At 37.3% G+C, this 144,179-nt stretch overlaps 6 protein-coding genes across 16 annotated transcripts; 4 read left to right on the plus strand and 2 right to left on the minus strand.

Annotated features, from left to right (window-relative positions):
• The first annotated feature begins 1,778 nt into the window (after positions 1 to 1,778).
• Positions 1,779 to 3,816, plus strand: LOC105225201 (GPI transamidase component PIG-T). Its single transcript, XM_011203561.4, has 2 exons — positions 1,779 to 2,063; positions 2,125 to 3,816. Exons 1-2 carry the CDS (start codon positions 1,889 to 1,891, stop codon positions 3,741 to 3,743), a joined length of 1,794 nt encoding a protein of 597 aa, XP_011201863.1. The 5' UTR covers positions 1,779 to 1,888; the 3' UTR covers positions 3,744 to 3,816.
• Positions 3,817 to 3,915: 99 nt separating this feature from the next.
• On the minus strand, positions 3,916 to 7,838 carry LOC105225202 (basic salivary proline-rich protein 2). 2 transcript variants are annotated; one of them, XM_019989870.3, is made up of 3 exons: positions 6,810 to 7,838; positions 6,340 to 6,694; positions 3,916 to 6,273 (listed from the first exon to the last, which is right to left on the minus strand). In XM_019989870.3, the coding sequence occupies exons 1-3, from the start codon at positions 7,317 to 7,319 to the stop codon at positions 4,859 to 4,861; spliced, it is 2,280 nt and encodes a 759-aa protein (XP_019845429.2). In that variant the 5' UTR covers positions 7,320 to 7,838; the 3' UTR covers positions 3,916 to 4,858. The 2 variants fall into 2 exon arrangements, with proteins under 2 accessions (XP_019845429.2, XP_011201864.2); XM_011203562.4 differs by having other exon boundaries at positions 6,340 to 6,718.
• Positions 7,839 to 7,988: 150 nt separating this feature from the next.
• On the plus strand, positions 7,989 to 11,912 carry LOC105225203 (CTD nuclear envelope phosphatase 1 homolog). 6 transcript variants are annotated; one of them, XM_011203566.4, is made up of 6 exons: positions 7,989 to 8,130; positions 9,375 to 9,535; positions 9,691 to 9,948; positions 10,014 to 10,196; positions 10,266 to 10,460; positions 10,569 to 11,912. In XM_011203566.4, the coding sequence occupies exons 2-5, from the start codon at positions 9,437 to 9,439 to the stop codon at positions 10,455 to 10,457; spliced, it is 732 nt and encodes a 243-aa protein (XP_011201868.1). In that variant the 5' UTR covers positions 7,989 to 8,130; positions 9,375 to 9,436; the 3' UTR covers positions 10,458 to 10,460; positions 10,569 to 11,912. The 6 variants fall into 6 exon arrangements, with proteins under 6 accessions (XP_011201868.1, XP_011201866.1, XP_011201865.1 ...); XM_011203564.4 differs by lacking the exon at positions 7,989 to 8,130 and adding an exon at positions 8,189 to 8,463; XM_011203563.4 differs by lacking the exon at positions 7,989 to 8,130 and adding an exon at positions 8,189 to 8,363.
• Positions 11,913 to 12,523: 611 nt separating this feature from the next.
• On the plus strand, positions 12,524 to 23,998 carry LOC105225205 (probable histone-lysine N-methyltransferase CG1716). 3 transcript variants are annotated; one of them, XM_011203570.4, is made up of 9 exons: positions 12,524 to 12,670; positions 12,739 to 12,949; positions 13,083 to 13,967; positions 14,583 to 21,715; positions 21,783 to 22,242; positions 22,306 to 22,403; positions 22,468 to 22,976; positions 23,047 to 23,209; positions 23,273 to 23,998. In XM_011203570.4, exons 3-9 carry the CDS (start codon positions 13,109 to 13,111, stop codon positions 23,456 to 23,458), a joined length of 9,408 nt encoding a protein of 3,135 aa, XP_011201872.2. In that variant the 5' UTR covers positions 12,524 to 12,670; positions 12,739 to 12,949; positions 13,083 to 13,108; the 3' UTR covers positions 23,459 to 23,998. The 3 variants fall into 3 exon arrangements, with proteins under 3 accessions (XP_011201872.2, XP_011201871.2, XP_011201873.2); XM_011203569.4 differs by having other exon boundaries at positions 13,088 to 13,967; XM_011203571.4 differs by having other exon boundaries at positions 13,099 to 13,967.
• Positions 23,999 to 24,244: 246 nt separating this feature from the next.
• Positions 24,245 to 27,144, minus strand: LOC105225206 (lysine--tRNA ligase). 2 transcript variants are annotated; one of them, XM_011203574.4, is made up of 6 exons: positions 26,991 to 27,144; positions 26,030 to 26,341; positions 25,739 to 25,964; positions 25,534 to 25,674; positions 24,528 to 25,475; positions 24,245 to 24,464 (listed from the first exon to the last, which is right to left on the minus strand). In XM_011203574.4, the coding sequence occupies exons 1-6, from the start codon at positions 27,020 to 27,022 to the stop codon at positions 24,369 to 24,371; spliced, it is 1,755 nt and encodes a 584-aa protein (XP_011201876.2). In that variant the 5' UTR covers positions 27,023 to 27,144; the 3' UTR covers positions 24,245 to 24,368. The 2 variants fall into 2 exon arrangements, with proteins under 2 accessions (XP_011201876.2, XP_029405633.2); XM_029549773.2 differs by lacking the exon at positions 26,991 to 27,144 and adding an exon at positions 26,575 to 26,903.
• Positions 27,145 to 27,417: 273 nt separating this feature from the next.
• On the plus strand, positions 27,418 to 66,781 carry LOC105225207 (E3 ubiquitin-protein ligase HECW2). Of its 2 annotated transcripts, XM_011203575.4 has the most exons (8): positions 27,418 to 28,493; positions 28,558 to 29,814; positions 29,886 to 30,371; positions 30,438 to 31,258; positions 31,341 to 31,507; positions 64,776 to 64,964; positions 65,030 to 65,167; positions 65,241 to 66,781. In XM_011203575.4, exons 1-8 carry the CDS (start codon positions 28,046 to 28,048, stop codon positions 66,175 to 66,177), a joined length of 4,443 nt encoding a protein of 1,480 aa, XP_011201877.2. In that variant the 5' UTR covers positions 27,418 to 28,045; the 3' UTR covers positions 66,178 to 66,781. The 2 variants fall into 2 exon arrangements, with proteins under 2 accessions (XP_011201877.2, XP_019845436.1); XM_019989877.3 differs by lacking the exons at positions 27,418 to 28,493; positions 28,558 to 29,814; positions 29,886 to 30,371; positions 30,438 to 31,258; positions 31,341 to 31,507 and adding exons at positions 47,684 to 48,120; positions 53,564 to 54,118.
• The last annotated feature ends 77,398 nt before the right edge of the window (positions 66,782 to 144,179 follow it).

Below are 144,179 nucleotides of genomic sequence, written 5' to 3' on the forward strand. Positions count from 1 at the left end.
GTCGCTGTTTACTATCTAACTTCTGCTTGACATCGTTCACAGAGAATCTTCCTGATCTCTTTTCCTTTGATTGAGAAGCTCAAAAAATTGTCTTTTGAATATATGTATCAACAATTCAGCACTTTTTGATTCTCCGCTTCTGCTACTGCCCTTAATCCTCGTCACTTGGACGCAATTATATACTGTCAATTTAAAAAAAGCCCTTGCCTTATTTGTGACTTCATAATCTGATATACATACATACATGTGTATTCGAGATGAAAATGTGATCTTTATATCCAATGTTTTTATAACATTCATCGCTATTCGTCGTATCAGATTTGTGAATAAAGGTCTCGGGTGCATTGATTCCGTAATGCAAAAGTTTGCAACTGACAGCTGTGTTGAATGTGTGTTCATTTATATGGAGAGCGATAATGCGTACCGGAGAAGTATCCGGTAGACCAACACTCAACTTTTTGGATACCCTAAAAAATGGATTATATGTATGTATGTATGTACATATGTATGTTAATCGTGACATTCCAAAAGCGTTTTTGTCTGTATGACAAAATTTATTGGAATACCAAAACCACTTGGACAAGGAAACATTTTGTAGTTACATATGTATGTGGCGAAATCTTTGGCGGTAATAAAAGCAGCTGGTTTAAATATGTTTGCATGAATGTTGCACGGATTCGTTGTGGCATACCTCTACGATACATAAGCCACTTCAGTCGTCATTGACGCGCAAGTACTCATTCTGACGCCGCCTTTAAAGTCAAAAAGGAAACGATACATATGCATTCTTGGTCCCATGGCATAAATATTCTTATGTATGAAAAAATTATGTACAATTAATAAATAAAAATTAAGGAAAAAATAAAAATTAAAAAAAAAATTCGTTGGAAAAAAATTAATACAGTATAAGTAAAAATTAATAAAAAAAAAAAATAAAATTTGTAAACAAAAGAATTAAAAAAAATTTAATAAAAAAATAAGTTTCAATTAAAAAAAATTAAAGTTTACAAAACAAAGTAAACATTTATTTATTATTATTAAAAAAATAAAAATTATTTAAAATAAACGAAAAAAATTTGTTTAAAACAAAAAAAAGATTATTAAAATAAAAAATTATTAAAATTAAAAATATTTAAAATAAAACACAAAAATTTATTAAAAAATGAAATTTGTTTCTGTTTTTAAGCTAAATTTCTAAGGATACTTTGCACTCTAAGTAAAAGGGAAGTTCCGCATTTTCGTTCGTAGAATCTTAATTAAGTCAAATAGAGTTGCCCGCTGTAAATTAAGCGGATATGTATTGTGACACATACGCTATTTATAAACATTTATTTGAATCGCCTTAATGACAAATACATCTATGAAAGACATGCATTCGCCTCTCATCGAAGAAGAAGAGCATATTTTTTGCTACATTTTTAATTGTTTCCAATACCACCATTTGCACATACAGGGTTGCATTTAATTTCATACACAACAACAGGTTTGACAAAATTATGTTAAAAAATAAACTGATTGGTATTAGCATGCATTTGTTTAGATATCAAATAATTACCAAATTTTTTTAAACAATGATTTTGTATTTTAATTCATAAAATTACATTTTAAACCGTCTACTATCTTCAAAATAAACTTTATAGAACTCTACAAACTTTATTTTACCATTGTATATACTTTTGCTATTTACTTTTCTTTTTTAAGTAAATAAATTATTTTGCAAAATTTTTATATATACTTTATTTTTAAAGAACTAGTAAACTCTGTTAGCAAATGCTCGAACCTTGATTTGACTTGAGCTTATTGATCAGCCGGTAGCAGTATTGTTATAAATTGTCGAAATTTGTGCAATGTTTATTGTTGTGAATTGATAAATTAACAATTTTTTAAGATGGAGTTCGGAATCAGTATTATATTCCTTATTTTATTATATGCATCACCTATCGCAGCGGTAAAAGAATCCAGTGAATTTAATGAGGAGCTATATGTACGCCCTATGGCAAATGGGCTAGTCAATACATTTTTTCAGTTTACCACCCGTTGGCATTATGGCGATAGAGAGAATTGTACGAATAAATACATTTTATTAAGTGCATAAAATGTGTATTATATTTTCAATATTTTCAGTACACAACACACAGCTTATACCTCGTCCCATTGCCGAAACATTACTACTGTACGATGTTAAGGAATTACATATCGGATTAACTCAGGGACTTTGGCGATATGAAACTTACGGCTATCCAGTAATGGACAATGCGCCAGGCGCAGAAGTAAGGGCATGGTTTGCAGGAGAAAATTTAACTTCGACTGATGTTGATGATCAGTGGGTAAAGCTAGCTAGTACATTCTCCGGAATTCTGTGTGCCTCCTTGAATTTCATTGACAAAACAAATAGTGTTGAACCGAAATATAGTTTTCGGCCACAGTTTGTCACTGGTAGCAAGGCGAATATTCCACAATTTGTGCGGTATGCAAGTTTGCCACGGGAAATCGTTTGCACAGAGAATTTAACACCGTGGAAAAAGTTGTTGCCCTGTAATAGTAAACAAGGATTCGCTTCCTTACTCAACTCCGGCCACGTACATAATACTAATTATCACTCTTTAGGCATGAAAATGCGTACAATATGTGAATCTTACAACAAAAATTGCATTTTGGAATTCACCGAAACAGCAAATATGGTATATGACCCTAAGTTGTTGGGTACAAATGGAGATTTTTCGCTCCGTCGTCTCTTTGGTCAGGGACTAAACGGTCATTGTGCATTGGCGAAAAGTAGTAAAATTTACGTTAATTTGGATGATCAACCATATGATTTAACGCCAACACCCATGTATAATGTTACATCAAGGCGCGGTGGCAGCACAACCACGTTAGGTGTATATGACATTCAACGATTAGATGAAGACAAATTCTTCAATATCGCTTGGATAAATAAGAAAACGAAAGCAAATGTACAAATTACACCAACACCACCTTTATATGCGCACCGTTACATATTGGGACATGGTCAGGAAAGAGGTCAAATTCTCACACAAATCACAAATAAACATTATGCTGCTTTACCAATTGTGTTACAAGAAAATATACCATGGTTTGTGCCATCCTATATGCATACACTGAAGTTAATTGTACAACCGGAGAACGGTGCAGAATACACTATAAAACCACGAGTCATGCACTACATACCAGGCGTACAAAGATTACGTCCCTATCATTTAGAATTACTCTTCGAAATACCCGCTTTGAGTACAGTACAAATTTCATTCGATTTTGATTATATTTTCTTGAAATGGCTCGAATACCCACCCGATGCAAATCATGGTCATTACTTGGGATCTGCTATAATCACAACACAGTTACCAATGGGACGCAATTACACGGCGATACCAGTTGATAAACACCTCTTCGCTGATTCATTCAATGCGTCACGCTCATCATATTTCCTAGAAATCCGTACAGAATCGCTTATATTATCGTTGCCAACTCCTGACTTTAGCATGCCGTACAATGTCATTTGTCTCGCTTGTACAGTCGTAGCTTTGGCCTTTGGACCCATACACAGCGTAGCTACCAAACGGATAGTTGTGGAACAAAAAGACGCGCAACCGCAATCACTAAAAGGTAAAGTGATGCAGAAATTGTTTCGCCGGAAACAAAACAAAACCGATACCAACACTAATAAAGCAGAAGCTCACGCTGAGACGGTATTTGGACATTCCATTGCTGACGTCAAACAATAAGAACTTTAGCAAATTAAAAAAACACTGATTTATAATTTTTTTTAGTAATAAAAAGATAATTTATACAAATTAACGCTGTTACCTGTTTGACTTTTTGTTAATTCAGCAAATTTTTCATAATCCATTTCAATATTTACCTTCACTCGCCATCAACAAATGAAATTACTCTCGGTATTCTATTTTGTATAAATGTGACGAATACACATAGACATATTTATTAGGATAGTAGCGATATCATATGTGAATAAAAAATTATTTCGCCTGACGGCTTCTCAATCAAACGTAAACTACTGTATTATATTATTGATTAAGTCTAAAGTTACATATTTGAATTCGTCGCAATAATTTTATGTTGCAATTTGCATTCCGTTCAATATATTTTCCGTAATCAATATTATTTAAAAGGGGAATGCGTACATTGTATTGTTTAGGATAACATAGTATTAAATATTACATATGTATATTGTTTATTTTGACCTACGTTTTTTGTAACATCTTTATACTTATTTTTTATTTTAACAATTTTAAGTAAATTTTGTATAGTTTCCGTAAACTTTTTTCAGTAACGAAATTAAAGAAAAACTAGCGGATCTTTAATTTTCTTTTAAATCATACAAATCAATTACATCTCCGTCGGCTTACGCAGTAATGAAGTTCGATAATTTTTACAGTCGTCCACTAACTGAATGTATGGTATACTGTTATGCAAATGTTATGAATTAACATCTCAGAAGTATGTAGCGTCATTGTCATTTGAATTTTCCCGCATTTTAATAAATATATGAAAACTTTTAGTCCAGACGTAGAAGATCCTGGAGTTTAGTGTGTTGGAAATAATTTTACCGCGTTTAATGTTTGTTCACCAGAGCCAATTTAACTATTAAAAAATTTTTTAGACTTCTAAGATTCCGTTAAGTTTAGCCGATTGTTTTTTTTTTTCTCCCCTTTATTACGGAGCGGAATTAATACCAATATTTTGTCTTATTTATCTAGGGATATACATACATATGATATATATAACACATGTATATATATAATATATATATCAATTTTTAAGAAAGTATTAACCAGTTGCCACGCGCGTTGCTGGCTCAACCTTTTTGTGGTGCAAACACTTATTGTGGAGGTTGATTACTGTAGTATGAATATGCATTTGTTGGCGGTCCTTGAGGGGCGCCTGGTGGCGGCATTTGACCACCAGTGGGTCTATAACCTTGATATCCTTGTGAAGGTGGATATTGTCCTTGTGGCATGCCACCGTAGCCGCCCTGCGGTTGATGGTAGCCATGTCCTGGATAGCCACCACTGGGTGGTGGCGGACCGTAGGCCTGTGGTGGTGGCGCACCGTACGGTTGACCTGCTGGTGGCGGTTGGTACTGCTGATTAGGCATTTGGGGCGTACCATTTGGTGGTGCCGTTGTGTTTGGTGGCACCTGAGGCGGTCCATTCGGTCCCGGCGGCTGTTGTGGCTGCTGCTGTTGTGATGGCGCACCGTAAGGTGATGGACCACCAGCGGGCGCCCCTGCTGACGAATATACAGGCTGTTGTTGTGGAGTAGATCCATGTGGCTGTGGTGGTCCACTGGAAACTGGCGGCTGTTGGTTTCCATATTGCTGTTGTTGTTGCTGCTGCTGTTGTTGCTGCTGAGGTGATTGTGTCTGCTGGTTCGGTGGACCGCTATTGACACCAATATTGCCAGAAGAAGTAGAGGGTGAAGTGGATTGCACACTTGCTGGTGGAGCATTTGGTCCATTTGGGTTAGCCGAGTTTGGTGTTTGTTGATTTGATGGTGGTGGCGGTGTTTGGCCTGGACTGGGCGAGGAACTATAGCCACCGCTAGTACCCTGTGATGTTTGTTGCTGTTGCGGTGACTGACCCGGATAGCCACCAGGCGCTCCACCTTGCTGGTATGGTGATTGTGGAGGGTAGGGCGATTGTGTTGGATTTTGAGGAGGTGGACCATAACCGGTGGGCAATGCATTCGACGCTTGACCATAACCACTTGGTGGTGGACCACCGTAACCACCGTAAGCCATTGGTGGAGGGGCGTTGTTGCCACCTTGCGGTGGTCCATATTGATTTGGCGGTGGTGGTGGTCCTTGTCCAGTTGTAGGCGGACCATACATTTGTGAAGGAGGCGGTTGCTGGCCCGGTGCAACTTGCTGATTCGGCGGAGGTGGAGCATAAGCACCCGGAGGCCCTTGCTGACCACTGGCATTAGCATACCCATGCTGACCTGGTGGGCCGCCACCAGCTGATGATGTCGGTGGCATACCTGCATGGTGATAGCCTCCCTGTGAATTTGGAGGAGGTGGTCCGTACCCTTGAGTGGGCGGACCATATGGATAACCGGTTTGAGGTTGGTACGATGGTTGGCTTTGTGGTGGATAGCCAGGGTAATGACTGTGTTGTTGTTGATAATTGCCACGATATTGGGGTTGAGGAGGTGGACCTTGTTGGGAATTGGGGGCTTGTTGTTGTGGCCCTTGACCCGGCTGCTGTCCTGACTGAACACTTGGGCGCTGTTGATCTAATCAGATAAATGAATTAATAGTTTTAAAAGAATGTTTGCATTTATCAGAGACTTTACACTTACTGGACCCTGCATTTGACACAGTTGGTGGTTGTTGATTGGCTGATTGAGGTGTAGTACCAACACGATAAGCACCGCCTTGTTGTTGGGGTTGTTGTTGGCCAGCTTGTTGAGAATGAATAGCTTGCTGGGGAGGACCTTGTTGAGATTGAGAGTTTGGCGTCATTCCTGGATGCGACTGTGGAGGTTGACCTCCATACGACATTTGAGCCCCCGATGGAGGTTGCACATTTCCATCCGAATGTGACATTGGTGGCATACCGGCAATTTGTGGTTGGTTTGCTCCAGTCGGTGGTCCACCTTGTTGTGGAGGCTGTGGAGCCCCCATCATACCATGTGGACCTTGTTGTTGGGCTGCCTGTTGTTGAAGAACATGTGGATGCTAAACAAATTGATAAGCACGGAAATGCATATACGTAGATATTTAAAAAGCTGAACACAACCCTTATTGCTTATTGACTATTACGACTCACCGGCAATATCTGAGCAATGTTCATTGTTGGATCAGCTAGTTGTGCTAAATAAACGAGATTTCTGTGTAGTGCCATATGATATGTCATGCACTCCTGGGCTTTGCCCATCGTTTGAAAGTCTTGAATTGTTTGAATAAGACCACAATTATCGTCAAGTATTTTTTGTATTTGAGCTGGACTGGGTGATGGTGGCATACCACCGCGTTGGGATGATGGCGGAGGAGCAACACCGCCCATCATAGCACCACTTCCAACTGAAGATGGAGGACCGACGGGTCCGCCACCACTGCCAACCATGGAAGGACCTCGTTGGATTGGACCGCCGGAGCCCATTGGCACTCCTGTTGGACCGCCCATCCCCACTCCGCCCACGCCGGCGCCAACACCCGGTGGTTGCTGCTGCTGTTGTTGTTGCTGCATCGACGTCGGCGTTGGTGGCTGAGGCGGTTGCAGTACAGCACCTGGGGGCGCAGACTGCTGCGGTTGTTGCGGCGAATAAACTGCAGACATTTTACTGGCTGCAGCCTTCTTCTTCCGCTTTGGAGTTTTCTCCTGTTTTTCCACAATTTTAGCGGTTATTATTTAACGGGGGAAGAAAAAATAAATGGGTTGCCTTTCTAAGTGGCCTTAAAACTTATCCAATTTTTTCACTCTCTAAATGTCGGAGTTTATATTTTATCACTTAACACTCTTTATATTAGTTCATATATGTCTAAGGATAAATATATTATGTAGCGGGCAAAATATAAAAAAAAATTTACATAACTTTGGCAAAACTTAATTTACAATTAAAAAACTAAATTCCACATTTTTCGCGAACAAATGACGCTAGGGATAACTACAAATTCGGTTGATGTTGACTGCGCTGTTAATTCGCCGACATGCCTAGAGATGCATTTTATTGCCTATTTATGAAACCTTGGCCACTTAACTTTTTATGAGAAAATATAATATTTCGGCTTTAAATAAATAATATATTTGTGTTGTACTTTATAGTTTGCGTGTGATTATTTTTGATATGTTAATTAAACAATCGAAATAATACAAATGGAAATCTTATTAAAAAATTTTTATATCTTCCAAAGATACGCGAATAAGCAACAATTCAAGAAGCGAGGCCAACTTCACAATTTTGCTATTTTCGCCGGAAAAATTTTGCAAATGATAGTTGCTAGACGTAAATTATTGTAAATTATTTTTACTGCTTTTACTTATGATATGCTGCTTAATTTAAAGCCGATTTCTTAATTTCTTTCAAGTTTTTTATTTTATAAAAAGATGTTCAGAGGAATGACACTATCGTCCCATGTCAGTTCGTAATGTAAGGAAAAGTAATTTACATATAATTGATATGGCAACAATTGCGGATGAAAAATTCGCAGATATTTATTCAACAGTGTTTGTGAAGATAGTCGGAGTTGAAGCGGTAGATGAGAAATTCAATCGGGTTTGATTAAAATTTATGTGCAAAGGACTAATATTTCTAAATGATAGCAAACACTTAACAAATCTAAGTAAATAGGCGGAAAGTTGGTGTTATAATTGGATATATAGGTAAAAACACTGCGATAAAATCGAAAAAAAAACGGAGTGGATAACAAAGTATAATAGAAAAATAGAAACTACCACAAGACGGAGAGAAAATAGATAATATGTAAGAGCGAAAATATGAACCGAATTGTTGTTAATTGTGAGCAAATAGACGGAAAATGTGCGAATAACTTAGAGTTGCCAAATATGTAACGACCTTTAAGAACTTAAGTTTACTAGAAAATGTATAAAACAAACTGTTTCGAAACCTTTTTAGAAATTCTGATTAGGTAAATTGTTTTGGGGTTCGTAATAGTCCAATAGGATAAACATACATCAAACGAAGACCAACCATAAATATGGCTGGTATTCTTCCGTTGTAGATGAACAGTAATTTTTTTGGCCAAAGGCCAAGGGCGCATTTTCTTTCAATACTTTTTTCTTTTACTGTCATTTATATAATTATGACGTTCGTTAAAGATACCGAGAATTAGCCAAATTTATTTACTTCTTTCCGATACACAACATAATAGCAGTTTTAATAATCATATATTTTTAAAAGTAATTTTTTTATTTCAACACTGGGTTTAAAAATTAATCTGTGTTTGTACCATAGTAGTTGGTTGTTCATGGTTCGGAACTATTTCGCGTTTATATACCTACATTTATGGAAATGTGCAAAAGAGAATTGGAAAAAACAAAGCGAAAATTTGTTCAAATCATACAAACATCGCTAATGTGTAAATAAAATTATATTTTGTGATTTATTTTGAAGCATTAAGCTACTTATTTCACCGATCGAAGATGGAAATTGTTTTATTTTCACAAAACCTAAACTACTGGATGATAATATAATTACTATCTGTGTATTCGTTTATTGATTTTGTTGTTGCCTGTCTCGTTGGATCGTTGCCGCGCTTTTCTCCAATCTTATATTGGAAATACCAGCTCTTAAATTTTTCATAAAAGCAATAATTTCAAATTAGTTTAATAAAAATAATGTTGAATACTTAACTTCTGTTCTGACCTTTGCAGCTGCTTCTTAACTTCCTGAGATTGTATAAAAATTGGTAAGACGCTATCGACGTCGCTTACCAATGTTTTCTTTCGTACAAATGAACTTCAGCGCTTTATCAGTACTACTGTCAAGAGTGTGGACATGCATCTGTTTTATGTTCAACAGACAAGTTCGCTCGGTAAGTGCTAAGAACCTTCGTATTTATAGGCGAATAAAATTGTTTTTTATCCATAGTGTAACTATGTTAATTATATTACAATTGTTAAATTTCCTTTATAGTTAAAGTAATATTTCTTTACTCAAATTCACTTTATCATTTTTTAATTATTTCAGATTGTTCAATATCAACCAGTTAAATATGAACTCTTCCCATTATCACCGGTGTCCAGACATCGCCTTAGTATAGTGCAACGGAAAACACTTGTGTTAGATCTGGATGAAACGCTTATACATTCACACCACAGTGCGATGTCACGAAATACCGTGAAGCCTGGTACACCTCATGACTTCACGGTAAAAGTAATTATTGACCATCATCCAGTTCGCTTTTTCGTTCATAAACGGCCTCATGTAGACTATTTTTTGGATGTGGTAAGAAGGAATATAACTAAAAATTGCACATTGCTTACATTTGATAAATATGATTACGCTTTTAGGTTTCACAATGGTATGACCTAGTTATATTTACAGCCAGTATGGAGATTTATGGCGCTGCAGTTGCTGATAAACTGGACAACGGACGTAATATTTTGCGTCGGCGTTATTATCGTCAGCATTGCACACCTGATTTCAGCTCTTACACCAAAGATTTATCTGCTATCTGCAGTGATTTGAATAGAGTAATTGAACAAAATTTATTATGATGTGCCGTAAATGTATTAATTAAATCTCAAATATACCCAAAATAGATATTTATAATTGACAATTCACCTGGCGCATATCGTTGCTTTCCTAATAACGCGATACCTATAAGGAGTTGGTTCTCCGATCCAATGGATGTTGCGCTGCTATCACTTCTTCCAATGCTGGACGCTTTGCGGTTTACAAAAGACGTGCGTTCAGTTTTGTCAAGAAATTTACATTTGCATCGTTTATGGTAGCAGGTGTGTGCATAACATAAATTTTATTTCGCAATTTGACAATTATAAGAATAAACCTATAGCATTCATTTAAGTATAAAATATAATAATAATTATTGTGTTTATTTTCAGTTTTACAGATTAAAAATTTGGTGCTGTGACGCTTAAACGAGTTTTTAGTTTGTTTTATATATTAAGCATTATTAATGAAAAGAATCCAATTCAATACACCAACACTAGTTTTGACACACATACATAAACAACATACATAAAGACCTAAAACATATTCTCAATCTTTTTCTCTCCTTGATATCTTCCACCCCAGCCTGACTTTCTATATTCGCATTTTAAGCGAAATTAGGAAAACTGTTTACCATTTGATAAATTCGCTGGATATATATTTAATAAATAAAATACATATATAATTTGCTAGAGGATTATTTAATTTTATGTGTATTGTAATAAATATGTGTTTTGACTAAAAAAAAAAATTATTTATTGGAAACAAAAACATAAATGAAATAGTTTAAGTACTAACCAAGTGTTATTTCATAAATGATATATGGAAAACTTATTGAAATGAATTGTTTGCTTTGTGTATTATAGATGAGCATTGAAAATTATAATGTATAATTTGTAGCATTTAAAGACAGCGCAACCGAACCTATTTTAATTACTGAATATGTTATTCAATTAAGAAAAATTAAATATCAAAAGGATGTAACAACAACAACAACGGCCATGTACAAGTACAATAAGTGCTTACTTATGTATAACACACACATTCAGACACACTTAAGCATGAGAAAAGGTTTGAAATTTGTTTCTTCCTCTTGATATTATGTTTTCATTTAACAAAATAAAATTAACATCAACAATGTCTGACAATTAAAAAAAAATCTATTAATAAGAACAAACTGACTCAGTTATCATTTAGAATTAACTCTGTGTCCACAAAAAAGTAAAGAGTAGCTTGTAAGTTTGTAGTAAGTTTGAAGTATATATAGAACAGAATATTGAAGCGATCATCTATCAAGGATAGTCTACCAGCTATGGAATGTTATATTTATTTAAGCAAAAGCGTATTTGTTTATATTTTGAATTGTATGTAAATTAAAAGTATTTTTACCATTTTTTCTTTTGTGAAATGGCGAAAATCTGGATATTGTTGATTAATAATTGCTGCTCACCTTTTGTGCGAAAAAGTTAACTTGCCACGGTAAAAAATACATAAATTTATGCCAATAAAATTTCGGCTCCTTGTTCGATTTTTCATATTTATATTAATTTAAACCTTTTAAACATAGGTTGAGGCTAATACATATGAATGTATATGATTATATGTAGTTGTAGTTATTCAACCATAAAACCTATGTATTTTTAGAAAAGTATAATTTTGTATTATTATTTTTTTTATAATCTGCTTAAATTTATAATAAATGATTGGAGTGAGGATGTGCTAACTCGTAAAAGGCATTGGTTATATTTTTTCAATTGCTTGAAAATCAATTGTCTCCACGTAGACAGTTTACCGATTGTATCATGCTCAAATCTTAATATTGGTTTATTAGAGTCACTCAAATAAATAAAAATAAAATGAAATTTTCACAAAATTTAAAATAAAATGAAAATAAACGAATTGCTTGTGTTTTTTTACTTTCAAAGGAAAATAAAAATTGTTTTTATTAAATAAAACGTCATTAATATCTCTGCCTTAAATAAAAGAAAGAAACGTTAACTTCGACAAATACAAAATATTCCATACAAGGTTTGGATTTTGATCGGTTACTTTGTGTGACAGCTATATGCTATAGTAATCAGCTACGAACGAAGATTGTACCGTTTGCTTTGGAATATAATAAAATATTTGATCGTTCGATATCGGAGTTCCTTTGGGAAAAAGCATGTACATATGCAATATTTCAGGTCTATATATAAAAAACTGAGGAATAAATGTGATAGTTTTCTCAAAATAAATAGTTACTTTTAATAATTGGCCTATGTATTCGTTAACCGGTTGAGTTAATATTCCCAAAAATACAAACATAGCGTTTCATTTCTGTTTTGTCACTTTATTCGTAACTAGAAAAGGAAATTGAAAATATGGCAACTACGCTAGAATTTGTTTTTTCCATTTCTTAACAAATTCAGACGATTTTTGCTGCGGCCGCATGTATATTTATTATAGCTCAGCATTTGCATGTTTTAAATAATATATTTAACGGGAAGGAGTGGTAATTATTGAATTTATATGGACGTGACTTTTATTTTACTACAAATTCGTTATAAAATTCTTTGGCAGATCTTTGCAGTTGAATAGTGTTGGTGAACGGAGTATCAGTGGGAGGGTGGATTAGTGATTGTTTATATAAATCGTACATGGTTTTAATGAACAATTAAGGAACAGTTATTGGTGCGGTATGATGCATAAATTAAAAAGTCAAAACTACGGGGAGTAAGATTCTGAATATGTTTAATGGACATAGTTGAAAGGACCAAATTATTCCATTGCGGTAAGCACCTCATTATTTAGAACAACACAAAGCAAAGTCGAAACAAATTACGAATATAGTATTATACTTATATGTATGTATGTGAGCTGAAATCGCTACCTACGAAATTACTAAATATGTATCTTTTTAAAAGGTTAGTATTTATTTAGATAATTAAAAATGAATTCCGCGCCATCAACGTCAGATATGACGCCACAACGAAAGCGTGTTGGTAGGCCTCCTAAAGCAGCGCAGCTGAAGCAATCGGCTGACACTACGCCATCATCACAAGAAGAGAGTGCACAAACGTCTAACCAATTGAACGATAAAGAAAAGTTTACGAGTCGAAGTGAAAATGATAGTATTATGGAAATTGACGACGGTTTCGTGGCTATATCTCCACCGCCGCCCAATGTACTGTCAGATAAGGTTAATCCTCGTATGACTTCAACACCATCAAGTAGCAACGAATGTAGGCGAAGTTCACGTAAGAAGATCATAAAATTTGACGTAAGAGATTTATTAAACAAACATCGAAAGCCACATAAAATCCAAATAGAAGCTCGCATAGATTCAAACGCTCCACAAACACAAACAACTTCATCGTTACCCTCATTTAGCTCTGGTAGTAATACAAGCAGCTCAGTTCCAGCTTCAAGCTCTGATTTGAGTAGTAAACAGAAAGCATTTATGGAGAAATCCGCAATATTTCGTCGCATATCAATATCGGAACAACAGAATAAAATAAATGCGCCAATACTTCCACCACCCTTATCGTCCATACCTAAAATAGGTGTTTTAGGTAAAAACACAATCAATTTAAAAAGTAATGTGGATGCTATGACTACAATTGACCCAGCGAAAATAGCACAAGCAAGACGGTTAAGCCGTACCCAGGAAATATTTAATGCCAGCCTGATAAAATCAAAGCAGAATTCCAGCCTAATAATAGCGCAAATTGAAAGTAATACTTCTAGTTCCAGCAGTGGGTTCATGTCTCCAGCAGTTGTGACATTACAACAGCAGAAAAAGTCAACAAGTGAGTAAATACAAATAAACAATATTATAAAAATCGATAAATGTAAAAAATCAATATGCATCTTACATATATGTAAGGGGGTGCGCACATATGTGTGTTTATTTATATATGTACATATACATACATATAAATAGTATATGTATAAATACTCGATGTTTACATTATGGCACAAAATCCTCGAAAATATTCAGATTCAATCTTGAAGTTTATATATGCGCATAAAATACTGATAGTTACCGTTTTTACTTACATATAACTCTTCTATCCATTTGTTATGCAAATATATGCAAGGTTATATTCACACATGCATATATGTATGTATGTATATGTACTTATAATATAGATAAGTAAACTTTCGAAGTAAATGATGCTTATCAATTATAAATTCAGCTGATACTCAAAATTGGAGATATTTTTTCGTAACAGACTAAAAAAAATTTTAATGTTTTATCAGAGGATGAAAATTGCTCCAATAATTTGGTACACTTTTTCAAAGAAATGTTTTTAAATAAAAAAATATTATCAGATGTCTTAACATTTTCCCAAAATAAACTAAAGTCGACACCCCGTTAATTTGAACATATTTATTATAATAATAAATTTTCTATTCAACAGATGTATCCAACAAACGTAAAAATCTTTCAAATTCATTTATTTCACCAACTGCAGTAGTTGATCCAAAGCCTTCGCTAACAGAATCTGGCACACAAAAGCGCCGAGGTCGTCCGCCGAAAAATAAAAATCCTGTAGCTCAAAGCCCTTTACCAAAATCAAACCTAAAGACGGAGCTTCATATAACTCCCCAAGGTAAAAAAGCAGACGCGTATCAGCCATATTCATTCGAAAATAAAGAAAAGAAAGAAGTCGTCAGTAAAGAAGCTTCTCAAAGTGCACAAAATTGGACAGAGTACAAAGCAAATTTAAAATGTGCTGAAAGTGTTGAAACTCCTGTTGGGCAAAATGCTATATCAAACGAACGGACTTCTGTACAGCATGAAGATGTAATTTTAGAAATATCATCTACTTCTTCTATATCTGATCATGAATATCAGGCTAAAACAGTGCATCCTCCAACGGATGTACATGAGTCACAACAAAGAAACTTCGCCTCTGTATGCATTTGGCAAGATAGTCAAAGTATTTGTGAAACCACATCCGCACCAGAATTCATTGTGGCCGCTGTTGAAGAGATAACATCGGAAAGTTCACCAGTTGATAAATCTATTTCCTTGGGAGCTGAAAGTGAAACATGTACACAAAAAACGGTTGATACGTTAACGGAATGCGATCAAAATATTACAATTGATTTGGATTCGAATAAAGAAATCGAAGCGGAGTCAGATTCTCTCTCGGAAATGACATTTGGCATGTCCAGCACAAGTCGCAAATCGAGCGGTTCAGAATCAGAGGGCAGTTCAGATCGTAGTAATAAAAGCTATAAAAAGGGCGATAAGTTGCGTGTATCTTTGAAACGTTTAACGTTGCCACCGAGTACAATCACAACGACTATTTCGTTATCATCGGCATCTAGTAGCTGTAGTGACGTCATTGCTGGTAGCGACAACAGCAATACAAATAACAGCAGTCGCATAAGTAGCGGTACCGCTGACTCTACAGAATTAAGTACCGCAACAGCAAATAAAAACTTACCGACAAGACGATCTCATCGGTTCCCCAAAAAGAGTTGTGACAGCAAAGTTATAGTGGAAGAATCCAAAAGTAAAGCAGAAGTATCATTGAATGAGAATTTAGATACTGAAGATCTAAGGATGACAACAGGTGTAGAGGAGAAAACAGGTAAACTTCCAATAGAAAAAGTCACCTCAACTACCGTTAAAACGGATAAAGACTTCGAGCAATCAAATGAAAAAAGTAAAGATATTGCAGTTGCAACAATTGAAAACGTTAGTGCTGATTTGGTTACCGCACAGCAAGTTGAGGCACCACCCATTGCAATTGCTGTAGTGGAGCTCTCTTCGGAACAAATAACTGAGATACCCGAAAAGCCAAGCAACATTGCACTAGATGCTGTAGATAACAGAAATGAGAGTAGAGAGCATGATAGAAACGTTAGTGAAGAGTCGCCTTCTGTATCGTGCGAAACGAAAAAAGAACCCATCACTTTGCCACTTAAAAAACAGGTGAGCAAGTTTAAAATGTACGAAGCGGCGGTGCACAATGTGGTGGCAAATGTCGCGACTAGTACTTTGTTGGATATCTTAAATACCGTTAAGCAGAATGATTTAACAATGGGAACGAAGACATTCCAGCAATTGCCGTTAGCCGCAGTTAAAGATGACACATCCTCAGAGATTATAACGCCCACAGTAGGCGAAGAAACAATGCCAATTACGGCCGCCGACAAAAAACTTGAAGCTGGCACGTCAGATAACAGTGTTACGACGATTATTTTGGAAGAATCACAAGCAATCGATCAAGATAGTTCTATAGAGACTAACAAGCAGCCATCAAAATGTGTTCATATAGCTAAAAGTGGAGATGAAGTAGAATCTATAAATACGTTCACTTGGGGAAACAATGCCAACGATGAGTCCGACCAACGCGGGGACTTACCTGCTGAAAAATGTGAAATATCCGAAACAGTCACGGATTGCGACTTTACACCACTGCCAGAAGAAGAGGTCGTAATTCAAACTACTTTCGCTGAACAGTCTGTTGAAGCGCAGGAAACTTCCACTGATGAAGCTACTAGCTCTCCAAAGACGGTAGCAGAAGTAGGTAGAAATATTTTGAAAAAAGCGTCCCGAGAAATACCTGCCAATGTTGTTAATGAGAGCACAATGAACGTTTCCAATGTTCTGTATAAGTCAACGAAATCAGAGAAATGGGATATTACCACTAAACACACGGCAGATAATGTGTTGGATGAAAATAGTTCGGAGGACATAAATTCGACAACGGACTCACAATCTTCACGTGACGAAACGAATGGAAGCAGTGCCACAAAAACACCATCTCCAACCCTTTCGGAAAATTCCAATGAAAAGCCGTCAAAGAAACCAACACGCCGAAATGAGAGACGTTCAAAACGTGGAGATAAGTCTGACCATAAAACCTTAGAAGAGACATTCGCAGAAATAGCAGCCGCGAGTTCAAAGGCAGTTTTGAAGTTAAAGGCGCAGGAAGTTGACGCAGATACAGCAAATGTGTATAATGAAGAGGAGATTTCTAAATCTGTTGATGCAATGGAAAAGTCAGCTGATGCAAAGGAAGATTCTTCTGCGAGTGTTGAGCTAAGCCATACACCTATTAATTTAACTGAGCCTAAAAATCTAGACGAAGACGAAGTGCCGAATGTACAAAATACTATAGAAATTACGACCGAGGAAACAACAACAGATATATGTACGAAGGTTTGTTCCCAAGAGGATCGCGCCGTGTTAAAAGCAGTAATACTACCAGAAGATATTGATAGTAATTCAAATCACTCGTCGCCTTCACGACGCGGGCGAAAGGCGAGGAATAAAAAAGTAAATCATAAGCCATCTCCTAGCACTTCTCCTATTACTGCAGAGTCTTCTAGTGATAATACACAGAAAGTCTCCGAAATGAAACCGGTTGATGAGACTATTACTGCCAATACGAATACGACCGCCGATGGTAGCTTAGAAATATCACAACAAAATTTGCACACATCAACTATTGAACTGAACGTAAAAGATGCCAATAATGTTGATCAGATGATCACTGACACATTGGGGAAAGGGACGGCCAAAGAATCATGCCTTGAAAAAGTTTTGGAATCAGAAAAATGTGATTATCCAACTACAACGGCGGAACTTTCATCTGAGGTTGGCCAAGTCTTGAGTACTACAGGCGACGAAACGTCAAGTATATCCAATAATACAACACCTGATTTAAGTGGCCAAAATTTAGAAGAAAATAATGACAAAAATAAACCATTAACCTCAAAAACTCGAAAACATAAAAAAGCTTTGACTTCGGCTATTGAAAAAGTCGAGCGCGTTGATCCTGAAGTAGAGAGTGTTGAGACGCAAAGAGAGTGTGGTCAAATCGATATGATCAAACCCGAAGAGCGGCTTGAACAGCACGAAGAAAATATTATAAAACCACCCAAAGAGTTGCTACCAAATAAATTAGAAAAGTTGGATCAAAATAGAGCGCCACCATCGTTAAAAGAGAACTCAATCATTGACTCTAAAATAAATACGGTTACAAGTAGCAATTTAATAGCAGAGAATGTGGACTGTCAGCTCCCAGAACAGCGCGAACAGTCAGATACACCAGTCGATAAGCCTAAAAAAAATCGAAAACGAAGAAGTAATAAACAGTCCGATGAGAAATCTAACGAGTTGGAGACTAAAGGCCAAGGTAAGTCAGAAGATCAGGAAACTGTTGAAACTAAAGAAAAAAGTGGTGATACCGAAGATACCGATGGAAAAATACGAAAGTCCCGAAAGGGCAAGTCAGCAAACGATGCGACAAATGATCTGCAGATCGATACGCCGGTCACAGTTCGAAACGCAGCTGAATTAATGGAAAAAGAATTGGCCAAAGCGCCACCTAAGAAACGCCTGCTTAAAATGCAGATGGAATTGGAAGAGAAGAGTTGCGCCGCCCATTCAGAAATTTCAAGCACCAGCCAGACTAGCGCTGACCAAAAAATCTCTTCAGCGAAGAAGTCAGCAAGCAATTCCAGTAAAACCAAAGAATCTACTCAGAAAAAATCGAAGAAAGATGCGCAATCTTCTGATCAAATGAAAAAACGAGAAAGTCTCGAAAGTCAAGTCGAATCTTCGCTTGATGAGGAAAGCCGTTCAGCGACATCTACGCCAGTGTCTAAACGTTTCAAAAAGCAAACGGCTTCAGAAAAAACCCCAGAGGATAAAACAAGCGGTAAAAGGAAGTCTAAAATGGATCAAAATATTAGTAGCAGTGAGAAGAGTGAAGTTAAGGATAGGGAAAGGAAAGGATCTATATCAAAGAAATCGGAAAAGAAGCAATTTTTGGCCATCGAAGACACTGCTAGTAATGAGTTAGCTAAGAAAATGGAGGAAAGAAGTGCGAAGAAAAAAAGGCAGAAGAAATTGAAAGAGGATTTCGAAGCAGCACTAAAGGATGCGCTCACCAAAACAACAGTGCCAGCTGAACCTATTAAAGAAATTGCCAACCCTACCGAAAACATAGTTCCGTTGCTGGAAGAAAGTAAATTACAAGACAGTGTGGCCGCTGCAACAGTTTGTGCAACTGGTGTTGAAGACAAGAAGAGTGCTGTGGAGGAGGATCAAATCACCAAGGCTACTGAAGCTACGGTAAACAATGAGCTTGAGGAAGAACCAGATCCGTTGAAGGACATTGAGAAATTCATTGAAGATGGTGTCAACTTGCTCAAACGTGGCTATAAGATTGATGACGACAGTGTAGATGAAGTTATTTGTCCGAAAACACATCTCCAAAAAGAAGAATATAAATCGGATGTTACAGAAAATGAAGAAAAGTCTTCTACAACGATCCTGGAAGGCATGACGACGCCCAATGAAAGTATATCTGGCGATATAACGCCAGTTGATAAATCCTACGAAGAAGTTTCGAACACACTCCCTCAGAATATTTATTACGACACACCGGCTGATACACCAGTAGCAACGCCGACAACCACACCGCCACCAAAAAGTCCTATTCATGATCAAGCAATTGACGAAATAACTGGGGTTCGGCGTTCTCATCGCATCAAACAGATAACAAAGATGCCGAAGGCGCTTGTGGGTCGCGGGTTGGTGCGCGAAAAAGAGCGATTCTCAATTAAAGACGATGTTGAAATGAAAACTCACTATAGTTTGGATGATCATCTGACGGATTTGGCGCAAGTGGAGGCAAAGAATGCTAAGTTCCTAAAAGAAATGGAAGAACGTCTGAGTAACTTCCATGTCATTAAAGAGAATGAGTACAAATGTGAGCGTGTCGTGAGTAGAGAAGCACGCAAGATGTTGTGTGATTGTTTCTTGACAGCCGAAGAGGAAGAGCGTGGTGAGTTGGGCTGTGGTGAAGATTGCTTGAACCGTTTATTGATGATCGAATGTGGACCCGATTGTAATGTGAAAGTTCGCTGTACAAATAAACGTTTTCAGAAACTGCTCTGTTCACCATGTCGAGTCTTTCGTACGGAAAAGAAGGGCTTCGGCATAATGGCTGACATTGAGATATTACCTGGTGAATTCATTATGGAATACGTGGGTGAGGTAATCGATGGCGATGAGTTTGAGCAGCGGCGTACTGCATATTCGTTGGACAAAAACCGTCACTATTACTTTATGGCATTACGAAGCGATGCCATAATCGATGCCACAATTAAGGGTAACATTTCACGCTTCATTAATCATTCCTGCGATCCCAATGCTGAAACTCAGAAGTGGACCGTAAATGGTGAACTACGAATTGGGTTCTTCAGTCGTAAGTCCATTATGCCAGGTGAAGAAATTACGTTCGACTATCAGTATCAACGTTACGGCAGGGAGGCACAACGTTGTTATTGCGAGTCGGCTAACTGTCGTGGTTGGATAGGTGAAGAACCCAATTCGGATGAGGGTGAACAAATCGATGACGACAACGATGCGGATAATTCGGCAGATGGCAGCGATGATGAGGATAGTGATGATAGCACAGCTGATGGCGAAGATGCACATAAAAAACTAGATGCATCAAGTAAATCACTCATAAGTTCAGAGGATGGTAAAATAAAGTTGGATGAAAAATCGGATAGCGCGGGTAAGGACAAGAAGAAAAAAGTGGGTGAAGATGCAGAGGCTAAGCTGAAAAAGCACACGGGCAAATCTGCTGATAAAGCAGCGCGAAAAAAGAAACCCAGTAAAGAAAAGAAGGATAAGAGACTGCGTAAATCTGCTACTGGTGAGCAATCGAAAACTTCGCGTTATTTAGAAGATCCCGACATCGAAGACGAGGTTAAATTCCTTAGCCGTGGCGGGCTGAGAAACCAATCGGACACCTTGCGGTTTTCACGTTTGGTCGTACGCGCCAAATTGCCGCAGACACGTCTCAATCTACTGAAAATTCTCCGCAATGCCGATTTGCCATGTCGCCGACTGTTCTTGGACTATCATGGACTGCGTTTGTTGCATGGCTGGATGAGCGAAGACGGTGGTGATATGGCGATTCGCTTGTCACTCCTAGAGGCGCTGGAAAGTTTGCCAATAGCAAACAAGACTGTGCTCACTGACAGTAAAGTCTATCAGAGCGTACGAAATTGGTGTGGCAATGCCTTGTCCACCAGCAGTGTGCCGGCTGGCAATGCATCTTCTCCAAGTGATGAGTCGTCAAAGGAAAGCACAAGTAGTAATTCACATACGGAGTTAGCTAGTGGACAGGAGGTACCTTCGGAATTGCAGAAGTTAGCTGTGAAACTGACCACAGCATGGAATAGTTTGCCAGAAATTTTCCGCATACCGAAACGTGAGCGCATCGAACAAATGAAAGAGCACGAACGGGAGGCAGATCGACAGTTTGCCGAAGCTTCCGTCGACAGTAATCGTGCTGTTCTAAGTGATCGTTATCAGCGCGATCGTTTCGGACGCGGCCCAACCACTTCTCGTTTTTCCAAACCAAGTTGCAGTAAAGACAATCGCAACAATAATATAACCGTTGTAGGCTCAATGCCAGGCGGAGATCCACGTCGACGTTCGGCGCACGATCACCATGATGGTATAAAACATTTGTCAAAAGCGCAGAGAAGAGAGATGTTTGCTGCAAAGGTGAGAGAAGCACATAATATGTAAATAGATTTAATATATATATATTTTTTTTGTTTGAACTTTTTAGGTGGCACGCGACGAAGCCGAAAAGCGTTTGGCTGAAGAGCGTAGAGAATTCGAAACAAAATGTCGTTTCTTTGGTTTGGACCCCAAGAAAACACGCTCGCAGGATGTTCCTTTCTGCGTAGACCCTTCAACCGGTCAATGGTATTCTATTGCCCGCCAACCTATCCCCACTCCACCATGCTACGCACACGTGCAAGTGCAGCCAAAATCCAAATCTACCGATCCTGACGATTACAAGTTACCTGCAGTTGTTGCCACCCTGCCGCGTCAATGGAAATACGCCATTACAAACTTAGGCCAAATTTATTACTATCATACTAAGCAAAAAATATCGCAATGGCACCCGCCAACGCTTGAACAATTGCACGCTGCAGCCGAGGAAGACGACAGTTCGGACAGTGAGTCCTGTGAGGAAGCTAAACAGGCAAATGAGAGCAGCGAGGATGATGATGTACTCTTAGGTAGTAATCTAAATTTTTAACCCTAAAAATTTTACTTATTTTCTATATTCATTGATTTTTAAGGAATGGATGAGGCGCAACTCAAAGCTTTCATCGATAAGAAGGTAGAAAATCGTAGGCATAAGCGTTACGGTCGTTTGGTCGATGAGCGTCCGATTAGTGTAAGTACTTACGTGTATTTTTTTGCTAATGATTTGAAATTCATATTTATGTTTATACTTACAGCCCCGAAAGGAGGAAGATCGCATCTATAATCAAATAGAGATGCGCAAATACAAAGAGAATAAAGAAAAAATACGCAAACGTAAGGAAGAAATACGGCGCAAGCGCGCTGAAGCACTCAAAGCAGCAGCTATCGGTGGCGTAAATCCCAACATCATTGCAGACAGCTTAAATATCGACACTACGAAATCCAAAAATGGCGAAGACTCCGATGAACCGGATGGCGTAATACCCATACAAGATTATTTGCTCTCATCCGATGAGGAGGAGATTATGAAGGAGGAATGCAATAACAGCCCACTCTTGGACAAAATCGTGCAAGGCGATAAGATTGTCGACGAATTGGATGCGCTCACTACAAAGCGTGCGCTCAAGCGCACATTACCGCCACATCGGGATCCCAGCGCACAGGTAAACCAGAGCAATGTCAGTGTTAGTAGTGGTGGTAGTAGTGGCGGTAGCAGCGGTGGCAGTGAGCATAAGCGACGAAAATCGGATAAGAAAGATAAAAGGTGCGTTGTTTGTAGTTGAAATTATAACATAAATAATTAATTACATTTGTCTTTTTTTATTTTTCATTAGCAAAAAGAGCAAGGACTCGGATTCCAGGTATCGTCGCACTAAGGAAAAGTTCCGCTGTGAAATAGCCGGTATTATTGTGCAACACTTAAAGCCATATCGCAAGGAATCGTGCACGCTCGCTCGTATTCAGAGTGATGAAGATTTCAATCATCTCGCGCGAAAGGTTTGTTTGTGTTTTTATTTCAGAAAAATTATTTTTATTAACCGTCGTTCAATGCATTTGCAGCTCACACATTTTGTTATGGTTAAAGAGTTGAAGTACTGCGAGTCGGTTGGTCAGACTTTGGTCGTAACCGAATCTGTTAAGAATAAATCCCGCGAATTCATTAAAAAGTACATGGCGAAGTATGGCGGCATGTATGTGAAACCCGCCAATGATCCGGAATTTAAAGAGATTCCATTTACTATTTAAACCTATTTATAATTTTTCTTCTTGTAAGCTAATATTTGAATTCAACGAACAGCAATGGATTATCGCTGACTTCAGACTCCACATTTGTATTAAAAACCATTTGGCGACGTACATTCTTTTTTAACTTCATAATGTGGGCAATTGAGACGTTACCATTTTTTATATGCAATTTTGGTGTTTTGTCGAGTTTTGCATTGCTTAATTCTTATTTGTACATATGTTGTTGAAAATTGAACGGAACACGGCACGGTTAACCATATTTGCTGTTGCGATGGGAGACTTCGAAATATTTAAATAAATTTTTATTATTATTGTAATGCTTAGTAATTTTTTTAGTTTTAAACCAGTATGTACATGTATTCCCTTTTTACTACGTGCAAATTGTAGTGTATTTTTTAGAAAATACGAATGTATTATTTCTCCGCTGTAATTACATTTTATGAGCTAAACTAAACGCATATGCAATTATGTAAAAGTGGCTGCACAAATACGCGACTGCAACTGTAGATTCAATAAATAAAAGTGAAATGAACAAATCAAGCGCAGTTTTGTAATTCCATGGTATTTGTTTTTATGTCAAAAAAATCGGTGACCATCAGGGTTGCATTAAAAAATTAATGAATTAACATTGGAAAATATTTTTATATTTTTAATTTCAAATACGGTATTAAAAAAAACTGGATTAAGAATAAAAACAAAAAATAAAAACAAAAAAATAAATAAATTTTAATGCCAAGCAAATTTCTTACCAAATATGATAAACCGTATTCGCAAAATGACGAACAATTATAATAGCAAATAAATAATTTTATTATTATTTTTTTTTTGAGAATTATATTTGCGAATCCGTTATACACTTTATCAAACGATGTTTTCAAAAACTACTAAGATCTTCAATCTCCAAATCATGCTAATTACTCTTTTCCGCGATTTGATCGCCTTCACTGGCTGCTGGCTGTGTTCGATTAGCTTCCTCTGGTTTCATTGCGGGGAAGAAGAGCACCTCCTAAAAACACACAAATTATAAAAATTTTTAGATACTTTCAATAAAAATATTTCCAATGTTTACCTTAATGTTATTGGTGTCGGTGAGGAACATAGTTAGACGATCAATGCCCAGACCCCAGCCACCTGTTGGTGGTAAGCCATATTCTAATGCTGTACAGAAGTTCTCATCAATCAGTTGCGCCTCATCATCACCAGCCGCTTTATCGCTCGCCTGTTGGGCGAATCTTTCACGCTGCACCATCGGATCGTTCAACTCGGTGTAAGCATTACACACTTCCTTCTTCATGACGAACAGCTCGAAACGTTCCGTCAAACCAGGTTCGCTGCGGTGATATTTGGCCAGTGGTGACATTATTTGCGGATGCTCACAGATGAATGTTGGATTTATACAGGTTTCTTCAATAAAATCACCGACTAATTTATCCAGCAGACGTGCCGTTGTACGTGGTGGCGGACATTCGATCTGATGTTTGGCGCAAAGTTGTGAGAGGAATTCGGTTGTCTCTTTGCTATTAAACGTTGTTGCTGGTGGAAATTTAACGTTTAATTTTTCTTCTAGAGTTTTTATCATCGAAACCCTTCTAAATGGTGGCGTAAAATCAATTTCTTCCTCGGGACCCTCAGGTCCTTCGGGATGGTATTTAATTTTATAAGTACCATGAATGGCTTTCACCATACCTGAGATCATTTTCTCAGTTATTTCGATAAGATCATTAAAATCAGCATAAGCCATATAGAATTCGCAAGTGGTAAATTCTGGATTATGCGTTAAATCGATGCCTTCATTTCTGAATTGACGCCCAATTTCATACACTCGATCTAATCCACCAACAACGAGCATTTTATGGTACAATTCAGGTGCGACACGCATATACAAATCCATATTCAAGTCATTGTGATGTGTGATGAAGGGTTTGGCAGTTGCACCGCCAGCAATCATGTTCATCATGGGTGTTTCTACTTCCAAGAAACCCATGCGATCGAGGAATTGTCGCACAAATGAGACAATCTGACGAATAAAAAAATTATAATTCAAACGAATTATTTGCAATTCAAAATAAACTTACGTTTGCACGAATTTGGAAGGTTTCTCTCACTTTGGGATTCATGATCAAATCCAAATACCTTTGTCGGTAACGTGTCTCTTTATCCTTGAGACCGTAATGCAAATGAGGCAGCATATGCAAACATGGTGACAACAGTTTAATCTGTATTGGAAAAAATTAAAAACAGTTAGTAAAAAAGACGGAGTAAAATTATATAGATTTTTACCTCTTTTGGCACCACAGAGAGTTCACCCTTCTTGGTTTTACCGGGGTAACCGTTGATACCTATAATGTCACCACGTCGTATTTTTGCAGTATCAGGCTCAAAGGCACTTTCGTTATGGTATAACTTAGCATTGGCCATTACCTGCAATTTGACACCCTCACCGCGCAAATCGTAAAATATTAATTTTACACCAGATTCCCGTATTGCATGCACGCGACCAGCAACGCTGTGTAAAAAAAATAATTAATTATTTATCTTATCAAATATTATAATTATGAAAATATTACTCACCTCAGAGAGACGTCTTCAAGCATTTCACCCTCTTTAAGATTCTCATATTTTTTAATGAAATTTTCCAAAGAAATACTAACGTTGAATTTATGAGGATAGGGATGGGTTTCTGGTGATTTTTTTAAATCAACAACAGCAGCTGAACGCAGTTTAAAATATTCATTTGGTGAAATTTCCTCTTCTGACGCCGCCGCCGACTTCTTTTTTGGAGCATTGTTATCAGCATTAGCACTTGCTGCAGCCGCTTTTTGCGCCTCCTTCTCTGCCTTTTCCTTGGCTTTTTGCTCAGCTTTTAGACGCCTTTTTAGCTCACTAAAAACAATTTCATTGAATCGATTAAAATATGTCAACTTTCAATGATATCCCTGAGTACTAATTCGATAAGAAAATTATTACGAAAAATAATATTTTATCTCGAAAAATGTGTCCCTCACCAAATATGTTTCACGTTAATAAAAAATCGACGAGTTAAATAAAAAAAAAATACACACATACAAACATACGCATACAAATGAATTATAAAAACCAAGCACCTATTCGCTTACAGTTTTGTACGCTTGCTTGGTATTTCTAGGCATATTGTGGAATGAATATGTCGAGTGGCTACATTCTGGCACCAAAACTTTAATTCTTTCTGATGGCACTTCAAATCAACCTGTCGAAATGCAGCATGAAACTGACGCAATTTTAGAAAATTATTTGGTGTCGTGTACGGCCTTAGAAGTTTATACATATTCTTTTTTTTGATATCACTTTATTTTTCGATACACATCAAACTAGTTAAACATTTGTAATTATTTGAAAATATACACTTTGTATGATTTTTTAATATTCACACATGAAACTGCAACTGGAATTCTGCATGTGTTTCAACATAACCACACATTCGGTGATTCAATCTGATGACATGGAATCAGTGATTACATTAATCCTTTCAGCAATTATTTTCAGTTTCACTTACTTTTTTGAAAGCTCACCAGTTGCCTCAGACATTTTACCCAAAGTTTAGGATAAATTCGTTAGTAAAACCCGTACAAAAATAAGAAAACCTTTATTCGAATATACAAATCGGCGTGAGCCAACAAATGTCAAGAATCGTGGCGAAACAATGTTGTTTCTTTACTTAAACTTGACAATGGGAAAAAGCAGCCCAATTTGGTATTTTATTATTCAATTTCTTTTTTTTTCATTATGTTGGTAAGTTATTAGCCTAAAAATTTCCACAAAGAAGCGTAGCTTTCTTAAAATTAAATTAAATTAAAACTTAAGAGGTTTTTTAATTATGGTTTTGAAGTTAACAACATACTATTCAAAAGCCAATAATATGGTTCATGCTGTGTTTTAGTTTATGCTTAAATGATGTTGAGCAACAACCTTACTATTTTTATGTTATTAAAGAAAGTTTCGGCAATGCTTCTATGAAAAATCAAAAATATTACGTGAAAAAGTGTGATTTATTTAAAAACATATTATATAATTGTTAATAAACATTCCATGCAAGTGTTGAGTCATAATAATGTGTGAAATAATTGATTTATAAATAAGAAAATTAAGAAAATCTATTGCAAATGATTGAGAAAATTTTTATGCGGAAGTAGTTGTAGAAAGTGTGACAAAAAAAGTGAAAACTGCTGCACTGATTAAAGAAACATATGATTAGGACTCCCTATATAATCAATAACATATTGGAAGATAACAAATATGATTTTTATAATTAAGCATGGAAGTTTAATTAAATTAGTCCAACTAGAAAAATCTATAAATTTACATTCTGTCGTATGATCGTTGGAAACAAAGTAGTGAAGAGGATAGCGGGTGAATATGTGCGGAACAGAACGAGTTTGAAGAGAACAAATAAACTTGTGTGAGAATTGTGAGAAGAATAGCGCGAGCAAAACAAATGGCTAAAAAACGTGCATTTGCAGCGTGCGGAGCCGATATTCATGAGCTACATGGTTAAATGCAATACCGGCGTGACAGGCAAATAATAAAATAGCAACTATTGAAGAATTGTGCATGTTGGCTGCAGATATGGGTTACAAAGCGAACGGGGAGGGTGGTAATAGCGGTAAAGGTCGTACCAACGGTCGTGGAATGGGAGATGACGACGATGGGGGCGATGAAGAAGAGAGTAACACGTTTTATGAGGCAGTCAGTGAACCGGATCTTTGCTTAGACACTCTTAAAATAACGAATGACGTCACATCTGTAAACAAAACAATGCAAAGTTTTGAGGAGGATGCCGAAGAGATCGAGGGTGCACATTGTTTACCGCAGGCGACAGATGTTATTGACACTGAATCCGCTGCGCCGTCGGGAGCGCATACAACGAATGTGATTCACGATGATGTTCTCGTTGATACCGAGTGCAGTTTGCGTGGAGATCCGCAGAAGGAAAACATGAAAGACAAAGATAATATTTTTATTGATGAAAATACAGCAACACGTCCGAAAAGGACTAAAAGTAGGTTTCATTATATAATAAAAATAACAATTAAAATTTAATATACATCTTTATACGATTTCAGATCTGAAAGACTTTAACAAAATAAATCACACAATTATGCCTGATGATCAACAACAGAAACAACGTCAGCAGACTTTGCTCACAACCAAATCGTGTGAAACTCCAGCAACTGCTACGCTTTCGCCAACAAATTCACACAGCGATAGTGGTAGTGTTGGTGGTGGTGCCAGACGTAAATCCTGGACTCTTTCACCGCAAAGTAATGATTCTACACCACAAAGTGGTGCCAAGAAAAAAATAAAATCCCAAAGCCAAAAATCACCAACGGCACCGCTGTCATCAGGAGTAGCTGGTACAGAAAATCTCAATTTATGGGTTGCACGTGAATGTTATGAAACGGTACCGGCCGAGACGGTTTATGAAGTAGAAGATGACATCCTTGTAGTAGATGATGAAGAGGCAGCTGTCGAAAGTTTGCTTGGTGCTGCCGCTGCTTTTCAACCGAACTCCATTAATAAGTCAGTGCAACGCAGACAAAAGCATCTACGTCAGCCACAACACAGACCCTTGGAGCGTTCGTGGCCGCCCAAGGCACTGGGCAAAGACTTAAATATGCAAAGCGATGTTTTCAAGTTTGATATACTTGATATTGATGAGAAGATGGATAGCTTTGGTGCTATTGGGTGCAGCTCAGCTGAAGGCTTTAGTAGCGCTACAAGTAGTGCAAATAATTCTCCTTTACTACTCCTTAACAATGGCCCTCCTACATCCACCAGCCCGCAATATGATTTGCCCTCGGGCACAATCAATCAAACTCCCGTGAAATTTAAGCCCTTAATTAAGAAAAAGATTGGCCCAGATAGTTATATAAATACGATTACCACAAAGAAGGTGCCTGCTTCGGAAACTTATGAATTTCCAACATTTCCTGTTAAAGATAACTCAAGTTCGAACGTAACCAATGCAACGACTGCAAATCAATTTCCACACATACGCCAGCATCGACCACTAACACGCGTCATGTCGAATGGAAAGGGTCCTGTAGCTTGTAATGCGCTTAATTACGATGATTTAGCAGTTGGTGGCACACATTCGCCACGCCTTTTGCTCTCCCCAAAACGTCAACGCAGTCCACCTTCGGGATGTTCCTCACGGAGTGCCTCGCCATTGGACTTAAATTTAAGCCCTGAAACCAGTTCTCCACCAACTCCTCAGACTCAATTTAAATTCAGTTCCAATTTGGGAAGCGGACCATCATCGCCTGCTACTCATATACGCCCGCAACAAAGGTTATTAAAACGAGTTGGCGGTGGTGTCGGTAAGTTTCTTTGACTTTTAATTAAATTTCTAAGAGTGTGTTTAACTTGTGTGTCATTTGAAACAAAATAGGCGCAAATCTCGTATGTCCACCGACACCCACACACCATGCTCGTCGCCATCAACGACTACAATCCAACACCTCCGCATTGGCAGCATCAATGGACACTGCGTTAACCGGTACGACGTGCAATCAAATGGATTACAACTTGTCGGCAATGCCAAAGTCCCCACCGATTGCAATTGGTACGGGAATTGGTGGTGTCACAGAACACCACGCCATTGATGGTGGCTTAGTAGAAACTGCCGATACAAATGGTACAGCAAATGAAGCATGCAGCACACGTCTACCATCCATACCGGAACGTGGTGCTGCTGCCGGCTTTCTTCGTGGAAGTTCGGCTTTCGGTGAAGGTGAGTCGGCCACCGAACCATTACCGCCCGCTTGGGAAGCGCGTATGGATAGCCATGGACGTATTTTCTATATTGATCATACGACACGCACAACCTCGTGGCAGCGTCCTGGTACGAATGGCGGCGCAACTCTAAATGGCGCTGGTGAGTTTAACTTGTAGACACGTAGTTTGGATTTTAACATTCATTCCTTTCACATCTTCTTTACAGGACGTGAGCACCATCATCGCCAACAATTGGACAGACGCTATCAGTCCATTCGACGCACAATTACCAGTGATAATCGTCTCTCGAATGCCTCCGCTTACAGTGTGAGCGATAATGCCGCATGTAATAACACTGCCAATCAATACCCAAATTCCATGCACAGTAGTCCAAACGCGGGAAATAGTAATAATTTAGGTAATCTACAAAATCTCAGTCTTTCTGTGCATCCAGCTGTTGTGATGCTCTGTCGTCCCGACTTTTATTCCATGTTACACACAAATGAGGATGCATTATCGATATATAATCGCAATCCGGCACTAAAACACATGATTATACGTATACGCCGCGATCCCCAATGCTTTCAACGCTATCAATATAATAAAGATCTGGTGGCGCTGGTAAATACATTCGCACAGCTCAATCGAGACTTGCCCTCTTGCTGGGAGACTAAACTCGATCAGTCGGGTAAACAGTTTTTCATCGATCACAATAATCGTAAAACCTCGTTCATGGATCCACGTTTGCCCATTGAAAGCGCACGTGTCGTACGTCAAAGGCATCAGTTGCTTTCCCATCAATCGCCACAACTCTCAGCACATTTCCCGCACGCTCACCATCCACACCAGCAACCACAACATCATCATAATTTCCAATACGATGCGCTCGACGGCAATTGTATTTCGGCGTCGGGAGTACCGCCACTGCCACCGCCCAGGCCGCCAAGCACTGTACGCACCGGCCCGAATGGTGCCTTGCGTGGCGCCACTGGCGGCGCTAGCAGTTATGAGCAATACAACGAGGTGCCTGTAGCTTATAATGAAAAGGTAAGTTTCTAGAAAATAGCGTATACAAATTTATATTTTTTTTTGTACTTTTTATTTATTTTTTTTGAATTTTGTGTTTTAGGTTATCGCGTTTTTGCGTCAACCGAATATTTTGGAAATCTTACGTGAGCGACATGGTCAGAATACAGTTTCACGTTCCTTGCGTGAGAAAATTAATATTCTACGTGTAGAAGGTGTACCGGCGTTGGAGAGGTTAGCTCACGATTTGCAGCTGACTATTTTGTTAAGGTGAGTTATTTGTAATTGTTTCGTAATTGTAGGTTATGTCAGGCTATTCAACAACATTTTAATAATACCAAGCAAGAAATATAAACTGTGGTGTTACATTATTATCCATAGCGTTTGAAACACTCAGTTGCTGCTTGAGATCTACGCGGCTACATTCGTGTTCTTTTTCGAGGTTAAAGTCCAATCTATCCTCGCACATCTCCGTCATAATAAACCTATCTCAATATTTTTTATTATACTCCTATTCCTAAGCTTCTGCCATTTATCTAGGTTCCTTTTTTTCGATCGTTTAGGGTCACGAAGACTACAGCTACTTTTGGCGTATATATCGAGCTAATTTCACTCAAATCCGTTATGATTTCCCAAACTTTACTTCTGAGACAACAATTTAAGTCTCCACTAAAATACACATACGTCTATATACTTTTAAATATATAAATACGAGGGCTGCTATATACATATATTCTGGCCTGATAATGAAAATAGGCATATTTATCAACGAAAATGTTTTTTTTTTTTTTTTCTCGTTGGATTTGGCTCGTCTTGGAAGACCCACACGGTCGATTGCTGTTTTGTTTCGGGCTCATACGCATAGATCCATGATTCGTCACCTGTGACGATCTTATAAACGTCTTTTGAAGCACCGCGATCGTATTTTTTCAGCATTTCTTTACACCAATCCACACTATCTATCTGAAGGTATGTTACATGACGGTCTTGCATTATCAGTTCACGTACGGCATCGATGTTTTCTGGCACAACGGCTGTTTTTGGACGACCTTCACGGAATTCGTCTTTGAGCGAGCGTCGGCCACGTTTGAATTCGTTGTACCAGTTTTTCACAGTGCTATAGGATGGTGCTTCATAGCCATACAAAGATTTTAGTTCATCGATGCACTCTTGTCGTGATAATCCACGTCGAAAGTTGTGAAAAATGATCGCACGAAAATGTTCACGAGTTAATTCCATTTTTGGCCGAGATGAATTTTTTAATTCCCTGTAAATAAAACAATTCACGATTAAATGACAAAACGTTCTGAGTGATGTTATGCTAAAAAATGTCAAACTTTCCAATGGAAATGTCAGATTGCACCTGGCAACACTTAGTGTTGCCTACGTCAGAGATATATATATAGCAGCCTACGTACCTCTAGGCAATTTAATATCACTAAAGCGTCACCCTATATATACATAAGTCGTTGAATTTACTTCCATAACTTCGAATTAAATCGCTTTCCATCATTTCGATTATAAGAAGGTCGTTCGATGCCACTTCCCATTTGCATATCTAATGGAACTCACTTAATAACCAATCTAAATCTATTGTTTCCCACGCTTTTTATTTAAAATGTCACCGCAATAGTTTTTATCTAAATCAAAATCAATTACAAGATGCTGTCAGCTTCACTCGAATGGCCCCAAGTACAAGCATTTCATTTTTTCCGCTCAATTAATCTGTTTAACTGCCTTAATGGCACAACAAAATCTTACCACAAAACAAGGCTGTGAGCTTTAGCTGCATGAACTTCCTGTTCGCCGTAATTAACATAGCTTTCCGATTTTCGCAAACGTTCAAGATCAAAGCTCGCTTGCACGCTTGTTGGTGTACTCCTCTGCAGCGCAGCTTTGGCACGTCGTGGTCGTGCGCGCAGCTCAAAGAGCCGTCATTAATTAAGTGTTGGTCCTGCATGAATGATTTCGCTTTAAGTATGTTATGGCTAAACTTAAGTGGCAAGGTTGTCTATTCACCTAACAAGGTTGGGTAAAAACTTCCACTAAATGCCAAATATTATTAGTCATTGCGATTAATATTTACAATTGCGATACTTTCCATTATTATTGCAGTCATTAGCTAATTATCCATATGCATTTGTAGATATCTATGTATATATACATATATATATCTAGTAGCTGCAATATAAAGTGTTTTCAGTTAGGTCAATGCTCTTTCAGCAGTCAATGTATTTGAAGAAGGTGTGTACCTCTGTATTCAGTTTTTTATAGCAAATTTTATTGTTCAATTGGCTATGGCACAGCGTTAATGAAAACAGAAGCGCCAGTTAATTTCTAAGGCGATTAGGAAATTTTGCGAAAATCTTGAACTTTTGTTGTAGTGTCTGAAAATATTGCAACCTTTTCTTCTTTACTGGCGTAGGCACCACTTACGCGGTTATAACCGAGTTTACAACAGCGCGGCAATCGTTTCTTCTTTTCGTTGCTTGGCGGCAATTGGAGATTCCAAGTGTACCCAGGTCCTTCTCCTTCTGGTCTTTCCAACAGGGTGGATGTCTTCCTTTTTCTCTCCTCACGCTGTGGGTACTGCTTCCAATACTTTCAGAGCTGGAGTGTTTTTATCCAACCGGACGTCATGACCTAGCCAGCTTTGCTGCTTTTTCTTAGTTCGCTGAACTATGTCAATGTCCTCTTATATCTTGTACAGCTCATCGTTCTATCAATTGCGGTATGCGAGGTTGTTAATGCGTAAAGGATCCTAAATCTTCCGCAGAACCTTTCTCTCGAAAGCTCGTACGGTCGACTCATCATCAGATGTTGTTATCGTCCATGCATTTGCAGGACGGGGATTATGAGCTGCTTGGGTAATTTGGTCTTTGTTCGTCGAGAGAGTACTTTACCTCTCAATTGCCTACTCAGTCCAAAGTAGCACCTATTGGTAAGAGTTATTCTGCGTTGGATTTAGAGCCTCACATTATTGTTGGTGTTAATACTGGTTCCAAGATAGCCGAAGTTATCTACGACTGTCAACAGTGACGTAGTAGCCAAGTCGCGAGTGATAGATATTTCGTCTTGCCCTCCTTCATTACCAGACGCATTTGCTTCGCTTCCTTATCCAGTCTTGAGAAAGCAGATCTAATTGTCCCGTTTAGTATCGAACGGCTCGGAGAGGTCCTTCCCAATCCTGTTGGAATTCTTGGTATTGCTCAACATCAATTTACACATATTAGTTTTGCGGGGATACCAAATTCAGATATCGCGGCATAAAGGCAGCTCCTTTTCGTGCTGTCGAAAGCTGCTTTGAAATCGACGAAGAGATGCTGAGTGTCGATTCTCTTTTCACTGGTCTTTTCAAAGATTTGGCGCATAGTGAATATCTGAACAGTTGTTGGTTTTCCAGGCCTAAAGCCACACTGATATGGTTCAATCAGTTTGCTGACGGTTGGCTTTATTTTTTCACACAATATGCTCGATAAAACCTTATATGCGATGGTGAGGAGGTTTACCCCATGGTAGTTGGCGCAGATTGTGGGGTCTACCTTTGTATGGATTGAGCAGAGCACACTTAAATTCCAATCGTCGCGCATGATTTCGTCCGACCACATTGTACAAAGAAGCTGATACATGCTCCTTATCAGCTCTTCGCCGCCATATTTGAATAGCTCGGCCGGCAATCCATCTTACCCCACCGTTTTGTTGTTCTTCAGACGGTTAGTTGCTATTCGAACCTCACCATAGTAGGGCAGTGGCACATCTGTTTCATCGTCATCGATTGGGGACTCGGGTTCATTTCGTAGAATATTTCAGTATTATCGCTGTCGGCCAGCTTGTTATGCTCTTCATACTCACGAATTTCGGCCTCTTTCTTGTTTTTTTTTTTTTGCAAATGCGGCTCGCTTCCCTTTTCAACTCTCGGTATCTATCCCATCCCGCACGTGTTGTGGTCGATTGTAACGTTGTGAGGTAGGCAGCCTGTTTTCTCTCCGCTGCCACACGGCACTCCCTTTTCGGAATAGCAATGGTTTCGGTTGCCGCTGTACGTAAGGAGCTTGAAATTTTAATCACTAGCTTGTAAGTTAATTTCATCTGATCAATTCCCTTTAAAATGCAGTCGATCCCTTTGATAATTGGTCGGTACCTTAACGACTGCATTCCTTTCTTTTGAAATTATTATGCAAATTGCGATCTAGTTTAGGAAAAAGTGAATCAATTTGTATTAATTATTTATTCACCTGCATTTCGTAAATAGTTGTAAAAGGGCTCCGTAGTGTCGTTATAATTTATACACAAATCATTTGTTTATAATTTCGAAATTAATATATCAGGGGCGGTGGTTCTGGGTGGCTCTCGCCTATCAGTTGATTGCTTGACACTAATTAAGAGCACTGCATCATTTCACCTGCCATTAGAGCCAATATTCAGATGCTGTTATTTAACGGGAATATATATAATAATAGCTGTTTGATTGTGAAATCTTTTGACGGCTTCACATTAACTGATTGATTTCTTAGTATATGCTTTTAGCCGCTATAAAACAATTAGCATATCGGCATTAAAAATAGAAACACGTATATAAATAGACGTCATTTTATATCTTCGCAATACTATATGCATACATACATACATATGTGTAATATGTATGGTGTAAAAACAAAGTAAAATAATTTCCAAAATATTAAGTTGCAGCATTAGTAGGCACGTGAGACATATACATACGTCATTTGATATTGCGAAGATATGTAAATTGAATATCTTTGCAAAATAGGAAGAATGACGTCCATGTATCACATGCCTACTAATGCTGCAGCTTAATTTTTATGCCACGAAAAGGGGTTTATTAAGTTTGTAACATCGGTAGTAATATTTAGGGTTTGTCCGGAAAGTAATAGGACTGAGTCGATTTAAAAAAAAATTATTTGAATCAATCGTTACAATTCTTTAATAACTTTTAAAATAGGCTTCTTCTGCGTCGATGCAGTGCGATTTCCAAGCATTGAAGGCGTCCCGGAAGGCATTCTCCGGAATAGCCGTGAGAACCGAGGTGTATACTGCTTGGATCCTCTCTGTCGTCTCAAAACGCTTACCTTTCTATGACCTTTTCAGACAAGGAAACAAAAAAAATCCGGGGGTCACATCTGATCTGTAGGGCGGCTGCAAAAGCATTGGGTTGCCGGCCTTAGTTAGGTAGCTATTCACAAGAAAGATTGTGTGATGCGGTGCAACTTCCAATCGTTGTCATAGCCGATTGACCCTCCTTTTGAGTCTCTTGAGGACTTCCACGTAAAACTTGACGTTGACGGTTTGTCCAGGAGGAACAAATTCATGTTGGACGATGCCTTTGATGTCAAAAAAGACAACGAGCACTTTGTATTTGCTCATTCATCAGCGACCTCTTCCCGGCCCTCCAAAAAGACCTGTTGCCACCGAGACACACCACTTCTTGCTAAAGCAACATCTGCGTAAGCCTGCTTGATCATATCAAACGTCTCTGTCGCTGATTTATCGAGTTTCAAACAGAATTTAATCGCGTTCCTCTGCTCTAACGGAAGCTGCATTTTCGGATTGCACCAATCACAGAAACACGTCGCGCGAAAATGTTTGTCCTAACTCTCCAGGTGTTCGGAGACAATTGACGGGTCACCGTTCGTTAGCTTGGAACGCCCTCTACCGAATCCAGTCGGTGCGCTCACGCTCCGAAGTACAGCCGCGGCGGAAGAAAATCACTCCTATTACTTTCCGGACAAACCCTTTAAGCACGTCTCCCCAGATCTTAGCTCCGTATAATAGGACACTGATTGTCGTCGACATTAGGAGCTTTCTCTTTTCTCAGCCGGCCTCCAAAGTTGGCCATTAGCCTGTGCAGTTAGGAGGTGATCTTAGCTGTCTTTTCTTGCGGCGTGCTGGATTTGTACACAGAAGGTTAGTCTGAGGTCCAGTCTTACGCCTAGGTAGTTTACTGCTTTTTGTGTCCTAAGAATATCCGTAGTCGTTTGCATACTTATATCGAAGGGTATGTGCTTATTTGTTAGCAGTAGAAGCTTTGTTTTTTTGGAGTGAGTTCGAGGTTGTATGAGTCGAGCCATGCTTGCGTCCGTATCTTGGCCTGATTACGCTTTCCTCGCGCTTCTTCTGTGTCTCTTGCTGTAATTACTGTTGCAATGTCGTCCGCGTAACCCATTATATACGATTTGTCTGGCATTTCGAGTTTCTGTATAGCGTCATAACCGATGTTCCACAAGTCTGGGCTTAAAATAGACCCTTGTGCTGCTCCTGGCGTGATCCCTCTCTAGTTTGGTACAGCATTTTTCTGTTATTATAAAGGGTGATTTTTTAAGAGCTTGATAACTTTTTTTAAAAAAAAAACGCATAAAATTTGCAAAATCTCATCGGTTCTTTATTTGAAACGTTAGATTGGTTCATGACATTTACTTTTTGAAGATAATTTCATTTAAATGTTGACCGCGGCTGCGTCTTAGGTGGTCCATTCGGAAAGTCCAATTTTGGGCAACTTTTTCGAGCATTTCGGCCGGAATAGCCCGAATTTCTTCGGAAATGTTGTCTTCCAAAGCTGGAATAGTTGCTGGCTTATTTCTGTAGACTTTAGACTTGACGTAGCCCCACAAAAAATAGTCTAAAGGCGTTAAATCGCATGATCTTGGTGGCCAACTTACGGGTCCATTTCTTGAGATGAATTGTTGTCCGAAGTTTTCCCTCAAAATGGCCATAGAATCGCGAGCTGTGTGGCATGTAGCGCCATCTTGTTGAAACCACATGTCAACCAAGTTCAGTTCTTCCATTTTTGGCAACAAAAAGTTTGTTAGCATCGAACGATAGCGATCGCCATTCACCGTAACGTTGCGTCCAACAGCATCTTTGAAAAAATACGGTCCAATGATTCCACCAGCGTACAAACCACACCAAACAGTGCATTTTTCGGGATGCATGGGCAGTTCTTGAACGGCTTCTGGTTGCTCTTCACCCCAAATGCGGCAATTTTGCTTATTTACGTAGCCATTCAACCAGAAATGAGCCTCATCGCTGAACAAAATTTGTCGATAAAAAAGCGCGAAACACATTTCGAACCGAACACTGATTTTGGTAATAAAATTCAATGATTTGCAAGCGTTGCTCGTTAGTAAGTCTATTCATGATGAAATGTCAAAGCATACTGAGCATCTTTCTCTTTGACACCATGTCTGAAATCCCACGTGATCTGTCAAATACTAATGCATGAAAATCCTAACCTCAAAAAATTCACCCGTTACTAAGGTAGCTCCACACCACAGCTCGGAGGTAGTGGGGACTCTAAAGCTTTTTTCGAGAGCGTCTATCATTTCCACCCAACTAGCGCTGTTGAAGGCGTTTCGGACATCTAAAGTCGCCAGCAACACTATTATTTTATATTTATGTCGTCTACGCTGTACGTCTTCTACATATTCATTAACGCATTTTATAGCTCCTAGAGTTGATCTGCCGGCTCGAAAGCCATGTTGTCTAGGGGAAAATCCTCCAGCTTCGTTGATAGCTGCTTCGAGTCTGGGTTAAATAGCCTTTCATCGAGTTTTCCTGCTGTGTCAAGCGATTTTTTCAGGATTTCTGCAAGAATCCCGTCCGGGTCGGGTGATTCGTTGGCCTTGAGCTTGCCAGTGGCTAGTTGTATGTCTACCTATGAGGGGGCAACAAACAACATCATTGTTTCATGATTTGAGATTATTTTATGGTATTTTTACAATTTCACTAATACATTCTTAATTGTTGTAATTGCTTTCGGTTATTGAACTGCAACTGCAAAACGTATGTATGTATGTTTGTATTTATATATTTATATATGTATGTATAAAAATATAATTTGATTTAATTTGTTGATTTGCAGTTATAAACACACATACACAGCTGCACAGGCGTTTGGGGGCGTGTTAGCGGTTACTAGATAATTATTATTCATGAGTGCCGTTATAAAAATACCTATGTGTGTACATTTGTAATTAAAACAGCGCTTTATTTGAAATACCCATACTTACATATATAAATATGTAAATACGTGGTTAATTTCGCTTTAATTTCCACCCTCGGTGAGCTAATAAACAATTATCAGTCGTTGGCTCATTCGATATAAACTTGTTGCTGAAAATTATGAAATAATGAATGCATATTTCCGATTATTCATCTCTCAAATGATAACCACTAATTTGATTACCCACTTACTAAGCGTGTACAGGTGTATCTAGTGGTTGCAACCTGTAAGCATCTAAATTTATCGATGAAGTTGAAGTAATCAGTAGAGATTTCAAAAGAAATTTCCATGCCGCCAATAATTTTTTCATTTTATTAATCGTAACGGGTGATTTTTTTGAGGTTAGGATTTGAGTTTGACAGATCACGGATTTCAGACATGGTGTCAAAGAGAAAGATGCTCAGTATGCTTTGACATTTCATCATGAATAGACTTACTAACGAGCAACGCTTGCAAATCATTGAATTTTATTACCAAAATCAGTGTTCGGTTCGAAATGTGTTTCGCGCTTTACGTCCGATTTATGGTCTACATAATCGACCAAGTGAGCAAACAATTAATGCGATTGTGACCAAGTTTCGCACTCAGTTTACTTTATTGGACATTAAACCAACCACACGAATGCGTACAGTGCGTACAGAAGAGAATATTGCGTCTGTTTCTGAGAGTGTGGCTGAAGACCGTGAAATGTCGATTCGTCGCCGTTCGCAGCAATTGGGTTTGTGTTATTCGACCACATGGAAGATTTTACGCAAAGATCTTGGTGTAAAACCGTATAAAATACAGCTCGTGCAAGAACTGAAGCCGAACGATCTGCCACAACGTCGAATTTTCAGTGAATGGGCCCTAGAAAAGTTGGCAGAAAATCCGCTTTTTTATCGACAAATTTTGTTCAGCGATGAGGCTCATTTCTGGTTGAATGGCTACGTAAATAAGCAAAATTGCCGCATTTGGGGTGAAGAGCAACCAGAAGCCGTTCAAGAACTGCCCATGCATCCCGAAAAATGCACTGTTTGGTGTGGTTTGTACGCTGGTGGAATCATTGGACCGTATTTTTTCAAAGATGCTGTTGGACGCAACGTTACGGTGAATGGCGATCGCTATCGTTCGATGCTAACAAACTTTTTGTTGCCAAAAATGGAAGAACTGAACTTGGTTGACATGTGGTTTCAACAAGATGGCGCTACATGCCACACAGCTCGCGATTCTATGGCCATTTTGAGGGAAAACTTCGGACAACAATTCATCTCAAGAAATGGACCCGTAAGTTGGCCACCAAGATCATGCGATTTAACGCCTTTAGACTATTTTTTGTGGGGCTACGTCAAGTCTAAAGTCTACAGAAATAAGCCAGCAACTATTCCAGCTTTGGAAGACAACATTTCCGAAGAAATTCGGGCTATTCCGGCCGAAATGCTCGAAAAAGTTGCCCAAAATTGGACTTTCCGAATGGACATTTAAATGAAATTATCTTCAAAAAGTAAATGTCATGAACCAATCTAACGTTTCAAATAAAGAACCGATGAGATTTTGCAAATTTTATGCGTTTTTTTTTTAAAAAAAGTTATCAAGCTCTTAAAAAATCACCCTTTAGTACAGGTATACGACATATATTGGAGAATCAATTGTGGTTTAGTGTTTGAGGTCGACATATGTATGTATGTAACAAGCTGGTACAATAAGAGAGGGTTTTGTAGTTAAACATAGATTAAGTTAGGTTAGATCGTAGGGATGATTCAAATTTGCCGGATCTCACTTGGACCGATATTTGTTTTTTGTGTTAGCCAAAGACTTCTAAAAGTGGATCACCAGATTATACTAGATTGACGAAGCGTTAATATCAATCCCAGCCCCTTCGCTAAGTGCTTCAAAGGAGATATTTCAATCTGAAGAAGAAAGTGACAATATGATTCTATCTTGCCTTCCCCATAGAGTTTTGGCAAATACTGTTCTATAGTATATTTAGCTGCACCGCGTGTAAACATATTGAACAGCGTCCAGTTAGAACACCTATAACTGCGTAGAGGTTGGCTTTGCTAAGAGCTAGTAGTTCAGAGAGAGTAGTTGAGAGGACCGCACTCATAAAGGGAAAGTAACCTTAGGGATTTTGCAGCTTTCGGTAAAAAAACTAGCTTAGTTTTATTTGGATTTGTCCGACGCAAGTTGGCAAAGTGGCATGGAGGCCTTTTCGCTGTTTGGCGCCAATTAGAGATTTCAAGAGTAGCCAGGTCCTTCTCCATCTGGTCTTTCCAACAGAGTGGATGTCTTCATTTTTCTCTGCTTCCCCCGGCGGGTACTGCGTCGAAAACTTTCAGAGCTGAAATGCTTTCAAATACATACTTTAATTCGCTGAACTATGTGAATGTAGGCGTATATCTCGTACAGCTCATCGTTCCATTGACTGCGGCATTCGCCGTTGCCAATGCTTAAAGATTCATAAATCATCTGGAGAAGCTCTCTCTCGAAAACTCGAAAAGTCGACTCATCAGATGTTGTCATTGTCCATCCCTCTGCACCACACAGCAGGACGGGGATGTTGAGTGACTTTTAGAATTTGGTCTTTGTTCGTCAAGAGAGGGCTTTATTTCTGAATTGACCTGGAGAAAGCAGAACTAACGTCGCGGTTGTTGAGCTCAATGATATCAATATCATCAGCGTACGCCAGCAGCTGTACGCTCATATGGAAGACTGTATCTTCTCTATTGAGCTCTACAGCTCGAATTATTTTCTGCAATAGTACATTGAAGAAGTCACAAGATAGAGAGTCTCCTTGTCTTGCTTGGAATCGAACGGCTTGAAGAGGTCCTTCTCGATGCTGAGGGAGCTTTTGGTATTGTTCAACGTCAGTTTGCACAGCCTGTTAGCATCGACCAAACCTAAGCATCCTTATGTTACAGTTATGTTATCTAAGTAGGCACCTGCTTTTTAATCCATAAAAAATTTAAGCACAAGTGGAACTATATCTAAATATATGTACATATGTATTTACAAAAAAAAACTTGACTTTTTTGTCATAATTAACGGATAAATGAAATTTGCATATAAATATGAAAGATGTAGGAAATGTTTTGAATACTAAATTAATTGCCTGTCAACAGGTGTGAAGCAAATGCATCTGCTTTATCATTTTAATTTTTACGGATTATATTAAGTATGTATGTATGTATTACTTACGCATAGACACGTTCGTGCATTGTCTGGCATGACAAATTAATGCGATGCGCATATCACTTAGACGAAATTAAATTTTTGCAATTAAATCTTTATTATGCTCGACATAAGACGGCCTGCCTTATACTTGTATATATGTACTCCGTCTGCTGGAGAAAGAGGATGACTCACTACCAGCATTTTCTCATATAAAAACTTGTCACAGGTTGATACTAGAAAACTAACCAATTTTCTATTCAAATGTGTATATACCTAAAGATAATGAACAATTTGATAACTGTTTTACATCATCTCGATGTTTATACACCAAATATCCATCCCAAGCACCCATTTCTATTCGCTTACGCGTGTCTGTCCAAAAATATGTCACTAAATAAACTGCGGCAACTACATATGTATGTATGTATGTATATATAAGTACATAAGTAAATACTTTAATACTATTCACTGCAAATTATGGGTGGATCTACTGTTATGAATAGTTAATTGTTTTTTATTTGCCCACTTTAAATGCGTTTGCGTGTGTGGGATGAGAGATGCGGCTTGAGCAAATAATTGTTGTGTCAAATTTTTGTCGTCAAAAATCTATACAATTCTTCACTGTTTGTAGGTATATACTTAAAACATGTACAGTGTTGGGTATAAAAATGGATATAGTTCGGCTAATTATTTATGTTTTCAATTTAAAGATACATTTTTCCATATAATTGCGAACCAGGGCGATAAAGACATAGCGATCTCACAATTTTTCGACACCATTTTCCTTGTAAAAGACATATTGGCTTTCCCAAGACTCAGACCTTGGTGATGTTTTCCTTAGGACTGAGTACAGGAAGAAGTAACTTGGAGTCACATCATCGGAACAAAAAATACTTCAATACTATAACACTAGCAAAGCCATTTTTTGGTTTAATCAGCAGCAAAAAATTTTGTTTCATATTCCGAGAGCTGTATAATTTATACACATATCATGTTGTAGGTTAGGTCGAACTACAAAACGTCTGAATTCAATTCTAGTGACTACTTTTCAACTTGCATGTGTACGAATATCTTGTCACCTTTAGTGGTTAGTCTGAGATTAAATTTAGATTATTGGTATGGTGGCCAATAAAGGAAAAGAAATACGCGGCACGGCGTTTGGAAAGCATAGAAAGAGCAGCTAGTATATGCATCAGTGGAACTCTTAGAACAACCCGAAGCACCAAACGTTATTTTACACTTACTGCCAAAAAACTTGTTCTGTAGGCAATTGGCAGCGAAGACAGCTCTTAGACTGGGGGAATTCTCCCAATAGTCGCCTGTAATAAGGGGCATTCTACTTAGAAAGTTCCCGCTCCTATTCAATACCACTGAACTTAAATTCGGTCTCCAATAATGCCTTCCCTTCCAGAGAAGATTGGAAAAGGGGCGAGGTGGACAGGAATGCAGGGATAAGCATCTATTCGGATGGGTTCAAACTAAATAATCAATTGGTTGATGATGTCTTTTAAGTGAGTTAGATACCAAAATCGCTTTTATGGAGAGATCGCAGCATTGAATTTTTTGTTTTGACAATGAGCTTGGCTTGCAATGGGTTCCAGGACATAGTGTTATTCCTGGTAACTGTGAAGCAGATGAACTGTTCAGAACAGGCACCACCCTACAATTAGACTTTGGAAAAGAGGAAATTTATATGCCTCTAACTGCTTGTTGATATTTAAGCGACAAACATGTTATAAATATAGCGGAGTCTCGATGAAGGCAATCCCTTACTTGTTCAACAAGCAGGCAAGAATGGCAGGAATGGAATATAGATCGCATATACGGTCTATTATAATTCTAAAAGAATGACATAAGAACTCCAGCAGGAGTACTAACCGATCACTGTCTAATTAGCAGGCATGCTAGCAGACTACGGACGGGATATAATGACTATTCTAGAAGCTGACAATGTATAGAAGAAAATGATACCATAAAACATCTTGGGGAATGTAAAACTCTGTATACGAAAAGAATAGCAACTATCGTTCGAGGATTTCTTGACGATGTTTCGGAGGTTGTAGATAAAACTTTTTGTATCGATGAACTTCATCGGAAGCACGAGGTAGTTCAAACCGTAGACAATAGAGTGAGAGGATCTGATTCGCAGAGATTTCACAATGAGCCTCCTAAAGGCTAATGTGCGTCGTTGGACAACCACTCTTCCTGCCTAAGATTAAATTTCGAGTTTTTTTATTGTTTTAAAGAAGTTCATATTCAGAGTGAGATGGTGGGAGGCAGAGAGGCAATCAGAACCGTAGTACAGGTTGCCGATAAAAAAAATAGTTTTACTAACAAAAAAGTTTTGAAGACTTCAAAATTTTGCTAGATTTTCTAGTTCGAATATTGGGGGATTAACCTGAAATGCATAATATTTTATAATTAACTAATTATTTCGAAAAGTTAGTGTTACTTTATACACCTCGATTTCCATTCTTATTTTCATGTCCGTACCTGTATTTCGGCAAATAAATGTAGAGTTAGATATAATATGAGTAAATATTTAGATACGCATGTGTTTGTAGTAGGTCACTGTTTCTATGCTAAACTTTATTCATACAATATAATAATATTCATACATAAAATTTAAAAGTAAAGACAGATATATGTATGTATAGCTCCAGAAATATTTTACATTGGTGGGAAATATTTTATAAAAAATATGTATTATATCACTTGAAAATGACTTGAGAGTCCTATCACTAGAGAATGAGGCATATATATTTTCCATGTTCCAAAAGAAGTCGAGTTGGGATGTGATCTAAATAGAATATGTTTATTTCAACCTTTTCAGAGTATCAATAAAAACCTGTACCTTGGTACTTGTAGAATGGTGAATGGATTTCCGCATGGCTGACGGATGTCTAGATCGCCACGTTGACGGACAGATATTCGGAATTCAATTCGTCGCATAATTCACACTCATAACAATTTTGCAGACCCTATAACTATATACATATATAACAGGCCAATTGAAAAGTTCACGGCAGACCACAGTAAAACACTTTTTTCGGCAAAATTCGTTTTTTTTATTCAACATACCATAGCTCCATTCAAGGATGATGCAATGATTATAGCAACACTCAAACTTTTCGATACTATTTTTGTAGTACGATCTGTCTTTTGCTTCAAAGTAGCTCCTAGTTACGGCGATCACTTCTTCATTCGATGAAAATTTTTTCCCAGCCAGTTTTCTTTTGAGATCTAAGGGAAATAGTCGCTGGGGGCTTTATCTTTAGAATACCGTGGATGCGGAAGCAATTCGAAGCCCAATGCATGGATATTTTGCCAGCCGACTGTTGAGTATACCACACTTTGGAACGGGTTCATCATTTGCAGTCCACTCAGATGACTGTCAATTGGAGTTCGGAGTAAAATGTTGGAGCCATGTTTCATTCATTATCACATATCGACGCAAAAACTCGAGTTTATTTTGTTTGAATATCTCCAAACACTGCTACAAATTATCAACTTATTTTTGGACAAAAGTGAGCTCGCGCGGCACCCTCTTTGCCCTAATATACGTGAATGATTTGATTTACGTTCAGTTCATAACTTTTTAGTGCCTGATATCTGAAATAACTCACTTTACGATCATCAAAAATTCTTTCAAGGACTTTCGTGATGTTTTCCTCGGTAGCAACCTATTTCGGGCGTTCACTGTGTTCACCATCTTCGGTGCTCATTTCGACTGGTCTAAATTTAGCATATCAATCCTTGATGGTTGAATTTACTGAATTTGTTCACCTAACGCGAGATAGATATAGGGTGATTTATATATAGTGACGAGAAATATTTATCAGAGTGACGAGGAAAGTTGAAATTCGGTTGACTGTCTCTCTGTTTGTTCGTCCGTTTGTCCGTGCAAGCTGTAACTTGAGCAAAAATTGAGATATCTCGATGTAATTTTGTATGTAAGTTCCTTCGTAGATGGGCGTATTCGGGTCACTGCCACACCCACAAATCGCCATTAACCGAAAACACATAAGTGTTATAACTAAGCATTAAATTAAGATAGTCCTTTTCTTATAATGGTATGTCTGAAATGGGTTGAATCATATACTTAAAATAAAGATTTTCGAACATCCCGTTGACTTTACTCTATATGACTGGTTTTACCCCTTAAAGTATTTCCCTGCCTTTGATTTTTGCTAGTTGCAAGAGTATAAAATGTTCGGTTGCACCCAAACTTAACCCTTCCTTACTGGTTTTATCTTAGAATTGATATATCTGCATTGTTTTTAGCTTTCATAGAATACTGAAGCTATAAAGAAAGTATTCGCAAATCGGTGTAATCATATGCCAGTATATTCTCCTGTAATTACATATAGATTTATGTTTTTTATTTGTTTATTTATGTTTTTAATAAAACTAATTGCTGAATGATTATGACATTATACTTGTATGATTGCTTGCTGCCTCAATGACTGCTGCAAAAAACTCTAATCACAATTGATGCATGTACCATTATTTGTACAATACTTATAATTTACGAGCACACAAACATACATATGTACATTTAAGTAGATACACAATGTTTGGTATGCACATACATATGTGTGTATGTATAATACTTCCATATGGAAAACTAAGTGTTGAAGAAATGACTCAGAATTTTTGGTGTATCGAACGTTTTGAGAATTGCTCATACAATGCATATATGTATATACATACATACATACATATGTGTGGATGAATGTATGTATGTATGTCTGTTTGTTTGTATAGCCGTGAGTATGCATGCACTTGTGCCTTGAGCCTGAACACAAGCCGTGTATTGTTATTAATTTGCAGATTGACTGAGGAGCACTTTGAGCCAATCGAACGCCACACATTCACATACATACATACATATATATGTATGTACATATGTGTGAATGTGTGTGTGTGTCTTCAATATGACTATGACAAGTTGCAAAGCGTATGTTTTCGCTTGATTTTGTTTGGCTTATTAGCTCATTTCGGCTATGAAACAAGCTGTGACTACTTGCCGCACTAAAGCAATTAAATAATAAGCCTTTCTAACTGGCGTTTATCACCAGCGGCGCTCGTACAGTAGCACTCATTCACCAGCCTTATTTTTCCACATTTATTTATTTGCTTATTTACGAGCGTTATTTGTATAATAGCTTAGCGTTCGTGAAATAGACGTGCTTGTATGGGTGCTTTGGGGGGCGCGTACGCTTGCCGACAAGCGGCATGCTATAGTGGCTTGGGCTTGGGCATGGGCATGGGTATGGGCATGGGCGCTAGTGTGCAGCAGCGAATGCCACACGCCATAGCAGAGTGCAAGCGCACATACATACACACACACATACATGCATACACATTTACGAGCGCATGCTTGGCTTGGGTATCGATCGCCGGCTGAGTTCTACCGCCTGGTGATTTTAAATTCGAATTGGATTCGCGCGCGCACACTCCCAACTAACTGTTCGCCAGATAACGTTCGCTGCGCACTGTTCTAGTGCGTTTAGAATTCTTGAGACCTCGACGGCGTTAGGTTTTGTTTTGTTACTGTTGCGTCGCGTTGTGAAAATAGTGAAAATCATATGGTTAATTTTTGAACAGCAAAATTAAAAACAACAAAGAGTTTGGCGTAAATTTTTAAAAACAATAAATGAAACATTTTTAAGTGTGGTCGCGTTGTGTGTACAAGTGTTAACCTGTGTGAACAGTGCGTAATTGTTTTTTGTCAATAAGAACTAAAAATAAATTGGCAAATATTTTTTAAAGATTATGTGGCGAGTAATTATTTTTTTGAAGTAATTGAGGCGAGTTTTTGGTGCTACTTCTTGTGGTGAAAATTCGAAGTTTTTTTTATTAAAAAGTGTATTTTTTTAGAAGAGGCATTTTATATAATTTTTAAATAAGTAAGTGTGTAATTACAGGTTTTAATTTACTTTAAGGGGTTACATGGGTTTTCTCGGGCAAAAAACAAACTTTTTTAAAAAAATTTTTCTCATATAAAAAATGAAATATTTTATTCGAATTTTTTATTCTTACAAACATACACTATTAACACAAAAATTCTGAAATTTTTGGAAAAAAGTTGTGCCCGCGTTGGCAGGATAACTCTTTACAGGATCATCCAAAGTGAAAAAATACGTGTTTTAGTTAAAATTTTAACTTAGAACTTGGATAAACGAAAAATAAATTAAAATTAGATTTTTGGAAGAGATTTTTATAAAAAAATTAAAATTTCTCGACATTTTTTTCGAAAAGTTGTTATCGAAAACAAATCCTCGTCCGAGTCTTGAAGAATTGTATCTCAAAAACCGATTTAAAATTTCATAAAGATCGGTTGAGTAGTTCTCGAGAAATCTTGAGTTTCGAGAAAAACGCGTTTAAAGACGGCGCACTTAGCCTAGCTAGCGTTGAGGGCATAAGTTCTCACGAATGTATCTCCGGAACTTTTACTCGGATCAATTTAAAAATTTAAGACAATATTCTGGAGGTGTTGTAGAATTTAATAAAACAATTAAAAAAAAAATTTTTCTTGAAACCCGTACACCCATGTATCCCCTCAATGTCATCAAAGAATACCATCCAGTTTGAAGGGACAATTGAGCTCTTTTTCCGAAAAATGTCGTCAGAGGAGCCCCGAGAAAATATTCCAAAAGACCGATCTATCGAAATGTTTTCCTTTACCTTGACTTCATTCTTCTTAAAATTCAATACAACAAAATTTCCCGATTATTCCGTGTCTATATAAATCCATACATTGTCACAAAAAAATATCCGAAAATTGTAAATAAAACACATAATATTTAATTATTGATAAATTTTTATTTTGTCGCTTTCAAAGTAATCCTCTCCAGATGTAATACACTTATACCAATGATTTTTCCGGTCCTCGAAACACTTTTCAGCAGCACTCTTTGGGAGGACCTCCAGTTCCTTCAGCAAATTTTGTTTTTTCTCTTCGATCGACTGAAAACGGGTTCCACGGAGTGGCAATTTCAATTTGAGGAACAAGTAAAAATCAGACGGAGTTGGTGAATACGGACGTAGATCGATGGTGGTCATTGCGTTTTTGGCTTTTAATTCGGTCGCAGTCATGGCTCGATGCATGGTGCATTATCACCAAGCAAAATCCATGAATTTTTCTTCCACAATTCCGGCCGTTTTCGACGCATGTTCTCACGCGAACGCCTCAATACGGCCAAAAAGAACTCCTTATTGACCGTCTTGTTTCCGGAACAAATTCATGATGGACCAAATCACGAATATTGGAAAAACCAATGAACATCATCTTGATTTTTGAGCGGCTTTCGCGTAGTTTTTTTGGTTTCGGATGGTTTTTCCCCTGCATTCCGATGATAATTGACTGTTTGCATGTCAAACTCTTAAACCCATGTTTCATCGGTAGTTATAATGCTTTCCATGAATGTGGGATCGGATTTCGCACATTTAAGCATATCCAAAAAAACCTGTTCAACACTTGCCTGACGATTTTCAAGCCTAATATCCTTCTTTCGTTAGTTGAAGAGTTTGAGGGTCGTTCAGAACGAGGCATGTCGCCAACGATCTATCGACAGTTTTTGAAGGCTTTGTACTACTCGTAGACTTGTGCTTTTGATAAAACTGAATCACCGTAAGCCTTTTCCAACTTTCGCAATGATTCCGCTCACGAAATGCGATTATAAATACAAAATTTGAGACAAATTCTTTGTTCGACAGTTTTATCTATTGTTAAAATCGCAACGTACTACTGAGGTGTACCGTCCTAAGCAGCTGCTGCAAACAAACTGGCTGACAGATTTCGCTCATATTTGGCATAGTAAGTAAGGACAGTCCTACCAACTTAGAAAAATACATTTTATTTGAAATATCATGTCCCCGGGTAATTTAAATTTTAATTTCCGTGTACTCTTTGTCACAATGTATGCATTATTCATGCTTAGGAAAACGAAAGTAATTCCAAATCAAAAAATTAATTTGAAAGAATTCTAAATTATAGAGTTTGAAGTGTTTGCAATTAATTTTCAAAATTTACAAATAAATCTCCACCCTTTGGCAACTCCAATTCATTATAAACCACCTCTTCAAAAGATATCAAAGCATTACTAAATAAATAGTGTAAATTTATAAATATTTACTCCAAACAATGTTTAAGTGTTTCAATGTTGTGATCGCGCATAGCTCGCCTTTAATTGCATGGCTCAAGTGCTCCGTTTAATGTGTGACAAACAAGCGTAGAGTCTGTAAAGTCCATGTGTGTCAAATTACGACAATAAAAACGCAGTAATATGAGGTTCTAAATAATGATAATAGTTTTCAAATATTTTTAAAATTTTCAAATGTTATTATTTGTTTATTATTTTCTTTTTGTTATTGAAGAAAACATACTCAAGTATAAATTAGAGAATGAGTATAAATCATTAACCTCATTTAAAAAGGGAACACTTTACCGTGGTACTCGGTAAATTTGACATCTTAGTTTATAGTACTGAGCAGCCTTCTTTTTTATAAAAGTCCATGTTGGGTCTGTCAGTATAAAATTACTTTCCAATAAGTGTCAAAGGTCTGGCAAAGTATTCCAAAAATGCCAAGATCTTAAAAATCTTATTAGGTAGCAGACGATCAACTTGATTATCCTAGGAACTGAACAGCTTTTGTTCTCATTCAGGTCTAAGTTGAGTCTGTCGGTACCAGATTACTTTCCCATAAGTCTGGTTAAGTTTTCCAAGAATGTCTAGGTCATAAAACGGCATTAGGTAGAAGTCGATTAATAATCCATAGTTGAAAGCATTCATTCCCTAATGCTATTGTTTTGCTCAGGACTGCGTTATAATGAGCTCAGAAAATTATTTCTATATTTAATATTATTATTATTCAAAGGTGTTAAACAAACTGGTCACAGAGGAAATGGTCTAAGTTTTCCATAAACAAATGTTTTTTAATGGAAGAGGAAGCAGACAAAAAATAAAATCAAATAAAAAGTGAAAAACTATACCACTACTTACCTTTATGGATATAAAATAATAAATAAATAAGTCTATATACATATGTATATATAGTATATTTATATATATGCGAAAGTGCGTGCAAACGCATATCAGGTTCGTCGACAATTCAATTGTTTGAATAAATATTATTATTGATTGTTGGTTTTAAAATAGCAAATGCGATATCCACAGGAAGCAGTTTTTTGTTTTATAGAAAGCTTATCAGCTATTGCAAGATATGCATGTATACATACGTATACATATGTATGTGCAATAGATATTTATGTTTTTATTTTTTTTCTGATTGGCCATATGAGTGAGTTTTGTAAAGCTGAAGGCTGAAAAGTTAAATGAACTTGTGATAAGAGCAGACCAAAGCATGTAATAAGCCAGCAAGCGGCAATATATGTATGTATGTAGCTATAAGCAAGTAGGTGTACATATGTATGTTTTTGCGACCATGGTTGACATTTGTTTAGACTCTTATTGATATGTAAAATGCCAGTGACAAAGTGACGTGCGATTTAGCAAGTTCAGCAATACGCTTTGAGGGGTTTCAGCGAAATTGTGGGAAAAATTAATATTTAATTAATTAGAAATAATTCAAATAAAAATTAAATTAAATTAAACAAAATAAAATAAAATAAAATAAAATAAAATAAAATAAAATAAAATAAAATAAAATAAAATAAAATAAAATAAAATAAAATAAAATAAAATAAAATAAAATAAAATAAAATAAAATAATATAAAATAAAATAAAATAAAATAAAATAAAATTATTAATTAAAATATAAACTTTTTAAATGCATAAAAAAATTATAACTAAAGCAATTAACAAATAATGTTGACATTTACAAAAAAAAAAAATAATCAATAAACGTAAAAATTATAAATAAAATATAATAAGAGTGTTAATTAATTAAATGAACCTAAAAACTATAATTAATAAAATTGGTTTTTTATTTCCATATATGTATAAAACCATTAAAAATTTGTGTTGTAATTAAAAAAAAAATTCAAAAAAAAAAAATAAAAAAATAAACTAAAAAATAGAAGAAAACTAAATAGAAAAATAAGTATTAATAAAAAATAAAAATAAAGAAAAATAAAATACAATAAAAAATAATAAAATTATTTTTAAATGAAGTCAAAATTTATAATTAACAAAATTAGTTTGTAGTCATTTACAAAAAAAATTTTCAAATAAAAAAAATAAAATTCAATGAAATGAAAAATGAAACTAAAAAACAAATGTATTAAAATATAAAATTTTTTAAATGCAGTAAAAATTTATAATTAATAAAAATAATTTTATAAATATAAAAACTTATTAAAAAATTATCTTGGTATTTACAGTAAAAATAAAAAAAAATCATACATATAAAAAAATAATAAAATAAAAAAAAAGAAATAAACAAAAAATGCAATGAAAAATTGTAAATTAAAATTTTGAAATATTAAAAAATAATAAAACAAAAAAAGCAAATAAATAAAAAAAAACATAAATATTAATAAAAAATATAAATATAGTAGAAGAAAAATAAAATGCAATAAAAAATTATAAATTTAAATTTTAAAGTTTTTTTTTTAATGAAATAAAAATTTATAACTCATAAAAATAATTTAATATATACATATAAAGCTAAGAATTGTTATTTAAAAAAAAAAAATTAAAATAAAATATGATAAAATAAAAAAAACAGTTAATATATAAAATTCATCAAATTATAATTAATATAGGTAACTTATTTCATAAATATACGCTTAAAGTTAAAAAAAAAAAATTGTTTTGTAAAAAAATATATAAAAAATTGTGTTATAAAAAAATAAATACTTCCTTTTCCATAACCCAATTTTACAATTGAATATGTAACTAAGCAAATATTAAAAAAAATTGTCGCGTCTTTTCAAAACACACCTACCAACCTTTTTAAGTTGTAAAAATACTTGAAGGACACTGGCACTCACCTGAACTTCCCTATCTTAGCGTTTAGTCAAAAAAGCTGCTAATTAAAACTATTTTAATCTAAAAGTCGCCTGTGTAATTACTCGCCGCGTAATCTAAAATAAATATGGAAATAGTGCTATGAATATGTATTATCGTCGCCGCTTTTACTTATGCATAAACATATGTTTTTTCTCCGTTAATATTAATAACAATTACAGTTACGCACGATTTATTTATTAACGCGAGGAAACGAGTGTAAATTGAACAACTTATTTACATACATACACACTTTTTAGGTGGTGGTAAAGTGATAAAAACTAGTGGAGTGATAAAAAAAAGGGTACAAGTGCCAACATACAACAAAAAACAATAATAATAATAACAATAAAAATAAAATCAAACATTGCTTACATAAAATTAATAATATCTGCCGAAAAGCACCGCGCATTGTGATAACAGCAGTGAAGGCCGATAAACGCTTTTATTTCGTTGTTGTTGTGCTGTGATATTGCGCACAAGCCGCTGCCTGCCGCTATTAGCGTCCATCTAAGCTTGAGCTGCTTCGAGTGAAGCATTGCTGTTGCTTCTGCCTCGGATTCGAAAGCTGAAGCTGTGTCCGCAGTTTGATAGCTGTTATTTATTGTATGGTACTATATGTGAATAGCACCGAGAACTTCTGGTGTATCAAAATTTGTAGTACTTTCCCTACTAGCTTTGCATAAAGCATTGAAAATGGGATTCCTTTCGAAGGCGGCGTATATTGTGTGGGCTGTGTAAGTGTTCTTGAAAAAAATATATTTATTTGTTCATTAAAAAATAATTTAAATAAAAAGATTTCATATTTATTTTAAAATGTTTATTTATAAAAATAGTAGATTCAAACACTTAATATTTATAATAATTTTTCATATAATATTTTTACCTTAAAATTATTTCATTTTGAAAATCCCATATGCATTTTAATCTAAAACAAAATACGTTTAAATTTAAGACTTTCCACATATTTTTTTGATATTCTTGTGAGAATAATAACAACAGATTTATTACTTTACAAGTAAAACGTCTAGTATACTTCTTCTTCTTCAAGAGTAGCAAGATCCTTCTCCATCTGGTCTTTCCAACGGAGTGGCGGGTTTCCTCTTGCTCTGCTTCCCCCGGTGGTTGCTGCGTTGAATAATCTCAGAACCGGAGTGTTTTTATCCATTTGTAGGACATGACCTAGCCAGCGTAGCTCTTTGTCGAACTTTTTCTCTCGAAAACTCGTAAAGCCGATTCATCAGATGTTATCTTCCATGCCTCTGTACTCGTACCATATAACAGGACGGGGATGATGAGTGACTTGTGGACACGATTTCTTCGTATCGAAAAATCACACTAATTGTTAAGGATATTCCAATGGTTTTTTTAGTTAATGTGAATTACCATCGACACAATAAAGTTCTCCATATAGCTTCATTCAAATGGTCTCCACGACATCTTTTGCAGAAACGAATTCTATGAACCCAACTTTCGAGTACTATTTCCACTGAAAGAAGTCGCATATTATAATTAGCACGATAAATATTGGCTTTTAAAGCTTGAATAGAGTTTAGGTTGCTAAAGAAGTAGTCTAATGTAAAGTCTAGTAAGGGCGTCACCAGCTTCATTTCGAAAGGAGTACGGACCGATGTTTCCACCAGACCAAAAATCTTAAAAAAATCGTTATTGTCTCAGAGTTGTTCCAAGGCAAAATCAGCAAATTCACGACATTAAAGGTGGTTCAATGGCTTCACTTCTTGAGTTAGGCAGTCCCAATTCTTGGGAACGTTTTGGAATCGATAAATTGCGGCCTTCAACAACATTTGCCTGAACGACAGCAATATTTTCATTACTTCGTGCTGTTTTTTGTCTTATTGGCACTTGATATTATGTAAAGAAAATGTACCCTCGAAATTTTATAGTAAAAGTGGCCGAAACGGCACTTAGAAATCATTTAGAATTCTTCTGCTGTTCGTATGGACTTTGATCTCTGTATGTCAATTAGTGTGTGTTTGGCATCTTTTTGTTTACGATGGGAAAAGTTTGTCCGGTGATTTTTATACATTCGGTCAATAGAGGCATGGATCGTTACCTGAAGCTGGATTTTTAGATTCGAAAATAGCATAGAATATAATGGCTTAGTGATCACTTTCCTTTCTTGTTTGTCAAAAGAGTCAGTCACAATCATATTGGAATGAGATGGTTTAATCAGTTTTTTTGTACGATCTAATCTAACATTGATATACCCAAAACATTAAACAAAATGATCTCCTTAGGAGATGCTAAGATCCTCTACTATCTCTCTGACGCCAACATGATGATTTTGTAACATTGTTTAACGTTTTCGATGCTTTCGACATAAACATAGGAGGATCGCCGACTCTCAATAGGGAAGGAGATGATCTATTGGAGACGTTCAGATCTTCTACTATCTCCCTGATCTCGTCATTAACATAAGGGGATAATCTATAGAAGTTTTAGAGATCATCTCCTATCTCTCTGATGCCAACACGACGATTTTCTGGCATTGTTTCTCTAACTTTTGTAACGTTTTCGTCATTAACATAAGAGGATGGACGATTCATAAGAGGCAAATTTTCGATGAATACAGTTTAAATGGGCCAGTCGTTTACTCAATTTTGATCTTGAGGTCGAGTGAATTATAAGTGTTGTTATATTTATTTTATTATGCTGACTTGGTTTCTGGTCAAATATAAAGGGTGATTTTTTAAGAGCTTGATAACTTTTTTTCAAAAAAAAAACGCATAAAATTTGCAAAATCTCATCGGTTCTTTATTTGAAACATTAGATTGGTTCATGACATTTACTTTTTGAAGATAATTTCATTTAAATGTTGACCGCGGCTGCGTCTTAGGTGGTCCATTCGGAAAGTCCAATTTTGGGCAACTTTTTCGAGCATTTCGGCCGGAATAGCCCGAATTTCTTCGGAAATGTTGTCTTCCAAAGCTGGAATAGTTGCTGGCTTATTTCTGTAGACTTTAGACTTGACGTAGCCCCACAAAAAATAGTCTAAAGGCGTTAAATCGCATGATCTTGGTGGCCAACTTACGGGTCCATTTCTTGAGATGAATTGTTGTCCGAAGTTTTCCCTCAAAATGGCCATAGAATCGCGAGCTGTGTGGCATGTAGCGCCATCTTGTTGAAACCACATGTCAACCAAGTTCAGTTCTTCCATTTTTGGCAACAAAAAGTTTGTTAGCATCGAACGATAGCGATCGCCATTCACCGTAACGTTGCGTCCAACAGCATCTTTGAAAAAATACGGTCCAATGATTCCACCAGCGTACAAACCACACCAAACAGTGCATTTTTCGGGATGCATGGGCAGTTCTTGAACGGCTTCTGGTTGCTCTTCACCCCAAATGCGGCAATTTTGCTTATTTACGTAGCCATTCAACCAGAAATGAGCCTCATCGCTGAACAAAACACGCGCGCGAAACACATTTCGAACCGAACACTGATTTTGGTAATAAAATTCAATGATTTGCAAGCGTTGCTCGTTAGTAAGTCTATTCATGATGAAATGTCAAAGCATACTGAGCATCTTTCTCTTTGGCACCATGTCTGAAATCCCACGTGATCTGTCAAATACTAATGCATGAAAATCCTAACCTCAAAAAAATCACCCGTTATATAGGCTCAGTCCTCATTTTAGATTGTGTATGCCTTATTTTCCTTTCATTCACTTTATTGTATTTTTAGCTTGCGGCGGAGTATCGGTTTATCTATTCGACATCCTTTTTTTTTAATTTGGAAAATATTTTCATTGATTCTATAGCGTTACTTCTATAGAAACCAAAATATGTGTAAGAAATCTTAAACAATTACATGTGTTTATAATTATACATTAAAATATAACTTTGGCCCTCAAATTAAAATTAATTGCATTTTATTAAAATAAACGTAATAAATGACTTACCATATATACAAATATATATGTTTGCATATTCTCAAAGGTTCTAAAATCACCTGCGTTCAAAAAAAATCATAAATAAATTATATGAAATTATAAACGATCAAACTTTTACTTGACCTTCAGCTTCAGAACGCGCTGTTATAGAGTTAGAATTCTAAATTTTGTTGGATCTGATGCAATTCACGCCTTTTGCGATTAGCACAGCCATAAAAACACCATGGCAAACAAATATACATACAAACAAACAAACGAAAATATTAATATTATAGATTTGTAGTTAAAAAACGGAAATAATTATAATAAATACTTTCAATTCAAATCAAATTAGACACCAAAGGGGCGAAAAACTCAAAACGCGCTAATTTGTTATTGTTTTTGTGCTGGCCAAAAAATTTTCATACACCAATTAAGTGGGCTATAACTATAACTGGTCACTTAGTCAGCAGCGGCATCAGTTACACGCACACAAACATACACACAGACCTACGAATGCTCGTGCGGCTCGTGCTCACTGAAATTCCGCTACTGTTGCGGTTTCTATGTTTGTTGGTATGTTCGTTGGAATTGTTTATAACTCTACGTGATCTTGTTCAGGTCTTTAAATCTTAACTATGACTGTAGTAATACTAATTTAGTTAAAAAAGGTTGGAAAAATTTAGTCGTAATTTATTTATTTGTATAACCGTTGATGTTAAACAAATTTTCCGTATTATATTTTCTTTGAAAACAATAACGGTTTACTGGTTTAGAAGTTTTTTTTTTCTATAGCTTTAATTTCTTATGTTTTTTTTGTATTCTGACGCTAATATATAAGATAGATCTTTAAAACCATGGCTTACGGTGGTATCCAAGGCCTAAATTTTGATAACACAGTATTTTTATCATTCATACAAAAAATTATTACAGTATGATCTCGAAAAATGTGTGAAAATAATCATAAATTCAGGACCAATTCACTTTTGCACGATATGACCACCTTTTGCCTTAACTATGGCCTTGAGACGGTCAAAAAACGAATCGCAAGCTGCCCGAATGTGACTTGCCGGTATTTTGGCCCACTCACGGACAATGGCTTTCTTCAGCATCTCGAGACTGGTGTATTTTTTACTTCGGACCTTGCTCTCCAAAATGGCCCAGAGAGAATAATCCATTGGATTCGCATCTGGTGAATTCGAGAGCCATTGTGTGGTCGTAATGAAGTTCGGAACGTTGTTTTTCAGCCATTCTTGGTTCACTCGCGCTTTGTGAGACGGTGCTGAGTCTTGTTGAAACGTCCATGGTTTGCGACCGAAATGTTTGTTTGCCCACGGCTTCAAAGCAGCCTCCAGAACACTTTCCCGATAATATGTCGTATTTACTTTGACGCCAGGCTCGATGAAAACAATTGGAGAGCGCCCATCTGCGGTGACAGCGGCCCAAACCATTATTTGTGGCGGGTGCTGCCTCCTGGTGGCCAACCGATGACTTAGATTCTCGTATGAACGGTCGGTCAAGTAAACCCTATCGTTTTGAGAGTTTACGAATTGCTCAATTGGAAACATTTTTTCATCAGAAAACACAATGTTCGGAATTTGACCGTTTTCGGCCAAGCGACTGCTTTGCTCTCTCAAGTCTTACTTGCTGCTGCTTCGGTATGAGATCATGGGCCTTTTGGAACTTGTGAGGCTTGACCTTGAGCTCATTTTTCAATATGCGTCGGATGCTGCGGTAGGATATTTTCAGTTCTTTAGCCATTTGATTGGCACTTCGTCGTGGATTTCGCTCAAGTCGCTTCTTCACTTTCCGAACTATCTCACATGACGTTGTAGTCTTTTGATGATCACTTCCATGGCGTTTTGCGATGCTACCAGTATTACAAGATATCGCCTCGAAATACAGATTACTGTCCAATACTCTGAATACAGTCCAGATTGGGCATGGCAATCGGGTCTGGGGTTGAACCCGTAGAAAACGGATCTCCTTGTGATTATAAGAAAACATAAAATTCCTTTATGCGTGTTATGGAGGGTCTCTTCGATAAATGGTACACAACTCTCTCTCAAGGACCACACTAAGTACCTTGAGGTAGTCATGAACAGCAAACTGCTGTGTAAGCACAACGTGGAAAAAAGAGTGAGAAAAGCTAGCAATGCTCTATAGGCTCCTGGGGCTCTCTCCCTCTTCCACGCACTCTACGGTGCAGTATACGTAGTATGATGGACAGGCGTATGGAAATCCACTTACCGGAAATCCTGCATAACGGAAGCTTTAAGAACATCTCCAACGACGGCTCTTGAACTGGTGCTAAAGCTGCCACCTATAGAACTCTTCGTACAAAGGTATGGTAAAGAAAATTAAAACTCGATGAAACGAGCTACCTGAGTGAAAAACTGCAAAAGTCAATTGCAAAACGGTATAACGGAAGTACACAAAATTCCTATTGGTAGTCGATAGAAAAGACTGTAATAACATGATCGGAATACTAACTTGTAATTGTCTGGTGGCGATGCACGCCCGCAGAATGGGTTTGACGGATCGAAAAGACTGCAGGAAATGTCTAGAGTAAGGCACTAGGGAAACAATCTATCTCTTGTGCACTTATCCCGCATTGACAAGGCTACGCTGTAAGCATTTGCGGTCCGCATGGTATGAAAGACTTGAGAAGGTATCAATAATGAGAACAAATAGTCTGTTAAAATTCGCATCAGTCGCAGGCATCCTAAAGGATGACTACTCCTCCTGGACCTCGTAACGGAACTCCATTTGGTATCGCAAAACACCAAACTGGTCTATGCGTGGCTTAATGGCCTTCCAAATTAACCTAACCTACTACTATAAGTTCGGAACAAATTGTTCAGATCGGACTACACTAGCGTATAGCTGCCACGATAAAGATCTTTTTATACTTTACATTTCTGTGAAGGGTATTATAACCTCGGTACCGCCGAAGTTAACATTTTTTATTATTTTTATTTGGATCAGATCTTACGCCTTCCTTTCTTGCTACTATGCATATTTTACTATTTTTTCAACACTAATTTTGTACAACAAAAATGCGCATGCAAGCGTTTGTTGTATTTTGAAACCTATTGGATCATCGGATCATTTGATTGCCACTTATCGCCGGCAATTTATTAAGCAAGTATATTTCTGCGTTCAATTAAGTGACTCAAAACAAACGCGAAAATGACTCGTAGCATAGCAAAACAAAGCAGCAAATCGAAAACAAAACAAAAATATAAATAAATGAAAGTGAAAAAAGAAGAAAAATAGAAAAAACAGAAAACTGACTTCACACACACGCGCTCTTGAGACGCCAGCGACGCGGCGGCGGTGAGCTGAGTTTAAAATGCAATTATTTCATTAAGACTTATTTCGATCGCAATTAACTCGTTGGTGAATAGTCATGTGCATGACATTTTCAATACGAAACTTTTCCGAAACTTATTTTTTTTATATTTTTTTTTGTAAATATGTCAATACATATGTATAGTATGTATGTATATATGCATATGGTATGGTTGAATGGTTTAATAGAAGTTATTTCAGTTGGGCGCTGCGTGCGTGGATGAGTGTGCCGCCGGCGTTTGGGCCGGCGATGATGACATTTACACCACTCCTAACTCAAATGGCTTGTGGATATTTGTGTTTTTATGTATGTAAGTATGTACGCTTGCCATTTGATATGACTGCGCACCGATGGCTCATGCACAGTTGTGTCTGCTGGCTGAGCGTTTGCCGTGACCGCTGAGTGACGAACTGCCGGCAGTTGGTGTGCCTTTTTTCCAGCCTTACATGCGATGTTGTAATTCGAACGGTATATTTGTGCTCGCGTTAGAAATTTCAGTGTCTCATTTGTTTACCTTTTTCACCCGCACATGTTTGTACGTGTGTAATCACGCCCATATGTGTAATCTATATAATTTCGTGTAAATTTGAAGCTCGCATAAATTAATATTGCTTTTTATTTACTTTTGTTTTGGTTTTGTTGTTGTTCAAATGGTAGATTGTCGAATTTTGGCTATCCACTTGTTGCAATTATTGTAGTTCAAGGGCAATTAATGCAAATTAATTTTTTCGCCCACCTGCCATTATCGCCGTGCTAAATGAAAATAATGTTGGTGCTGAAATTTAATTATTATATAACACATACATACATATGTACATGCATAGCATTTAATTTGATTAACTGAAGCAAACAAGTTCGGTGTTTAGCAGGGATGTGTAATACATAAGTATGTATGTCTGTCCCACGAGCCAAAAATGGTAAGGGTAATCAACTAAAATATCTAACAGAATTATTGTGGTTGGAATTGTAGCTAACCGAATTTGCGAGAGTTTCAGAATAGTACTTGTATATGTCATTTTAATATGAAATGTGCGTTAAACTTGGAAGTTTAAAGGAATAAGTCCATCAGAAACTATTTTAGTCTATTTCTGGCCCATTTTGCCTTTGGATAGAATAATTGATGAACGGTGTGACGTATGCCCAGATTTCGAAAGAATTTTGGTCTGGTGCGAAATCGGTTTAAATAATTCGCAAAACTGTTTAATTACTACGGCTATACCATCTGATCAAATTTGACTCGGATTGACAAAAAAAACAGCAATAATGCGTTTCCTAAATGAAAGGTTTTCAGCATAATCATCTCTTTTGCAACCTCGTTTTTGCAAAAAACTTCAGGTATTTTCGTACGGGTTTAGCATTTACACGCTTCACACCCAAAACATCAACCGAATGTTTGAGGCGATCCAAAGGATCAAAAATCTTCGACAGAACCTTTCTCTCGAAAACTCATAATCGACTCATCAGATGTTCACTAACTTCCCCATTTGCTTCGCTTCCTTATCCAGTCTGGAGAAAGCAGAACTAAAGACGCGAATGTTGAGGCCAATGATGTCAGTATCATCGGCGTACGCTAGTAGCTGTACACTTATAAACAATATTGCCTTCTCGATTCATGTCTGTAGCTCGAATTATTTTCTTTACCAGTAGATTAGAGAAGTCGTACGTCTGGGAGTCGCCTTGTCTGTAACCTCGTTTGGTATCGAAAGGCTCGGAGAGGTCCTTTTCGAACCTGACGGATATTTTGGTATTACTCAACGTCAGTTTTCGCAGCCTTATTAGTTTTGTCGGGATACCAAATTAAGACATCGCGGCATAAATGCGTCTTTTGACGGGTCTTTTCTGTGTTTTGGCGCATGGCGAATATCTGGTCAGTTGTTGATTTTCCAGGTCTAAAGTCACACTGATAAAGTCCAATCTGTTTTTTGACGGTGGACTATTAGGCTCTGAGCGTATGCGCGTCTAAAACGCTGGAGACGTATCTTCCGCTGATCACAACATGGCCGATCTCTTTGGTGGCTTTTCGATCCGGAAACAGCCAGGTAGCTTCTGGAATTTTCCTATGCTGGATTCTAGTACTAGAGATAACCATATTTCGGGCCCTGGCGAAGTCGATCAGCATCAACACATGAAGATGCTTCATCATGGAGGCCGAATTTACAAACCGTTTTGCTAAAGATATCTGTTTTGCCCACCCTGGCGTTAAAGTTGCCAATTATGAGTTTGAAATCGTACGTAGAAAACTTTTTTGGTCACATCGTCTTCAAATCAGCGATATGTTAAAGAACTTCGCTTTGATGCGTATTGTGGCTAGATGTTCATCCACTGACATGAATACCAGGACTCGGCAACGGAGTCTCTCTCCCACTTTGAATCTCACTCCGAATTTGCGTTCCTTTATATGGTAGTAAATGCTGCAATGACCTATTCGTCCCAGTACTTGTCCCGTACATCGCACTTTTTGACGTTGGAGATGTCAGCCTTTACTTTTACGAGGTCATCAACCAGCTCGGCAGAGGCACTTTCCTAATTAAGGGAACGGACATGCCCTTGAATCGTAATCCTTAATGTGTTTGCCGTGGTCGTAGGGGTAGGGGTCTCTCATCCGAGGCTGTTGTTTCGATTTCATTCAGGGCGTTTTTTACGTGGCGGTTCCCAAACTCAGCACAACCCTGGGGAGGGATGGTTCGAGTTCTCTCTTAGCTCGCCTTTAAAAAAATGTCTTTTGGCTACCCAGAGATCCAGTGATAATTGGTCAAGACCGGAAATAAAAAGTAAAAGAATCGTTTCTGGCCACTCACAAGTGTATGGCGCACAGAGAACTTTTCTCCTTTGTGTGAACGTCTACACATGACTCCATCCTCTAACTCTACTTGGATCATCCGTTAAATATAAATATGGGGTTGAGTCGATTTACCTTTGACTGTTTGACCGTCTGACAGTCTGCATATATGCGAACTAGTCCTTTCGTTTTTGAGATATCGGTCTGAAATTTCATTCTCATTTGTGGAAACCGATATCGGACCACTATAGCCACTCGAACTGTCCGAGCAAAATCAAAATAAAGATCGGTTTATACCCTCTCATGTGCTAAAAAATACACATGTGTAGGGTATTTTAGCTTCGATATAGCCGAACTTGCTGTTTTTCCCTGTTATGTGATTATTAATCTATGTAATTGAGGTTATTATAAATAACGTTTGTTTTTAAGTTGCCTTGTATGGTAGCACCAAGCACCGAATCGCCATTAATTTCAATATGAAGCTTGCGACTAATTGTTATGCTGCCGACTTAAAATTTAATCTTATTAAATTACGCACGAGTTAATAATACAACAAATGACCGACTACCCGCTGGAGATTTATGAACTATGAACATTTACAATACAGCATAATTTGCAATTTTCAATAATTGAAGAACAGCGCTTTACTAATGACATGTGAATATTGCTTCATTAGCGCATCGCTGGTGTTAACGGAGCGCAAAATCATGTAGCGCTGACTTAATTCCCTCAGGGAAGTGTCAATGCGGTTCATCAACGAGAGTGAAATTCATACAAACTCAGGATGGTAGATGGTATTCTGGTCGGATTTTTAAAACGTGTTAGCTGAGTTTTATAGGTTAGGTTAGTCTGGTAGACCAATGAGCCACGCATATCCCAGTTTTGGTCCTTTGCGATACCAGATGTAGTTCAGTTACTAGGTCCATGAGGAATAGTCGTCCTTTAGGATGCCTGCACGTGACGCAAATTTCAACAGACTTTGTGGCCTCATTATCGATACCTCCTCCAGTGTATCATACCATGGGGACCCCAGATGTCTATAGCGTAGTCTTGCCATTGCAGGACGAGGGCACTAGAGATGCTCCATTGTTTTCCTGGTGCCTTGCTCTAGACATTTCCTTCTTCTCACTTACCTCATTTTCTGCTGCTGTCCGGTTTCCCAAGACCCTTCTGGTCGATATGCGATACGAGGGCCTTGATTGGCTGTCTACGTAGATATTAACTGTGGAATTGTCTGTAGAGGCCAACTTTGCCGCTATCGCAACAGCCAAAGCTCTATAAAATTGACAGTCAATACTTGTTCTCTAAAATTATTCTAATAAACCCTGATTCCAGTTTTTCAACACCTCTGTTTTGTTTTCTTTACAGCCTGTTCGAACAGGAGATTATGAGCTATGTTCCTATTGAAGAACGCAGTCCACAGGGTTCGCCAGTGCTCAACTCGCGCATGCCACAGCGCGCACCGCCACCATTCCGACGCGACTTTGAAGCGAAATTGCGTGGCTTCTACCGCAAATTAGAGTCGAAAGGCTACGGACAGGGTCCGCACAAACTAAAGTAAGTAAACCGTAATTAAAGACAATATTATTTTATTTTGAATATATTTCGTTTAACATTCGCAGATTACACATCCGACGCACACATCTGCTAGAGGATGCCTTCCGACGCATAATGTCGGCCAACAAGAAAGATTTGCAGCGCGGTCGTCTCGCTGTGCTCTGGGATACTGAAGAAGGCTTGGATTATGGCGGCCCATCAAGGTACACACACACAGCTGATTTTTATAAACATTTTAACTTATTTGAATTTTTACTTCCATTTCGTTTCTTGCAGAGAGTTCTTCTTTCTGCTCTCACGTGAGCTCTTCAACCCCTATTACGGCCTGTTTGAGTACTCAGCCAATGACACATACACCGTACAAGTCTCACCGCTGTCAGCATTTGTGGACAATTGTCACGATTGGTTCCGCTTCGGCGGTCGTGTGCTGGGCTTGGCACTCGTACATCAATACCTATTGGATGCCTTCTTTACACGCCCATTTTACAAGGCGTTGTTGCGTTTGCCCGTCGCGCTGAGCGATTTGGAATCGCTCGATAATGAGTTTCATCAGTCGCTGCAATGGATACGCGACAATGACATCGGCACCGGCATTGATCTGGGTCTAACATTTTGCGTTACCGAAGAGCTATTGGGACATGTGGTCGAGCGTGAACTGAAGCCGGGCGGTAAGAACATAATTGTAAATGAGAAAAACAAAAAAGAATATTTGGAACGCATGATTAAGTGGCGTTTGGAGCGTGGCGTACAAGAGCAGACGGAATCGTTGGTGCGTGGCTTTTATGAGGTGGTCGATGCACGTCTTGTTTCCGTATTCGATGCACGTGAATTGGAATTGGTTATTGCCGGTACGGCCGAGATTGATATTAACGATTGGCGTCTAAATACCGAATACCGTTCGGGTTATCATGACAACCATCAGGTGATCATTTGGTTTTGGCAAGTTATCGAGAAATTCACAAACGAACAACGTTTACGACTGCTACAATTTGTAACCGGCACCTCGAGCATACCCTACGAAGGCTTCTCAGCACTGCGCGGCTCTACGGGACCACGTCGATTTTGCATCGAAAAGTGGGGCAAACCGAATGCCTTGCCACGTGCGCACACCTGCTTCAATCGCTTAGATTTACCGCCTTATCCGACGCCCGAGTTGCTCTATGAGAAATTACTGTTAGCCGTAGAAGAAACGAATACATTCGGCATAGAGTAGGTATGCGTAGCGATTGCGCATGCGTTGTTGTTTGTGCCTAGCTTGGCGTTTAGTAGTTTAGAGTCAGTCGCAAGTTCAACTTAATGAATTAAGTTAATTTATTAAAAATCGTTAGTATAAACGAAAGAAAAGTGATATTTTATTAGGATTATTTATTTATTTCCGTATTTTCGCATTTACATATTTACACAAGTTATATTTGTAATATTTATTGTGAACGGGTTTGCTTTTTCTGTATGAACCACGGCATGCAAATTGCTTATTTGATTGCCAGTGTGTATGTGAGATATATATTTCAATGTGCAATCAAGTGTTCTAAGTGGCAATCATTTTAATATTTCATTTAAATTGTTGTGTGACTTTGAACACGTTTTTTTAACGCCAAAGTGGTGCGATTATTCAAAGTTTTTAATCACCCGGTGATATTAATATAAAAATCACGTGAAATCATAAATCGTGGTCAGTGAATTATGGAATTTAGTGTGGCATAGGCTATTCAGAAATATAACTAAATCACGGACTAGTTTCTTTGCCTTAGCTTTTTTGATGTTGCCTCCAGGTGCCAGATATGCTATATAGACATGAAATATGTTTTAGTTGTTGTTGTTGTTATTGCGGCAGAATTCTAGCGAATTGACAGTTCATGGCCGGATAAAAATCCGGATCCGTTTCGGTAACGTAAACCCGACTGTCGTTAGAACGGAAATATGTTTTCCTGTTAATATCGACCTCAAGCTAACCTAACCTAACTTAATCTTACCTAGTTTAGGACTATTTGGAGTAAGGCTCGCGTTTTTTTAACTCGAAAGGAAGGTATAAGTTTATAGTAATTTTAAAAACACGAGGCTTTTACACTTTGTTGCCACTTGCTTAAAAATTTTAATTCCATAAAATTGATAAAAAATACAATATTACTCTGTTGGTTCATAGTCTATCAAGCAAGGTATCATCGACAAGTTTTGCTGATTTCGCCTTTAACAAAAGATAAATTTAAGTCTTTGTATTACACCAAAGTAAACAGGACTTTAAAAAAACGGAACAAAAGGTTTTCTTCCGGCAAAATCAATTTATTTTATTCAAAATAGTCTCCTTTTGCTTCAATACAGCTTTTTACACGAACGAGTGTTTTAGCTCGTTGGCCTTAATGGCCACTAATATGCCGGTGCAAGCCTTTTGAATGGCCTCTACGTCTGCATAACGCTTTCCTTTCATGGGCAAATGCATATTTCCGAAAAGGAAGAAGACACACGGTGCCATATCAGTTGAATACAGGGAGTGGTTAAGGGTTAGGATGTCATTCTTGGTCTAATAATCGGTTAAAAGCGTCGATTGATGAGACGGCACATTATCGTGCAACAAACGCCAACTTTCATTTTCGCTATATTCGGGCCGAACACGTCGAATACGGCGCACCAAACGTTTCAAAACTTCAAGGTAGAATACCGAATTAACGTTTTGGCCGGGGGGAACAAATTCTTTGTGGACAATACCCTTGAAATCATAAAAACAAATCAGCATTATCTTCCTTTTTTGACTTCTCTATACGCGAATTTTTGGGTTTCGGCTCGTCCGGTACCTTCCACTCTGGCGTTTCGTTTCAGGATCATATTGGAAACACCATGTTTTGCCACCAGTCACAATATTGTAAAGGAAGTTTTTGTCCTTTTCGACTTCTTTGATGATGTCCTTCGAATGTTGAATTCTGAGCAATTTTTGGTCGTCAGTCAATTTGAGCGGTACAAATCGTGCTCACACTTTTCATAAGCCCAAATGTTTAGTCAAAATACGATAAATCGATGTTTTGCAGATATTCAATTGCATTTCCATGAATTTCAATGATGATTTCGGTTGATTTTTGATGAATTCACGCATAGTTTCGATGGAATTTGTTTGTTGATCGTCATTTATGTCCTCACGACCACTTTGAAAACATTGAAACCACTCGTGCACTCTGCCTCGGGATAGGCAATCATCCCCATAAACTTGTTTCGTCAATTAAAACGTTTCGGTAAAAGTTTTACCAATTTTAAATCAAAATTTAATGTTGGCTCTTTGTTCGAAGTTCGTTTTCGCACCGATAACACAAATATACTGAGACTTAAAACGCATTAACTTCACTTCCAATCAATAAAATATCATGAAATTCTCACTGGACAATCGATAAAGATAGCAGATTCTAACGCACCAGCCGACATATAGATGGCGCCACCAGGAGGCGCTAGATTCAAAAAGTCCTGTTTACTTTGGAACACACCTTGTATAATGAAAACGCCGTTGCATATTAAAAATTAACACAGGTACTTAATGTATTTATTACTTCACACCAAAATTTAATTGATTTGCTTGAAATGATTGCCAACATGCGTGCTTAATCCGCTTAAATGAGAAACTTATATCAACTAATTTTAACAATTATACTTAAATTTCCTTAAATTAATAGATTTCAGTGCATATAGGTTGCATATCTCATGTCAAACACTATAACTAACTAATGATGACAATTTTCTGTTCATAAAAAGAAAATTTGAAAATGCGTTGGTTTATTTTTCAGGGCCTTAGAAAGTTCAACGAATATGAGTAAAATAATAATTTATTATTTTGTATTATTACAACAAAAAATATTATGTACTTCATTTAATTTTAACACTTAGATATACATACATAACTATTTAATTTGAAAACTCTACCTCTTTTAACTATTAAAAAAAACAAGAACATTTGCTCTCTCACTGTGTGACATTAGTTTTAAGCCTAACGTAGAATGTAAATTATTAAAATTATTATTAATTATATGAAATTATAAATAAACCGTTAATGTAGCTATTCTAATATTATATGTATGTATGTATGTTAACCCGTCCATTTCTATATAAAGCTTTAGTCGATGCAAAGTCGAGTTATGACTTTATTAGAAATGCAACAACAACCAATCTAATATAAATAATAAATTGATTAATAAATACTAAATTATTAATATACATACTGTGCAACAGCTACGTTTATAGTAGCGCAATACGTAAAGACGTGGCAAAGTGAAGAAGCATTGTAGCTTGCTTTCGAAATGCATGTGGCGAAAAAGTTTAAGAGACACTGTATTTATTTTGAAGTGATAGTAAAACATAAAATAAAATAACGATTGCAAATCGTGCGTATAACTGTAATGGCAAAATCTGACTGAAATTATGCACCACAGACATGACGAGTATAAAAATATATAGTTATTCGAATATGCGAAACCTTTAATGCCGAAAATGCGCATGTTTTCGACAAACGTAGAATTGAGTTTTAAAAATGTTTAGCTAAATAACGTAGCGCTAGTTATTTGAAATAGTAGACGCTATGAAAATTTTGATAAAAAATTACCGAAAATGTATTTCAAATTTAAATTTATTGAAAAAAAAACCGTTATATGCGTAATAAATAGTATGCGTAGAACATAAATGCTTATAAGGGGGGTAAAAGAAATTATTTTGTGCGAGTTAAGTGTGTTCAAAATTAATTGCAGCGTTGTATTTGTATTTATTAAAGATTTTTGAACAAAACATAAGTTTAAAAATGAAAGAATATTAAAAAAAAAATATATTTATTATACAAATTTGAACAAACCACAAGTTTAAATTTGAAAAAAAGTTTAATTGAAAAAAATTATAATTTGAAAATATTTAAATTGAAAAAAGCAAAATTTTAAAATTTTTTATTTAAAGCACATATTTTTTTGGACATACATATGTATTTATAAAATTGAAAAAACAAAAATTATTTATTATATACATTTTAACAAAACATAAGTTTGAAATTGAAAAAATAAATTTTATTTAAAAAAAAAAATTTTAAATTGAAAAAAAATTTTATTTAAAAAAAATGTTGAATTGAAAAATCAAAATTTTATTTGAAAAAAATGTTGAATTAAAAAAAAAAAAATTATGTAAATTGAAAAAAAGTTTATTTTGAAAAAAAAATGTTTAATTGAAAATTCAAAATTTTATTTGAAAAAAAAAAAAAAATTTAATTAAAAAAATAAATTATGTAAATTAAAACAATTTTTTTTTTTGAAAAAAATCAAAATTTTTATTTAAAGCACATATTTTTTTGGATTTATTTAAAATAAATTCATTTATAAAACAAATATACAAAAGTATAAAACTTATGCGAAATGCAAGTCTTTATGACACCAGCTAAGCTAAAAAGCTAAAAATGCACTTAACAATTCCATGTTACCTGACAATGAAGATTCCTTTATACAAACCAGAGAAAAAAATCAGCAAAGCTTGTGTGGAATTGCACGCTGTAAACATATTTTCTAACAATATTTCCGAATACAACAATAAAGCTCGATTCTGAAATCAAAAAACTTCTACGGCACATCACAAAATATACACGCACTGCCCTTTGTTTGAATGTATGTAGCTAAATGGCAGCCGAACGACGGCGCAAAAGCACACCATACGAAGATATACGAGGACTATTTCAGTATATTTATATACATACTTAATGTGTAACTTAAAATGTTGTAGTACTTAGATATTTTTAAAGCTAAACAAATTAGCTATTAATTTAAAAAGGCGTTAAGTACAATTGTATCCATGCTACGCAATGTAAATTATTAAAAAATTTGTAAACAAATATTTACTTCCAACTCTTTGGCGGCCAAAATGTCTTTAGAATAAAAAAAAATGTTTTAGTTTTGGGTAAAGTATTGCCATTTGGAATTGCATTGAAAGCAATTTATGAAAATCAAAAACTGATTAGCAAAAGTTTGAAATATGTTTCAGTTATGAAGTCACTTTTTTCTAAGCGAGTGAGAAAAGAACACGCAAAAATAAGCGATTTTAAATGTAGCGTGTAATATGAAAATATTGCAAAATATAAATAAATATTACAAAATTTTGAAACAACATCCGAAAAAGTGGTCTCGAGACACACAAAAAAGAGGCGCCTTTGTGTGGCACTTGCTACCTAAAAATTGGCTTATTAACTGGCTTTTTTTCTATAGCATGTCGAAAAATAAAATTATATTGTATAAATATTTATTTCAGGCGAAAAAAATTGTTATTGGATTTTTTTTGCAAAATGAAAATTAATTTCATTTATATTGCTATGTAAGGCAGAATGTTAAACTTTTTTAAAAATAAAAAATTAAATATTAAAATTTTAATTTCTCTAAACTTAATTTATTTTTTATATTATTTATTTGTTGTTCTTTTTCATGAATTTTATGTTATTTATTAATTTTAATTTTAATTATTTTTTTGTTTTGATAACATATTTTTTTGTTTTCATTATTTTTCATATTTTTTAATAAAAAATTTTTATTTTTTTTTTTTTGAGTTTTAATAAACTATTATTTTTATTTTATTTATCGTCACGTTTTTTATATTTTTTTCATAAATATAACTTACATTTTATTTTGAATTCTTTTATTTACTTATTACTACATTTTTTTCTAATTTCTTGCTTGATTTATTACGAGTTTTTTTTTGTAAAAATTAGTGATTGTAATTTTTATTTTCGAATTTTAATTTTGGAATGGTAATAAAAAATATTTAAATTGTAATTTCTTTGTACTTTTTTATTTATAATATTTAATATTCATTGGATTTTTAATGTTATTTTAATTTTTTAATTTCATTGTATTTTTTTGTTAATATCAATTATTATTGTTTTTAATTTTCTTATATTTTTTATTTGATTTATCAGTATATTTTTTATAGTTAATATTTTGTTGAATGATTTTATTTTTATATAAATGTGTTTTTAATGTTTTATTCTATCTTTTATCATTTTATTTATTTTTTTTTTTGCTTTAATTAATTTAATTTTTAATTTATTTTTAATTCTTTTAATTATATATTATTATGGTTTTTATTTAAAAATTGAATTTAGTAAAGAGGCGTTCACATTTGTTTAACATTTATTAATAATTTCACTATAAAGTATACACATTAGGGTGGGTTAAAAGAATACGTTTATTTTTTTCGTTTGATACTTCGAAAAATAGGTCCTTAGTCACATCTAAGAAAGTCTGTCCCAGTATGAGCTCTTAATTGTAAGGCCATTCAAATCTCGCTTCCAATTAAAAGGGTTTTTCAAAACGATGCTACAAAAGAAGACCTATGGGACAGCACACGACACCATAGTTTTCATCGCTCTTTTGCCATTTCTCTTCAGTAATGTTTGTTATTTGATCATGAAAATATATACGATCCAACAACGAGTCAAATTATTAAAACATACTACCAAAATTCGGAGTCAGTAGCCTCAACTTTAAGAGCGCTAAGTCCAATTTATGGTCGTCATAATTGTCCTGTCCGATCAACAATTGAGCGTCTGGTGGAAAAAATTCACGGGCGCAGTATAAAATGTTCCTGAGAAAGTGAGACAAAGAAGTGCGCGCAGTGTCGAGAATATTGCTGCCGCTAGGGCATCAATTGAGGACCTAAATCAGTCTTTCTCAAGGTTTAGACATTTCTGTGACATCGTTGTGGCGAAGTTTGCAAAAAGATCTTGGCCTACATCTTTACAAGATTAAATTGACGCAAGAACTGAAGCCGCTTGACCACCCGAATCGTCGTATGATCGGGAATTTGGCTGAGCAATAACTTAAAATCCGGATTTTAATCGAAAAATCAACTTCAGCGATGAGGCTCATTTCTGGCTAAATGGCTTCATCAATAACCAAAATATACGTTATTGGTCAGACAGCAAGCCACACGTGTTTCATGAATCACCATTGCATGCCGAAAAAATTACGGTTTGGTGCGGTTTATGGGCCGGCAGCGCCACTGGGCCGTATTTCTTCCACGATGATCAGGACCGACACGTTACTATGAATGGGTATTGCTACCGCAAGAACTGAGAGAACTAAATATGGTTGGCCCGAATTGGATGATATGGACTTGGGCAATATGTGGCTCTAACAGAACGGCGCCATAAGCCACACAGCGAATGTCACAATCGTTTTATTGAAAATAAAGTTTGGTAAACGTGTTGTCTCACGAAATTGCCCAGTCAATTGGCCGCCTCGGTCGTGCGATTTGACACCCTTAGACCATTTCCTGTGTTGCTACGTGAAGTCTATGCTCAATGCCAACAAGCCAGCGATGCTTGATGAACTTATCGAACGAGAAATTGCATAGTATCGGCCAATTTAAGCTTAAAGACTGTCGAAAATTGCGTTCAGCGTCTGAACTTCTGCAAACGTGCCCGTGGTGCCCATGGAAAAGATATGGAGTTCCATACATAATGGCATTGAAGGCACTTCTACAGGAATAGAGAATTTTATTGATACCCCAAACCGTTTTTGTAGCCCTTTTATTGAAAAACACGTTATTGAAAACTTTCTCCTTTCATCCTTTCAAAGATTTTGTAGAAAATTGAATGCTCTAAAAAATGGTCTCTTACGATTTTTTTGTAATACTTGGATAGATTTTCTTAGAAGCGTTTAAAGACCTATATGTATTTCAGAGTATCTGGCAAAAAACAAAACTCGTTTTTGACCCACCCTAATACACATACATATATTTTGCGTTTAAATCTTTTTGCAACTACTTCTGCACCTTTGTAAGTGGTCATGGATACAATTAATAAAAAAATTCTATTTGGACCTATATTTTTATATATTATATAAGACGTACCAAAATGTGTGTTATTTATTTATTGAAAATATATATCTGTATGTATTTATTTATTTATTCAACGTTATGTCTTAATAATAATAAAAAGAAGTAAATATATATATTGAAACACGAAAAATGAAAGACAACCTCAAATACCAAGCTCTATATGTATTACAAATGTAGTTAAAATAAAAGTCAGCAATCTTTTGCTTTCCTAACTTTAAACGCATGCGTACGTTCTGAATAAAAATCAAATAATAAACTGAATAAAACGAAATCAAATGCTAAATTGGCAGTTTTATTTAATTAACAAACAAAAGTGGCTGAAATAAAATGCGTTCAATTGAAGTCATAGGTGCATATGAAACTTGTAATTACAACAACGTACATAAAACAACAATTTTACCTTAGTCTGCTAGTTAGTAAGCAGGTTGCTCGCTAGTAAAGTCATAGTTATTTATAGTTGCAAAGCCAACGGTGGTTGTTACAACCACAAAAAAAGGAAAATTGTATTTCATTTTCATATTTCGCCTTCTGCGAAAGGATTTGACCGCCGCATATAAAGTGTGGTTTGTGTGGGGGCGAAGATTTGTTCCGCAATTTGCATACGTGAGAGCAGCACATGTCTCCTCATAAATGTCGGTGTGGTTCCGCATAGCGAGCGCTTAATTGCTGCCTTTTGTTCTGCCGTGGCAACACCATCTGGTGTCTGCCCAGCGGACGGTTAAGAATAAAGTATGAAGTTGACATAAGCCACAATCCCATGGTTATATCTTTAAACACGATTGCAGAAGAGTACAGAAAACGGATAAACACCATGACAAATAGGGGACTTGTTTTATTAGTATTGCACAGTTTTGCCTTATCTAGGCACCATATATGTTATGTATTCAAGTCATTTGTATGTGGTGAGATGTTCCTCATAACCGTTAACTGTGTAAAAGGGGAGGTCATAGTTCGGGATATGGCCTTGAAATTTGTGACACCTAAAGGATAATGAAATATTGTCTATTTTGAAGTGAAAGAAGCTCACGAGTTTCAGCTGGTGTTCCGTGAAAAGTAGGTAAAGTTTCGTTTCGTTTTTGTCCTTTTTACACAATCTCACCTAAACAGATAAAGTCCGAATTTGGTTCAAACCAGTCCTGTAGTTATAACTAAAGTCATTTTGTACCCCTCCTTATTTTAGCGTAGTAAAATTTTGTATCTATTTTATATGGTCATCCATTTCGAGGTTTTCTACTTTTTCAACGAAAAGGAAAGGTATTTATTTTTTGAAGATTTTCTCGCTCAAATGTTGCCCGCGGCTGCCTCCCAGATGGTCCACCCGTTGAGGCCAATTTTCGATGACCCGTTTGAGCATTTCGACTCGTAACTGGCGAATGACACGCGAGATGTTTTGCTCCAAGGCCTGAATCGAAGTGGGATTGTCCTCAAAGACTTTCGACTTTACATATCCCCAAAGGAAAAAGTCTAAGGGTTTGATATCACACGACCGATCCTAAACGTGAACTTCTCTGCTAATCTAAGTCTTCTCTCAATAAATCCATTGACTTATGCGATGTGTGGGAAGTGGCGCCGTATTGTTGAAATCAAGTGTCGCTGAAATCACGACCTTCAATTTCAGGTATCAAATAGTCGGTTATCATGACGTGATAACAGTCGCCATTGACGATTACGTTCTCACCGTCATTATTTTCCATACATGGACCAATGATCTTCGTCCCAAATGGGGAAATTTTGCTTGTTTACATTCCCATTGAGCCAAAAATAAGTCTCATCGCTGAATAAAATTTGGCTCGAAAACATCGGATCTTCTTGCTTTTCAAGAGCCCATAGAAGGAAGCGATGTGGCTAGAGAAGGGCGAGCTGCATTTATAAGCTTTCAATTTAAGATCCCGAACTAAAATGCCCCAAGTCGTTCCATACATCAGTCTGAGTTGCTGGGCCGAATCGACTCTCCACGGTCTTCGTGTATACTCTTAGGTTCGGCTGCTGTATTTTATTTTTGGGTGATGGTGTTGCGAATAGTACGTTTAGTAGGCTGATTAGGTTGACCATAAAGGGTTTGTACGGAAAGTAATAGGACTGATTTAAAAAAATTTATTAAATCAATCGTTCCAATTCTTCAAAAACTTTAAAAATAGGCTCCTTCTGAAGGCGTCACCGAAGGCATTCTCCGGAATAGTCCTGAGAGCCGAGGTGCATGCTGTTTGGATTCCCTCTGTCGTCTCAAAATGCTCGGAAGACTGCCTCTTTGTCTCGACATCATACTCAATGATCCATGACCCGTCACCTATGATTACGTTATTCAAAAATTGGGGGTCACTTTCGCACATGTTCTAATTTTCGTGACACACATCCACTCGCCTCAATTTCTGGTCGTCACTGAGCACTTTTGGGACCATCCTTGCGCACACCTTGCGCATTTTCAAGTGCTCCGTCACAATGTCATGAACCACAGATTTTGATAAATTTAACACCTGGGCATTTAAACGAATACTTAGTCGACGGTCTGAGTTCAAAACTTTGGACACACGAGTTACATTGTCTGGTGTTTGTCGAAGTCGCAGGTCCTCCCAACACGGTCTTCATCACCGATCTTTTCCCGCCCCTCCAAAAAGGCCTGGTGCCATCGAAACACACCACTTTTTTCTAAAGCAATATCTGGGTAAGTCTGCTTGATCATATCAAACGTCTCTGTCGCAGATTTACCGAGTATAACACAGAATTTAATCGTGTACCTCTGCCCTAACGAAAGACAGGAACACGCCGCGCGAAAATGTTTGTCCTGGCTCTCCAGGTGCTCGGAGGCTGTCTCCACTCGTTCGTTATCTAGGAACGTCCTCTACCAAATGCAATCGGTGCGCGCACGTCTAAATTTTTTTCTAGGTTAGTATGACTGTCAGTGACATGCGTTCCAAAATAATTATTCGAAGAGGGCAGAGAACGCTTTGACGATGAACCAGATTAAGGACGGCCATCAACATCAACTGATGATCAACACGTCAATAAAATAAAGAAATAGGTGCTTATTCGTTATGAGTCAAAACCATTTTCAAAGATCATTTGGGCCTAAGAAAAGTGAAAGCACGATTGGTTCCAAAATCACTAATTTTTTTTGAAAAACAGCGTCGCGTTAACCTCTGTGAAACAATGCTACCCGACTACTAGGATGTCATGAAACATATTATTACCCTCGATAAGCCTTGGGACTATGCTTACGATACGGAAGCAGAGCCGAAGCCAAAAAAACCATGCCAAACAGGTCAAAAATCTAGAATATGTTGCCCGTATTCTTCGATTATCGAGTTGTGGTGCACTCCGAACTCCCTTCGACCGCCCAAACTGTCAACAAGGAATACTATTTGTTTCTTCGTTAGTTTTTTGCAAAATTTTCAACCAAACCGCAAACACCGTATTCGCCTGGCGAATCTGCAAGCTTCAACGACTGCTCCGTGGAAACCATTATAATTCAATAGAAACGTGAATCGCTACGCACATTGAAGGCTATTCCGGACGCCAAAAACTGTTTCGTAGATTGGAAAAATTGTATTGAGACCAAGGCGGATTACTTTAAAGGGGACGACATAGATTTTAAACAATAAATTAGGAATTTTAAAATTATGATCAAGGTCTTAATATTTTTTGCTCATTTGAGAATACTTCTCACAAAGTTATGTACTTGTTATATCCTACTCTGTGGTTTACTGTATTTGCAAGTGATTTAAGGCAAATAAAAGCGTGATGATCCGCACCATGCACCGCTAATAGGTGTATGAAGCAATAAGCCATTAGGGAAATGACATATAAAGTGTTTGAGCTGTTTGAAGATTAAAAGAGCTTAAACAAATATTTTATCTAAAAACTTCCGCATTCTATCATTAATGATAATTATCTTTACATTCGCATCCGGATAATGACATTTTCGTAGAATTCGCTGGAAGGTCAAATAACTGTTTAAATTTTTTTCTCTACTTTTTCGCGGCACGTGCATAAAGTTTCGCACACTTTATTGACCAAAGGCAAATATTTCGGGAAATTATGTTTAAATGTGTATCACCAAAGTATGTGCATATATTACAACAAAAATAAAACCATAGTGAAATACCCAGTAATAAGGTAATAGAAGAAAAACTTTTAAGCCAGTGACGAAGCCATTTCGCAGAAGAAAAGTAAGAAGAAACGTACGTATGGAGAAACAAACGCAAACGCAAAAAATAAAAATACAAATGCCATTAGAAAGGACACTTTCAATTATAAGGAATGCCAAAGATTTTGGCTAAAAGTTTGCTGCCAGCTTCCGCAAATGCAGCACCAATCAGCTGTCGCCCATTTTCGGTTGACCCAATATAGCTTTTATGAGGGTTCACAATTGCCAAATATTAAATTAGCACGCCATTTGCTTAAAGTGGAATACGAATCTAAAAATAAATGCTGGTAGTTTTTGCTCTTTTGCTCGATTGGCACTTTAAGTGTGCTCTTGACCGCGCTACACTGGCTTGCCAATCGTCTTCCAGTCGTTCCGACGCACTCCACGGCGCAAGAGTAAGTGTTTCTCTTTTCCTGGCGCTAGCAAGAGTTACCTTACGGAAAATTGGTTTTATTTTTGTTTTGTTGTATTTACGAATGCGATTTATTTCAAGAGTTCCGCATTGGCATTTCAATGTAATTGGTTTAAGTGCCAATATTTTTCAAGTTTAAGTGTTCTTTTCGCTGTTGTACACTATATTCATGAGATTGATCCGATGAGTACTTAATCTCACTTTTGTATAGTACATTCTCTTAGAGAGCTGCTGCAATTTCATCGGATTCCGACCCGTTGCTTTATTTCGACCGCCTGTAGGCGTCGAAGCGTGTTCGCAGTTTTTAGAAAAAATAGAAAAGAGCAATATTGGTCGGTAACTCGATTCTTATTTCTGGAATGCAAGTGGTTTCTCACTTCGCTTTTCGCTAAACCTGTCCCCAAAATTGCTACCATTGAGAATAAGTTCACAAAAGTCACGCTCTTGTGGATTACAGGCGAACGACCGCTTTTAGAAACAAACTTATTTACAGGCAGAAACTGGGACCGGAACGAGGTACTGAATTCGTCATAGCAGTAATTTTTTCTAAATTTTCGATCACCGAAAGACCCATGTGCCGTTTTATACCTAACGAAGTTCCAAGTAGAAGCAGTCTTTATAATGAAAATTTATTTTTTTAAATGTCATAATTTAGCTCGAGGATATTAGGTTCAAGGAGTTGCAAAATGCTCGACTTATTCCAATTTACAAGATCTGATGAAGAATCACGTCGGAGACATATACTGGGCCTTAACTCTTCTAGATCAGATGGAGAACTACATTGTAAGATATATACTAAGCTGGATCTTTCCCGTTATAACGGGGGGTTGAGATAGATTTCACTGTTATAATTTTGAAGTTCCGAAAATTTTCATCAACTTAAGTTTAGTAAAGTCAGTCCAAGTAAGTCTGTCTTCGCATATGGCAATAGTATACGAAATGTGCGTTCTTGACCAATTTCGAATCTCTCTTCAACAAGTAGAGTGCTTTCCCTTCCCTTTTGATCCCGTAACCCTATCTGTTGTATATGTAACCGAAGCGTCAAGGTGGTTGACTTTGGGAACACTAGGTAGATAGGCCTTTGCTTTGAACCCCAACCAATTGAAGAATCCAAGATTAGACAGGTCCTTCTCTACCTGGTCTTTTCAACGGAGTGGAGGTCTTCCTCTTTCTCCGGCGGGTACTGCCTCGAATACTCTTAGAGCTGGAGTGTTTTCATCCATTCGGACGTCATATATCTCCGTTCCATCGACATCGGTATTCGCCGTTGCTAATGCACAAAGGACCACAAATCTTCCGCATCAGAACCTTTCTTTCCAAAACTCGTAACGTCAAAGTCCGTCGACTCATCAGATTTTGTCATCCTCCATGCCTCTGCACCATCTAGCTGAACGAGGATGATGAGTGACTTGTAGAGTTAGGCCTTTGTTCGTCGAGAAAGGACTTTACATACTTCTCAATTGTCAACTCAGACCGAAGTAGCACCTGTTGGCAAGAGTTATTCTGCGTTGGATCTCGAGGCTGACGTTATTGTTGGGGATAATGCTGGTTCGAAGATAGACGAAATTATCTACTACTTCGAAGTAATGACTGTTAACAGTGACGTGGGAGCCTAGTCGCGAGTGCGACGACTGTTTGTTTGATGACAGGAGATACATATATCGTCTTGCCCTCGGTCATTACCGGCTCATATATTAGTTGGATAATAACAAAAACTTTGTAGGCTCCCGAAGTTCCGAACGGTAGTGTGGTTGGTGTTGTAGACCAAAAGTTTCTGCACTAATCCAATTAAAAAGTGCGGACATTGACTTTGTCACAAGTTTAAATTAGCTACAAAAGCTTAAAAAAGAAACGAAGAAAGCGTGTAGCAGTAAACACTGGGAGCAGATATGAGCAAATACAAGTAAATAAGTAATAAAAAGCGCATTTAAAATATCATTTGTTAATTTGTGCGCGAAATTGGCACGGGCTTTGCGTTGCCATTAGCAAAAGTTTATAAGCATTTATAAGCGCATAACTTCCATTGGCATTTACTTTGCCATAAAGTGATTACGAACTGTGTACTTAATGTGCTTCCAGGCGTTGGACATTCATTTTTGCCATTCTAATGGGATGCCCAGCTAAGCGGCGGAAGGAAATATGTATTTTGTATTACATAATTACTGTCATAAAAATTCCTAACGTTTACCACAATTATTCCAAGCTGGTGCGGAAGTGATGATGTAGATATAAATATGTACCATATGTTCGGGTATATATATTTATATATACAAGTATGTAATTAAGTAAGTACGGAGGTTGGCAAGTAGATTAAATTAAATTTGAAATGAATTACAACAATTAAAGTGAGTCAATTGGAATTAGAATTTTGTATTGTGGAAGTTCAAACTTGTTATGAATAATTTAAAATAAATGTATTTGAAGATTATTCAAGCATTACAGACTGAACTCAGTTAAAGTGATGTTCAGCATTGCAGTGAAGAACTCAACAAAATGTCATTAGGAAAAGTCTAATGTGTTATAAAGAGCACATATTGTTAAGAAACTCACTCTATCACTGGATGATTCGTTTCAAACGGTAAAGGAGTGTCTAATTGTTGCCTCTTTCGATGATCGTCTTTATGGGGCAGCTACATGGATATGAGCTTATGATATCCTGGTTGCGAGCTGACAGCCTGCTCACTCTCCCCCGTAACATTCGCGATTATTTGCACCTTCGGCCTGTGTTAAGAGCTCTGAAATACAGAAGATATCAATATTGTTGCTAACTACTATACAAGTTCAGGGTTTCACGCTAGAGAGATTCCAGATTACCTTATTCGAGTCCGTCTTGAGGTCCCGAACCTCTCCTTTTTTGATCTCAGGGGTCTTATATCAGCAGGATGCTTAGCTTATCCAATGTGAACCTGTTGACGACGACAGTGGATGCTGATGGTGCGTGATGCAGGTTCACCTGGGCAACTTATACATCGGCGACCACTTCCAAGAGCTCTTATGGGGAGAGTAGCACCCCCTTTTTACGCCTGGCTCCTCCATTGGGACTCTCTCCATATATGGCCTCAGCAGTGGCAGCCTGTTTGGTCGTACTGGCACCGGAATGGGTAGCTTCCTCGTTCATATGCATTTTCTCATCTTTTCCGCTCTCCTCAGAAGACTTGGGCCTGTAGGGTCTCATGACTACCGAGCTGAACCGGTAGTTTAGGCGAGAGGTCTCCTTCCGGATGAGTTTATAGGACTAATCGTCCATACAGAGATTCAGCCTCCATCCATAATCCTCAACTTTCCTATCTACCACTCGCCAAGCCGAGGTATTTATTCCCTAATTTTCGTTCCTGACAAACGGCTGGCCTACGCATCTGGGGAGGGACACCGTGATGCTGTGAATGGGGGAAATGTCTTCTCCCCTTTTTGCGCATAGGTCGGAACCCGTCCAGTCTACCAGCTAGGAACGATCTCCAATAGCCAGCTAGCATTCCTCTCGTCCTTACAATCCACCTGCAGCATACCGCACTTAGAGTACACCCATGGAAGTAAACTGGGTACCCACACCCATCTTCCAAGACTAGATCCTGCCGAGGATTGTTGACTTTCATTTTGTTCTTACGTCTCTGCACTCAACGCGCTGAGTGGTCGGTTCTACATTTACATATATAGAGGAACACAAAGATCCGCCGCGCCAGAGCCCATGACGCGGTAAGGCCACCTTTACCGCCACCGTTCGGTATTAGGAAGGGTCCGTTAGAATACAGCAGAATTGACCTCCTGGTTGCAAACTAACCAATGGGCACGGGAGTCGTATAGCACCATGGATTAGAAGGTGGTAACTCTTGGTTGCCGCACACATGTGGCATCTGATAACCAGCATAATCAGTGCAAAGCAGCACGATTCACGTCGGTTAGGAGGTACCGAGTATGCCTTGCGAGTTAAGCCTCTGCAACACGAAAATGCGCTGTCATTCTCCAATCTAAGTCTGCTGATTCGACTATTCTTTGAAATGTGCTAAGCATCCAATCATAAACCACCTCCGATTGCGTTGCATATCCGGCCAAAAGCTTTCCAATCTGTATGCAGTAGTTTTATGGGAGGCTTGAGATATACATAAATACCATTTTTCTAAAATTTTCGTTCTTCTTTTTTGGGCTAAGTAACTATTGGATCAAACTCGTATATTGCGATGAACGACTGACGTGGAGTGAATCATCATACTATATGAAAATATCTACAACAAAGATTTCTTTAACACATCATAAATATTATGTCAAAGAAATCCTTTCTTTTAATTTAAATAAGTCCGAAAAAGTTCCCTGATAAATGCTTACATTGTGTCCACTTCACAGGTATACATAAATAAAAATCTTGTTACCTTGATATGGTTTATGATGTCCATAAATATTTCGGACCATTGCAAGCATAACTTTTTTATTCCCGCAAACTTTTGAACATTTACCACTTATATATGTATATGTATGGTGTGCCAGTGGCGCGTCATTGGCACGTTCAAAAGAAAAATTGTTTATATCTCTGCTTTCGTTCTCTTTTCTTCTGTTTGTTGTATGAATCGCAAAAGTGAGGCGCTTACATATTTTTGTTTGCCCGCATTCGAGAACTGTTTGTGCGACGTGCTAATTGCCGCTCACTTAACGCAGAATAAACAAAGCTTGCCAAAAATAAATGGATTATATAAATGAAGAAGCAAGTAATTAAATTACTCTCCTTCGTATCCAGCCTCTTAACCCCCCTCGACATATTGCTTGCATACTCATACCCTTAACACTCATTAATACAGCAGCAGTTTTTGTACTGCTTCATGTAATTAAATATTTACACAACTCATTCCGTGCATCTCATTTGTGAGCACTCAGTATGCATGGACTTGCCCAGCAGAAAATTTAAATATCAAGTGATTGCGTCCTGATGGACCGTGATGGTCTTTCATGTGTATTCAGCATGATTCTCAACAGAGTAAGGAAATATTTTTAATACTTTGGGATGCCATCAGTACAGAGGACTAAAATCTCTATCGTATCCGAAAAAGAGTACGCAGATCTCGTCTACTCTGGTGGGAGTCGTCTACATATTTTTTGTCTACGGTTATAAAATGAGATTTAAAAGCCTCTTTGAAACCAAAAATTAATCCAGAATAAAGTCAGATCTTACATATGTATATAGTTGTAAGTACTAAAATGAGACAGAAAAAGGATTTAATCTAGTCGCTGTGAGCTCAAGAAGTGTCAGCAATATTCGAAATTGAAATTTTACAGCATTTTTCAAGAATAATGATTTCCATAAGAGCTGTATTTTGATTTACTTGTAAATTTCCTGCGATCATTCTTAGACCAAAAGGGGTTTTCGACAGCGCGTTTAATCCAACTCCCTCCAGTGCGGTGGATGTCTGAAGATTTCGCCAAGCGCAGCTATCTAGTGGTAGAAGACTAGAATGCGGGAAAGTCAAGAAGAAAGTGATGATTTGTTTTCACCTCATCTGTCTGGTAAGATTCCCAACCTTACAGCATGGTCGACAATAGGGCAATCTCTCGTTAAAAGAACCACAACTAGGTTCTACCTAGCTAGCACACTGAGGGTAAAGAGAACACTAGATCTCATGCGATCATTCTTAGACCAAAAGACTTTTGCGACAGCGCGTGTACCAACGGTGGCCCAGTTGGCCAAGCTTCCATGAAGCCCAGCTATCTAGTAGCAGAACACAAGAGAATACGGGATCACCGAACCGTTCCCAAAACATTCGATGCTATTGATAGCGCGGCTTTGAAACGCACTGTAAATGAGTTCAAGGCTTGTATCGCCGCTCTGCCATCTGAGTGTATGGTCACTTCTCTGAAGGAGGTTGCACTCCGGAGCAGCAGATCTATTGCTACCACAATGGCTGCATCCTCGGCTTGCAAGATATTGCACCAGTCAGTACGTCTGAAGCTGGAGTTGATTGAGAGGCCCTGACAGTAAATCACTCCACCAACTTTCCCTCCAAACTCCGAGTGTTAAGATTTGTGTAACTTTAAGAACCTAGATTCTCCGAGTGTCATTGGTCTGGTAGCCACTTTTCGAGCCAAACTCCTTCCGACGATGTCTATGGGGTCCATAACCAAGCTGGCGTTAAGTGCTCTTGTTGGAGTAGATCTCGGTACACTAAACATACAGATGAGCGCCGCCAGTTGAACGCTATCGAGTTTCTTTGCAAGTGTGGTCTTTTCTAAAGCCCTTCGATTGAAGAGACTGTAGGAACATGATCGGAATACTAAGTAGTCACTGTCTGGTAGTGAGACACTTCCGTAGATTGGGGCTGTCAGATCGAGAAGACTGTAGGAAATGTCTCTAGCAAGTCACTAGAGAAACAATGGAGCAAGACTACGCAGTAAGCATCTGGGTTCCCAACGGTGTGATACACTGGAGGAGGTATCGATAGTAAGGCCACCTAATTTGTTGAAATTCGTGTCAAGCGCAAACATCCTAAAGGATGACTACTCCTCATGGACCCAGTAAGTGAACTCCATATGGTATCGCAAGGACCAAAACTGATCAATGCGTGGCTCATTGGCCTACCACCCAACCTAACCTAACCTAAAATCTGATCTTCGAAATATTTGTTTGGCGCTTCTACAGATTTGGTCATAAATTAGTATTATCAGTGGTTCAGAGAAGATTCGAAAGCTCGTTCAATCCCTTTATCACATGATATTATTGTAGAAGAGTCATTTATTGAGGCGTCGTGCGTAATTTTATAGCTGGGTTTATATCACTCCCCGAATGCCAGTATAGTATGGCTTACATGAGGTTTCCTCAATATTTATGTCTGCATGCGTGTTTAAAAGTGAATTTATTAAAAAGGTCAGCATTTTATGGGGGAACAAACACAGTCATGGCAACATGCGTTAGTTTTGTGAGAAGCCAAACCGCTGAAGCATTGATTGATTTATGACGATTATGCTACGCAATTCATTTCGAGTTTAATTTCATTTGTTTTAATTTAAATCAATTAAAGATTCATTGATGGCATCTGGCTTTGGAGCTTTAAGGCTTTACAGGTCGAAAGGATAAAGTATTTGTATCAAATTTTATATAATTGTAAAGGAAGAAGAAATAATTCGAATGGTAGGAGTGTTTGTATCTGGCTTATGAGCTTTAAAGCTTTGCTGGTCGGAAGGCTAAAGTTATTATAATCAAAGTGTAGATAATTGTAATGAAAAAAAAAAAAAAAATCAAATCGAAAGATTGCAGTGTTTGGGTATCATTTGCATGGAAATTGTCGCTTTGAACTTTTGAGTGACTTGAGGAAGCTTTGTAGCTTTCACTTAATATCAGAAGCTTTCACTTAGTATCATAATCTGGTGCAGAAAGCTTTTGATAGTCATAGATTGGATTCAATTCAAAATTTGATCCAGGATACTAAGTATTCAAAACCATGCTGAGTCCAAAATGTTAGCACCAAGAGATTATGATCCAAATATAGAGGATTGTGTAATATTTATATGGTGATACCTTTAAACTGACTTTGGGGGGGATTATATAAATCGATTGGATCAGAAATTTCGAGTTTTCGCAACTTCATGCACATTTTTAATAAACTTTAACTCAACTTTGCTAAAAGTTTTGTAAGCGTGACCATTGTTTCACCCATAACGCTTTTACAACATGCTTCTGCTATGGTCAAATTTTGTATTTGTATTCAGAATTTACACAATTACGGTCACAACATTGTTCGCCGCTTGCTTTCGCCATTGTTCGCACATCTTTTCATTGGATCCACCGACCCTGTCGATGGAGGCGGATGTAAGGCGAGCATATTTTCTACACAATTTAACTCGGCAACGCACTTTGTATGCAAAAGGGAAGTGTATGCATTTAATTTTATGACGGCACAGACATCAAATAGACTGAGAGTCTAGCCTTTCATCGCAGCGGGAAAGTCGTCAAACGCGCAGAAAGTGAAGTAAACGATAATGGAACAAGTTAAGTGGAAGGTGAAAGTTTGTACTCACTACAGATGCGTTGCTATTCTGCGAACGATATTAAACTTGGACGTGTAGTCTGTGTGTATTAAGCTATTTGGCGTCGAAGCTTGCATTTTCATTAAATTTTTATTGAGCGTGAAAACTATAGCGGCTGAGTAGGTGGCAGTATTAAATATTTGTGTTACATACTTCGCGTATATAAAAATGCATTAATATACAGAAATATATAGACATATTTTATAAGATTATTAGACACGGAAAAGGTATTAGACTTGTTATTATTTTCAATATATAAGTATTGGGTCGGTCGGTAAGAAATTTCGTTTCACAGTTTACAAAGAGATCGATTCTACTGCTGCTTGCAGGCGAAAAACTGGTCTAAATGGTTTTTTAATGTCTTAATTTGGGGGGAAGATCTTACAATCCCATACAAATTTTGCAGAAAGCGGAACAAGTAGTAGTTTGAAGGTGCCAAAACTGGAGAATATGGAGGGTGCAGTGGCACAACCCTTTCAAGTTGCTAAAGTTTTTAGCGTGTCATCAAACTTGTATAAGATCTAGTAATATCCTGGTGGAACACTACTCCCCTTCTACTGATCAATTTTAGCTTCTTCTGTTTGAGTGAATTATTCAATTTGTTCAGCTGCTCGCAATACACTTCAGAATTCAAACGGTCGATCGGAAGAACATAATATACAAAATGGGGCTGTCAGATCGAGAAGACTATAGGAAATGTCTAGGCACCAGGGAAGCAATCTTGTGTACTTGTTCCGCTTTGGCGAGATTACGCTATAAGCACCTGGGGTCCCCACGGTGTGGAAGTATCAATAGTAAGGCCATTCGCGTCAAGCGCAGGCCATCCTAAAGGATGACCACACCTCATGGACCCAGTAGTTGAACTCCATCTGATATCGAAAAGGACCAAAATTGGCCTATGCGTTGCTCATTGGTCTACCAGACTAACCTAATCTGACCTAAAATCTAAAACAAGCAACATAACTCTTTTTTTGGTGGCTATCGGTCTTTGAAGTAGCTTGAGCTGGTTCTTCCTTTTTAGACCATCATCAATTGCATTTTATATTCTTTTAAACAACCCACTTTTCGTCACTACTAACAAAGCGCTTCCAAATCACTTCTTTGACATTTGATAAGGAAATCACGGTCGTTAATTCGACCTACAAAATTTTGTTCTGTAAGAACATGAGAAACCCCTATGTCAAGCTTCGAAATGTACTTTTGAACGGTCTTGTTAGACAAATTCATACTTTCAGCAATCTCTCGCGTTGTTATTCGCCAATTTTCATCTATCAACGACTTTATTTTATCCACTTGGGTTTCAAGACTCTTCGAGCATGTGGTACGACTTCAAGATCGAAATTGCCGGTACCAAATCTTGCTAAAAATGATCTTCTCGATATTCCATCTTCGTTAGGGCATCAAACAAAAAATATTTCAAACCGCTTAAGAAACTTTTTTTCAAACCATCCTTAGATAAAATAAGTAAATGAGGATTGCGCTACGACCTAAGGTTCATTGTGCCATCTCCTAAGTCACAACGCCTCAACTAGCCCCAGCAAATTGATAAATTCCAAGATACTGCTAGGTTGAGGCGTTGTGACATGGATCCTTTAACCTCCGCTTACAGACTGATATGCAATCAATTAGCAGGTGTTCAGGAGTTTCAGGTTCCTAGTCGCATGACCGGCAATTCACACAAGAAGCTAGACATTATGTTAAATAAGACTTTCTTGAGCTTACAATGGTCAATATAGAAGGCGACAAGGAATCTCCCTACCTACTGCTTCATTGTTGCGGAGAAGCTCCTTAATGGATGCTGCGAAGCGGGCAAGGTCATCAGCCAGTTCATACTCGGCTATATTCTTTTAATCTGGCACTATAGCTATACGTTCATACACACCGACTTATAGGAACATGCTCGGAAAACTGCCCATACGTATGGAGAGTTTTGTGCGCGATCCTGCGATCCTTCTGCCAATTTCCGCCAACGTTTTCGAGACGTGTACGTGTACTACTTAATTGTAATGTCCCTAAGCAATGGTTCGAGAGCAGAATCGTTCTATTCGAGCTTACTGCTGAAGGTAATTTTAAACCAGCTCGCCTTCAAACGGATGTTCTTGGGCGACCCAGAGGATACTTGGTCTAAGCCCGGAAGTCAGGAGCTGCTTGAGCCATATGTAAAAGAAAATGGAAATCAGAGAACGTTCCACACTTCTTTACATTGCCTCTGTCAAACCCCTCTGCTGTCATTTGGAGCAGTGTATGTTTGGCGACTTGACCGATTAATAGGGGAAGCGGTGTGAATTCCAGCAAGACTTCACGTACCGCCGTCTGACATGTGCTCATGGCAGGCGACACGCAGACGCACCTGCAGGCGAGTCGTTGCAGTTTCGATAGTTGAAGTCATACCAAAGTCTGCGTTGCTTTTGGAGCACAAACCACCGCTCCAAATCTGTTAATCGGTCGCTCGATCTTGGTGTACAACCATCTGACAATCCTTGGCTTGCAACTCCAGGATCTACCAGCAAGCCGACTGCACACCATTAAAGTGCCTTCATAGCTTTGACCATGGTCAGATCCGCCGAGTGGAATCCAACGGGAGTCCAAAAAGTTTGACTATATTAGTCATCTCTATCTCTCTGCCCCCGAGTGTTAGGTTCCTGAGGTCAGGCAGGCACCATCCTTTGGCTATGCTTAGTTCTATTTGTACGATATCGTAGAGAGTGTCCTCAAATTACAAACAAGTTCATCTTTTCGAAATAGATTTCCTGTTCAAGACAGGACTATAATCCCCGCATATAATGTTTAGATCGGATCATTATAGCATATACTTAGTTGTCAAAATCAGTATACATTCTTCAATACTTTTCTCTGCTATTAGAAATGTGTTTATTAAGGTTATTGTAGCTTTAATGCTGCCGAAGTTAACGTTTTTTCTTATTTTGTCAATACACTAACCTCAAAATTCACAGCTTGTCGAAAGTCTTTAAATAACTAACCACACATTTTCTTTTGAAACAACTACTGTTATGCGCATTGACTTCACTGAACTTTATATTGAGCAAACTATGCTATCTTCAGTCATTTGACTTCCTAGAAACTCAATAAAATTAAAGCCAAAGATAATCCTAAGTAAATTGGAACAGCCATTTAAGTACGCCAATGAGCACAATCAACCGAATTGTTTACATAAAATGCGAATAACACGAACTATTTAAGCATTAAAGATGCAATCGCTGTGGAAACAAAAGCAACCTTGCTTATCAAAGTGTACAGCGCCGAATTTAGTGGCTAAGAATCCGTAATTGGCCTTGAAAAAACTGGATTTCTTTGGGTTGTTTTTCGTTCAAAACACTTTTCACTTGCTTTTGCCCGACCTTCGTGGCAGCGTCTGCAAAATTCTGTTTTTATTGGAAGTTTTACTTTGCAAAGCGATATTTTTTACCGAAATGAATACGAGTGGCAAAAGTTTGCTGCAGTTTTTTTGCGAGAATGACGCCACTTTTGGCTTGATTTCATAGATATTGTGCACATATACTTGTGAAGTAAAGTTGTTTGCTCCGTTTTAGCTGCGTCGGTTGCAAGGAATTTGTCAACAAAAAGTTGCAAAAAAATAGAATTTTCTACGTCACTAGTTTTGAAATAAAATTTCATTATATTTCTAGCATATTCTATTAAAGTCTTATTCAGTCAATTTGGCTTTGACAATTTTAGCATATTTTAATGTATTCATACACGTGTGGGTATTGTGTTTATCTTATTCTTATTTATTTTTTTAATTTGTATGACATTTTGTTATGCAGTTGTTGCAGTCATAACCGTAATTCTGCGTAACATGCATGTGCAAATTTGCATGCATTAATTAATTAAATTCAAAAAGACATTCCGTGCGTTTGTGGTGTGAGTCGGTTAATCACTGACGCAATTATTGTTTTTGCTTTCCCGTTATTTATTGCAGCTTTCATAATTAAATTGCTTTGCATGACAAATGATATAAATAAAGCTTAAGTCGAATTTAATACGCAATCCTTTGACATACTTTTTGCCGAGAGGCGTATTTTAAACTGAAATTAACTGCCAAAAATACCGACTAGCTCAGATAAATAAATAATCGCAGGCATTTGCATCGGTATATTTACTTAAATTGTAAAATCAGTTTATCTTTGAAATCAGTGACAATTACAGTTTTGTTAATTTTACGTGAATTAATATTAAATTTTGAGATTTTCAGTTCCATAAACGTCATAATTGAATAATTAAAAGTATTTCAGCATCCAGCGTGATCTTAATTAAATGTCAATTAAGGGAATTTAAGCAGTTTAAGCGTTAATTGATTCTAATTACATTACAATTAACAGAATTTCAGTAGTTTAAACGGTAATTGATCTTAATTCAACCACAATTAAGAGAGTTTCAGTATAGTAGTAGTACTAATTTTTATTTAATTGCAAATAAATTCAATTAAATTTTTCATACAAAACTGTTAAATGTGTTCAGAAGAGAAAAGTGTATGTTTAAAGAAAAACGAAAATGGCGTAGAAAGTAAAAATGAAATTGGGTAACGGGCATTAATTGTGCTAAATTGAGTCGATTAATAGCTGAAATGAGTCAATTAATTTATGTATTTGGTATAAAACTGTTAATTTATTTAGTCCATTAAATGAGCTGAATTGAGTCGATTAACAACTTAATTGAGTCAATTAATTGTATTGTTTGATTTTGAACCTGATATAAAATTATAAATTTTTATAAACCATCAATTGAGCTAAATTGAGTCGGTCAACATCTTAATTGAGTCAATTAATTTTTTTGTTTGAACTTAAACTTCGTATAAAATTGTAAATTTTTTAGTCCATTAAATGATTAAATTAATTCGATTAACAACTTAATTGAGTCAATTAATTTTTCTGTTTGAATTCTGTTTGAAAATTGAGTCGATTAACAACTTAATTGAGTCAATTAATTTTTCTGTTTGAACTTGGTATAAAACTGTAAATTTATTTGGTCCATTAATTGAGCTAATTGGAATCTATTAACAACTTAATTGAGTCACTTAATTTTTTTCTTTGAACTTGGTATAAAATTGTAAGTTTATATAATCCAGTAATTGAGCTAAATTGAGTCGATTAACAACTTAATTGAGTAAATTAATTTTTCTGCTTGAATTTGGTATAAACTGACAATTTATTTAGTACTTTAATTGAGCTGAATTGCGTCGATTAAAATTTTAATTGAGTCAATCAATTGTTTGGTTTGAACTTGGTATAAAATTGTGAATTTATTTGGTCGATTAGCAATTTTAAGTCTTTTTTGTTCTCTCATAATATTTAGTCTAACTCCTGCATTTTGTTACATAGTGCAGCAAAATATGGGAAAATACACCAAAATTTAACGATTTTCCTGTTAAATCACTCTTTATTAAATACGCTACATACATATATACAACAACACAATGAAATTTAATTCAAACAATGACCTATAAATCTATTAACCTCTGACGTCACATTATGGTTATTACTTTGTGTATGCAGGAAACTCGTAAAAATATATACATATTTCGGTTAGCCGAGCTTGTTGTTTTATTTTCGCCATAAAATGTATAAGTAAACACATGCGTACATAAATGATGCCGCAATGTCTAGTGTGCCAGATAAATGCTAAATGCTAAATAAGATGCAAATATATATTTTGTTATCTGTGTGTCGTTGCTGGCAGCAAATTGTTAAGTATACGCAAAATATATTCATGGCAATTGCAATAAAGCTGAATGGCGTTAAAAGATAGCGTTTGCTTGATGAAATGAGCACCACATAAACAGACTATGCTTTATTAGCGGCAAATGTATATAATTTTGTCTAATTTAAAGAGATATATGCATGAAATTTTCATGAAAATGAATTATGAGTTTGGTGCTGCGGTGCGTATGAGTGATATTTTAAAGTACATTCTACTATCCCTAATATATGTGTATGCAATATCTGAATTAGTACTATTTGTTTTACTTTAAAAAGTTACTTGCCAAAGAAAATTCTCATATATTTTGCATAAACTTGTATGAAAATGTTTTGGGGCTACATGGCGTATGAGTAACCTTTTAATGAAACCACCAACTATTGATAAACGATGATAATGTTAGGTAAAATTTAATATTAATTATTATTGCATTATAGTTATTTGTTTCAGAAAGTAAAATTTTGAAATTCAAAGTTTAATTCTTTAGCAAAATTAATCAGGATAACGTACTTATTATACTCACAAGCATAGTTTCATGTTCAAAATATGTAGTATACAAACATACATACATATATGTATACACATGTGCAATATTATTTGTGCACAAATTATCAAAATTATACCGTAGAAAGTTATATTTTAAAGAGAAACTTTATTTATTCTGCATTAACTTGCATGTAAACTCTTTGGTGCTACAGAGCGTATGAGTGACTTTCCATAAGCACTTTCAACAACTACATTGTATTCGTATTTGCCAGTATTATTATTCTGCAAAACTCAGAATGCAACAAATTTTCAACTCAAACGGTGCAGAAAAGCCAAATAAACAATATGTATGTGCTTGCATATCGAAAAGCTGCTTACTTGAAGACTCCTCAATGAAAATAAAACCTTTTCGGGATAAAAATTGTTCTAAAATATTTCCAAGAAGTTTGATAAATTTTTGTTGCATATGTTGGTGTTTATTGACAAAAAATCGTTGCAAAAACGAATTTTAGCTTAAAAATGTTTCAAGTATGCTCAAGTAATATGGTTCAATTAAGGACATAATATTTTCTTAATGCCTGGCTTTGAGTAATTAAACGATATGATGCTACAAATACGAAATAAAATCGCACGTACGTTTAATTGTAATGAGAATGAAACTCATATTGTATATGCTTATGCTTATTTTCATAATGAATAAACTTAATTGCGCAAATATTTTATTGCCTTAGATTTGAATGTACATATATATTAAGGCAATCTCAGTACCAATCATTAATAAGGCCCAAAGCATGCTTAGGAATGTAAATACCTAGATATACAGGGTGTTTAATATGTTGTATTGACATTTGAGTAAAAAAAATTTATAGAAAAATTAGCAAAAATATTTTTTTTTTAATATTTTAAAGAATTTAATGTCATTTCAATATTCTATTATGCCTGAAAACGAATATCTTTATGAATGAAAAGTGAAAAAATAGATATAGATTCCATGAAGCAAAACCGCACATGTCATTTTGTGCTGAGAACTGCTTTATGTAGACTAGAAAAAGTAAATATTGGGTAGTCGAAAAAGTCTTTTCGTATTTCTAATCAAACTTCAACTTTTTTTGTAATTTGTAATGAACCTTATTGAACCAAATATGTACCATTTTCATCAACCACTTTGCCATTTAATTCACATCACAAATCTTTCAAAAATTATAATGATAAGTTTATACTGAGTCTAGGTTTAATATAATCTTACTTTCTCAACAAAATTACCCAAAAACTAAACCCAAATATCGCCAACATCCATCACTGGTGATCTATCCGCTCGTTTATGTGTCTAGAAAAATGTAAAGAATCCAAAAAAAGTATATATGCAACTTTTTATTCTCCCAAAAAACACCCTCTATTCCCGTCGCGTAACCGAACAAAGCAATTACAGCCGTTTGTTTATCGTCCACAACACCTATTTGCCCAACGGCAGTGATACTACTGTCGCCGCTACATGCCAAACTGCTCAAATAAGGAAGCACCACAACGGAAGTGAGCAATTGCCTGGACCAGTTACGTGCTCAGCAACAGCTGATGGCCGCCACAGATGCCCAGCTACCTGTGCGCCACCAACAAATGATTTATTTGCTTAGCACACGCCATGGGGCACATCCATGAAGTGCTACACGCACCCCGCACCGCGCGCAGTTGACAGTGTTTGTCTTTGGTGTAGGCGACGTGACTTATTGTCACAAGTGTCACAAACAACGGAATGAGGCTAACGGAAATGCGGCATGAGGCGAGGATGTATAATAACGTGTACTTAGTTAAACATCGGTGAGGTAGTCATGCAAGTTTAAGCGCATGGACCAAGCTGAAACATGGAATTTTGTTTTTAAATGCGCCACTTGATTTTCACGGTATTAAATTACGAAAATTGCGTTGCATGCCACGTCGTCGTCGTCGTCTTGTTTGCTTTGTATTTGGATATTGCTGGCTCAAAACAAAGTTTCAGACATGACAAGGTAACAATTAGTTTAACGCTTTGAAGTAAATTATTGAATATTAAATTGTGAATAACAAAAACAAAGTTGGTTGGGGGGAAAATGGCATGAGTCGCATAACGGTGTTCGAAGGCACTTGGAAGGCTCAGTGCGATTAATGTTTATAAATGAGCGAAAGCAAAGTTGAAAGTAAAGCATTTTTGATTTGTTTCAGACTTTATAGTATTAAATTTCAAATCAGTCGCAAAGAGTAACAAAGTCATTTTAGTAAAAGCTTTTGGCTTAAATTTTAATAAAGTGCTATTAGTTAAAGTGAAAGAAAAAAGGGGCGTAGTCGGAGTGCAATTTATGCTATATTTTCAAGATTTATAAAACAGTTGTCGGCCCATAATTCCGGCCTCTTTTTACAAATTGACGCTAGCACTCAAATAATATTCTTTGTTGGCAGGTTGGCCAGTTGGAGGGTACACATGCTTGCTACTAGAAGCTGGGATCCGTAATTTTTTATAAATGATTTGAATGAAGATTTTTTTTCAAATAAAACTTGGAAGACAATTGTGAATAATCTGCCATCATTTAAGTATTCAAAAGAGTAATAACTCTCCTATATACAGAGACGCTAATGTAGGTTGATATTCATTGAATAACAGCAGTAGCTCTATTTAGCGGTAATAAGCTACTCGATCGCCTTCATTTTATGGCGTTCAAAAATAATTTTGTATATATTTATAAACTTTCCAGGTTGCAAAGTAATACTTTTATTTGGTCTTGAGTTTAATTCTTTGTAAAAATAGAAGAAAAAAATTTCCTCCGTTGCAGCGAGTCTATAATATTGTTCACAAATACAAAAGATTCCTCACAAGAAGTTGATTTTTTTCTGTCACTTTGCATATGCTATAGTGATTGTATCTGAATATTTTGTTCGGAAGTTCCACCATTCTTTCCTCAGATTAAAATGTTTTCCACAGAACCACTTGATTGCAATAATTCAGCTGTCCGGCAGCTAGATGACATAGAGGTTCGACCAATGAGGTGCTTCTTGAAGAGAAATTGACAAAAAAAGTACAAAATTTCAGACCGATATCTCAACAACTGAGGGACTTGTTCACGTATATACAGACATACGGACGTAGCTTAATCAACACAGCTCATTACGCTGAAAGGTCTGCCACGTTTTACAAACTTCTTGGCAGACATAATATAATCTATTCAGGGCAGAAATATACTGTAGTTTGAGCAGTCTATCATTGGAATATATTTGTGAAATCGGTCATTTAGTTCGTTAAATATTAAATTGTGCCAAAAGTGAGTACGTCGTGCTTATTGTCAAGAAACTTTTCTTAAATAATAACTTTGTTAAGATATCATACATATAGACCGATATATCCTTCATAAAGTCAACCATATTCTTATATAAGGCAGTAAGCAGATATATTAACTCGACTTTATCAATTTTTGGTTTTATAACATACATATCTCAGCCAGAAAATATTGTTTCCAAAGAGTCATTAAGATATCTGACAGATTGATAATATATAGGATATAAAATACAGTGAATGATTAAAAATCCTTTTAAAAGGCATGTGAGGTCTAGGAAAAGTATACAACCGCTTTTACACATTTTGGGCGCAAGGGCCTGCTGTTATCATAAAAATAGTCTCTCTGAACTTCAACTCTCATACATATATTTACTGATATTTTCCGTCAAAAAGTCATAGTATTCGATATCAGATACTTTGAAAAGTTATAGTTCGATTTCGACAAGTTTTTGGATGTGAAAAAGCACCATTTGGTTTTTGAGGTTTAAGGTGACTTCAAGGTGTTCAGCTACTTATGTTAGAAAGCCAATATATTCAGCAACTAAAAATCTATCAGATTACGAGAGCTGCTATATATATCTCTGATCTAATAATAAAAATAGGAATATTTATCAACGAAAATGGTTTTATTGTTTTTCAAAATATTCTCCATCAAGATTTATACACTTTTGCATGCACTCAAACCGATTTTCGAAGCACTTTTTCCACTCCGATTGAGACACCTCCAAAACATGGTCTTTGAATGCTTCAACAGCATCTTCTGGCGACGAAAATCGTTGACCACGCATTATTTTTTTGATGTGTGGGAATAAAAAGAAGTCATTGGGTGCCAAGTCAGGGCTGTACGGCGGATAACTCATCAATTCGACGTTTTGGACGGTCAAAAAGGCGCTGGTTTGAGCCGATGTGTGAGAGCTCGCATTGTCATGGTGCACAATGATTCGTCTTCTCTTATTCGTTTTTCGAATTTCTCCGAAGACTTCAGGCAAACAAATGGTGATGTACCACTTAGAATTGACCGTCCTACGTTGCTCAAGCGGAACAGTCGCCACATGACCAGTTTTGCCGAAGAAACAGGCGACCATTTGCTTCGAAGTGCTTCTTCCACGAACAACTTTCGTTGGATTTGGCTCGTCTTGGAAGACCCACACGGTCGATTGCTGTTTTGTTTCGGGCTCATACGCATAGATCCATGATTTGTCTTTTGAAGCACCGCGATCGTATTTTTTCAGCATTTTTTTACACCAATCCACACGAGCCTTTTTTTGAGCGGTTGTCAAATTGTGCGGGATCCAACGAGAACAAACCTTTTTTACGGCCAGGTGTTCATGCAATATCGAATGTATGCTGGTGGGAGAAATGCATAGGCATGCCTCTATCTGAAGGTATGTTACATGACGGTCTTGCAGTATCAGTTCACGTACGGCATCGATGTTTTCTGGCACAACGGCTGTTTTTGGACGACCTTCACGGAATTCGTCTTTGAGCGAGCGTCGGCCACGATTGAATTCGTTGTAACAGTTTTTCACAGTGCTATAGGATGGTGCTTCATAGCCATACAAAGATTTTAGTTCATCGATGCACTCTTGTCGTGATAATCCACGTCGAAAGTTGTGAAAAATGATCGCACGAAAATGTTCACGAGTTAATTCCATTTTTTGGCCGAGATGAATTTTTTAATTCCCTGTAAATAAAACAATTCACGATTAAATGACAAAACGTTCTGAGTGATGTTATGCTAAAAAATGTCAAACTTTCCAATGGAAATGTCAGATTGCACCTGGCAACACTTAGTGTTGCCTAGTCCAGAAATATATATAGCAGCCTATGTATATCGGTACCTTCGAAATCACATAGCGCTGCCTGCATTCCAGAGGCATTGAACATTTCTATGAATCCATATAACTTATAAACTCAGACCACCAAATGCAAGTTTTCAAAACTTTTATTTTTGGTATTTCATAAAATATTTCAACTCAAATATGAATAATGCAAATATAAAGCTACGGCTACCAACGGTGCACAGAGCAATTTTCGCTAGCTCAGAGCGTGGTTACAGTGTACATTTCATATAATTTCCTCACTTATCTAGGATACTTATGTTTGGTTGCCGTCCATACTGTCAAGTCCTAATTAATATGGCAACGTTGTATGGAACCACAACTATGCTTAAGATGTCACTTTAATTATAACATTTTCGTAAGTGGATAACAGACACATATTTACATAGATATTAATTATAACGGCTAAGAAAATATGAAGAGAGATAAAAAGTTATTGCCAACGGGATTATGCTCTGAATAGCGCGAATGCTTTTTGTGGCAATGATAAATGAATGAAAAGTGTGTCAACGCGTCTAGCGCAGACAATCGCATGCTTAATTAGGAATTTTCGCGTTGGCATTCGTGCGAGGTTGCATTTGAATGGCTAAAATCCCGGAAAAGGGTTAAATATGAAAAGTAGTTAGTGGGAAAACACATGCGGATATAAAATGTGTGTTTTTTTAGAGGAAAACATAGCTGTAACATACTATAGGCTATAGTGAATCGAACTGAACAACGTGTTTGAAGATTATAGCCTTAATAATCAGTGCCAAAATTTTTGGAGGATACCTAGTCAAATATAATAATTTTCCATTCGAATCATCTGCTGGAAACACTCACTCAGTTGATTGCTTTTTACTTTCGGGCTCTTACGCTTAAATCCCCGAAGCACCGCTATCGTATTCTATTCTTAGCATTTCTCTCAACCAGGCGACACGAGGATTTTTTTGAGTTATTGATTTAATTCCATGTTTTTGTCGAGATGAATATTTTAAGTTACTGTACACAACCACAATATGGCGATCGTATGGTAGAACGTTCAGAATATGCACAACAAAAAGTCGAAGTGATAAGACTTTAAGTCTCCTCTATGATACGGACTGACGGAGGCCTACTCTGCTCTATATGTCTCACTTTGGACATGATTGAGGCTGCCGCTTTGGTGACAGCTTTGCAGTTCTCAGTGGACCGACACATAAGTGTCGTTACATTTTCCACCAAAAAAACTACCATCGAGTGTGGTTTTAGGTTTCTATAAAAGAATAAATGCTCAGAGTCTTCAAAGCAGTCGGAACTCGTCGGATAATTGGGACAAATGTCGTGCTGGAGTCTGTACAGTTAGCTTCTAAAGCACCCATGTTCATTTCGTATAGTATAGTATATGGGTTAGGTGGGAAACCGGGTCCTCATGTTGTCCCTCTATCCACGAATGGATGTCTGATATCAATCTGTGGATCCTCCGTCCTTTGAGTGAGGCTTGTCACCGCTGCTGTCGTGTGGGTAATAAGTGGAGTAGTTATCATTTAGGATGCCTACGCTTGACGCTGATTTTAACAGAGTCTGCGGCCTCACTATCGATGCCTCCTCCAATTTATCATACTGTGAGGATCCCAGATACTTACAGTGTACTCTTGCCAATGTAGGACAAGTGCACCAGAAATGCTCCAATCTTTCCTCTGGGCATTTCCTACAGTCATCTCGATCTGTCAACCCCAACTTGCGGGCGTGTGTCGCCACCAGACAGTGACCAGTTTGTACTCCCATCATACTACTATTGTCTCTTCTATCGAGTGCCAATAGGAATTCTTTGTACTTCCGATCTACCGTTTTGCACATGACTTTTGTAGTTTTGCATCCTGGTAGCTCATTTAATCGAGTTTTGATTTTCTTCACCATGCTTTTGTCGAGGTCGTCGTATACCCAATGTTGATTACGTTTTCGGATGTTAGCCTTACACCATTTTTGTCAATATCGTACAGTATTTCATTGCCCTCTAAAACGCTTCTGGCCCATATGCGATACGAGGTTACTGTCTGTATTGCTGCTTGGCTGTCTACGTAGATTTTGACCCTGGAATTGCCTGCAGGTGTAATAGAGGCCAGATCCACGGCTTTCGCAATAGCAAAGACCTCAGCTTGAAATATACTGCAGTGGTCCGGCAAGTCAAAAGGCTGCCTTTTGCCTTTTTCTTTGTTTACCTTGAATCTTTTTTCCCGGTTGAAAAGTGGCGTCATGTAGTCGGTGTTTGCCCAACCACCATTACCTACTGAGCAATGACCGAAGGTTCTATATGTAAATTCTCCTGCAGCCATTAGTCGTTCCGCCGATTTTGCTGCGTAGTTTTCAGCAAAGAGGTATATAGGTGGCAGGTTTAGTGCGAGTTCTAGATCCGCTGTTGGAGTTCTTCTTAAAGCTCTTGTTATGCACAACGCAGCGAGCCTCTGAACCCATTCCATTAACTTTACGTAGGTGGATTTCCGTACGCCTTTCCATTCTCCTACTGCACCGCCGAGCATCTTTCTGATAATTCGGACGCTTTTGGGATATCAAGCATTCATAGAGGTCGATATGATCAAGGTTCCTACGAAGTCTTTTTTGGTAGTATAATAGAACCAATCGCTGGACTTTCCATGGATTGGGGAATATCACGAATGAATATTTTTGGTTTCAAAGTCATGGCTTTCTTTAAGGCTCTGTTCGTGATGTTGTCTAATCCAGGCGCTTTGCTGCTTTTAATTTTTCCGGCCATTATTTCTTCTTCACTAACTGGCAGTGGTGTCTCTATGTCTGCGTTTCGTGGCTTAGCATAAGAAATAAGGTGGTTTGCTGTTGAGTTGTTGTGCCTTATTTTTTAAATTTTGACACACAAACCTGAGGAGTATAGGGTAAAAAAATGGAAGTGTCAGTTAGCTTGAATATACAAGTTAGGGACAAATATGTTGAAAGTATTCAAAAAAGTTGGATCAAGAGGAAACGAAGCTCGTTTTGCTATCGATGTAGAATAATATTTTAGAAAATATTGAAATTTTCAAACATAATTAAAATAAAACCTGCAAATAGAAGTTAATTAATTTATTTTAGTATCGGACCTCCATAAATTTACATTTAAATTTCATACACAAGCATATCGTCCACTCCATTAATATAACATCAAATTTGAATGTCTTGAGCGCTCCAAGCAACAGGCAAATATTCGATACCCTAATGAATTGAATTAATACCGTTAGACAGGATGCGTACATATACACACCAACACATTGGCATGTAATTAACAATCAATTTGATGTGATTAATTTGCTGTTATGTCATTCATTAACGCGAAAGTCAGATACATACAAAGCCAGCCATGAGAGTACCAACCAAAGTCTCCGAGGACCAACAAAGTGCGGCAGAGAGTGGCTGCCTTTGGGCGTATAATAAACCAACATGCGAATCAGAACAGAGAAACACGCACACCCACACATAAACACATATGTACCCAAACAGCCCAGGACAGTTAACCCAGCGCCTATGCGCGTTTCTAAGAGTGGGTGAACATCAAACAACATTGGCAACAACTCGCCAGAGCTGCTAATGGGCGGACTAAACGAAGTTGAGGAGCCTGAGGTGACATTGTTCGCAAAATTAATTGAAAGCATGCAACTACATGTGTATGTGTGCGCTGGTTTGTGTGTGTGTGTGTGTGTGTTTGCTCTTAATATGCTAACAAGCATTCACACTTGGGCCACAATGTAGCAAGCCGGCGATAACCCCTTGAGATATGCTACACACTGTGCGTGTGTTCGACATTGCCGTTGACTAACTGCATATTGAGGTCGTTAGTCAGTCGCATGCTAATTGGTTCAATAGGGTTAACTCAGTTTGACACATTTCTTTCGGAAAATACACGAAAAGACATAGTGCGGCAGGTGAACTCAGAGAGAGATTGCAAATTTTTTGCTGTACTTGCTGGCACTTTCGTTGTGGTAGGTTTACATTGCATGGTCGGAATTTACAAATGTAATCCTTTTGTGAGCTCAATTTGAGCTGCACAGACTTTTGAATGCACATACATACTATACACACATATTATATGGACACATATCTATCTTTTCTCCAATAGCGTAGCAAGAACTTAAGCTGAAAGCTTGCAAACTAAAGTCAGGTAAAATGTGAAATAGTAGAAAGTGATTGATGCTGCGTATTCTTAACAAGAGCAGCATGAAAACTAAGTCGCACTAAAAAATAATTGAAATGTCATATCTTGTCCAGTCACGTGGCACGTCAAAGTCGGTGAAACAAACAGCAAATGAAATATTTTCTGCCACTCACGACAAATCTTTGCCGCAAAAACGTGAAAAGCATAAATAGTTCAATGACGGAGCATGGCGGAGCATGCAACAAGTCGTTGACTCGTGAGAAATCAATGACTTGCAGATTAAGCATAAGCCGTTGCAAGTAGAGGTGAGTTCAAGTACCCTGCACCCCAAGCATAATGTAGTGAGATTCAACTCGAGAGTGTTTGGTAATTTAATATGCGCATAAAAACCGGATTTTTTTGTTGAGAGCGATTGCTTCAGACAGGCTTCTTATGCTAAGCGGTTGATTTGTGCCGTCGGTGGGGCAGTTTAAATATTTTGGTTTACCGGCAATTGCTTATGAAAGTCAATTTTCATGAATTTTACTTGTAGGTAACTTATTTAGCCATCACTTGCATTTGCTGGATCGTGGGTGCAAATTTCAGCTAAAGAAAAATTTTAAATTTTAGGTAAAACATTTTTTGTTAAGCAAAATTTTTCATAAAATCCATCAGTCGTACAGTTTGGTCAAACTCTTTGAAAGCTTTGCTGGACAATGAAGACATCAAGGCGCAAAGCAGAAGCAGAAATGAAAAAGGAGGGCCAAACAAAAATATTTCTTGTATACAAGCACGGTCCGGTAGGTCCTAAGCTTACAAAATCTAAACGAAAATTTTGAAAGAATGGCTTTGGTACTTGACTCGACTAAAAAATATTTGTTTTTGTAAAAGTGCTTCTAAACTCCTTCATCCTCTATCAAATTTCTTACTGGCGAGTGACTTTTCATAGTTTTGAAACAAAAAGAAATCACGGAGATGTGTCAGAAGTTCGTTACCTAATTGAACCAATCTGTAGGCGGAAGTGGGCGGTTATGCATTGTCATTTTAGAAGAGAACATTTTTCTTCGAAAAATTTGCAATCCGCCGTTTAATCGGAATTAATTAGAAGTTCTCTGTTTCGTCAGTCTTTTAGGCTTGTTCCGAACGAAGGAGAAAGATCAGCGGATCAGTGGTCAATAATTTAACATCAGAGGGGGTGAAAGACATAGATGCTGTCTTTTGAATCCCTGAAAACTGTCGTCATCAACATTCTGTCCGATACGGTTGTCTTTGTCATCTCCGAAGCGAGTTTGGTGGGTGAAGCCCTCTTTTTCCACTGGGCTTGTTCCAAATGAAGAATAAAGGTCAGCGGTTAAAGCAATCAAGCGCTTGATTTCCGCGCCATTCCCCTTATAAAAAATTATTCGAATTACTTTTCCGTATTGACCCATTTTTTTAAACCTTCGTAAATGCCTGATACCTTACACGGTCCAAACAAATCTGCTAGTCTAATTATACTGAAATTTTGACAGCTTCGTTTGTGAGAATTAAAAACATGACTGGAAACAGCCCTTTTATTCTTGGCGCTATATGATGGTAAGCCCTCGTATTTGTAGGATCGCGTTCCATTTCTTTTGGGTTAACACAAAGCTGGAAAAGAAAAAGTATCCATTTTCGAGGTTACCCAACTTTTTTAAAGAAAAAACACAGAAAATTCAAATTTAATGGAGAATGTTTATTCTCATGCGAAATATTTATTTTTTTGAAGACTATATCTTTCAAATATTGGTCACGTCTACGTCTCAGTTGGTCCATCCGTTGAGCTCAATTTTCAATGACTCATTCCAGCATTTGGACTGGTAACTGGCGAATGACACGCCAGTTTCATATTCTTTTATGTTCCAAGGTCTGAATCGAAGTGGAATTGACCACATAGACTTTAGACTTTATATATCCCCATAAGAAAAAGTCTGACGGTGTGATATCACCCGATCTTGGTGGCAAATCCATCGGCCAAAAACGTGAAATTATTTGCTCACCGAAGTGTTCTGTCAACAAATCCTTTGATTTTTTGTGTGGGAAGATAGCCAAACCGTCTCCAAGACAGCTGTTAAATCTCTTCATGTTTCTCTGCGGAAATTTAGTTTGTTTACATACCCATTGAGTCTGAAATGGGTTTCATCGCTAAACAAAATTTGGCTCGAAAACATCGGATGTTCTTGGAACTTTTCAAGAGCCCTTAGAGCGAAGCAATGTCGCTCGGGAAGGTTATCATATTCAGTTCTTGCAAAAAATTAATTTTGTATGTTTTCGATTTAAGATTGACGTAAAATGCGCCAAGTTCCTCTACATGTCAGTCCGAATTGCTGGGAACGGCGCAAAATCCACTCCACTGTCAGCTACGGATGCTTACTTCACTGTGTGCCGGATGTGGTCTATACGGTCGAATATTATGAATGCTGGGTCTCAAGATGGGTGATGGTGTTGCGAATAGCACGCACAGTAGGCCGTAAGTCTTTCTATGAGGAAATGCCAAAGAATATTGAACAGAACTAACATGACAGCTTGACAGCTTGAAACATCGACGAATGAAAATATGCAGGTGTGTTGATTTGAATTTGAAAAGCTTTTTGCCTGGTCACAGTAACCTAATCTTTATGAATATTTTTTACTTTTGGTTACATTTGTGGTATCAGGTTGCAAGGTTTTTTTGGGCATACCAAATTGCCTTCTACTTTGCTGGCAGTTATTTATCAAACCTGTGGGGCAATGCCATATTCCATTTCATGCATTCACCTTTTCGATTCAACGAACCATGCAGGCATATACGCGCATACATGTGTAAGGCACATATGCATTTCTTCATTGAGTAATTTAGGCTCGTGCCGGCAATTTGTGCGGTCACGAAGTTCAACTTACAGCTAAAGAAGAATTCAGATGCGAAAGCGAAAAAGCCACGTACCGTGCACAAATACATACACATTATTTATATTAAAGTAAAATATATGTGGCGCACATACATATGTGTGTATGTTTGTGAATTTATGCACTCATTTCCATAAATATTTGAATTCCTTGTGTCGCTTTCATTTTCGCTGCTCGCATTTTGTGTAACTCTATGTGCTGTCTCTTCGCGCGAATATGTGCGAGGTTAAAGGCCAACAGGTGAAAATATGATGACCGAAAAATATGCCGCAGCCATAAAGTGTCGGTTTATAATTCTTATTTTCTTCGCGCTTCGCCGGCGTGCGGTTAAATTGTGCGCCAAACGGCTGCAGAGCTCGCTTTGTGTGTGTATGTGCACATATACATTTTGGCTGTGCGATTATTTGGTGGAATTTAAATATATCGACGTTGAATAACTGTATACGAGTGTGTAATAAAATTCGAAGAAAGGCGTAAATTCCGCTTGGCTGCGAATGGCTTCGTAAACATCTGAGCATAAAGCGCGTCGGTTGAGCATTCAACATAAGTATGTACATACTTTTTCCTGCGGCCATATATGTGCAAACATGTCTGTCATGCAGTCAAATATAATAAATAATTTGGCTGAAATTAACCTTTAATCGTCTCAGCGAATATGTGATGCCAACTGACAGAAGTATTTCAAAGCATTTGTGTGATTCGTCAAGTGGAAAATCTTTGAAGTCTTTCTCTCACAGCTTCATGCAGCAGCAAGGTTGGCTTAAATTAAATGTTTGGAGCATGAAAAAGATGAATGCGCTTTTGACAGAATGATGGAATAAGAAAAGAGAAATATGTAAAGCGAGATTAAAGCATTGAACTAATTTGAAATAGTTGAATGCCAATGAAAAGCTTATTTAGTCAAACTCAGAATTCGGCGGTTGAAGAATTGTATAAATGCCTACGAAGATTGGTTAATAATTAAAAGAAAAAGTATCTTTTTATAATGAAAAGATATTAAATTTGTTATAAATATTCCATATACCGACAGCGTCATAAATCTACAAGCAGCGCATACAAAAATGTTTGTTTGAAAGTGTTTTTTAAAAAAATAATTTATTGAATTCGAGGTCCCCTACTTTTTTCGAGAAAAGAAACAGAAACTTCAAATTTGATAGAAAATATTTATTATCACTCAAGAAACATTCTCTGGTACATATTTTTTGAAGAGTATCTCTTTCAAATGTTGGCCGCGGCTAAGTCTCAGATGGTCCATTCGTTGAGTACAATTTTCGATAACTCGTTCGAGCATTTCGACTGGTGATTGGCGAATGACAAGCATGATGTTTTGCTCCTAGGTCTAAATCGAAGCGAAAAAGTTTGCATAGACCGTAGACTTTATAGGACCCAGCAGAAAAAGTGTAACGGTAAGATATCACACGATCTTGGTTACCAATCGACGGGTCCAAATCGTGAAATTATCTGCTTACTGAAGTGCTCTCTCAATAAATCCATTGATTGATGCGATGTGTGGGAAGTGACGCCTTCTTGTCGCAGAGATCACTAGTTTCAATTTCAGTCATCAAATGGACGGTTGTCACAGCGCGATAATAGTCGCCATTGATAGTTACGTTCTCACTGGCATCATTTTTGGAGAAATATGGACCGATAATTCCACCAGCCTATAAACCACAAAAAATTTTTTCTGGATAAAATGGCGACTCATGAATCTCTTTAGATTACTCTTTGTACCAAAAACAAGAAACTTTGCTTGTTTACAAGCCCATTGAGCCAAAAATGGATCATCTTCGAACTTTTCAAGAGCCCATAGAGCGAAGCGATGTCGCTTGGGAAGGTCGAGCGGCTTCAGTTCTTGCTCAAGCTGTATTTTGCATAGTTTTATTTTAAGAACTCGACGTAAAATGCGTCAAGTCATTCTCTACATCACTCCGAATTGTTGCGAACGGCAGTCGGAGTTGCTCCGAATTGAGTCTTCACGGTCTTCGTGCACACTCTTAGCCACGGCTGCTATATTTTCTTCACTGCCTGCTGTACTACTGAAAAAAAGTAGATTCAGAACCTCTACCAAGCGGTTTTTCATTGAACCTACAAGCCTGTTTCAGCTGAGTTGTTATTTCACATCCATCGTGAGCAAGTCCTTGAAATTTATTACCAAAATAATGTTTGTATTCAAGCGACGCGTCGCGAGCTCTGTCCAATACTCCATCGACATAATCGCCCAGCGATGTTTGTAATTGGAGCAACCATGGATCGGTTTTGTACCACATTTACTCTAGTGGATAATGCGCATTCTCGGAGACGCCTTTATGATGTCTTGATGCTGTCTTCTACTGAACTTACCTACGGGAATCGAAGGTTCCCGTGTTTTCGTGCATTAGGGCGCTAGATCAATGGACGAGCTCAGCAAGCGTTAGGGGTTTTGGGGTTACGAAAGCCTTCTGACTCAGAGTGGAACAAAAAAGGTTTTAGCAAGCTATACATCGCTGCAATGGTGATCCAGATACTTTCTCGTCCACTGTGCAGCTTAGGAGCATCTCGGTTGTTATACTTTTTGCGAATTTGTCCAATTGGAATAGATATAAGTCGCCTTAATAAATTTGTGCCAGGCTCTAAACGTTTTTTCGATATGCGACGGTCCCTTTGATCCATACCTAGGAGTTCTGGAGCTCTGAGCATCACAACGGACAAACGTAAACGTCCCTAGCAGTCCAAGTGGGGAATATTCTTGGTCTCGCGGGCTATATCTGTTAGCCTATTTACCTAACTTAATCTCACCTCGGATACCTAGTGGCATAGTGAGTAATGCTCAGAGCCCGTTATATTCTCGCTCTCAGTGGTTTTAAAGATTTGCAACCCCATATTTATGTATGTATGTATATGTTCAAATTTGTGTCAACCTAGAAATTGAAGCATACTTACGTGCATCACTGTAACTACACTCGTCTTTACAAATAAATACAAAATTATTGACAATCTGCCATTCAGCCTCGGCTGGCGAGTTCAATGCAGCAAAGAGCCATTAATTTGCACTAGTGAACCGAACGCGCTTTGAACTTGTTCTGCAATTTCGCGACATCCGCAGCCAAGAGTGCACACAAAAGTAGATGAAAATTCCCAAAGTAATTTAATGAACAGCCACCGCAAGGAAGGTCGGAGAGAAGGAGAGCGACATGAGAACTGTGCGCTTTCAGTTGCCAATCCTTGGACGCTTGTTGCGGTCTGCAGTGCGGCAAGGCGTCGGACAAGTTCAGAAAGTTCACGCTCGTCGGTGTCGTTGAATTCGTTGCCTTTTACTGTCATTTGCACTTTAACTCTCGGTGAGGGTAAGTCAATGGAGATTCACAACTTGTTCCGTTGGAATACTGTTGCCGGGGCATACCTTTTCAGACTTTATTGACTGCTTTTTGTTTAAATAGAGTTTTTTATGCGAATTTTAATTAGGAAAACTTTCATAAAACAACAAACAAAATAATTGAAAGAGCGAAATTAACATTTGCCATTTGAACGGCAGGAGCGACTGTATCAATGTGGTCGAGATAACTAATTCAGTTCGTGTTTAGTGTCATCGCTCGTTGACTTTGCTCATAGAAACAAAAGCACACAAGCCATCGTAACCTCAATTGAGCTTGCATAAATCGCAGCTCCAGCCAGCGGCGGGAAATGTTGCCACAAAGATCCGTTGGGTTGTCAATACCACGAGGATTTGTTGGTTTTCCACGAATAAATGAATATTGAATACAAAAAATATTTGGAATTAATTTGTAGCCAATTTGTAATGAAAACTTTGCAGCGAATCTGTGCGGGTATTTGAGGAAGTAAAACTTCTGTGCTGCGCTGGGTGTGTCGAGGGTGTAAAGTAAGATTAACCGCAAATATGATACGGAAACAAGTGGAGGGTTTCAACTGTGACAAAATTGCGTTGAGATTGAGTTGAGAGTGCGAGTGCGCTTTTGATTTCCCCAAGGGTGGAGTTGGAGTTAGCCGCAAATGTCAACCATATGTTTCGGCAGTTATTTGGTTGAGCCCCGTCCAATCAATCTGTGATGTGGTTTTTAGCATAAGGCAATACTACGAGCTTCCCGTCGCTGCTAAAGCATGGTTCAAATATTTTGTGTGACATTTCTAAGTCAGTGATATATCAGAAACTGCTGTCTTTGGCTCTTTAAAGTACTCGAGATGATTCTTGTTCACACACTCATTCCATTTGATTAGAACAGGGAAGCAATTTTATAAATTATGTATTGCTGTGAAATTGCCAGATGACAACGCGCAGTTTGAAGGAAATTACACGAACTGTTTAATAAACTCAATAATTAACTTCAGCCGCAGGCAATTAGATTGCTACGTGACTATGAATTGGACAGTTGTGGGAGCCCACTGCTGGCATTAAACATTTGTCATCGGCAGTCGTCTCAGTCATTTGGGCTTGCAGCAAGAGGAAGTGAATGAGAGAGCGGACGATTTGTGGAAGTAAGGGGTATCTCGGGGTATATTGATCTAGGAAAGTGCTTGCAAAAGGCTAAATGCGTAAATTCAAAGGGAATAAGTTTAACAACTTTTGATATTGCTGACTTATAAGCAGTAGATCCGATGTTTTCGAACTAGCAGCAGATATTACAAGACACTGGTTAAGAACTTTCTTCGTAACTTTACAGCTCTTCTGAAAAAATGAGACACAGGTTTGAAAAATTGGGATAAAAAGTGTTTTTTGAACCGGCGGAAGTTAGAAAATACTTTTTTAGCAGATTAGACCAGTAGACCCAGTAGTTTCAATGAGAAATGTATCAAAATGAGACTTATATATGGTAATTGAGTTGTGAGATTTCAAGATTAAGTTAGGTTCAGGATTAGGTTAGGCTATATGTAGTCCTTTATAGAGCCATAGAAAAGAATAACTTCTGTGTTTGAACTTTTAAATTACCAAAGCGCTTAGCTCCCAATAATAATTTGCACAGGCGTTTAATTTTTAAGTTAAAGCCTTGTCCTTCCAAATGCCGGACAGCCAAGAAGAAAGTGCTGGGTTTTTTCCTTCTCGTCTTCTTCCATACAGCTTCTACAGATGGTAAGATTTACAGTTTTACAGCTTGGATGCCAATAGGACAATGATCTGTTTAAGGCCCCACAACTACGGAGAGGCTAGACGTACTGAAAGCAAAGAGATCACTAGATTGGTGGCCCAGGCCTGGCGAAGCTCCCGTGAACCCTAGCTATCCAGTAGTAGAACACAAGAGGATACGGTACGATAGCGGTTCTAGGGTGCCTTTCCTTGAAAGCTCATCAGCTGTACAATCGCCTGTGAGTTCGCTGCGGCCTGTTACCCATACCAGTTTTATCACAAAGAGACTAATTGCTATTGATAACAAGGTTAGGAACTCCATGGCCTACACTGAATGCAGTGAGTTCAAGGCCAGTATCGCGGCGTGGTCATCTGAGTGGATGGTTACCTCCCTGAAGGAAGCTCGGATTTCAAGGCCAACATTGTAATCGACTATATGCAGGGATCTTTTAAGACAAAGATCAAGATTGCCCTGAAAAACCGGAATGGTCTCATTGAAAAGAGGATTTCGAGGGTTTGGTGGAGTACACGTCATCTAGGCTCGACCCCGGTATATGAATTCCATGTGTCAAACTGGTCTAGCCTAATGATCAAATAACAAATCTTCTTTAATAACCCGAATGGCTGCTGAACTGCAATAAAATCAATCCTTTGATGAGGCGATTTACTGCTGAACTGTCGAATCCTAGTGAGCCGACGAAAACGGCGACGGTCAATGAAGTTTTTCTTAGTGGTATTAGCAGAGAATCATCTACTATTAGCTGCGCCTCAACGGCCAAACACCTGTAGTGCTAGTAATTGGACCTTCTAAGGAAAGCAATCATCCATAAGCAGTCAGATTTGACCATTGGAGGGAGTGCTGTTTCATCAGGTAATCGCAAGGATGCACATACCGTTAGAAGATCCAAGAGTTGGGTAGGGAAGTTCTACCTTTTAGTCCAGATCTTTCATCAAGTGGTTATTACCTGTTTTTGTCTATGACGAATCATTTTGCTGGTAAAAAATTATCTGAAAGAAGGTTGTGAAAATGGACTGCCTCGTTTTTCTGCAATAGGGACGGAGGTTGCTATGAGATGACGTTATAAAAATACCTTCAAAGTGGCAACACTGTATCGAACAAATATTGTATATTTGATTTAAATTGGAGCAGAAAATAACGGACGAATATATTGAAATTAAGAATAAAAGGAAAACCTCAGGTCTTTCTAAAAAAAATAATAGAAAAAAAAATATTGTAATGTTTTACGCAGCAATTCTCTCTTAAGTGCTTTTAGTGTTCAGTTATTTATGAAAATATTCAACTCCCTAGCAAAATATTTCCCCCCACACTTTAATATTTATGACAATTTGACATCAAGTGTACAAAAACAAGTGACATTTCTAGCAATATGTAGACACTTGAAATCACGGAGGAAGTTAATCGATTTCTTCGCCCTATGTGGGCCTCATACTTCGGATACTTAAAGCAACTCAACTATACATATTTACATACCAAATACACTTGCATACAAAGAACGAAACAAACAACCGTTGGCACCAATTTTGGTAATGACTTTCAAATTACAGTGTCAACGCCGCTGCTTGACATGGCGTCTTCACTTTCGCATTCGTCGGCACTCAACATTACTTTCCAACTCAAGTATCTGTGCATATACTTAGTATATATAATACATACATACAAGTATTTTGTAACTTTACTTAGCGTGCAATACAAAGAACGTTACATATGTATATACACACACACATTTTGAGTATAAAGAAATTGTAGCATCTCGGGAGATGAAGATGTCTCTTACACACAACATGCCCCACATGAGTTCAGTGTATTATTATTAATATTAATATTTCACACGTCACCAAGTACATTCGCCGAGTGCTGGGACTTCGTAACAATTCCAATATGATTGATGACAATATATTGTGTGAGTGTGTGTAGTCCATTGTTCGTAAACGTTTGACATGCAAATGGCATTTCGATACAAGGAGATTAGGGTGAGGCAGAAACTGAAATGTTAAATTTATTCTTCTTCGGGATGGCATGTGGGTCAAGAGCGCCAGTTTCCTCTATGCTTTACGTGGCCATGCTAATTGTACCACCCTAGTGAAGACAGAGTCGACTCACTGCACAAGGTTCTTTAATCTACGGATGCTTGGGCGTACTTACTTCAGCGTCATCTTTCCAATGCGAAACCACATTGCCTAACAACCATCGTTTTCTGTTGGATTTTTATACCCTTGAACATCTGGTACATATATTTAAGTTTGTTCACGAAGTTCGTAACACCCCGAAGGAAGCGTCGGAGACCCTCTCAAAGTATACATAGAAATGATCAGTAGTCTAGCTGAGTCGATTTAAGCCATGTACGTCGTCTTCCGTCCCTCAGTTTATAAGATATCGTTTTGAACTTTTGAGCGTCATTATCTTCAAGAAGCGCTCAATTGTCGCGAAACTGCCGATATCGGACCGCTGATAACATATAGCTGCCATACAAAACTGAACGATCGGATCAAGTTTTTTATAATGAAAACTTTTGCATTTGACAAGACATCTTCACAAAATTTGGTATATACTAATTTTTCTAAGGCTACAATGTAACTCTGAAGAATTGTTCGACGGTTACATATAGCAATAGCTGCCATACAAATCGAACAATCGGAATCAAGGGCTTGTATTGAAAATCTTTAGCATTTGATGATTTATCTTCACGAAATTTGACATGGAATTATGCTTAAGGTAATAACCATAATCTTCCGAAAAAAATTGTTCAGATCGGATTACTATAGCATATAGCCTCATATATACTGAACACCTATAGTTACTAAAGAAATGCACCTGTGATGAGTATATTAGCCCGGTGAAGCCGACGTTAACGTTTTTTCTTGTTCCAACTTAGCTATATCCATTTTCCGTAGGGCTCCTAGAGTTAGTGGGTACTAACTTCCCCGATATTCATCGCTCACGCGGACGACTGTTACGAATAATAGTTCTCTTGAATGGTCAAAATTGCTTTTGAGTCAATAGACCTCTTCCTCATCGCTTGCAGTTGCTTACCGATCTCAAAGTAGCCCAGTTGGCTAGAGTTATTTTGTGCTTGACCTCCAGGATCAGATTGTGTGTAGTATTTATGGTGGTTTCGAGTTATAAAAATGCCTTAACTTTTCCAAAAGTTTAGTTTCCAATATAAGACGTAGTTCAAGAGGAGGTACTTGTGTGAGTATCTAAGGTCGGAGCTGGTACTTTCCGCGATTTTATAGATGACAAAATTTTGGTTCCGGCTCAAGTGAGCACATCAGCCCAAGTTATTTTTTCGTTAATATAATTTTAAGTTAATTAACCTTTTTGTCATTTATTTTTGGTAGCGTTAACTTTTTTAGCTAACAGCTTATATATAAGACGAATTTTTGAAATATTGTTAATTTTAACAATTTAAATTCTTTAGTTTATTGTTTGGTCACCCTAAGATACATACTTAATATATAGCTACAGTATTTTTAACAACTCGACGTATGTAACTATATAGATACATATTAAGATCTTGGTATGTAAAATATTGAAGTTTGAACCCAATATTTTTTAATGTACTCGTACGCAGCCATATTCCAGGGCCTTTACTCGTGATAAAGTAGGTTAGCTTTCGGTATGACAGCATCAATAGTGTTATGGTTGGCTTTTTCGATGGTATAAATTTTGAAATTATTTCCTTCATAGAAAAATGTCAGGTAAAATTGCAATCACTATACATCTAAAAATAAAAATTCGTGTTAGAAGAACCTTATTGTAGGTTATTATGATTCAAGTAGAGGAACTTTTCGCCAACTTCACTACGAAAATTCACATTCTGTAAAGAACTTAATAAGTCAATACAATCGGCTACTCAAGTATTCTTCGCCAACACTGCTACATCCTTGAGTCACATATTTATATGGATAACAGTTCACTCGAGCAGACCACACGCTCAACACGCAGTGAACAAAAATATGGTTACACGAAAACCAGGTATATGGTCGATTCGACGCCGTTGGCGCAATTCGACTGACATATGGAATGACTTGGCGTATCTTAAGTCGAGATCTGAAATTGAAAGCGTACAAATTACAGCTTGTGTAAGAACAGAAACCGCTCGCCTAGAACCAAGCGATATCGTTTTGTTCTTGGACTCTTGAAGCCTAAGAACGAAGTTCTAAGAAGATCCGACGTTTTCGAGCCAAAGTTTGATTAGCGATGTGACCCATTTCAGTCTCAATGGGTATATAAACAAGCAAAAGTACCGCATTTGGGATGAGGAACAACCATGAGAGACAAGAGAGAATCAAGAGTTGTATTTCATCCAAGAAAAATCAACGGTTGGGTTAAACTAGTGGGGGTTTCAAAACAAGGCGGCGCCACATACGCAACATCGCACCAATCAATTGGATGTTACAGAAGCGAATCACAATTCGGTGAAGATAATTTTACGTTTTGGCCCGGTTGGTTGAGGCAACAAGAGGATGCCACACCGACAGGACTTTTTTTCTGTAGAAATATGTCTAAGTTCTATGCGGAACAAAAAAGCTTCGATTCAGGCCAGGTGAAATGCAGTACCCGCGGGGGAAGCAGAGCAAGAGGAAAACCTCCAACCCATTGGAACGACTAGTTGGAGTAGGACGCCAAATAGCGAAATGGAAGAACGATTGGCGCGCTGTTGCAAACTCGGCTGTAACCGTGTAAGCGGTGTCTACGCTAATATAGAAAAAGACAAATATTTGAAGATAAAAAAAAATTACGCAAGGCTCTTTTGTAAAACGGAGTAGATTTTTTTGAGGTTAGGACTTTCATCGCACTTAGTATTTGACAGATACGTGGAGGATTTCAGACATGGTGTCAAAGAGAAAGAGCTCAGTATGCTTGACTTCCACATGGAATAGACTTACTAACGAAAGGCACTAAACGCTTGCAAATCATGGAATTTTATTACCAAAATTCATGTGTTCGGTTTTTTTTTTTTTTTCGGACAAAGTTTGTCAGCGATGGAGGGGCTCATTCTGGTTGAGATGGCTAAGGGTACATAAGCAAAATATGCCGGCATTTGGGTGAAGAGCACCAGAAGCGTTCAAGAAATGCCCATGCATCCCGAAAAATGCACGTTTGGTGTGGCTGATACGTGGTGGAATCATCTGGACCCGTTTCTATTTTTTATTTCAAGATGCTGTTGGACGCAACGTTCGGTGAATGGCGATCGCTATCGTTCGATGCTAATCACAAAAGCTTTTTGCTGCCAAAAAAATGAAGAAAAACTGAACTTGGTTGACATGTGGTATTTCAACAAGATGGCGCTACAGGGCCACACAGCTCGCGCTTCTATGGCCATTTTCGAGGGAAAACTCGGACAAACAATTCATCTCAAGAAATGGACCCGTTAAGTTGGCCACCAAGATCAGCGATTTAACGCCTTTAGACTATTTTTTGTGGGGCTTACGTCAAGACAAGTCTAACAGAAAATAAGCCAGCAACTTATTCCAGCTTTTGGAAGACAAAACATTTCCGAAGAAATCGGGCCTATTACGGCCGAAAATGGCTCGAAAAAAGTTGACCCAAAATTGGACTTTCAGGATGGACCACCTAAGGGGGGGACGCAGCCGCGGTCAACATTAAATGAAATTATCTTCAAAAAGGTAAATGTCATGACCAAATCTAAACGTTTCAAATAATGAACACGATGAGATTTGGCAAAATTTATGCGTTTTTTTTTTTTAAAAAAAGTTATCAAGCTCTGAAAAATACCCTTTAGTAAACAGTAACCATTTAAATTCCGGAATCTTGCGCAGCTAATTAGTTCTTCACCGTATTGGGCGCCTCTCAAAAAGTAGATTCTACCATAACTCGTTTAAATAGTTCTAGAATCAAGCTTAAAGCTTTTTGGCATCATTCGCTGTTAAAATTATTTCTGTAATCATGGTTTAACAACAACTGTCTGAATAATGAGTTTTGGAAGAAAATTTATTCCAAAGAATTCCTCGAACTCGAAGGTTCTTTTCATTATTCACCAGTTTTTTGTGATACTTATTGCTTGATAACTACGTCAAAATAAATTTTTGAGAATGAAGTATTACGAACACGCCTTTCACGCCTAAGATCGGTTTGCGTCTTCAATAAAATATAGTTTTTAGTATTTAAGAGTACGCCTAAATGTAGGCAACACTTTATTAATGCTTTGCTGAGGATTATTAGAAAAATTATAAGTTTGTTAAATTTAAGAATGGGGTGACATGAGTAATGTCAAAAGCGTTTGAGATTTTCTAAAGAGGTATACAAATTGTACACATAGCTGGTGCTATCCAGAAAACAACCAAATAAAGTGATATTTATTTTTCTTTGAAATGTATGCACCAATCGTGTTTAGCTTCAAAAAAACCTTAGCAAAACTTTCAATAAACAGACATTGTTGTTGTCTCATTACATATTCAATAAAAATAATAATGTATAACCTAAAAAAACACAACTCTTCCCTGTCACTTGAGCATTTCTTAACAACCAAAATACCTGCTATTCGCCCTACATTTGAAGTCTGCGGCAAAACGCGCTGGCATGGACGGGATTCCTCCAATTTCGTATGAAATCGATTACAATATTTATTTCTTTTCAAGCATTTTACAGAAAGCAATAAGAAATGTAACAAATTGTCTGTCAATCTTGTTGTCTGGGTGATTTGCATAACACAACCGTTAGTCGGCGTTCAATGAAACAATATTTCAGCAATTTATTTTGACTTTGTTGAACTTTGGTAAAGTCACAAACTGCCCGAGGGCAATATTACAATTGATTAGAATTTCATATTTTTATTTTATGCCGAAAATAAACAGAACTATTTTTAATCAAATTGCGACATTTGCGATATTTTCAAAAATAATGCCTAAGTGCAAATCGTTTGTTGAGAGCGCAAGAGGTATCTTATTGCAACGGGGTTGAAAGTTGTTAGGTTGATTGTCATGAGCTCACTGATGTGACCAAATGAATTTTCGGTGCTTATTTATAGACTTCTGCATAATTTTGGTTCTGTTTCTCACTTTTCGAAACTTTTTTCATTTAACATTTAAATTTGTTGGCCATTTCACAAGAAGTTTTCGGGCCGCAAACGCTGAGGGCAAAAGTGTGCGTGTGGAAAATTTCTTACATAACAAGCAAAGAGCAGTGAAACTTAAATTATTTTCAACTTGGTAACATAATTTCGGCGAGATGATGGTGGCTGTTTCCAACTTTCATACCGTCAAACATAAGGGTGAGAATAGATTGTGGTTAGAGGCGATGTTCAACATGCGCTTAATAAAGTTGATTTTTATATTTTTGTTAAACACATAATGTGAAACAGCAGGTACATGTAAACAGCATAAATTATTAATACATATGCATGAGCAAAACGATATTTGTTTGCTCCAGAAACAAGCTCTTGTCGTTTTTTTCCGATTAAATGAAGAAAAATGAGTTGCGACAGCTCAGTTTAACTCACAAAATAAAATATCATACCTGCGTGTTTATAAGAATAATCATTAAAAATTGGCCCAGAATTCTGTTAAAAAGTTTGTTCCGTGTTAGCTGGCAGTTTTGCATGTCTGTCAGCCGACAACTCTCTTGTTGTTAACAACTCTCTTTTTGTTTGACAAGTTAATGTTGTTGTACAAGTTAATTGTTGCCGTATATAATATAAGAGAACTTTATAGACTATACTCTGAAAAAAAAAATCGATGTATGGTATATGAAATATTTAGATTTCTTTTAATTTAATTTGATTTAAATCAAATACCGAAAAACAAAGTTGCCATATGTTTAAAATTTTAATGTAAAATTATGGTCGTTTAAGGAAAGTCTATAAAATAAAGTAGTTCATAAAAGTTCATAATACAAATATATTTTTTTGAATGAGTGTTGCCACCTGTTTATAATTTAATATAATATAATTGGTAATATAAAAGACCACAAGATAAAGTGGTTATAAACATTTACAATATTTTTAAAATATTTTTTTTTATAAGGGTTGCCACTTGTTTATGATTTAGTGTAATAAAATTGGTAAAGTAAACAAATTAGTAAAATGTAGGATTGGACAAGTTACGGATATTCAAGCAACTTGCGGTTGAATAAAATTTTAAAAAGGGTTGCCATATCTACGAATTCTGATTTTAGATAAATTTGTGTGACAAATCAAATGTTACTGTCAGTAAATTGATAAGTGTTGAGTACAATTTATTTTGCTAATACATACATATATAAAATATGAGGAGAGTTGCCACAGATTTGGAAAGTTTAATTCAAATATGTAAAAAAAAATCAATATTACATATGATCAAATTTGACCCAGACACATACATATATGAAAAGTTTAATTCAAATACATATGTAAAAAAAATCAATATGACATATGATCAAATTTGACCCGGACTGAAAAATTTTGAAAAAATTGAACAACGAATATGCTCCACCTCCTGAATACAATAACTTTATTTTCTTCCTTGGTTGAAAGCTGTAGCAGTTAAAGTCGTTTGAGATCTCCCTTTAGCCCTAATATAACTAATATAGTGTTTATCGGTTTTCTAACTGAATTTATTTTTCTTACTTCCTTTCCTTCCTTATTTTTTTTACTAACACATACACCTACTAACTAAACACATTTTATTTTCAATGTTAATATTTCACATTTCGCATTACGTATACGCCCCGGTAGCCTGCCCGCTACGATATGCTCAATTTGAGTACAAAGAAACAGTTATATGGTAGTTAAATTTGAGTTTTGTTATTCAAACTGTTCAATGAAGTGTGAAATAAATATAAATTTGCTTTTAAACATTTGCCTGGCGAGCTGAGCGAACATTTGTACTTTCATGTAACTACATACAAACATTAAGCAACCAACTGTGAGTGGAAAAGTTGAAAATAATATATAAAGCAGAGAGTTAAGTAAAAAGTAAAATATAACTTCCAAATGCATATACATTTCAATAAGGAATTATAAGTAACAAGAATTTACAACCCATTCACTGCCAATCCCAACGGCAACGCCTGTCAAAGTCGAAATTTCTGTCTGCCTGTCGAAAGTTCACTGCCTACGTGAGGCAGTCTAAATGTCTGATTTGCTTTTTATTAAACACACGCATTTGGCAGACGTCTAACTTTTACTTATGTAAGTGTATATATGTCTGTGTATGTGTGACTCGGTGTGTCGATATATGAAAACACTATTTTATGGCTAACTTCCGCCATTAATAAAAATAGAACTGACATATACATACATTTGTAGGTTTTCTAAGTGAAATTGGAGCTTTGTACAACAGGCGTGAAGAAAGTGAATACAAATACAATAAAAAAACAAGTATGAGAAATCTGTTTTGCGATTGCTGCAGGGATCGAGTAAGAGCGAAATCTACAGTAGCAAAAACAAAGCAGCGATGCCAACATGTATACTTTCGGCACTTGCCTGTCAATAACACAACGAGTGAAGTTTGGTTTAGATGAAACTTTTACAAAAGTTGTCTCATGCCAAGCAAATCTTAAAACTCGTTGTGTAAATACCGTTATATAACCACATACTACATTTCGTATGTTTGTACCTATGCATACATATGTAAGTTTTCGCCACTGCAGACGGTTAAAGCTAGCCGCTTAAGGGACACTGTATAACCTAAACTGTCTGAGGAGCGTTCCATTTTTAAACCTTTCTCTCTCTCCTTATATATAACAACCACCCTAATGCGCACAAACTGCTATTTATAGTCGAATAAACAGAATATTGCTTTTATATTTTCACTTTCCATTTTTGCTGTCCGTTTTTGCAGAAGTTGCTCTTCTCTTCTCATTTTTGCCTGAGTAAGCTTTTGCTCTCCTTTCAAATAGTTGGCAAGTTATGACAGGTATGCCGCACCAATATGTATGATTGAATTTATTGTCTGCTGTAATAACTGCTATCAGATTAAAGTTTGAAATAAAAGGTCAATGGCGGCTGGCGGCTTTATGTGGGTTGTAGATATCGAAAACATGTGCAACATAAGTTACAGCAGAAGTTTGAAAGGCACTGGCTGTCAATAAACAATGTGATGGAGGGTTAAGTTTGTGTATATGATATATTGTTCTTCATCACTGATGCATACATACACTGATACATATGTATATGTATGTATGTACATATATAACTATACCAGAATGTACTTCTGTGAACTTCAAAGGCGGTAGATATGAACTGCCTTAACTAAAAACGTAGGGAACATTTAAATATATTTTTTGCAGTGAACAGTGTATTATTCGGCTGATTTAAATCAAATACCGAAAAACAAAGTTGCCACATGTATGTTTGAAATTTTAATGTCAAAACATGCTCGTACAAGGATACTACTATAAGATAAAGTGGTTTAAAAAAATTACAATAGAAAAATATTTTTAATGAAGGTTGCCACTTAGTATTTAAAATTTCAAAAATTCATATAATTGGTAATATAAAATACCGCAAGATCCAAACCACCTTGGGAAAACTTAAAATATTAAATTTTTTTTTTTTTTTGAAATAAGGGTAGCCACTTGTTTAAAATTTAAGTTTATACAATTAGTTGCATAAAATATCACAATATAAAATGAGTTGGAAAAAACTTACAATATATATAAAATATTTTTTTAATGAGGGCTGCCACTTATTTATAATTTAATATTTTAATGATTTATAATATAATCGGTAATTCAAACAAATTATAACAATAAAGGAGTGTACAAATTAAAGAGGTTTAAACAACTTACGGTTGAACATAATTTTAAAAAGGGTTGCCATATCTAATGGTAGTGGCAGTGAATAGGAAACTATTGAGAGCAATATATTTTGCAGATATTGCTGTGGCGGTTTGAAAAAATGTACCAATATATTTAAATATTACATTTAATGAGCGTTGCCATTTGTTTATGATTTAATATAATAATTTAATGATTTATAAAATAACTGGTAATTTAAACAAATTAGTACAATATAGACGTAAGTAAGTTAAAGATGTTCTAACAACTTACAGTAAATTAAAAAGTGTTAGGAACAATTTATTTTGCTAATATTTATAAGGAGGGTTGCCACAGATTTCAAAAAGGTCATTATATTCAAAAACTGTGGAGTCACTGAAGACCATCTCATGCGAAGCTTATAACAAGTGTATAATCATTTGGATTAATTGTTGGCATGCATGTTTCATAGACTCAGAAGCTTAGTTGGAAGGGGGGTAACAAAGTCAGTCCGGGTCAAATTTTATCAGATGGCATTTACAGGATCTCTTGTGTACATTGGAGTATTATCGTTAATAGTTTAGATACCGGAAGCTGAAGATGGAAGCGAGACGCATTTGCAGACAAACAAAGAGGCCGAGTGTGAGTACGAAACGTTTGACAAGCCGACAGGGTTTATACTCGAAAATTCTACGAAAAAAAGCGGCGACTAAAAGAAGGTTTCAAGAGGGGAGCATACTCTTGTAGAACCCCCAGAGGTGATCTAGTGACTGATGCCTAGAGCAAATTAAAATTATGGATGGCACACTTCCTCAACCTGCTGAATGGCAGTGAAAGCAAAACACCAGGAGATGGTGAACCCGATTCTCCAGTCGATGACGTTTCATTCCCGACTATGAAGAAGTTCGAATAGCAATTACCCGTCTGAGAAACAACAAAACGACGGGGGCCGATGGATTGCCGGCCGAGCTACTCAAACAAGGTGACGAAGAGCTGATAAGGAGCATGCATCGTTGCAGGTTCTATCGAGCGTACTGTGTGAAAGATTTAAGCGCACTGTCACTAAACTGATTGGATTTTATCAGTGTGGCTTTAGACCTGGCAAATCTACAATGGACCAGATTTTCACCAGGTTCCAAATCTTGGACAAGACCAGTGCAAGGAGCATCGACAGACATCACCTCTTCGCCAACTTTAAGGCTGCTATTGACAGCACGAAAAGGAGTTAAAGTCTTCTCTCTGCAGAGTGCTGCAGAAGTATGGATGATGCCGACATCTGACGAGTCGACCTTACGAGTTTTCGGGAGAAAAGTTCTGCGGAAGATTTATGATCATTTGCGCATAAGCTAGGTCACGTTAGCTAGGTGATGTCGTCCGAATGATGAAAACACTTCAGTTTTGAGAGTATTCAAAGCAGCACCCGCCGAGGGAAGCAGAGGAAGAGGAAGATCTGTACTCCGAGATCAGGTGGAAAAGGAGCTGGCTGCTCTTGGTAACTCGAATTGGAGCCAAATTGCAAAAACGTCTGGCGCGCTGTTGTAAACTCGGCTATAACCGGGTAAGCAGTGTCTACGCCAGTGAAGAAGAAGAAGATAAATAGATCAGTGTCTAATGGGCAACGGTTTGTCCGCTTAGTGACTTCGATTTATGAAAATTCCTATTTATATATTCCTGTGTAAGCTCCCCATCTCAAGTTTCCTATTGTTCCGTTCTCGCTCAAAAATCTTTTACAAATTTGCGTAATAGCCAAAGTTCTAGTTTATTATATACTTTTTGTTTGCGTCTATCTTAACTTTGAAATAATAACTTTAGTTTAATCATAATCAAATACAATATGTTGTCAAAGTAAACTTCTCAAGATGAGTGAAGGGCGCACTTGGCAAAGGCATTACGGCAGATTATACCGGCTTAAACAAATATGTGTCAACAAAGCCATCAACTCGGACCGAGTTGTTTATTGTTTATGCTGCTCAACGGCACTTTTGTGTTGTCTCGCCCAAGCAAAGCAAAGCAAAGCCGAAAGGAAGTAAAGTAAATACGGGAAATCCTTAATCCTTCACACAATTTATGCATTCCCACTCCATAAATATACTACGCACACACACATGTGTATATTACACGCATTTGTATGTGTGTTAGTTAAGTTGGAGCATGTGCTTAAGGTTAAGAGCGGTCGTGGGTGCGTTGAAGGCAATGGCAGCGTTTGCTTAACATAAGTCACCTAGTAACCACTAGGTGAAAGCAACCGCTTTCGGTACCTCAGTCGTTGTTAGGTAAGAGGTAAGAGCTTTTGAAGCTTTTATTACCGTTTTACGGAATATTAGCCTATTGTTGTTTAAAGTTAAATATACATAGCCTTAAAATATACGTATGTATATTCGTATAAATACATATTTACTCCCACTAATACTTGCCAAGTGATGATGATGCCCATCAACTACCGGAAAGCTCTCAGCGGTGCTTTTTCTTCATTAACTAGAATATTTTTAGAACTATTAAATTTTTTTCTATTTATTTTAAGTACCTCTAATCACCTTAGATTCGGTCCAAATTCCATCTTAAGCGACAACGCTTAAAGTGCAATAATCAGCTAGCTAGCTTTCATAGTGAGTAGCTTAGGTAGCTTCACACTATTATAACTATTTATGCTCCGTTATATATAACTGCACAGGCGATACATGCTTCTATATGCTTGTTTTGTAAGCAGTAGAGGATTTCCACATATATGTATGCATACAATTGGCCTTAGTGTTGCCGCATGCCGCATGTCGCTGCCACAGTGGGTGCCATTGAAAATTGGGCTTTTAGTAGGAGCAAGCGGAAGAGAAAATCGTTTGGGAGCCATAAGTAGCAGAAGCACTTTCATGCATCATTACAACAATAACCTGCTAAGCCCTTAAAGGTCACGTTTACTTACTTATGAATTACACACACAATATGAATTTATGTTGCGCTAACCTGTAGGAATATTTGACATACATATAATCAAAAAAAGAAAGAAAGGAAACGAAAAATCAGCGAAAAAGTTTACTTTGGCAGCACCAAAGCTATAATACTTGTGTAATACTATTTTTTAATTTATTTTGTTAGTTTAACTGAATATACAATATATATTAAACAGGTGGCAACTCTTTCTAAAAATATTTGCGACAAAATTTTTCTCACAATTTTTTTTTTGCTTAATGTCTACAATACTATTTTTTATTTATTTTGTTCGTTTATTTAATAAAAATTTTAAACAAGTGGCAACTCTTTCTAAAAATATTTGCTACAAAATTGTTTCTAACATGTTATTGATGTCTATAATACTATTTTTAATTTCTTTTGTTGGTTTAATTTAATTTAATACAAATATTAAACAAGTGGCAACCTTTTCTAAAAGTATTTGCGACAAGACTTTTTCTCACATTTTTTTTCTTTGCTTAATGTCTACAATACTATTTTTTATTTATTTTGTTCGTTTAATTTAATAAATATTTTAAACAGGTGGCAACTCTTTCTAAAAATATTTGCTACAAAATTGTTTCTGACATGTTATTAATGTCTATAATACTATTTTTTATTTATTTCGTTGGTTTAATTTAATAAAAATATTAAACAAGTGGCAACGCTTTCTATAAAAAATTGTGACAAAATTTAAACAAGTGGCAACGCTTTCTATAAAAAATTGTGACAAAATTTTTTCTCACTATGCTTTAATTCAGTAAATGTTTTCATAATTTCTATAATACTATTTTTTATTTATTTTGTTGGTTTAATTTAAAAGAAATATTAAACAGGTGGCAATCGCGTTCAAAAAAATATTCTCTATATTTGAGAAAAAATTTTCAGCTGCTATAATTTTTAAATAACTTTAGTTTTGTAGGGAATTATAAAATATTAATTTACTTGAAATATTCTTTTAGACAGGTGGCATCATTTCCAAACTCAGTGTTTTTCAGGAATCACATTAAAAGGTATAAATATGTACTTAAAAAATTATAATTTAACTTTAGTTGTATAGTTAATTATAAATTATTTATTTACTTTAAATTAATTTTTTAGACGGGTGGCAACTCTGCTAACCTCAGCGGTTATGAAAAGTCTCTATAAAGTAGTATTATACTTAAAAAATTATAATTTATTAATTTAATTGAAATAAAATTTTTACACAGGTGACAACCATTGCTAGATCAGCTGTTTTTTGAGACTCACGACAATGTTTTTTACTTAAAAAATTATTATTTAATAAATTGATTAAAATAAAATTTTTCGACAGGTGGCAACTCTTCCTAAGATTTTTAGCGGCTTTTTAAGAATTACGATAATATATTTTTATTTAATAAATAATTTTTTTAATATTAAAACATTTTAATTTTAAATAAAATTTTTCCTACAGGGCATATATTGGTGCTCCTACGCATATGTATGTATTTAACTGCATATTCCCATTTCAGCGCTGTGACGAAGAGTGAGACCAATTAGAAGCGTGCGCGTGCAGGCCATTATGCGGTAAATACAGCAAAATAGAAGGGAAATCATTTGAATGGCTTATAAATTATGATAAAACTGCTTTTTATGGAGCCATGCCCAAATAACCTCATATTAAGCACAGATAAAAACAAATAAATAAAGCGGCGAAAGTTTTGACAGTCTCAAACTACAAAACCGCAAATACCATCAAAGCCTGTTTACGTGTAATCTGCATGCGATAAAATACCTCGGCTAACCATTTCCCAGAATACAGTTAGCCGAGTCAAGGGCAGCGAAAATAAATACAAGTTTACAACTGGCGAACTATTTCGGATAGTCAAGCAATAAAATTTCAAAGCAAAGTTCGCAGAAGGGGTGGGTGGGGGTGTTGTGGATAAATAGCGTAGTAAATTATTTAGTATTTACGCGCTTTTAAGCAGCAGAAGGTCATTATTATTGTTTAGGATTACACAAATAATATTTTTTGAAAATTTTCAGGCATTAGGTATAAAAATTATTTCTGATTCGATTTTAAATAAAAAAAAAATCCAAAAACTTACCTAAAATTCATTTAATTCTGATGCTTTTCTATAAATAAGCAAATTTTATTAAAAAGGTCTTATTCTCATTAAAAGTCACAGTTAATTACTTGAGCTTAAAGTTTAAATCGACATGTTTAATGAAGTGTGAACCATTCAAATTAAAGAAATAGGGAAATTTCGATTGGCTGGTATTTCAACAGGCGTCGACAGTAAAAAATTGAAAGAAAAAGAAAATCGAAAGGAAAATGTTTTTAACATTTGCGCTTAGTTTCTCGTCTCACTTTGCATATGTGGACAATTTCGAATGCTTTACAAACACCCATACATACGCATGTACAGGTATGTGTGTGTGAGTGCAGGCGAGAGTTCAATGGCTGTTAGGAATGTGCTCGAATTCATGAAAAGTGGCGACGAAGCGCAAAAGAAACGAATAATTCGACAGTGAGTCCTTGTAACTGATTTGCATATTCAATCTACTTATGTGGGTATGCACATAACATACATATGGAAACCACATACCGGGTGAAGTATGTTGAAAAATTAGGGTGAGCCTGTTTTATTGAAGAAATTTTTAAAATTGTTCGAATTTTCGTTCATTGTTTGCGAGTGTGAAATTGTAACAAATCCGACATTTATCTCGAATTAATTTATCTTCGATCCCGCAACGAAGTTCACAGGAATCCCACTTGAATGACAAATGAGTCGAGGTCTCTAACCTCTATAGTAGCCATTGATTTAAGGCCTCGCAGAAACTGTCTGTTGTAGCTCGTCCCTTCTTTAGCTCTAATAGTACGGTTCTGGCTCTTGTTTCCGAACCCCTTTGATCTGAACCTTTGCTTCTTAAAGTTTTACCTTACTACGGGTATTTTTAAAGAACTCGGCGTAGCTATTGCCCATTGCTGTCTTAATGATTACGGCCTCTGATAGTTATTTGGGCCTAATATATGCGCTTTTACGTGCTTCATCCACAGTTCCTTTGTTTGCGTGGGTCTTCTTTGCTCCTTTAGACATAATTTTTGGCCACTGGCCGTCCTTTACGTTACGTGGTTGCACTGTTTTTCGCGGCTCCAAAGAGCTTGTCGCGTGCCGCTTCGTGGTTATTGACTCGGGGGTACTGATACGTCTGCTTAGATGTCCCCGTCTTTTCTCATTTTCTGCGATGAGCCAGTTTCTATGGTAACTCTTTATTACGTCCAAGAGTTCACCTAGTTGTGCCGCTCCGTTCTTAACTTCCATGTTGACGTTTTTCTGTGCTGCCACCGTCGTTTTCATAATTTGCACGAAACCCTTTATTTTTCTAGGGACACAGCTTCTGCTTGTCTCATTTAAGTAATCTACTCTTGTTTCGGTGAGTTTTGAGATCATTGTGTGGTGGTAACAGGAGTGCTCTTCTCTTCTCTTTATTTTGCTGATGATGCTTGTGTGGCCGAAGGTTCCCTTAAGGCTATCTTTTTTCCAGTTTTGTCGGATTGTTAAGGGGTGATGGTGAGTATAGGGGATCTAAGGATCCTACTGCTTCTACGAAGACGGTCCCGTATTTTTCGTCTTGGCCGTCTTTATTTTGTTGGGGTTCTTGTTATTGTTTCGGTGTATATATTCTTGTTCTAATGGGTCTTCACTTCAATCCCCCTCGTGGTTGTGTTTGCAAGCAGAAAAGCCACACGAAGGTTGACACAAGTCCTTATGTGAGCTTATGTTCAGAGCCAGTTTCGGGCACCAATCAGGCGCTCGTCTCAACTGAACCTGTATGGCCAAAAAATTATGGCGACAAGCATTGAACGTTATTGAATACCTGTCAGGGTTTTAACGAGACGGATGTAAGAAGAGCTTTAGTCTGCCAGCCATTTAGGTAAGATGTTTCTCTAATCCGTTCCAGGTTTCCGGTACTCCATAATCAGAATCTTACTGGCCTCGATTCTGATGGGCGCTTGTCCAGGGTTTTCGTCGACGTCTGCGCATGTTTGGTGCTGGTCGCTGTATTTTCCTCCTCGCTTTGTTGCCTCCCTCTTGTCTTGTCAAAATAAGTCTATTATGACACCAAATACCATCCCTTCTTGCGTTCCTTAATTGCTTTAAGTTTATTTGTCAGATCGAAAACAACTCTCTCTGGTAATGACATAAGTATATCCTGGTTCTTTAACTACCTTACGAGTGCCAAAATATCTAACTAGATTGTCAAAGCCACAAATCACTTTATTTTAAGTGCCACCCTCAATATGTAATATGCAAATGTACATATGTGTGCACACCAACATACGTGTCAATATGGATTTATTCAAGTTTAAGTGGAATATTTAAATGCCTTTAAACTTTTGTCGAGCCAAACCAGTTTTCAACCATTTTAAGCCGGAGTGACAGAATAATTGAATATTAAAGAAAGCCAAACTTAAATATTATGTTGGAATACTGAAGAAAGGAAATCGGTTGGCAACTTATCTACTTTTCACTTTAAGGTATGTAAAGGCAATAAGTACATGGTGGTTGGGGGTATATGTCAACAGATTTTATCAATTTCTGGGAGTAAGACAGTTACTAGGGTTCTTATTTCGGTATCCATGGGCTTGAAATATTTTAAACTAACTTCAATCATGTTTCATTTTTAGATGAGAGTTAACACAATTCAGAGAGTTAAAAGTTTTATTTTTCATCGATGCTTGATCTATTTATCGTAAAAAGAAATTGTGGTGTAAAATACAGCCCTGTGCTGTGTGTTCGTTTGACCTCTCTGTGTTTCTACCTGAACTTGGGTGTTAAGTAAAGCTGACCTAAGCCATTTTGACACCTAGCGAGTTTTTCTTATTCTCTTTCCTCATGAGAATATTATTGGACCGACATTGTTTTTTCATAGAAGACAGTCGTGATGATCGAATGGCCGAATTTCGCACATTGCCGAAAAAGTGAAAATGTATTTCGCTGATTTTTTTTCTTTTTATTTGTAATAAACATTTTTTGCCTCCAAGATTTTTCTCTCCATTTATTCTATCAAAAATATATTTGCTGTTTGTGATATGATACCATTGCAAAATATCATATAAATTAAGCCTTTTATGTTGAAGAGGGCTTACACAAGGACTTAAACAAGCGGCGAGTTTTACGTTGATTCCAAAAATAGAAACAGGCATTCTCTGCCGGATTTCATTATAATTTGTTTATTTATTAATAAGCGCCTTATTGAATTCACTCCCTCCCTCCGCACACGCCACTAATTAGACTGGCTTCCTGAAAACGTAACTTGGCGACGAATTGTATTGCTCACATCCGCAGTGTGAAAGAGACTGAGAGAGACTTGTGTATTTCGAAAAATAAAAAATACCGTTAAAATATATCAAAAAATGAAAATTAAGCAGAATTCACTACAACATGGGCGGACGTGAAATTGGCCTTTATCGATACGCAGTGCCGTGTGCGGTGAAGTGTGCGCTTTCGAATGCTAATGGATGCGAAGCGCGAATAGCTTCGAGGTTATTACTGTCACAGGCGATGGGCCATACGATAAAGGAACAATAAAATTGTGACCGGAAGTGAAAATTGTATTTCATTGAAGTGAGAAAAAAAAATGTATAAATATATAAACACAAAGGCTTGAAATTGGCAGGATAAAGGAAGAAATTAACATCCAAAGGGCACTCAAACAAAATTACAATCAATTGATATATCGAGCCAGCTGCCGGCTTTCATATACACTCGTATGCCCTGCATATTTTCATATTAAATTTAAGTGCTTGCGGTGGTGGTTCAGAGCCGCTTATCTTCCTTTGTAGTTGTGTATGCGTATCGAAAAGGAAATAATATTTCAAAGCGGTTAGTTTTCTGAGAGGATTGCAAATGAAGATCGGCCGTAAAGGTTGTAAGGACAATATCTCACAGGATAAATTTTATGTTAGATTAGACTAGATTTGTAATTGAGGATTGCACACCGAAAGTCACAACGTCGCACCTAGACACAGCAAGTTGATAAACTCCAACGTTTTCGAGGCTTCGGTGTACCACTTGATTGTATTTCTCTAAGCAGTAGTTTGAGAGCGGGATTGTTCCTTTCAGCCTTACTGGGGAGGTTAACTTACGTCCTTTTAGTAATGCTATCACTTGAGCGAAGAGCCAGTGGTATTGCGCCACTTAGGTCCTTCATTCGTTGGGAAGAGATTATCTTACTTCTGCCAAACGTTTCTGCTATCATTTGGAGCAGGGTGTCTTTGGCGACTTAACTAGGTGAAGCCGTTCCAGCAAGACTTCAAGTGCCGTCGGACATGTGCGCATGACATCCGACACAGATGCAGGTGAGTCATTGCAGCTTCGATAGTTGAAGTCCTACTGGGGATGATGCAATGCTTGCGGGGATCAAGCCACCGCACCGTATGTGATAATCGGTCGTACGATCATGGTGTACAACCACCTGACAATCTTTTTCTTGCAGCCCCAGGAAACTTCTTAGCTTTGTCAGATCAACATGTTGCTTCCACAGCAGAGTGGAATCCAGCATGAGATCAAAATATGTAACCATACCAATCATTTCTATCTCTGAGCCCTCGAGGGTTCCTGATGCCAGGCAGAGATCTGCGTCTGGTAAACGGGACGATGGTCGTCTTCAAGGGGTTAACGCTGTACCATCCCTTGGCTGGGCCTAGTTCTCTTTGTACGATATCGCAGAGAGTATTTTAAAATGACAACAATGCCATCCAAATATCCTTGACAGCGGATTCCATTGCTAGTTAGAGGCACAAGTAGTTCGTCTTCCCCCGAACTCTGTATCTCCCGTGGTACAGAGTAGTACTGATTGATCTGCCTGCTCTGTAAGCATGCTGGTTCGCATGCAGGGGTGCCGTTTTCAACGCCTTCGACTTTGTTTCAAGGTCCACAATCTTGCCATACTTTTTAGTAAGAAGGAAGTTAGACTAATTGGCCAGAAGGATTTAGCCAGACTCATCAGACGAAGTTTTGTTCTTCCTATAACAAGAGTGATGGAAAGGTGCCGTCCGCCCCCGGAGACTTGAATTTTGCGAACGAAGTCATAGCCCACCTGACCAAGTCCGCAGTAATCAGTTGTCTGGGAGACACTGGTCTACCGTAATTATCTCCGGGAAATACGCACGGAGGTGTACCGTAGCTCTCTCCTCCCCATTGGTCGTATAGATCCCGTCAGATCTTTTATTGGCCAGTACTGTATCAGTCTTACCCTTGGCCAGAGCCCTGTGTAGCCTTGCTGCCTCTGGTGTCGAGAAGAGATTTTCACAGAAATTCCTGAAATTTTTCTGTTTTGCAGACCTAATCTTCTTATTATAGGATGTTAGGTTGCATCTATACTGCTCCCAGTTCCCATTACGTTTGGCCTTATGGAAGAACTTACCTACCTTTGGCCTGAGTACGGAGAGTCTACCTGATCACCAAGGGTAGTTGCGTCTTTAGGGGGCAGCTGCAGTTATATGCGTTTATGATGACCTGGTTGAAAGCAAACAGCCTGCTCTCTAGTCCCAGGGTCGTTGCACCTCTGTCTAGCTTCCCGCCCCATTAACATTTAACTCTAACGTATCCAGGTATGTGGAAGGTTCTGATGACACCCTCCACTGTGAGATCAGTCCCATTTATTGCCCCATTTTGTGTAATGCGTGTTCGCATCGCAACCTAGAATCCGGGGCAGTCTATTTCTTCTGCAGTAAGTCAGAAGACCCTGCACTACCTCTGGGGGCGCAACAGAAGCATCTTCTGGAAAGTAGGTCATTGCCAGGCACCTTTGTTGGCTTTGGCCCGCACAGCGACCAGATTCTAGAGGAACTCTGCAATAAAAAAGAAATCAATATTGTTCCTAACTATTATACAAGCTATGGGTCTCACAATAGAGAAATCCCAAATTACTTTATTTGAGTCCGTGTTGAGGCCCCTGACCTCTCTTTTGTGGACACATGGCTGCTGTATCAGCAGGATGCCTAGATTATTCTTTCGGCTTTCGAACGATCTAATGTTAATTGTTGTTGTTGTAGCGGAAAAAAATTCCCCAAATAATTATGGACTATACTCTGGAGTGGATAAAACTTGGTTGGCTATCAAACCGGGTCCTTTCCGATTACAAAGATGCATTTGTCGTGAGTCCTGTAGCCTTTGGATTGCTGATGACTCATATTAGAGAAAAATCAACAGTGAACTGTTGAGTTATTCGGGGATTGTCCCACTTTCTCTACATGCTTTGGTGCAAAAATTTACATTTATTGTCACAATATCCCAAATTATACGAAAAAAGCCATAAATGTATTAAATTACTCAAATAAAAAATAAAAAAGTGAAATAAAATCACCCATAAATGCCTGAAATTCAAATAAATTTTGCTTCAAATTCAATTTGCAGTTTATCATCCCTGATTGCCGCTATCAATGCCTAACTGATTCTCAATTCAGTGCCGCGGCAAAGGGTCAAAACGTGTGAATAAATAAAGTGAAATAAACTAAGATTGCGTCAGCGGACCCAAAAAAAGTACATTAATCCTAATTTATGCAATTAACTTAATTTTGGTTGTTTTCCGACGTAGGCGCTTCGGGTTGGTCTCGCTTTCAATAAATAGCCATCAGCTATTTACCCAAAGTTTGCTTTGACCAGTGCAGTAGGTGCCCAGTGTCGTGTAAAATTGTAGAATTTTCCTTTGCTTTTGTTCGAATTTCTCTTCTCAGTTTCACGTGCTTACTAACGGTATCATACATTTCAATATTTCTGCTAATTCATACTACCAAATTTGTTGCGCAAACAAGACGCACGTGTACGCTCCCTTGGATGTTGTTATTGTTGGCATGCAAAAGTTTATCCTTCGCCCGTTGCCACTTGAACGCCTACACGGAACTGTTACGTAATTTTACTGAGAATTTGTCCGGCACTCTGGAGATGAAACTCATTTCCACGCCTATCACTGGAACTGATCTGAGGACATAATCTCCAATTCTGTTGATGTGCGCAAGCTTGCTGGGGCGTGTTGTGGAAAATTACTTCAGTTAAGGGCAGTGTGGGCTTGTAAGCGTAATGCAGTAGATGTTCGTGTACGGAGTTTTATCTTACTAGGTTGGTAGATTTTGATGGAGCAACTTATTTTTTTTATTACAAATCTTTATTATAAAAATAAGTTTACTTGGAGTTGCTATATGCTTGATTTTCGTACACTTATTGTGATTTTCAGTTCGTTTACGGATCTTTTGATACTTTAGTTAACTACTATAGCTATAACATATAGTGGTCCGATATCGGCGGATCCGATAAATCAGCAGCTTCTTGAGAAGAAAATGACGTATACAGACAATAAACAGACAGTAAGAGGAATCCCTGTAAAGGAACTAGTGATCTATAACAGCCTCTTTGGCTCAAGGCCAATAAATCACCCGAACTGGATGGAATCAGAGCAGAAATCCTGAAAACAATCGCTCAAAGCCGGAATATTCCCTGAACCCAGGGAAATGCTGAAGCTAGTGCTAATCAGAAAGGGAAAAGGAGATCTTAACTTGCCATCAGCATATCGTCCACTATGCAAGCTTAACACAGTGCAAAGTTTAAAGAAAGGCTACTTAAAGACGGTTTCGAAGCGGCTTTCAACGAAGCTGGAGGAATCTTCCCAAGACAATACGGCTTTAGACCCGGCAGATCAATTCTAGGAGCTATAAAATGCGTCATTGAAAGTGCAAATTCAGCACAGCGTAGATGACAAAAATATAAAATAAGAGTGTTTCTGGCGATTTTAGTTATCCGAAACGACTTCAACAGCGCTGGATGGGTATATGCTCGGCGCTCTCGAAAAAAAGCTTTAGAATCCCCAACTTTCTTAGAGCTGTGCGGAGCTAACTTAGCAACAGAAAACTGATGTACCAAACTAGAGAGGGATCATGACAAATAGCGGTCACGTCAGGAGCACCACAAGGATCCATTTTAGTCCCAGACTTATGGATCATCAGCTAAGACGCTATACTGAAACTCGAAATGCCAGACGAATTGTACTTAAATGGCGCCGCGGACGACATTGCAGCAGTATTACAGCACGAGACAAAGAAGAAGCGCGGGGATAGTTTTAATCAGGCAGAAATTCGACTGATTCTGCTGTGCAGCAAAAAGCGGGACCTGGACGCAGGTGCGCAGATGTACATCTCTAAATGAGAAAAATGGATCGCCACCCTGAAGTAATGCAAATTTGATTCCAGGTCAGATTCCTTAGAAGGGGGGTTTTTAGTGACCTGCAGGTGGCACATAGCGTTGCTGTGACAATAGCTCTGAAGATTCAGAAGACATTTTCCACTCTTCACCCACAAATATATTAAAACTCTGCAAAGGTATTACACCTCTTCATATAGGAGGACATAAGAGTACCATCCATTTGTTTTTAAAGACCTGATAAATCTGTAACCATACACTCTTTGAAGAAATTCTGGATCTTCTTGCAAGACCTTACCCCAGCAAACAAGATAAGCCCGTATAGCATGGGCTACAGAAACAATACTCCTGGTTTCATAGCTGAAGACGATTGGATGTTTGCAAGTCCAGATTTGAAGCCATTGGAGTACAGCTTCTGGTCAGAGTTGAAGAACGTGAAGAACTATTGATCAATGGCCGAATCGTTTAAGGGCTTGTGTAAAAGTAAAAGTGAACCAATTCGATTAAAATTTTTAACGTCGCACATTTAGGGTATGTATATATGTATGTATGTTTTTAAATAAGTTTTTATTAAAAAATTTTTACAGTTTTATATTTATATCGCCCTGAGATTGTAACAGAACTTATGGCAGGACTAAGTTTATATTTAAATGGTATTCGAAGCTTCTCCCTGGGTACTACAAACTTTGTGGCAAGCTTCATATACCTAGTTCAAGGAAAAGTGTGAAATATTCTGAAAATAATAAATAATTTTTTGTGAAAATTAGTACGCTCTTCGAGCAACAGTTCTATCAAACAACTACCTTGATGTCAAACCTTAATGTCCGTGTTAATTCATACATAAATACTTTATATGCCATAAAATTCATCACTTCTTCTTATACTGCTTCATTCTGTTGTGTAGGAAAAAGCTATAAAAACTTTGTCGGAATAAATGTAGACATTTGTAACATTAATAAAATTTAAATTGCTTACATAATTTCTTCTTTATATTTGGTTTCGCACTTTGGACTTAAATTAGCACTTGAAAGTTTTTTATAAATTACATTAAGAATTTTTTTGATGTACTCAGTCATTACATTAGCATACAAATACACCTACATACTTACTTATAATGCACTAGTATATAAATAGTATATGAATGTATGTATTCAAAGCACTACCAATATCCGAAAATATTGCCAAACAACGCTGGCATGGGAACAAAATAAATGGAGGACAAGTTATTAAGCCGGATGGACAGGCAATTTATACTCCAGCTTGGGTGTACATCGTCACCTGAAATGCGAAACAGCGTATCATAAAAAAAAATCGAAATTGTTGTCAGATAATATAACCACTTTATAATGAATATATATCCATTTTATAACCAATACTTAAATTCAATATGGGTGTTTGATAACCAATTTATAACTCTATTATAATCAATATATAACCATTTTATAACCAAAACTCAAATTTTGTTTAAATATGAGTGTATGATAACCAATATATAATCATTTTATAACCAATACTGAAATTCAATAGGGGTGTTTGATAACCAATATATAACCGTTTAATAACCAATACTCAAATTATGTTTCACTGTGTGATAACCAGTATATAACTATATTATAAGCAATATATAACCATTTTATAACCAAAACTCAATGTTGCTTCAATATACCACTTTTCTATTATATCGTTTGTCCCTCGTCTGTAAACTTTTGAAAAGTGATGTTACGTTATTTTGCATTTTAGGTGACGATATGTGTTTACATGTGCGTTATTTATGCTCTCACTCAGTCGCGCGAGTTGCAGTGACAAATTCGAGATTTAGCACGACGCTAACTGTTCATAAAACACATCACACACACACTCGCAAATGCCAACAATAATCGAGTGCAAACGATCCTGTTTTAGCAAAGTTACTGGTCGTGCGAGTTAGCGCCAATGGTCAAATGGCCAAGAGATTAACAGTCAGCGAGTTCCAACGAGTGCCACACTCGCACTGTACTCGTTTGAACTTTTTTGCGGCGTGGCGTGGCGTTGAATGCGTTTAAATATTCCCAACAGTCGGATTTGCGACTGTGATTTATGTATTGTTGTTTTAGTGCTAAAAACCATGCGCTGAGCTTGTGTTTAGTATAACTGAATGGGTTTGGCTCATAACAGACTAGGTGACTATTAGTCGAAGTTTGTTTGGGATTTTTGAATTTTAACATCTGCGATATTTTTTGATTTTAGGTTTGTATTAGGAATACGAAAAAGAAATTTGAAGTTTTTGTTTATGATATTATTTCAAATATACTATAAGTTTTGTGTCAAAATAATATTTTAACTGTTTTGTTTATATAACAACAGCGCGCTGATCGTTCTTTCTTTTCGCTCTTTGGCTGTCGATCCTTTCCAAGATTTTGCGCTTTGTGAATCTGGTTGGTTGTAGGTTTTCCAGGCCTGAAGCCACACTGTTTTTGACAGCAGGAAAAATAGTTGCCTATATGCCGTGATGCTTAAGTTTGCTATCTCTCTGGCTCTCCGAGCCGTTCGATACCAGACTGTGAATGAGAGCAAGACGAAACATCCCGTGTCATCAAACAAACAGTCGACAGTCACAACTTCGAAGTCCTAGATAATTTCGTCTATCTTGGAACTAGCTTGAAATCCAACGCAGAATAATTCTTCCCAACAGGTGCTACTTTGGACTGAGTAGGCAATAGAGAAGTAAAGTCCTCTCTCGGCGAACAAAAACCAAACTCTATAAGTCATTCATTATTCCCGTTCTGCTATATGGTGCAGGGGCATGGACGATGACAACATCTGATGAGTCAACGCCGGGAAGCGGAGGAAGAGGAAGACTTTTACTTGGAAAGACCAGGTGGAGAAGGATCTGGCTTCGCTTGGAATTTCCAATTGACACCACGTTGCGAAACGAAGAAGCGACTGATACGCTGTTGTTAATTCTATAATCGGGTAAGCGGTGTCTATGCCAGTAAAGAAGAAGAAACCACACTGATAAGGTCTAATCAGTTTGTTGACGGTGGCCTTTAATCTTACACATGGTACGCTCGTTAAAAGCTATGTTGAGGAGACTTATCCTACGGTAGTTGGCGCAGATTATGGGATCTCCCTTTTTGTGGATTGTGGGCAGCGCACTTAAATTACAATCGCCGGGCACGCTTTCGTCCGACCATATTCTGCAAAGAAGCTGATGCATGCTCCTTATCAGTTCTTCGCCGTCGTATTTGAATGGCTCGGCCGGCAATCCATCCGCCCAGACGCTTTGTTGATCATACGGGTTATTGCTATTCGAATTTTTTCATGGTCGGGAAATGGAAGGTCAGCTCCATCGCCATCGATTGGGTTATCGGGTTCACCATCTCCTGATGTTAAGCTTTTACTGCCATTCAGCAGGTTGGAGAAGTGTTTCCTTCATAATCATGCTTTGGACATCAGTCACTAGATCACCACTTTGAGTCCTACAAGAGTTTGTTCCGGTCTTGACCCCCCCGCATCTTTTCGCAGAATTTTCGAACATGATCCCCGGCCAGCTTGTCAACCTCTTCATATTTCACTGCTCTTACCTCTCGGTATCTATCCCATCCGTCTCGTGTTGTGGTCGAACGTAACGTTGCAAGGTCATGTTTTCTCTCTACTGCGACACAGGACTCCTCATCGTACCAGCTGTTCTTTTGCCTTTTCCGAAAACCAATGTGTTTGAGTGTTTTGTTACATTGAGAGGATGGCGTATATTCCCTGCAAGAAGATAGTGGTTCGAGTCAGTGTTAGAACCTCGGAACATACTACATACAACTGTTAGGCGAACAAAACTGCTATACTCTGTAGCATCATGTTGCAAGTGTAAAAAAAGTGTAAGTTAACTCTTCCATAAAATTAGCCACTTTATAAGGCTCAGAAACACCCTTTATTTATGTTTGATAATTAGAATATGAAATTAGAACATCAACAAATTGCTTTAACAGCCTCGAACAACTTCCAATTGGCAAATTTAGCGAACAAAATGTCATTAAAAAGCAACAAATTTGCTTATGAATTTCGCCATGAAGGGAGGAAACCACAAAATGTCAACACTTAAGCTTATTTTGTGGCAGAAATAATGGCTCCATTGTGCGTTCGCGGCTATAAATGTGAGCCGCAGTTGGCTTAACCAGAATTTGCCTGTAAAGGTGTGTTTGTTTCGGTGGGTATTTATTGAACAAATTGGCTTATTAAAAAGCGAAAAACAGGCACATTAAAAAATCGCATTAAAACTCAATGCACCATTACTTCAACTTTGTATTTTTACCTTGTTGTTACCGGCTTTTTTACTTCTTTATATTTAATGGTTTCAAAACTTTACTTTCTTTCCTGTTGATGTTCGCTAGCGTTACAGCTCGAGTCCCATGACACAACAATACTTTGCTTGTAAAGCTGTAGGTAAAATGCAGTTTCCGTTTATGTATACATATATTGTAAGGAACGTGCAACCATCTGTGTAGATACATATAAGATAGGAATGCAATTTGCTCGACTCTCTTCCGATACACACGGCATTTACTCGCTAAAAGCGAAAGTGCACATAAAAGCAAATACACCAACATAAAGTTGCATGCCGCGAGGCATTCCTGACACATGTGTTCAATGGATTTACTTCGCTGGAAAATGTGCACAGCAGTTGAAAGCAATGAACTGTAACTTTTCCAGCAACTGACGCCTTAAATGAATATGTTTTGCCATTGTTGGTGTTGTTTTAAAATACTATCGCTTTTAATACTGAAGACTTTGGTCAAGTCGGTATTTTCTCGAGGTTAACCCACCAGCATATGAATATTATTTTTTATATTTTTTCAGATATGTGTTGATAATTATATTGATTGAATCTTATGTAAAAGTTCTTAAAATTATTTAGACAACGCATACGCGGTTATAGCCGAGTTTACAACAACGCCAGTCGTTCTTTCTTTTTGCTGTTTGGGTTCAATAGGAGATTCCAAGTGTTATCAGGTCCTTCTCGACCTGGTATTTCCAGCTAAGTGAAAGTCTTCTTCTTCCTTTGTTTTCCCCGGCGGGTACTGCGTCATATGCTCTCAGCATGGAGTGTTTTGATCCATTCTGACAATATGACCTAGCCAGCGTAGATGCTGTCTCTCAATTCGCTGAACTATATCAAATTCGTCGTACATCTGGTACAGCTCATCGTTTCATCGACTTTGGTATTCGTCGTTTTCCATGCGCAAAGGATCATAAATCTTCCACAGAACCTTTCTCTCGAAAACTTGTAGCACCGACTCATCAGATTTTGCCATCGTCCATGCCTCCGCACCATATGGCAGGACGGAGATGATGAGCGACTTGTAGAGTTTGGTCTTTGTTCGTCGAGAGAGGACTTTACTTCTCCATTGCCTACTCTATCCGAACACCTCGATGCTTACATTGTTGTTTCTGTTAATGCTGGTTCCAAGATAGACGAAATTATCTACGACTGCGATGTTATGACTATCAATAGTGACGTTGTGTGAGATTAGAGAGCGAGAAAGTCCTAAGATTATGCCGAGCAACTGTCTCCATGCGTATACTGTAGTGCTGGCTTTTCTAACTCTTTCTTCTACATTGTACTACCGCAGCAGTTTGTTGTTCAAGACATGCGTTGAGAGTGGTGTTCATAATACTGCTAATGGTTTGTTGAAATCTTATTGAAATGGCAATGGTCTCATCATATGGCACGATCACTTCCGAACGATCTGCACCAGACCCTGGCAGGCTGGTTAAAATTCTATTAATTGATCTATCGGTATGCAAAAAGGCAAAAGTCAGATGCAAAGTGGTGGATCAAAAATAAACAAAGTACCTACTCACTCCTGGTAGAAAAGACTGTAGAAACATGATTGGAATACTGACTGGATACAGTCTCTAGTGGTGGCAGAAGCCTGCGGTTCGACATGACTCTAGGAAATGTCAAGAGCAAAGCACTAGGGAAACAATAGATCATCTCATCTCTCTTGAGTCAGGCTAGCAAGCAAACGCTTGTAACATTTGGGGACCTAGGTTATTAGACACTGGAAGTGGTGTCGATAGTGGGGCCGCAGAACCCAATGAAATTTGCGTCAAGCGCAGGTATCTCGAAAAAGAACTAGTTCCCATGAACTACGTAACGCAGTAACCTAACATAACCTTTCACGGAGGTTCTTTAAATTACACTCTGTTATATAACTAGGTTTTTGTAATGGTTTTCTTGCATATATTTAGTATGAAGCTTTCGAAAGGACTCCCACCTAGTTTCGTGATATCGAGAGGCCACTCAAATTGGAAGAAGAGTTTAGATAAAAATTTAAAAATCCGCCAGGTCGGCAAGTTCAGTGCATTGTTTCCCTTGACAATTCCTGGAATCACCACTTCCTCTCGTAAAATATAGTATAACATTTTCTCCATTCCTAAGTTGCTGTATTCTTCGAACTCGCACTCTGCGGCCATGAAGGGTGCTCAAACAAGCTACGGTTGACTTGGCAAAATAGTTGGCAACAATTGCGTGATTAGTCGAGGACATGCAAACCAACATTACAACAACAAATGTATGTAGCATTTGTTGTTGTTAACATTGTAGCTGCTATACATATAGTCGAGTCTCTTTTGCGCACTTCCGCAGCATATTGCATGTAAAAGCATGAAAGAGGGTTTAAAAAGAAATAAAAAAGACTATAAATTCAGGAAATTCATATAAGGCTTAGCATTGGAAAATTGCTTGCATGTTTGGTTATTATTAGCTCGTTTATTTTTTAGTTTCTGCTAATGTAGGTTAAGCCTCTGCGGAATTGGCTCTTTAAAATTTTAAAGTATTTTATTTGTTTTGTCCAAAAGCTAAATTTTAGTAGCAACTATTAGAGCTTAAAAAAGTTGTTATACTAGAGAATGTTGAAAGTACAAGATTATGTGCTTTTTATGCACCATAATGGAAATAGTTCCATGCATCTGAATATTTTACTCGTTTTCTCTTTTTTTAACTCCCTTTCCGTAATTTCTGAGTACTCAAATTGAAATTTTCGACTACAAAAACAAAATTACGGCGGTTCCTTCTATTTTTCTTTTGCGAGGTCATATTAGCTGTGGTATACATCCCAAAAGCAGAGAGGTCTTTATGGACTCGGTATTCCCGCTAGATGCATGAGCGCCTTTGCTTCGTCTTGCACATATGGGTTTAGAACCGAAGCAACTTTTCTTACGACGTGGCTTAATTAGCGCATTCGTTGAATTTTTGTATCCACGTCACCATAAAGCTCATACTTCGATGGTTCCATATTCTTCGTTGCTTATCGCGCAGGCTTCGAAAGCCAGTTTCAAAATGCTCCAAGGCTTTCTCAACTAAGGTTCTCATTGTCCATTTTCTGCGCAGTTGGATAGGACGGAAAGATAAGTGTATACGTTAAGAGTGTAAAAGTCAAGAGCGTAATTTGGTTTCGACGAGAAGGGGATCTGCTTCTCAGTTGGCTTCTGATTACAAATTTATTCCGCACTTGATCTCCAGGATTAGATTGTTTGCTGGTTCTGAGATAGACAAAATCTTAATTTTGTTAAATTTATAACTGTAAACAGTGACGTAGTTCCCAAGATGTGAAAGATCACTGTGTTCGGCTCCCAGGAACTCTGTCTTACCAACCTACTTCACTTCGTTTCAGGCTGTAAGAGGCTGTGTTGGCGGCACTGTTGTTAAAATGTCTCTGCGGTTCAGGTTAGCTGTGTGTAATACTTTTTCATTATATGAAAAAAGCCGCACAAGAGGGTATCATCCTGACTAAAACCTCAACTGGTATGGGATGGCCCGGAGTTCTTCCCGATTTTGATGGCGCTGGTGGACTTTGTATTTCTTTTATTGACAATCATAATTTCATTTTACCATCAACTCAGTTAAATGTTGACAGGAATAACTTAATATTTTTTAATGAGTGTCTGAACATTTGAAGAACAGAATTCGATTCCCATGTACTTACATATTTCTACTTTACAGCAGTCAGACTGCAATCGCATAGCAGGCTTTTAAACTTTTATCTAAAATCTCCACAAACTTTTATGCCTCCATTGCAGACATAGTTCAAGTAAAACAAAACTAAAAACAAAAGTTCGACATGATTTATTTAAGTTTACAAGTATTTGTTCAAGAAAATACATTTTGTTTTCAAATTTGTTTTCATAACCTAAAAAAATATTATTGCAAATCTGTTTGCTTAGCTACTTTTAGACTGCCATTTCTAATTCCTTTTTATTTATAGCATATCCGCAAAATGTATAAAGTTATATGTGTTGTTGTTGTTAACCCGTTTGTTTTTCGATTTCACTTTTTTGTGTTGTTATTCACAACATTCGTGGTATATGCTAACGAGATATTGATTGTCGGTAGCGAGTAGTGTGGGCATATGAAGCCAATAAAGGCAAGGTAGAATTCAAAAGTAATTGTAGATTTGTAGAATAACAATCAAGTTAAAAGGAAATCGCTTCCTTCGAAGAGTAGACACATATACATATGTACTTTTTAGGAACATAAACTCACATATATGTGTTTTTCGAACGAATAACAGTGGAAGTAAACAAGAAAGAAGTACAAAGTTAAATGGTGGAGTCAGAGAAGTTTCTTTTGTATCTTATCTGGCTAGTTCATATACTTCTCTGTTCTCACAAATATCACAATACATGCATTCTTTTACTTTCTTTGAAGAAACTTAAAGAGGCTTTAGTGATTTCAAAGCCGCCTGACTGTGGGTATATACATAAATATGTATATTCCTTGTTGTGAGCATTCTCCCTGACAGAGAAGAAGACTTTCTTTAATTACTGCGATTTACGTGTGAAAGACACTGAAGTGGGCTGATAGTCGGAAAGCGATTTTGGTACTAACTAGCTTAAAAGTCTTCATCAGCCAATCTATTATCTGCAAGTAGTTTGAACTTACCCGGATAGATGCTTATCCCAGAGCTTCTGTTCACCTCGTCACTTACCCATTCTTCTCTACAAGGGAAGGGAGTATTTGGAACCAAATTAAGTTAAATTCTATAGTATTACAAAATTTCGTGGTATTGGGTAGAAATGGAAACGTGATAGAATGCCACTTATTACAGGCGCTTAGTAGGGATGATTTCCTCCGTCCAAGAGTTGGTTTTGCTGCCAGTTGCATACAGAGCAAGTATGTTGGCAGTGAACGAAAAATGATCTTTGATGACTGACTTAGCATTGTTCTAAGAGCTCGACTGATGCATATACTAACCTCTTTGTATTACTGTGGGAATAAAATAGTAAGACTTTTTTATTTAAACTTCGCGCGAAAACCCATTTGACGAAATATTTTTTTTCTATGTTGGGATGACTGTCAGTGACATCTGCGGCAACTGTCACATGAAAATAATCATTAGTCTTTAGCATACGCTTGACTTTCTGAAGTACATAAAGTGGTTTCGGCGATTTTTGCAATGAGTGAAATTATTCAACAAAGAGAACTTCTTCATTAAATTGTGTGTGTTTTCTGGTGCCGAAACGTTCAGAATGTTAAAAAGGGCTTCGTTGATAATTTTTTGTCGCGAACCAGTGTTTTTGATTGGTGAAAATTATTCGGATACTATCGAGAACACGTTGACGACTAAACCACGTCCAGCACCACCATCAACATTAACTGATGATCAACATGCCAATAAAAGAAAGGAATTAGTGCTTGAGACTCGACAATTAACAGTCAGAGATCTTACTGGCATCGTTGGAATATCGGCAGGGTCAGTGAAAAACATTTTGAAGGATTATTTGGACCTAAAAAAGTAAAAGCACGTCTGGTTCCAAAATCATAATTTTTTTTCCATAAACAGCATCGCTTTAACGTCTCTGAAACAATGCCTTTCGCCTACCAGGTGCCATTAAACGGATTATTACTGGAAAAGAGTCTTGGATCTATGCTTACGACCCTGAAACAGCTGATCAGTCGGCCGAACATCATGGAAAAGGTGGGCCGAAGTCGAAAAAGAACATGTCTAAGCAGGTCTAAAATCAAGGTTATGTTGACAGTTTTCTTTGATTATCGAGGTGAGGTCCACTATGAATCCTTTCCGACCGGCTAAACTGTCAACTAGGAATACTATTTGAGTGTTATTCGTCGTTTGCGTGAAGGTATTCGCAAAAAGAGCATGGAATTATGGCAGACAACTCTTGTTTTTAGCAAGACGATAATGTTGTACTGACCCTTCGTGAGTTTTTTACCAAATTTTTAACCAATATCGTGCCGTAACCATCGTATTCGTCTGACTTAGCTCCGCTTGACCTCTGATTATTCAGAAAACTCAAATGGCTACTCCGAGGAAACCGCCTGAGTCAATTGCAGACATAAAATGTGAATCGCTACATTGAAGGCTATTCCGGAAATTGACTTAAGCAACTGTTTCGAAAATTGGAAGAAACGTTGGCACAGGTGTATTGGTGGCAAGGAATATTACTTTGAGGGGGACACCATAGATTTCGAAGAATAAATAAAAATTTTTGAAATTCTGAACAAAGCATTCTACTAAAACAAGAAATGAATAATTGTTTTTAGCGAAGTTTTAACTGCTTCCCCGGCAGCTAATTTCTCACTTCTACGCTGAGCACAA

Source organism: Bactrocera dorsalis, chromosome 4, assembly GCF_023373825.1.
Source record: "Bactrocera dorsalis isolate Fly_Bdor chromosome 4, ASM2337382v1, whole genome shotgun sequence".
In the NCBI taxonomy this organism is placed as follows: Eukaryota; Metazoa; Arthropoda; class Insecta; order Diptera; family Tephritidae; genus Bactrocera; species Bactrocera dorsalis.

Coding starts and splice junctions, on each gene's coding strand:
- LOC105225201 (XM_011203561.4), top strand. CDS start 1,889: ATGGAGTTCGGAATCAGTATTATATTCCTTATTTTATTATATGCATCA. Junction 2,064..2,124: donor TTATGGCGATAGAGAGAATT/GTACGAATAAAT, acceptor CAATATTTTCAG/TACACAACACACAGCTTATA.
- LOC105225202 (XM_011203562.4), bottom strand. CDS start 7,319: ATGTCTGCAGTTTATTCGCCGCAACAACCGCAGCAGTCTGCGCCCCCA. Junction 6,719..6,809: donor ACATTGCTCAGATATTGCCG/GTGAGTCGTAAT, acceptor CAATTTGTTTAG/CATCCACATGTTCTTCAACA. Junction 6,274..6,339: donor TGTGTCAAATGCAGGGTCCA/GTAAGTGTAAAG, acceptor TTATCTGATTAG/ATCAACAGCGCCCAAGTGTT.
- LOC105225203 (XM_011203566.4), top strand. CDS start 9,437: ATGTTTTCTTTCGTACAAATGAACTTCAGCGCTTTATCAGTACTACTG. Junction 9,536..9,690: donor TCAACAGACAAGTTCGCTCG/GTAAGTGCTAAG, acceptor TAATTATTTCAG/ATTGTTCAATATCAACCAGT. Junction 9,949..10,013: donor TAGACTATTTTTTGGATGTG/GTAAGAAGGAAT, acceptor TTACGCTTTTAG/GTTTCACAATGGTATGACCT.
- LOC105225205 (XM_011203570.4), top strand. CDS start 13,109: ATGAATTCCGCGCCATCAACGTCAGATATGACGCCACAACGAAAGCGT. Junction 13,968..14,582: donor ACAGCAGAAAAAGTCAACAA/GTGAGTAAATAC, acceptor TCTATTCAACAG/ATGTATCCAACAAACGTAAA. Junction 23,210..23,272: donor TCAATCATCTCGCGCGAAAG/GTTTGTTTGTGT, acceptor ATGCATTTGCAG/CTCACACATTTTGTTATGGT.
- LOC105225206 (XM_029549773.2), bottom strand. CDS start 26,762: ATGTATAAACTTCTAAGGCCGTACACGACACCAAATAATTTTCTAAAA. Junction 25,675..25,738: donor TCTCTGTGGTGCCAAAAGAG/GTAAAAATCTAT, acceptor TTTCCAATACAG/ATTAAACTGTTGTCACCATG. Junction 25,476..25,533: donor CCTTCCAAATTCGTGCAAAC/GTAAGTTTATTT, acceptor TTTATTCGTCAG/ATTGTCTCATTTGTGCGACA.
- LOC105225207 (XM_011203575.4), top strand. CDS start 28,046: ATGTTGGCTGCAGATATGGGTTACAAAGCGAACGGGGAGGGTGGTAAT. Junction 29,815..29,885: donor ACGAGTTGGCGGTGGTGTCG/GTAAGTTTCTTT, acceptor GAAACAAAATAG/GCGCAAATCTCGTATGTCCA. Junction 64,965..65,029: donor CAGGGTCCGCACAAACTAAA/GTAAGTAAACCG, acceptor TAACATTCGCAG/ATTACACATCCGACGCACAC.